Here is a 144179-nt window from a genome sequence, read left to right as displayed (position 1 = left end):
CAAGAGCTTAATTTGTCCCTGGTTTTCAGACCCCTATTGACAGCAAGCCAAGCAATAAAGCAATGCTTGGGCACACATTGAAAGGCCCATAACAATGGCTGCCAAGCAGCAACCTGACCCTTAGGCCTTAAAGCTTCATAAGTCTCCATCAGGGAGTAATCACCATTTGAGCTTACCCTCTAGACTGTCCTGTCCTTAGTTCTACCATTCACAGCAACCTCAGGAAGCCTAGAGAACACTTCACTAAGCTCATAAGAAAGGAATTCAGGGACATACCACTCACCCTCCCTAAGAAAATCAGCAACTTTAGTATTCAGGTGAAGGTAAGAGCTATATCTGAAATGCTCCTCAAAATACTCATATAACACCCCAAGGGGATGCCAATGATCAATCCAGAACAAGGTATCTGCTCCATTCCCTATTATATGAATCATAAGCTCATGAGCCTTGGCCCTACCATCAAGAATTTTCCTCCAACACCAAGAGCAGTCATGTGGAGTCTTCATAGTCCAAAACACTTGCCCCCTAATAAGATGCTTTTGAACCCACTGAACCCAAAGAGTGTTCTTGCCAGTAGCAACCTCCCAAATATGTCTCATATTCATGGCCAAGTTAAGAATTTCAATATTCCTGACCCCTACCCCACCTTCAGTCTTAGGTAAGCACACCAACTCCCATTTCACATTTGCTCTTTTAGAGCTTAACTCTATCCCACTCCAAAGAAACTTACTAAAAATTTTGTTAACTTCTTTATAAACTCTCTTTGGAAGGACAAAGACAGAGATCCAATAAACAATCATGCTGTTTAAAACAACATTTACAAGGAGGAGTCTACCAGCAAAAGTAAGAAACCTGGCCTTCCAGGATTGCACCTTATTAAGAATCCTTTGGATAAGAGGTAAGCAATCAGCATAAGAAATCCTAGTAGACAGAAGGGGAAGACCAAGGTACCTGATGGGCAGAACCCCATCCGGAAAACCCAAGGTCCCAAGCACCTCAGCCTTTAGCTGCTCATCAGTTCCAGCCAGGAAGACAACACTCTTATTACAGTTGGCAGACAAACCAGTACCCAGCAACATACTATCCAACACTCTCTTGAGAGCAGCAGCAGAAACAACATCTCCCTTCATAAAAACCATTAAGTCATCTGCAAAACAAAGATGAGTGACAATAGGATCTTTACACTTAGTATGTAAATGAAAATCCCCACCAATCCTTTCTTTATGGATAAGAGCAGCAAACACTTCCATAACCATTACAAACAGGTAAGGAAATAGAGGACAGCCCTCTCTTAACCCTCTATGACCTTCAAAATAACCATTAGCAGCCCCATTCACAATGACAGAGAACTTAGGGGAAGTGACATAAGCCTCCACCCACTGAATGAATAACTCAGGAAGTTTGAACTTCCTAAGAATCTTCAATAAAGCACACCACCTAATAGTATCATAAGCTTTTTGGAGATCTATTTTGACTGTACACCTAGGAGGGCCATCCTTCCTACCATAAGCTCTCACAAGCTCATGGGCCAACATGATATTGTCTTGGATGGATCTCTCAGAAATAAAAGCAGATTGATTCTCACTCACTAGATCCTTAACCACCTTCTTCAATCTCACTGTAAGAATCTTAATGATAGTCTTGTATCTCACATTGCAACAAGCAATTGGCCTGAAATCCCTCATAGAGTAAACATTTGGCACTTTAGGCACCAAAGTCAGCAAAGTAGCATTCACTTCACCTAAGAGCTTGCCAGACTTAAAGAAACTACTAATAGCTTTTGTGAAGTCATCCCCAACAATAGCCCAACATCTCTTGAAAAAATAGGAGGAAAAACCATCAGGGCCAAGAGCCTTGTCTGATCCGATGGTAGATAGGGCAAAAACAATTTCATCTCTAGTGACTGATCCCACCAAGTCCTGCTCACTAACATGGGAAAGAGTAGTAGCAAACTCAATAGAATCCAAAACTTCATCATCCCTCTCCCCCCATCAGAGTTACCAAAGAAAGATTGGTAAAACCCCACACACTCATCCACAATATCATGTTGGTCTTCAAGAACCATTCCATCACTATTAGTCAGCTTAAAAATGCTATTCCTGGCCTTCCTGGCTCTGATAATGCTGTGAAAAAATTTAGTATTGGAATCATCCTCAGTCAGCCACTGAATTCTAGCTTTTTGACTTAACATAGAAGCCTCAACCCCTGCCAAATGAGTACAAGAGTCAACAACTTGTCTCTCAAGCCTTCTCAAATCAATACTTTGAGGTTGACTGTGTAGTTGGTCTTGAAGCTCCTCCACAACCAACTTTGCAGCAGTCACTTGATCAGCCATATGAGAAAATCTGGCCACCTTCCGTTGGACCAACCTGGACTTTACTCTTTTCAATTTAGTAATCAATTTAAACATAGGAGTGCCTTTAACTTTACCACTCCATTCATCTTCCACCAAGTCCAAAAAACCTGGCTCATCACACCAGCAGTTAAAGAACTTAAAAGGCCTCCTACCTATTCTTTCCACAGCAGCAATAGCAAGAATAGCAGGAGAATGATCAAGGGCACCAGGGTTAAGGAATTGAACCCTGAAAGAAGGAAAGAGCTCTAGCCAATCAGCATTAATCAAGACTCTATCCAACTTGGAGAATATACTATCTCTACCCTCTTGCTTATTGTTCCAAGTGAAAAAACACCCAGAATAGGGGCAATCCATAAGAGCAGCTTCTTGAACACAATCAGAAAACTCCTGAAAATGGGAAGATCTCACAGGATCACCACCCATCTTTTCACTAGGATCAAGGATGGAATTAAAGTCACCCATAAAAACCCAAGCTCCTTCAAAACCTCTGACAAGAGAAACCATATTCTGCCACAACTCTCTCCTCTGCTCTCTAGTATTATGCCCATATACAATGGCTAGCATAAAATCTTTAGAGTCAGTAGTAACCACCCTAACAGCCAGAACCTGTTCAGAAGTAAACACTAAACTCAAGCTCTAACAGTTAGAATCCCAGGCCAACCAAATTCTACCCCCACCACAAGCACTATAGTTATCCAAGAAGGTCCAAAAAGGATTAACAGACCTCTGAATAACCATTTTATTAGCAGCAGCAACTCTGGTTTCAACAAAACCACATAAACTCAATTTATTAATTCTAATGAGATCCTTAATCTCACTTATTCTTTGGAGGCCATTAAGGCCCCTCACATTGCAACAACCTAGATTAACCATTTATAATTCTTAAAGGTTTCCTAGGTACACCCTTTTTCAATCCACCAGCACTACCCCTCTCTATTTTGTCAAAAAGGGCTACAACTCCAGCAACAGACTCTATTGGCTCCACCCTAGGATCCTAAGGATCAGTACAAGCAGAAACAACAGGGTTCTAAGTCTTCTGAGCCAAGCCTATACCTCCAACCTCTTCCATGGAAGTCTCCTGACCCTCTCCACTCTGGCCAGTGTCAGCTATGCAAACCCTCTTATGCCCCACCTCATTGCTCTTCTGCCCCCCACTTTTATTATTTCTTTTAATAACAGGGGTCCAGCCCTCATCATCCATCTTGTCAACTGGAGATTCAGCTGGAGCTATAGCAACAGAGCCAACCTTACCTGAGACAGAATGTCCTCCATCCTCATGGCAAGAGCTAGCCTCCCCACCATCAACAAAAATTGAGTATGTAGAACCATGTTGGCCCCCTTGTTACCTCTGAGCCACAGCAACCCCATTAGGAGCAGTCAAGGGACCATCAACACCCTTACCCTTACCCAATAGTACTTTTGGTTCCTTCTGCAAATTCACATATGGTGGAATCCACTCCCTGCCCCTTACCCTGGTTTGCACCTCTAAAATTACCCTTCATAGGAGCATTCTGTCGAGCAGGAAGAGCCCCATTCCCTCTACTATTATCATTCCTCCTCATAGGAACTGGCTGAGGTTCCTTTTCCTTTGGGATTTTAGGACACTTGCCCAAAAGATGACCAAACTCAGCACAACCAGTACAAAGTGGAAGCCTCCATGGATACTCCACCTTAACTGAGGTCTTCATCTCACCATCTATAATAAGTGGGATTTCAGAAGGATACTTACAGTCCTTACCCACTTCAACACAAACCCTAGCATAGGCCATTCTTACCTTAGTCTCAGTAGGCTGGTCTAACATAATAGGTTTCCCTAGAGCACTTGCAATACGAGCAATACCTTTGGGGTTCCAAAACAAAGAAGGAATCTCTCTGAAACACACCCAAAGAGGAATCGAGTCCAACTTTTGAAAATCAGACTCAATGAAAGGAGTCCAAGGTCGAACAACAAACAAATGGCTCATAATGAACAGAGGCTCATGATCCAGAGCTCTGTTCCTATCTTCATCAAGAGAAAGTTTAAGGAAAAACAAAGAATCTACATGAAGAGTAATTCGGAGCTCACCTTTAGGTTTCCATGCTTTGACAAGAGCATTATATACTACTGGGTAAGAGAGACGACGTCCCACAAAGGAACCAACAAGCCAAGATTCATACTCTTTCCTCTCATCCTCAAAATCAGGTCTCATCAAAAGACACCATCGATTTGCCATCAAGAACAACAGGAGCTGTATACTCCAATGGAGTTCGAACAGTAGCCTTCTTACGAAGAAAAAAGAAAGCCCAGTCAGTACATAGAGTAGCACTACCTCTAGCCACTGATGGATCTGATCTCTCCTCACCCAAACCACCCTGTCTTGGTGGTAACTCAGATCCAAAAGCATCTGAATCTCCACCACCAGGAGGAGGGAGGATGAGTCGAGCCTCCCTCTCAGCCAACATTTCCTTCAAAGAAGAATTTGTCGACAAAAGGGAAGCAATCAGACACTAAGCCTCCAAGAAGATCGGAGAAGAAGGTAAAAAAACCCCTCCAAGAAACACGGAAACCCCCAGCCGCCACCCTTTGCCGGAAAAATCAAAACAAAAAAGCCCTAGAAAATCGCGCCGCCCGGGTGTTTCTCTCTCTGAATACTGATCTTGCTGCTAGCATCAGTGTTCGTTATTCCCCACAGTTCGGTGCAGTTTCATATTGCTACAGTTTTGTTTATAATTTGAGGGGTCGATACAATTTCGTTTACAATTTGAGGGGTCGAAATTGAGTTAAAACCCCAAAAAAGTCATATGGAAAGGATTTTTAGGACATATGAAACATATTGGATGACAAAAAAATCACAACTCGTGCGAAAACATTTGTTACACAGTTCGGTGCAGTTTTATTTTGCTACAGTTTCGTTTAAAATTTGAGGAGTCGATACAGTTTTGTTTACACTTTAAGGGGTCGAAATTAAGGTAAAATCCAAGAAAAATTATATGGAATGGATTTTTTAGACATATGAAACATATTAGATGAAAAAATCACAAGTTGTGCGAAAAGATTTGTTTCACAATTTGGTGCAGTTTTTTTTTTTTTTTTTTTTTTTTTTTTTTTTCAGGAATCAACAGGGATTAAAGGGACCCCGACCCTTTTATTGAACTAAAAGATCAAAACAATCATCCCTCATTATAACAACTATAATGAGACTCAAATAAAACCAAACAGCAAGGCTATTAGACAAACCTAACAGCACAAAAAAAAAACAAAGCAAACAAAGCAAAATAGAGCAGCTACCAAAAAGCAGTAACCAGCAACAAATCAGCAACCTATCTCACTCTTTGGCGCACAGCTCCCTGCTGCTCCTCAATGATTAATCTTTGAAGCTCCAAATAATGCTACAATAAGTCAGCTGCCCCATTAATTTCCTAATCTTTGCAACCAAAAACTTTGACTGCCATGGAGGAGCCAAGTTACTGTTAGTAAGGAGGTGATACACCATCTTTGAATCAGTAACAACAACCAGCTTATCACAGCCATGCTTAACAGCTAGAAGGAGCCCTCTTTCCACCCCCTGAAGCTCATGGTGCACTACAGACACAGGATCAACAGCTCCATGAGCAGCAGCAAGGACCTGACCTCTATTGTCCCTCAACACACAACCGTATCCTGCTGAATCCCTGCAAAAAGAGCCATCCACATTGAGCATAACAAACCCAACAGCAGGCTTCTTCCATTCACACAATGTAACAGCAGCAGCAGCAAACTCAAAAGTTAGATTAAAATTGAGAGCAACCCTCCTGCGTCTCTGATTATCTTTTGCCTTAACCTTCAACCCAAAACACTTCATCCTGATATCAGCTACAATTCTCTTCAAGACTTCCCTCTCTGATTCAGCTTTACCAGTAAAGACCCTTCTATTCCTCTCAAGCCAAATATGATATACATAGGCATTAAAGGCCAATTTACCAACAAGAGCAACCATATCCTTCCCAGCAAATAGTTTGACTAATCAGGCCACTTTTTGAGTCCAATCAAACCTAGATATCTTAGAAACAGCAAGAAGTCCCAAAATAGATTTCCAAACAACACAAGAAAAGCTGCAAGAGAAAAGTAGATGAAAATCATCCTCCACATAACAAGCACATAATACACAAGTATTGTCAGGGATAACACCCCACTTGTGAAGCTTATCCTTGGTCTTCAAGGCCCTTCTCATAGCTACCCAGGTAATAAAACTTTGCCTAGGTATGTTATGAGAAAACCACACAATATTACACCAAGGAACAACTTCTTCTTTCCTTCTAATGGCCTCATAGGTCTCATTTAGAGTAAAGATGCCAGACTGACCTGCTGTCCACACCCTCTCATTATCAAAACCAGCCTGAATACCCACCTTAGGTAATCTATCCAAAATCTCAAACAAGGCTCCTTGAAGCATATGAGGAACAACCCATTCACCATTAGAGATACAAACACTGATTTTAGCTGAAGCATTAAGCCTGCTATCAAGCCTAAAGAAAGAGTCCAAGAAAGGATAAAGAACACCCAAGGGGTGCCACACATCAAACCAAAAATCAGTGCTCTTACCATTGCCTATAAGGACTTTGGCAAGGCTAAGACCTTGTTCTCTGCAATTCAATATACATCTCCAACTCCATGAAGAGTCCTGAGGAACCTTCATGACCAAGAAATCATTCCCTGAAAACCCACAAATTATCCTTACCAATAAACAACTCCCATATATGTCTCAGGGTAGCAGCAGTATTTAGAGTCAATAAATCTCTAAGATTCAAGCCACCTTCTTTATAGGGCAGACACACCACACTCCTACTAACAGTAGCCCTCTTAGCTTTCAAATCAGTACCAGCCCAAAGGAAGTTATGAATGATAGAGGAGAGCTCTTGAAAGACCCTCTTAGGCAGAACAAAAGAGCTAATCCAAAACATAACCATGCCATTGATAACAGAAGTAATAAGAGTAACTCTACCAGCACATGAAAGGAATTTAGACTTCCAAGATTGTACCTTCTTAAGCACCCTATGAAGCAAGGGTTGACAATCAGCATAGGTCAATCTAGAAGAGAGCAAGGGAACTCCAAGATATCTAACTGGCAAGGCAGCTACATCAAATCCCACACAACCTTGATAACCTCAAGAGTGCCAGCATCAACACCACCAGCAAAAATGGAGCTCTTCAGATGATTAGCTTTCAATCCAGTGCATAAGGTAAAGCTCTACAAAGCTCCAGCCTAAGGCATTAGCAGACTCCACATCCCCTTTGAGAAAGACCAAAAGATCATCTGCAAAACTAAGATGAGCAATAATAGAACTAGAACACTTAGGATGCAAATGAAAACCACCATCCCCAACCTTCTGCAACAAGAAAACATTAAGGACCTCCATAACCATCACAAAAAGGTAAGGAGACATAGGATACCCCTATCTCAAGCCCCTCTTCCCCATGAAATAGCCATAAGAACTCCCATTCACCATAATAGAGAACCTGGAAGTAGAAACACAAATCCTAACCCAATGAACAAACTCCATAGGAAACCCAAAAAGCTGCATAATCTTGAAAATAGCCTCCCATTCAACTGGGTCATAAGCTTTTTAAAGATCAATCTTCACAACACACCTAGGTGGGCCTCTACCCCTGTGATAATTCCTGGTAAGCTCAGGAGCTAAAAAGATATTATCCTGTATAGCTCTTTCAGCAATAAAAGCAAACTGACAAGGACTTATCAACTCAAAAATCACCCTCTTCATCCTCAAAGTGAGAATCTTTGTAATGCATTTATAAATAACATTACAACAAGATATAGGCCTAAAATCAGTTACCCTAAAAGCATTAGGAACCTTAGGGACCAGGGTAACCAAGGTAGAATTTACCTCACCAAGCAGCTTTCCAGAAGAGAAGACCCTAGCCACAACCTCACAAAAGTCATCTCCCACAATATTCCAACAACACTTAAAGAAATAAGATGAAAAACCATTTGGCCCTGGGGCTTTATCAGACCCAATAGTGGATAGAGGATAAACAATTTCTTCTCTAGTCACTCTATCAATCAAACCAGCAGCCTGGTCACTAGAAAGAACATGAGCAAACTTCACCCCCTCCAGCCTCTCAGAAAAATCAGCAGCAAGAGATTCACCAAACATGTGCTGATAGACTCAGTAGGCACCTCTTGACATAAAGATAATTTCTCACCAGCCCCATTAAAGAGAAAAGGAATATTATTCCTGGACCTTCTCTCTTTCATGGAGCTATGAAAAAACTTATTATTCCCATCCCCAAGCTGAATCTTCTGAACTCTAGACTTCTGTTTCATCATGGCTTCCTCAGTCCTTGTCAATCTAACATAAGTGCCAACCGCCTCCCTCTCAGCCTCCCTCACCTGATAATCTCCTGGCTCAGAATGAAGAAGAGACTGCGTCATATCCATAGACTCCCTAGCTTCCTGAACTTGCATAGAAAAGTTATGAAACCTAGCTTTCTTCCACTCATTCAGGACAGACTTAACCTTTTTTAGTTTGCACACCAGTCTATACATTGGGTTGCCCATCACTTCCATGCTCCAAAGCATTCTTCACTAACTCCATAAACCCTTCCTCCTCAACCCAACAATTAAAGAATTTGAATGGTCTAGGACCAGCACCACCATTCTCAAGGAGAGACACAACACAAAGACAATGATCTGAAACACCATGATTTAGAAACTCAGCCCCTTGCATTAGGAAAGCCAGACACCCATTCAATATTAACCAATGCTCTGTCTAGCTTTTCTCCTATATGCCCATCACCACTCTATCCATTAGACCAAGTAAAAAAATTACCAGAATAAGGACAATCAAACAAATGGGCATCCCAAATGCAGTCCCTGAAATCAACAGTATCACATGGCCTAACAGCAGCCCCACCTATCTTATCTCCAGCCTCTAAAACTGAATTAAAATCACCCATGACTACCCAGGCCATATCATAATTCCTAGCTACCATTCTCATCTCATTCCAAAGTCTTCTCCTGGAAATCCCATCATTATGGGCATACACAATACTCAAAAGAAAAGACCTACCATCCTTCATAGTTAACATAGCAGTAACCATCTGATCAGACAAAGAGATAACATATAAACCTATATGAGAACCATCCCATAAAAGCCAAATCCTGCCTGTCCTATCCCATTCATAATTAGCAACCCAGTTCCATGTAGGCATCAATCTTCTTCTAACAACATCCTTATTATCCATATCAATATGAGTTTCAATCACACCACATACACACACATTATTAGTCCTAATAAGATGAATGATTCTCTAGCCTTCAAGGGCATCATTCAAGCCTCTAATATTCCAGCAAGCTAAATTATCCATGAGAGTCACTAGGAAAGGAAGACTTACCTCTACCTCTATTGGCTCTCTTACCACCACCAGCTTTCCCTTCAAACACTCTGATACCACTGCCTACTGTACCAATCAAAGGAGCAGCAGCAACAGCTATTTAAAGGCTCCTTGATTACATCAGACCCCTCAAAATGAATACTTTTATCTTCTGCATCCCCAGCTGCTTCATTGCTAGATAAAGGTACCAATGCCAGAGACCCAGCAACAAACATACCACCTCCACTACTCAACTCATCATCAAACCCTCTCATAGGACAAGCATCAAAACAAATTTCTCAGAATCAGGAGGACTAACACCCCTAGTCATGGCCTTTCTCTTGCCAGAATGTCTACCTTTCACCTCAGTCCACTCTTCTTCCACCATAGCAGTATCATTATTCTCCTTACTACCAGAAGGCTCACCAGGCCCCTCACCCATCTTCCCAACAGCACCATCCCTAACCTCCTTAGGTTTCCACACCTGTTGTACAGGACAAGCAACTTTGATACATTTAGCTGTGGAGTGCCCTAACACAACACACTTAGAGCAAAAAAGAGGTTTCCAATTATACTCCACTAGAACATCCACATCCCTCACACCATTTAGAAACACAGGAATAACTTTAGGTAGTTCCTTATCAAGACTTACTTCCAACACATACCCTGGCATAGGCCATCCTAGCTTGGGTAGCAGTAGGTCCATCAAGGAATAAAGGTTTCCCAATCCAACTAGCCAATGACTGCAGCCCCTCCTCATCCCATAACACAATAGGTACATTCCTCAGATTGACCCAAATAGGGATAGTTTTAAAGCTAGCCATCTCCCTTTCAATATTAAGACTCCAAGGCCTCACTATAAAAATTCTATTAGCAATAGTAATAGGCTCATGCTCCAAGATACGAATTCTGTCTTCCTCAAGGTCAGGTTTAATAATAAAGACACTATCCCCATGAATAGTAATAGACACAGTGCCCTTTGGCCTCCAAATATTCATCAAATTCCTGCTAACAACCTCAAAAGACAATCGACCACCAATGAAACTACCCACAACCCACCTCTCACACTCACTGATCCGAGTCTGTAGATTAGGATTAACAAAATGTACACCTCTCACACCATTAATCTCAGTAGGGGGAACATAAGATAAAGGTTTCCTACCTGGAACATTATGTCGAGCAAACAAACTAGCCCAGTTAGTATTAGAATATCTATTGTCACCAACACCTCTCTGGTTTGAAGGGAGTCCTGTTTGAGGTCTTTCATCAAAGACCTTGCGAGCACCAAAACTAAAGGAAGAACCCACACTAGAAGCGCCAGGAGGAAGATTCGAAGGACAAACAAGAAAAGGATTAACCACCCTCATAGGTCCTCTCAACTTACTAAAACCACCAACTCCATCAGACGAAGAAGCAGAAGAGCTCATCGAACCGATCATAACTAACTTCCCCTCACTCACCCCATGTTTTGATCGATCCCCAGAACCAAGTTCAGGAGACCCATCGCCAGAGGGAAGAAAGGGAACCTTCGCCTCCCTTTTCGCCAGATCCACTCTCAGTGAGAAGATCCAGTAATAAGGGAAACAATCAGTAAGAAAAGAGAGAGAAGAACGATAAGAAAACAGAAAAAACGAACCACAAACTAGTGGCCAATCAACAGTGAACACTTGCCGGAAAGTAGGGCCGCCGCCACTCCAAGAAACTAGGGAAATCGCTCAGCCCGAGAGATTTTCTCTCTTACTATTCCTTACTATGGTGCAGTTTCATATGTTACAGTTTCTTTTACAATTTTCGGAGTCGATATAGTTTTGTTTACAATTTCAGTGGTCGAAATTGAGGTAAAACCCCAACAACATCAATCGGAATGGATTTTTAGGACATGTGAAACATATGGGATGAAAAAATTACAACTCGTGCGAAAAAATTGTTACACAGTTTTGTGCAAATCCATATTGCTACAGTTTCGTTTACAACTTGAGCGGTCAAAATTCAGGTAAAACCCCAAAAACAACATATGGAATGGAGTTTTAGGACACATGGAACATATTGGATGACAAAAAAACCACAACTCGTGCGAAAACATTTGTTATTACACAGTTTGGTGCAGTTTCATATTGCTACAGTTTCGCTTAAAATTTGAGGAGTCGATACAGTTTTGTTTACAATTCGAGGGGTCGAAATTGAGGTAGAACCCCAAAAACATCATATGGAATGGATTTTTTAGACATATGAAATATATTGGATGAAAAAATCACAACTCGTGGGAAAAAATTTGTTTCACAGTTTGGTGTAGTTTCATATTGTACAGTTTCTTTTACAATTTTATGAGTCAATACAGTTTTGTTTACAATTTGAGGGGTCGAATTGAGGTAAAACCCCAACAACATCATTTGGAATGGATTTTTAGGACATGTGAAACATACGGGATGAAAAAATTACAACTCGTGCGAAAAAAATTTGTTACACAGTTTGGTGTAGTTTTTTTTTTGCATTGATGAGATAGGATTAATGGGCCATGCCCTGAACAAAGAACAAGCTAAAAGACATCAAGGAAACAAAAAGAACAAAAACAACAGGAAACAACAAGAGCACTTAAAGCCAGGCCTTTCTCATCCTGACTCTTCCATCTCTATCATCTTTAAGAATCTTGGCTAACTCAGCTGGACTATAATCATCCTCAAAGACCCATTCAGCTTGAGGCTTCAACTTGGCTAGGAAGTCTGCAGCTTGGTTGACTTCCCTCATCACATGCTTTACTTTACACCCCTTGAACTCAGCCCATAACTTCTTAATGTTCAGCCACACATATCAAGCTTTCCAAAGAGGATACTTCTCAAAATCAGAATGCAAGGAAACCACAACCATAGAATCTGAATCTACCAACACATAATCACACATCCTCCTTCTAGCTAAACGCAGGCCTAATTCCACCCCTTGAAGCTCATGAACAAGAATGGAAATAGGAACAGCAGAAGCAACACCCATAATGATAGTAGCCCCTGAGCTAGACCTCACCACAACACCAAACCCAGCTGATGAAGCATCCAGGGAGCCATCTGAATTGATGAGGACCCAATCTGAAGGAGGGGGAGACCAATGATAACCCTTAGCCAGAGGTTTAGTCAAGGTGACACACAGGTTCATCCTCTCAGCTATAGACACATTTTGCTCATTATCCTCCTGTCTACCCTTCCAAGCAGCAACTTTAATTCGAACCTCAACTAAGATCAAAGTAGCTAGGGTGTTAGCAGACATAATTTTTATGTCTAAACACTCTATTGTTCCTTTCAAGCCAGACATGGTACACATAAGCATTGAAAACCAACCTACCCACTTTAGCCAAGATAGACCCCCCTTTAAAGTGCTCAAGACATCATTGCATCATGGAAGCTAAAGAGTGAACATTATGCCATTGGTACCCCAAGGTAATAAGCAACCTGTTCCGATCGCTTCTTCGGGCAATGAGGGGGTCCATCCATCATATCTGCTGGTCTGCTCAGAGCGTAACCATACTTGGAGGTTTCATACCCGGACGAGAATGGGAAGAAGGTCATGAGAGAATTCACAGCCTGAAAAGAGATGATTCTCTGTTTCAATCTCCAGCCCACATAAGCCACATTTGTCATAAATTTGCATACCCCACTGCTTCAACTTATTCCTTGTTTTTAACCCATTATTCACTGCTAACCAAGTTATAAAACAATGCTTAGGAATGCCTTGAGTACACCAGGCCAGAGAATGCCAATCCACAGCAAGAGCATGAGGCCTAATGGCATCATAGGTTTCCTTAAGATTATACTCCCCATGAGTGCTAACTGTCCACACCTTTCTATCCTCAGCAGAACCATGAACAATCACCTCTTAACAAAACTTCCCTAAGAGCATAATGAATAAAGTCAGGCACATACCAATTCCCATTCCTGATAAAAGTTCCAACTGTAGTGTTAATATTGAGAAAGAAACTATATCTGAAGTGGTCCTCAAAGAACTTATACAACACCCCAAGAGGGTGCCAACGATCCACCCAGAATAAGGTATCAACACCATTGCCTATAATATGAAGCATGAGCTCATGAGCCATATTCCTACAATCAAGGATCTTTCTCCAACACCAAGAGCAATCCTTTGGAGGATGCATAAGCCAAAAGGATTGCTCTTTAATAAGATGTTGCTGAACCCACTTAACCCACAAGGTACTCTTGTTAGTGGCCACCTCCTAAATATGCCTCATAGTCATAGCTAGGTTCAGAACCTCAATGTTCCTAACACCCAGCCTCCTTCAGCCTTTGGCATATAGACTAGCTGCCATTTAACATTTGATATCTTTGATCCCAAGTCAATACCAGACGGGGGCTCAAGTGGTAAGAGGGTAGCTGTCGAATATAGGCTACCGTAATAAAGTTTAGGAGAGAGAAGGAGCCGAGTGGTGCGAAATTTTAGGGTTGTTTTGTCTTGGCTTTTCCGGCAAGTTTGGCGGCGGTTTTCTCCTATTTTTGTGGATAAGTGGCGGCGCTAGCTATCTGATTTCGATTGTTTTTGTTTTTCCGACAGCTCCTCAGCTGTGAGCTTATTTTCTTCGGAGATTATGCTTGTAGTGAAGGGGGTGAAGGTCTCTTCCTCCTCTGATGGTGAAGGTTTATCATCTTCTGAGCAGGATGGTTTAGCTTCGAAACATCAAAGTGATGGAAAAGAGCCGGGGGTAGGTGATAAGTCTAATTTCGCTAGGTTTAGAGGTGCTGCTCGAGTGCTACTTGGGGTGAAACCTGGAGCTTCCTTGTATGATCAGAAATCCTCTGCAACTCAGGGTTTTATAGATGCAACAACTAGAGGAGTTGCTGAAGAGTTTCCTGATTTATCGAAGGGAAATTCCACCAATCCTAGTGGTCGAGGTGCAACAAATTGGGCCAATCTATTCTCGAATAAGTTTGGATCAGGTAAGAAACCTCTGTCTTTTACTCCTCCTGTTGATTTGAATGGCAAGCTTGTTGCTCGGGTGATGAGTTTTGAGAGAGCCCATCAGGAGCATTTGAAAGATTGTCAAAATTGGTTAGTTGGTAGCTTTGTGGGTGGTAGGGTGTCTTATGGTTACTACTACTCTGTTAAAAATTTGGAAACCTAAAGGTCATGTTCAGTTTACTTTATATGGTGATTCCATTTTTATTATTAGAGCTGATCTTGAAGAGGATAAAGAGCTTATTTTGAGCCATGAACCTGTGTATGTTGCGAGTACGCTGTTTATCACTAGGAAATGGCAACCTGAGATTGAAAAGGAAGTTAATCAGTTAACTTCTTTGCCTCTCTAGATTATATTGAAAGATGTCCTTACTTCTTTATGGTATGAAGAGGGGATGGCTCTTGTTGCTAGCTTTATAGGCAGACCTTTGTTTGTGGATGGTCCAACAGCCTCAAAGGCTAGGATGTCCTATGCTAGAATATGTGTGGAGGTTAAGCTAGGGAAGGATCTTCCAGGTATCATTCCTGTTCTTATGGATAATGATGAAGAGGTTTCAGTTAGAGTGGAGTATGCTTGGAAGCCTATTTTCTGTTCAGTTTGTAAGGTGCTAGGCCATTCTATTGCTAAGTGTCCTAAAGCTATGCCTAAGCCTAAGCAGGTTTGGGTTCCCAAAAATCCTCAGGATAGTAAAGTTGCTCCATCTGTAGTTGTTTCTTCTGTCCCTGATTCTACTGCAGCTGCTAGCTTTTCTAGGGTTGACAAGAGTGATGTGGTGGGATTGGAGGAGACTACTCCTGTTGATGAGGAAGATGGTTGGACTGAAGTGAAAAGGAAACACTCTCTTAAAAGGAAGGATAAAGATAGGGACAAAGGGGCCTCTTTGGGAGGGGCTTAGATAGATTCTGCTGGGTTTGGAAATGCAGGCAAGGAGCCCCCTGGTTTGGGTATAAATGAGGATTCTATTGGGGGTTTGACAAATATTCAAGAGTTTTGGTCCAAAAAAGAAGATGTGATGGAATGTAGTGGTAGTGCTATTATTCTTTATGATAAAAAGCCAGTTGCTGCTAGTGTTCAAACTTTTGAAGCAAGGATTTTGGAGGGTAGGAAAGGCCCTAAGATGTAAAGGGTTACCTACACTGATACTAATGTTTAATGTTGGATGTTGGAATATAAGGGCATGAACTCCCCCCATAAGTTGAGTGAGGTTACTAAATTCATTAGAAGTAATAATTTGGGTATTTGTGGTTTGGTTGAAACTCAGGTTGCTGCTAGTAATAAAGAAACTATTAAGAGGAAGCTTATGCCTTCTTGGAATTGGTTTCATAATTATAATAGTTCTGATGGTGGTAGAGTTTGGGTCCTTTGGGATCCTGGGCTGGTTTCTTTGAGTTTAGTAGGAGAATCAGCACAAATGTTAACTGTTCTTGCTTCCTTAAGATGGGAGGTGTTTTCTTTTGGGGTTTGTCTATGCTCATAATGAAGGAATAAAGAGGAGGACTCTGTGGCAGGAAATATGTGATTTATCTTATAACTATTCTCTCCCTTGGTTGGTTTTGGGAGAATTTAATGTGGTTCTTGAAGCTAGGGATCAAATGGAAGGTGTAGTGGCAAAGCAGCATAATGTTTTTGAGTTTAAAGAGTGCCTGGATGACAGTAAGTTGTTTGATTATCCTTTTTCAGGCTGCCACTTTACTTGGACAATAAGCAAGTTGGAGAGGGGGCAATAGCTAAAAAATTGGATAGAGCTCTTGTAAACATTGAATGGATTATGGCTTGCACTAATGCTAAGGCTGAATTTCTCAATATGGGAATTTCAGATCATTCTCCTTGTGTTGTTTCTCTTTTTGAGCTGGCTAGTGTGGGTCCTAGACCATTTAAATTCTTTAATTGCTGGATTGAAGAGGAGGGCTTTTTTCCTACTGTCAAGAAGGCTTGGGACATTGAGGTTATGGGCAATCTTATGTATAAACTAGTTACTAAGCTCAAAAAGTAAAGTCTTGCCTGGGTAAATGGAAGAAGGATAAGTTCTCTTCCTTTTCTTCTCAGGTTCAGGTTGCTAGGTCTACTCTTGATGCTGTTCAGACAGAGCTGAGGATTAGACCTCTCTGTGCTGAAGTAAGGAAAGAGAAAGAGAGGTTGCGGCTGATTTTAGTTTTAAAGCTAGAATGGAAGAGTCTATGATTAGAAAGAAATCCAGAGTTCAATATGTTGATCTGGGGGACAGTAATATTAAATTTTTTCATAATTCTCTTAAAGAGAGAAGAAGTAGGAACAATATTCCTATTCTTATTGATAGAGAGGGTAGGAAACTCCTTGAGACTAAGGAGGTTGCTAAGGAGTGTGTCAGCTATTATGAGGAGATGTTTGGTACTTACAGTTATTCTCTTGAGGGTGTTAATGCTCTTGGTGAGATTCAGTTTGATACTATGATCTCTACTGCTCAGGCTACTGATCTCATCAAGAAGGTCTCTAGGGAGGAGATAGTCTATGCACTCTCCATTATTAGTTCTGATAAGGCTCCAGGGCCTGATGGGTTCTCTTCTTATTTTTTCAAAGCCTGTTGGGAGATTGTGGGTGATGATGTTGTGAGTGCAATGAGTAGGTTCTTCTCTTCTGGGAAATTGCTTGGGGAGATGAATTCTACTTTGGTTACTTTGGTTACTTTGGTTCCCAAGATTCCAGCTGCTTCTAAGATTACTGAGTTTAGACCCATTGCCTGCTGTAATGTGATCTATAAGTGTATCACTAAGATTCTGACTTTGAGAATGAGGGGGATCATTGGTGGTTTGGTGAATTCTTGTCAGTCAGCTTTCATTCCTGGGAGGGTTATTCAAGATAATATCCTCTTAGCTCATGAGTTAACCAGGAATTATCATAAGGGGAAGGGTCCCCCCAGATGTGCTATACAAATTGACTTACAAAAAGCTTGTGACACTGTGGAATGGGAGGCTCTTAGGAAAGCTATGGAGATTTTTGATTTTCCTTCTCTTTCCCTGGATTGGGTCTTTGCTTGTGTGACTTCTCCTAAGTATTCTATCTTGGTGAATGGTAGTTCTTATGGATATTTTGAGGGGAAGAGATGCATCAGACAGGGATGCCCTATGTCTCCCTTCCTTTTTGTCATTTTTATGGAGGTCCTTAATGTGCTGCTCTTGAAGAAAGTGAAGGAGGGTGGAAATCATTTACATCCTAATTGTTCTAATCCTCTTATTACTCATTTATGTTTTGCAGATGACCTCCTTGTTTTCATCAAGGGTGATGTGCATTCTGCTGTGGGACTTACTCAGGTTTTGGAGCAGTTTCATCTCTGCACTGGTCTAAGAGTGAATCAGCACAAAAGTTCTATCTTTGCTGCTGGTGTGGATTTCATTACACTCTCTTTGATTAAAGCTGCTTTGGGTTATGATTGTAGCCCTCTTTCAGTCAGGTATCTTGGGGTTCCCCTCATTTCTACTAGGCTTAAGTACTCTGATTGCTTGCCCTTGATTGATAAGCTGCTTACTAGAGTGAAGTCTTTAACTGACAAATTGTACGCATTGCCATCTTGCTCGAAGGACACTCCTTCAAACCGAAGAACTATATCCTTCATAAAGGTCAATTAATCATCAAATCTTATGTTTGACATAAGAAAATGATTAACCTTACTAGAATAAACTAAAAGATATTTGATACAGGAATCAGTGACCTAAATCAAGTATTGAATCAACTTGACTAAGGATCATTCGATAAGATTACAGAGATGACTATCTAACGAGCTGTAAGATAACATCTCCACGAAGAGAGATCGTACTTTGTTAGACAAAGAACGACATAGATGAGTCCTAAAATTATCTTCCAAAAAACATGTGTTTAATAAAACTATCTACCCACTAAATCAAAATTCGTTATAGCAAAGAAAAGACACTATATAATGTGGGTCTTGGAAAAGTTCTAAGATAGTCTTTTATTTATGTCTGATAATGCAAAACCATTTCTAGGAAATGGATAAACATTTGAGGCAAATGTTTCTTAATGATCAGTCAAAAGAAACAAATGGAGTCTGCCCACAAACTATTAAACACAATACGATTGTTGCTCTTGATGGTGTCTTCCTTGAAATTTGTTCTTTCAAAGAAGATAAGTGGGGGAAATATTTCGAATTTCATTCAAATTGAGCAACAAATTGTCAATGGTATCCCAGTGTCAGTTCATACGATTCGAGTCTCTCAAAAGAGACAAAAGGCAAATAAAAAGAGTTTGGAACTCGAGTTATCTTCGACACTGGACGATTAGATTCGCAAACGAGAACTCTTAAAAGTTCATAACATCTCACCAGAAAACTTCTTAAAAGGTTAGGAAGGTTTCATAAATTTGTCAATACCCCATGTGAGTCTTAGAGAACCCGCGCAAAAGCTATAACAAAACTAGACCCTGAAAATTGGCTGAGAACCAGATTATCAAAAATAAAATCCATGTTTGAAATCAAGTTTAGAACTTGGTCCAGTTGCTTAATAGGATGATACTTGTAAGATACAATTGGATTTTCAAAGTGAAAAGCAGACAAGGATGGAAACATTGACGTTTCCCGAAATTTGTTGAGGATCAAGATTGATTGGTTATGCGACAGTTTAAATCGAAGTGAGGGGTTGAGAAAATGCCTCAGGCCATTGCTCGAGTACCAAGCGCTACGGCGCTGAAATAACCCATGCCATACTCCCAGGAAAATCTCCAACGACCTTTAACAAAAGGGTACTTGTAAGAGAAGGGTGCCTTTGGGAACGCGAATACAGGTGGTGCATGGCTATCGTGAACTTGTGCTGTAAGGTGTTAGGTTAAGTCCCACAACGAGCGCAACCCTTGTATTTAGTTGCCACGATTGGGTTTTGAACCCTACACAGAATGTCGGTGATAAGCTTGAGGAAGGTGAGGATGACGGCAAGTCATCATGCCCCTTATGAAATATGAACACTATTCTTCGCATAAAACTATTTATATGGAAATGCTGCACAAACAGTCTACCAGTAAGGGACAAAATTGGTAGGTACATTGGTAACGTATACAATTGTACTAAATGTGAAGATAAGGAAAATCTAGACCATGTGATGTTACACCGTAACTATGCCAGAGCAATATGGTTTCACTTTTAGGTTAGATCGGAAAAATTAACTACGGTAACGCAGTGGATTCAACAATGGAAACAATTAGAAGAGGAAATTACTACTTTATATGCTAAAATTCTTTGGTTTATCTGGAAAGCTAGGTGAGAGAATTGCTTCAACTCTACAAATCAATCACCAATGCAGATGATCAATCGTATCAACAATACGTCCACCACACCACTCAAAATTGAATCATTAATAACAAATAAATGCATGAAAGAACCAAAGCAACAACAATGGAGACCTCCGTTGACACCATTTCTCAAAATTAATGTTGATGCCTCTTTTATGCAACTTACAGAACCAGCTGGAATAGGGTGCATCATCTATGATGAAAAATCAAATTTATCATAGCAATAGCAGATTCAGTCAGAGGACAAAATTCAGAAGAATGTGAAAGCTTAGCTATACACTACGGCATCTTATGGGCAATCCAACTTCGAATCCAACACGTTCACATTGAAAGCGACAATCAAAATATCATCAAATTCATCAATGAACAGAGTGACGGTTTACACTGGCAGTCCAGACAGATCATCTCATAGTGTCAAGATCTCCAAAACCAGTTCACAGACATCACTCATATGCTCCCAGGAAATGCAACGCCAAAGCAGATGCACTTGCTAAATGGGGAAGAGATAATTGTCAGAAATTTTTTTTGAAATGTAGTACCTTCTTTTGTTTCCGTTTTAAGTTAGTAGGGTTTGTATGAATATTACGGTTTTTAGTTAATATATCTCATAAAAAAAAGTAGGATATGAAATTCCACATGTGAAATATAGTTCTTGGAAAAGTAGGGAGATCATGTGAGTTTGGAGGGTAGACAAAAATAGAAGGCATGTGTCCTTCAATTATCACATGCCAAAATGTACAACTAAAGTTCCGTTTCTAGTGCAAGAACTCTCTCCTTCTCTTTCAGCCCTTATTGATCTACTCCATCTCCCAAAATTCCCCCACGCCAGAGTGAGAAATTTATATTTAAACTTCGATATTTTTTTTAAATAGATGAATTCCTCCCCCCATCATTTAATCACAGAGGAATCCAACAAGACTTGTTTTCTTCATTCATAGGAGAGTAAGCGTCTCTTTCAGATTTGTTTTGAAGTCTGAAATCAGTGGTTTTTTTCAGTTATTTTAGAAATTCAAATGATTCAGCCCAAATTCAGATCTTACTAGATAAAATAACATTTGAAATCTGAAAAGAAAAAAACACCTTAGTTTCCATCACACGAACTCTCTCCCTCTAAAGCCTTCTCGGTTCTCCTTCTTCTCGATTTTCCTTCTTCTTTCTCGGATCTTGAAGTCAGCTGAATCTTAAGCTTTAACAGTTTCAATGGCAGCCACTTAACACTATTCGCAGTGGAGAGAAAGAGAGAATAACCGTTTTTTTCACTAGGGAGAGAAAAACTAGATTTTGTTGTTTCCTAGAGGAGGGATTCCTCCTCCTCCGGATTTTCCTCTTTTTTACTTTATATTATCTTTTAGATCCATAATAAGAAAATCTGAAGTAGACCGAGAAGAAGATGAAGACTCCATTAACAACAATTTCGTCATCGGGTGGTTTTGCCACGGCATAAAGACGGTTTTGAAGAAGATTCAAAGACGGATTTGATGAGAGTTTCTCACTCTAAAAACGGATTCAAGGACGGTTTTTGAAGTTTTCATTGTCGATCTATACATGGTTGTGATTTGTGGAGAAGAGAAGATGGATTTCAGATATAATTCGTACATGAACAACAACGAAGATCTGGATTACAAGAATTAAATCAAATGACGGGAATTGACCAAGTTTTCTCTCCATCGCTTTGCTATTAATACTAGTACCATCATAGTACTACTTCTAATTTTCAATTTTATTTGTAATATGACTTCTATTTTGTCGACCTTTAGGGTCTTTAATTCTCAGATCTTCAAGATCTCCTTTTGTCGGCCTTTAGGGTCTTTTCTTTGAGTCAGTGTCGCGTCAATTTCTTTCCCTTCATGAGGCACTTTGCATTCGAAAGTCCTATGAACTTATCTTATGTAACTCTCATGAAGTTTTTAGAGGAGATAAATAACAATTATCTACCATGTAACTTTGTGATTGTTATCACTAATGAATGAAAGTATGGTTTTGCTAAAAAAAAGACAATTTCGATGGCGGTATTTTACCCTTTTCTCTGTATCAACAATGGCGTTTTTTCTTCCAAAACCCATCTTCTAATTTCTATTTATTGAAGATTTACAGAAACCCATTAATGGTTGTCGGAAAGATTTATTCATTGTAGCTACGGCTGCCGCAACTGCTTCTGTCTCTGTTTTTACTGTACGTGTCTATGCCGATGCCCTTTCGTTTCCCCCCATTTTCTTCTTCTTCTTCTTCTACCCAATCAACTCAGAGTACCCAACCAGATAACCCTAAATCAGAAGTGAAGCAAGTAACTGAAGAATCCAAAGTCTGTATAAGGAAGAAAGTGTTGTGTCCGAGCACATGAAATTTGATCTCAACAACAACAACCACAAGGTGAAGAAGAATAAGAATAAGGTTATGTGTATTATTACTACTTATGGCTATCCTATTCATAATGATTTGTTAGCATGTGAGATACAAACAGGACATTAGTGAAGCTCCTTGTGGGTTTTAATAAGAGTGTTTCTGAAAGCCTATGCCTTGTTTAAGACAAGAACCAATTGGATGACATAGTATCACCATGGACTGAATCAACGTTTCCAGTGGGAAAAGAAGTTGATCGTGGCAGATACTGCACTAGATTGAACTACAATAGGGTTAAATCATCCAAGTACATGTTCCATTTTGATCCTGCCACTAATAAATACAAATCGGCGTGTCTGTGGAACATATTGTAATTTCATGCTGCTGGCAAGCATATTATTTACTGCGCTTGGGATGCCAAGGTTATAATACATGGAGAAGAATCGATCCTGCTCGAACTTATGAACTAACGGATGGCGAATGGTTTTATTTACCGAAGAACTTGTGATCTTATTTTGTATGTATTGGCTTTATGCATAGTGGCACGTAATGTACGAGGTAAGAAGTTTCGAGCAATCACACTGTATGATTTCATCCCTATACCGTATGGTCTAATGATGAGTATAAAAGGTTAGAGTAAGTTGTTGCATTCTACCAAACAGTTTATGATGCTCTCACTAATGCTGCAAAAAGGATCACAAAAAGCAGAAGAAAAGTGCAAACCTGTTAGAGTTCTCCCGTCTCTTAGATCTATTTTGACTATGTATAGATGTATTTCCTTTGTTAGCTTCAAACTGTAAAAATGGTCACTATTTGATTATTAATTTGGTTTCCTCTGTTTCTTGTACATGTTGTCATGCCTCCTATTAGGCCCTGAGTTTCCAGCAGTTGGGTCCTTTATATGTATATTTTGTATGACTTCCAAAATTCTTCTATAGATTGTTGCAAACACATGTTTGCAGAACTTGTTTGCATAACATAATGTTGCAAACATATGTTCACAAAACTTATTTGCAAACAGTGTGTTGCAAACACGAGTTTGCAGAAAGACGTAAAGGAAAAAAACGTCGTTTTTTTTCTGGATTTTTTTTTTGAAAAAAAGAACATTGAAAGTGGATCTTGTTAGAAAGCTAATGAAAAATCATTTCTAAATATATAAATTTTATAGAAATCTAGTATTTCAAACAAAAGTAATATCGATTTAAAGTTTAAAGAAAAACAAAAGAATTTAGTTACACAAAATGACAAAAAAGGTTATTTTAGTCTTCGTATACTTTTTGATCTGAATAATAATTATCAAATGTTTTTTTTGCTCTTATACTCATTTTCAATATTATTTTGACCTATTTAGTAATCATCCCTAATCGAAATAAATATTAATTTTGGGGTTCCTAGTCTAAAAATCTACACCAAAACACACATTTAGTCCACCCTAGTATTAATATAAGATTTTAAGTCAAAATAATAATTATAATGGATATTTAGTCCAAATTTACCCATCTTTATAGAAAAAATAGATCTCTATCATTTCAATTTAATCATAATACCTATTATAACATTTTATATAAGAAAACACCCACTTTTGAAAGCCAATCCCCAAAATTCTGTTTCTTTTTTTTCTTAGATTTTTTTGATTGATTTCAAACTTACTATCTGTTTCGCAATATACACATTATTTAGTATCGGTTACGTATATTTTTACAACAAAACACATTTAGTATAGTTAAAGTATGCTACATGTCAAAGTTACAATATTTTTCTATTTATTGATTCTTGTTTTGTTGCATAAATAACATGTTATTTATTGTTAAAGTTTCATAATTTATTTCATTTTTTTTTATATGTGTCATTCATAACACCTTATATATCAACAATGTTTCTTCCAAAAGTGAAAAGGACTAAAATCTCTTTTTCTGGGAAGATTGGACTTTAATCCCTTTTTGAATTTTATTTTGGGCCTAAAACCCGTGGATCCAATATTACTATGGTTGGTAGGAATACGGGTAAAACAAAATTAATAGAACAGTTTTTCATGTAATGAGTGGAAGTTACCCAAGATTGAATGGGAGTGTCTTGGCAACTATCCAACGATAACATTCGTTGCAATAGTCAACACTTGGTTGCCCAAGTGGTTGATAGTGTTGACATAAACTCCAAAAACTTTGGAGGTCCCAAATTTGATTCTCAGAGAAAGTGGAATTCATGGTTAGTGAATCTAAGTTATTAAAAGTATAAATAATACATTTTTCGGGCTTTAGGTCTCTTTAGTATGTTGTTAGGCTTTAGGCCACTTTCATTCGTAACCTAGGGGTGGGTGACGGTCGGTTTTTTCGGTTTTGGTTCGAGCCGAAGCCGAACCAATAAATAGTGGTTAACTAAATCGTCGGTCGAAGTCGAAGTCGAGTCGGTTATTCGTCTGGCCGACGTGGTTCGGTTCGGTTGAGTTCGGTTTAACCGAACACAATTTAGAGAAAATAGTAAAACTAATGTTATGCTTCTCATTGCATATACCGGAAAAAATAAGAATCCTCGTACTTTTCGAGAATTACATATACCGAAAATAAAAATTAGAAATTCATCATACTTTCCACCATTGCAAACAAAAAAAGAAGTAGAAGTGGAAATGCAAAATCTATATTTTTAATTTACTAACTAAGAACAGGTTGCGTTACATAGAAAATCAGTCAACACTTACCTCTAAAATCTTTTAATCAAGTTGAATAGGTTGTGGTTGATGAAGTCGGCAACAACACCTAGGAAGGAGGACGAAAGTAGACTCGAAAGACTTGATTATGGTTTTTCTAAAAAAAATTTCTTTTTGGTTTAACACTTTCTAAAAATTAATATTGACTTTGCAAAATTATTTTTTCATTTTTCATTAGGATTCGGTCGGTTCGGTTTGGGTGGCTTCTAGAAACCCAAACCGAAGCCAAACCAAACCAATTTGGGATGTTCGATGTTTCAGCCAAATTGAGTCGAACGGTTATCTGTTCAGTCCAAAAACCGATCGATGCCGTTCGACTTGATTTGGCCGATTGGTTCGGTTTTTGTTCACCCCTAGTTTAAGCATGCTTATCACATCTTGATGATAACAATCCTTGCAACAAAAATAAATCCTATGATAACATTTATTATCTCTGTATGCCCAAAAGTTTTTATCATTCCAAAGAGTTCACCAACACCAAAAAAAAAAAAACATATAAGAAAGTTTTGTACGTCATCCATTTCGTTCAAAACTATCCCCTCGCCCCTCCCTAGCCAAAGGGCGCTTATAGATTTTCCCACCATTTGATATGGAAAACCGAAAGCCTCTCACAGAGTAGCAATCTAACATATACATTTGAGGGAAATTTTAAATGCACGCACATATTGGCTTTTTCTCTAATATACATACACATATTTGTTATATACACTCCCATCAACAAATTGAACTTGTGGAATAATCTCCTACAACGTACCATAACATACTGGTACATCAACAAAGTAAGGGAATATCTTTCCAAAAAGAAGGGTTTGTATATAATTTTGATACTCTTATAGTGTTTTGCAGAGATTATAAGTGTCTTGAATATGGGTTAAATATCGAACCCGGATTGCGACCCGCCAACCCGCTTACAAGGCAATGGTAATCGCGAAGCAAGATTCCGAGGCAGGACTGGTATGCGAAGCAAGACTCTAAGGCAGAGCTGGACTCCGAGGCAGAGCTGGAATGCGGAGCTAGGCTTGTGTCGGTTATTAGTGTTAGCGTATCCATGTGTATTTAGAATGGAGAGTCGGCTAGGCGGTGGGATTAGGGTTTTAGTGGCTATATAAACTAAAACCATAAGAGATATCAGTAGTCGAATTCTCACGAATCTCTTGTGTAACTTGTTTGCTTATCATAGTGGAAATTATCGCGCCGTTGTTGACGTGGAATAGGTCTCACAAACCGAACCACGTAAATTTCTTGTGTTCTATTTGATTGTTCTTTTTTTCCTGTTATTCCTTTTCTTGGATTGCTTAATTTCAGTAAAAAAAAAACGCTTTTACTATAACAGTAACCACGTTATTGCATCATCTCTAATGTAAGAGTATAGTCTAAAAAAATAATGAGAACTATAAATGAAATGCTTACAAGCTGGATTATGACTAATGTTGATGTTCTTTTTAGTGGTACAAATTTTATTGAAGTTAAATGACTGAATATCTTTTTGACTGTACAAATTTTGAGAGAGAGAGATAGAAAAAGAGAAGATAGTCGGCACGGGGTTGCGGCTGTGGACGGAGAGAGAGAAAGAAGAAGAATAAGTGGTGGTTGGATGCTTAGACCAGATGCTTACAAAGACGTTGAGAATAGGTTGAATGCCACAGAACTGCCCACTAATAGCCACTCAGCGAGTGCCTTTAACAGTACCCTACTATAAATTTTGCCTTTAACAATGCCCTACTGTAAATTAGTCTTCAACAGTAAGAAAAGGAAAAAAGAATAAAAAAAGAAAAAATGGTTATTTGGGTTCAAAATATTATCATAATAACAAAAGGTCGCGGTTTTAGGGAATAAAGAATAATCTCCGAGAATAAATTCTCTAGGGAATTCATAATTTTTTGTTCATTCTCGGGAGAATATTTTATTTTAGTCCAAAAATTTACTTAATCAAATATTGCCTCCTAATTTTCATCTTCTCTGTCACCACCACCACAATTTCCCACCACCACCATTGCCACCTCTTTTCACTCATCTCTTCTTTTTTTTCACTAAATGTTACCTTCTCTTTTTTACAATTATACTTCATTATAAATCCCATCATCCTTTATCCCTAACTTTCTTCTTCATAACTTGGTCCAGCTTTCTAGAGAGAGAAAAAAATTCCTAAATCTTTTTAATCAAAACTTCACATCTAAGTTTGCCGAGAAATCCGACATCAAAGATATGATCATGGTTTAGAGAGAGTAGCAGTAGGTAACCCTAACAGTAGGTAACCCTAACAGAACTAGAGAGAGAAAAAACTAAGAGAGAACTAGAGAAAAAAACTAAGAGAGACGAAAAAACTAAGAGAAATCCAACATCATAGATATGATGAGGGTTTAGATAGTAAAGTAAGAGAACTAGAGAGAGAGAAAAAACTAAGAGAATGGAGAAAGAAGATGAAGATTAGGGATCAATGTCTGACTAAATCAATTTTTGGACTAAAAACAAAATATGTGCCCAAGTCAGATATTAATCGACTAAAACTTCATTCTCCGAGATTTTCTTTTATTCCCCAAAGCCGCGGCCTAACAAAAAGAGCAAGTAACTTATTCTAATAACTTGAAGTTGCTTCAATATTATGGGTAATAATATATAAGGATCAAAATAATATAGATAATTACTAATCAGGTCACTTTTTAATTTTTTTCGTTCCAAAAATACCCATACCTACTAAAACTTATTTGGTCTACAAAAAAACCAGACTTTTAGCTTTTCTTCTACTTCCCGGTTCTTCTTTTTCTTAGCAACAAATTCAAAACCATAACCACCACCGAAGAAGGGTTGAAGAACAGGTAGCTGCGATTTTGGAGTTTCAACTGTGATCTTCGTTAGTTATGTAAAACGATGATTTAGGGATGTGATGGTGGTTCTAACTTCTAAGTAAGAGGTTTCTGGTAAATTAGGGTTTTGGTTATGATCTTGGTTGAATTTTATGGGAGAGAGAAAATGAACCTCACCAATGATTGGAGTAGCTAGTGGATGACGTGATTTAGCTTGTCAGAAGAACCCTAATCCAATCGATTTCTCCGCCACCGGTTTGTTTGATTCTCCTTTTTTGCTAATTAAGTTCCCCATAGTGCGCTTGTCCAAACCCCATAAAACATTGAAACCCCAATTTAGCATCTCTTATTATTTTATGGGTTATGATTGTACAACATTAGAGTTTAATTTCTTCCTTGATTACTACTTATAGGACTCAATTCTTCTGAAAAAAAATGTGTATTTTCTTTGTAATAATCTTATAAATTCATTCCCTTTTTTTTGGTTAAATTGAAAGGATTTCGTAGAGTTTTACCAGCAAATAAATCATTTATAGGTGAGGGGTTTTAACTTAAGTTTTCTTTTTCTGTGGCAGCTTCATTTTTAGGTTAGAATGAGATTTATGAAACTATTGTTAGTTGTTCTAGAGTTTCAACCCTACTTCTAATACTAACTACAAACTGAATTTATGTGACAAACCGTTAAAGTAGCGTGCGTTATCATCGATGTTTGCTTGTTCATCCTTTAGAGTAATATTACTTGCACAATGGATGAATTAGGATATACTAAGATGTTACTTTTTGAACGAGTAATTCTGTTGAATATATTAACCATCTCTTTGTTTGCTAATGAACAATGAAATCCTAATTTTTACTATAAAAATCCAATCTAATAAAATTAATCTACGTTTTGTTCTTGCTTAAAGAAAAGTTATTATAATAGAAGATCGAAGAATGAGCAACTCAAAGTTACGAAGTAGGTAAAGTATCAGTATGGTTCATGATCCCGCTTGTTGGCTAACTTGCGCCGGAATTGGTTTTTCTTCTTATCTGTAAAATTGTAAGTGAATGAAGAGAATAGGAAAGAGATGTATTGATCTACATGAAGTTTGGTTGCCCACGTGGTCTTGGGATATACGTCTGATCAAGTGGTTCACGATTAACCGAAAGTAATCGGTGTGAAAATCAATAAAAATATTGAAAGAGAAGAAGGAGAGAGAAACACACTAATGGTGGTTTATTCATTAGTTTTAACTAGGTTTTCAAGATAGCAAATATGTAGTAAAGATAAAAGACTAAAAGACCCTTAAAGGGCAAATTACTAAACAACCCCTAATTATAATATATTATTGTAACACCTTCCCTCAAACTCACGGTGCGGTGTTGAAAAGCATCGAGAGTTTGCTAGCTAAGAAACGAAAGCGTGGAACCGAGTGTGACTTGGTGAACAAGTCAGCAATCTGCATAGTGGATGAGACAAACGACAAACTGATGGTGCCTTGAGTGAAAGGATGCCGAGTAAAGTGACAATCAATCTCAATGTGTTTGGTGCGTTCGTGAAAAACTGAATTATGAGCAATATGGATAGGACTTTGATTGTCGCAATACATATGAGTAGGCTCTGGAATGGAAACACCCATGTCTGCAAGTAACTTACGTAACCAAACTATCTCAGTGTCGTAGATGCCATAGCACGATACTCAGCTTCAGTCGATGATCTAGATACAACAGTTTGTTTCTTGCTCCTCCGAGAAATAAGAGAATCACCCAAGAATACACAATAACTTGTAATAGACTTACAATCTGTACGATCGCTCGCCCAGTCTGCATCTGAATATGCTTGCAAAGTCAAGGAAGAAGTCGATGAAAGAAGTAGACTTTGAAAGCAAGTACCTCAAATATATCTCAGAATACGAAGGACAGCTGCCCAATGAACTGTAGTAGGTGAATCCACAAACTGGCTAACAACATGCACAGAATATGCAATATCGGGACGAGTAATAGTGAGATAAACCAAACTGCCAACATTAGTACGATATAGTGTAGGATCTGCTAAAGGAGTACCATCTGTAGAAGAATAACGAGCATTAGACTCGATAGGAGAGTCGGATGTCCGAGTATCACTGATACGAGCACGCTCAAGAATATCCGCATTGTATTTGGACTGGGAGAGAAGATAACCTTGTGGGGTAGAGGCTACTTCAATCCTCAAAAAATAACGGAGACTGCCTAGATCCTTCATTTCAAATTGGTTAGCTAACTGCAACTTCAAAGATGCAATACCATCAACATCATCACCAGTAATAATCATGTCATCTACATACAACGACAAAAGAATGCGACCAGCAACACTAGATTTGACAAAAAGAGCTGAATCATGATTGCTAGAAGCAAAGCCAAGAGATGTAACTACATTCGAGAACTTCTCAAACCAAGCTCGCGGTGCCTGTTTGAGACCATATAATGCTTTCTGAAGCTTACAAACTTCTCCAGGTTTATGTGGAACGCCAGGAGGGGGAGTCATATAAACTTCTTCCTGAAGATCTCCATTTAAGAAAGCATTTTTGACATCCATTTGAGAGATATGCCATTGACGAACCAATGCAACTGCAATAAGTATACGAACAGTAGTCATTTTTGCAACCGGAGCAAAAGTCTCCTCATAATCCATCCCATACTCCTGCGAAAACTCCTTAGCAACTAGTCTAGCTTTGTTCCGCTCAATAGACCCATCAGACTTTGTTTTAATTTTGTATACCCAACGAGAACCAATGTTACGTTTACCAAAGGGCAAAGGTACAAAATCCCATGTATCAGTCTTATGCAAAGCAGAGAGTTCTTCAGCCATTGCTCTTTGCCAAAGAGGATCAACGACGACCTCTTTATAGGAAGAAGGCTCAGGGTGACAATGAATAGATGCTAAGAAAGAAGTAAAAGAAGGAGAAAAAGTATAATAAACAAAATCAGGTAACTGAGTGGACTTACGAACACGATGAGGATAACGGGAAGGTGGATGTGCAATCTCATTAGAGTGTTGGTCAGCCGTAGGTATTGGAGGGATATCACAAGTGAGAGGAGCATCAGCAACATCAGGTGCATCAGGTTCAGCATGAGCAGTAGGAGTATCACAAACATCAGAAAAAGGATCAATATGGATTAGGTTAGAGGGAGTCTCATTATGAGCATTAGCAGGAATAGAAAAATAAGGTATATGCTCTAAAAATACAACATGACGAGAGACATAAAATTTATGAGTAACTGGATCATAACACCGATAACCCTTCTGACCTTCACCATAACCAAAAAACACACACATACCAGTACGAGGAGATAACTTGCTACGCTCAACACGAGGAAGAAGAACAAAACAAATACACCCAAAGACTCTTAAGAACGAGTAGTCAGGGGCATGCCCTCTCAATTTTTGAAATGGAGACAAACCTGAACAATGAGAAGTTGGAATTCTGTTAATTAAATTTACTGCAGGGAGAACAACTTCACCCCAATACTCACTAGGAACAGAGGTAGACAATAATAAGAAACGAACAGTTTCAACGATGTGCTGATGCTTCCTTTCAGCAACACCATTTTGCTCAGGAGTGTCTGTGCACGAAGATTGATGAACAGTTCCATCCATAGCAAGCGATTCACGAAACCTATTTGAAGTATATTCCCCACCTAAATCACATCTAAAACACCTAATGATAGAGGAATATTGTGTTTTAACTAAGGCTCGAAACTGTTGATAAATATCATAGAATTCAGAACGATGTTTCATAAGAAAAACCCAACAAAAACGAGTGCAATCATCAATAAAGGAAACATGGTATCGAGAACCTCCTTTTGTGGGAACTGGAGAAGGACCCCATACATCAGAATGAACTAAATCAAAAGGTTTATCTGAAACAGACAGACTCCGAGTAAAAGGTAAAGCAGAAAATTTTGCAAGTTTGCAACCACTACAATTAGAAATGTTCTTAACCTGCAAATCTCCTAATGCACAAGTAGACACTAAATATTTTAACCTAGATGCTGAAACATGACCAAGACGAGAATGTCATAAGTAAAAACTAGAAGAGGAATGACTCAAACGGAAAGATGACAAGTTAGGAGTAGAAGCTGCAACATTAGGTACTTGCAGGTCCCTACAAAATATAATGCCCCATGCCTAAGGCCTGTCCCAATCAGCTTCTGAGATTGAACATCCTGTACATAACAACCAGTGGAAGAAAATAAAACCAAACATCCAGAATCACACAACTGACCAATTGAAGCAAGATTTAAAGTAAGATTGGGAACATGAAGAACATTCTTAAGAGATAGATTAGGTGTGACAATAGAACCAATACCACTTAATGACATTGGTGTGCCATCAGCGGTTCGTACGGGAAGATCGGATATATACTTTCAAGAAACAAAAGATGATAAGTCAGGAGACATATGACGAGAAGCTCCAGAATCTACAATCCAAGTTGAAGAAGGCATACCTGAAGAAGAAGAAATATGAGAAAACACCTTCAGAAGAGGACAAGGCATGGGGCTGCATGGCTAAGAATCTCTGAAATTGGTCTAAGAGTGAGTTTAATGTAGTAGTAGAAGACTTAGAAGCTAAAGGGTCTTGCAAAGCAGAGGTGGACATAGCATGTGGTTGCATAGCATGTGCTAGATCTGCAACGAGAAAATATGAAGAACTAGTTGGTGTAAGAAGGTAATTTTTGGCGGCAGACAAACGGTCCCTTGAAGAAAATAATTTTCTGCAGCAACAAATGGTCTCTTGAAGAAAATAAGTTTCTTGTGACAACCAAACGCACCCTTCTTCTCCAAAAGTAAAACCGCTCAATCACTAAAGCAAAACTACCCAATATATAAAACAGTATTATTCAAAACACCCTTCTCCAAATTTCAAACTTCCCACATATATAAAACAACCTTCTTTGAAACTACCTAATGTATAAAACCACCTTCTTCAAAACAGCCTTCAAACAAATCCCCTTCAACAAATCAGCCTTCTTCAAAACTACCCAATAACCTCCCAAATATATAAAACCGCCAAGTAAAACAATAAAACCACCTTCAATAAATCCAATCCAGCCTTCAACAAATCCACTAAATGTAATCCCACCAACAAATCCACAACGAGAACAGCCAATAAACCCTACAAATCCTACTATTCAAAACCGCCCACAAATACTAGCAACAAATCACACCAACAAATGTAAAACCACCAACAAATCCCACCAACAAATCCAAAATCGAGGACAACCAATAAATCCAATTTAAAACTGCCTACTAATCCAAACCAGGCCTGCCTTCTTCTCCAAAATTAAAAACCACCAACAAATTCAAAAGAAAACCACCAACAAATCCTAAACGAAACAAACCAACAAATCCAATTCAAAACGGCTTCCTTGTTCCTAATACTCTTTAATGGTGATGAAACTTTCTTTCCTTATCTTAAAGGCTCTGATACCAAGTGAAAATTAATAACAATATTGAAAGAGAAGAAGGAGAGAGAAACACACTAATGGTGGTTTATTCATTAGTTTTAACTAGGTTTTCAAGATAGTAAATATAAAAGACTAAAAGACCCTTAAAGGTCAAATTACTAAACAACCCCTAATTATAATATATTATTGTAACAATCAGATGGGTCTTCACATCAGCATTGATTAAAGGTGGTGTTTGGAAGAACACGGAAGATGAGATTCTTAAAGTAGTTGTTATAAAATATGGTGAAAATCAATGGGCTCGAATATCTTCTATACTTGTTCGTAAATCTGCTAAACAATGCAAAGCTAGATGGTATGAATGGCTTGATCCATCAATTAAAAAGGTTATGTTTTTGTTTCTGCTACCACAAATCCACCATACGTGGAGAAAATTTATACTGCTCTGTTTTTTTGTGTCTTTTGATTTGAAAACTTGAAGTGTTTTCTTAAATTTATGTTATGAGTTTCTCATGCAACTCATTTTGAATCTAGTTCAAACAGTAGGAATTCAAGTTATATGTATGAAATTTTTTCGAATTTTCTCGTTTCATTTAGGGTTTGGTGGTGTTTACATGAAGGGCTATCACATAGACCAATTCCTAATTAGCACGTATGAATTTGGTGATTCAATTGAAGATTTGGGTTTAGGCTAGAAAAGTGTCTTTGCTTTGACAAAGGTTTTTGTTGTTAATTCATTTATTATACTGAAATTTGCCATAGAAGTGTATACTTACTTAAACTTTCTGATCTTTTGTGTAGACTGGGTGGACTAGAGAAGAAGATGAGAAGCTTCTTCATCTAGCTAAGTTTATGTCTACTCAATGGAGAACAATTGCCTCAATCGTCGGGAGAACTCATGTGTCTCGAGCGTTATTTATTAACTCAATTTTTACTACAGGATAAACCTAGTTCTGAATCTCATTACTTGTTTGAAATTGCAGGTCCTTATCAGATTTTTATATTTGCTTGATGACGATATTGGTTCACAAGTTTCTTAATCAATTAGCGTAGAAAACATGGGTATTTAGACATTCGCTTGTTCGATAAATGGTTTGGCTAGATTGATTAGTTAAGTTGAAGTTATGGTTGAAAAAGTTGTTGATTAAGTTCGTATATGAAAATTAGTAATGAGTGTATCAAGATTTAGGTTCAAATGATGTGTTCAGATGTTTCTTTGTTGTTGAATTTCAAAAACATTTACGTTTTATATGATGAATGATGAAATCAATTCCAAACTTAAGATTTCGTAGACACATACTCTTAGTTTATATTCTCGTTTGCAAATCAAGTTTGCAAGATATGCAACTTGATGGGTCATGAAAATGTCCCATCGGAGTTGTTTAAATTAGCCGAGTTAGTCTGTTTTGAGTCTTTATTGTAATAAAATGGTTGATTTTCTTGATAAGGTGTCTTTTGCAGAGTTAGGTGTGAAAAACGGTTAAAAACGAGGACAAGATGCATGAAGGGTATTTTGGTCATTTGGAGTCAAGGACATTCTGGAAATTTGGCCAAGGTCAGTGCGTGGTTGAAAAGTAGAGGTCGAGACGAGTCCGAAGGAAAAAACGAAAGTCAATTCGGAGTCCGGATGAGTGAAAAATACAAAGTCAAAGTCAGGTTAACATTTGGTCAGCATTCAGTACAATGTCGGGCAAGTTTCTGGCCCGCGGTATGCTTAGGGACACGTGTCGATGGGCGGAGGCCGGTATATGCGATTCCCGTATTAGCGCTGAGTATCGAAATGAAGCTTATGAGTGTGATTCCGTGTTTCAGACGCAACTTAGTTCCGTACTCCCAGATCAATCGTTTTAATCTCAGTCGGTCGTTCCCGCGTTTTCACGATCGTGTGGCTGCTGTGTGTCCCGTCCTTTATTGGGTAATCCGTGCACCCGAAGCAGTTTCAGCTCCGTGCTCCGGGACACGTGGCCTTGTATCGTCTCTCCAGATCCGAGCGCGCCAAGATCAGACGGCTGCTGTCTCTACCGCAACTTATTAACTTATATCCGGCTATACATTAGGTGTTAAAACCCTAAATCTGTTACCCTCTCATCAGCCGACACTTGTCTCCTTCTCCCATGAGTTGCACAAACCCTAGCCGCCAGCCTTATTAGGGTTTTACCCTTTTAAACCCTCCTATTACCCTTTTAGACCTCAAACTTCCCACTTTTTACCACTTTAACCCCAACCAAACCCTAACTCTATATAAAGACTTTTAGAGAACCAACCAAGCTCTCCCCTCTTAGCCTCTCTCTCCTCTTTTAGCCTCCTTTTCTCTCTAGCTCTTCTAAACTAAAAAACCCTAGCCCTCCATTCTTTTCTTCTACTTTCTCTACCACCTTCATCTCTTCTCTACATTTTCTTTCTAATTTCTTCTTCTAACCTTCTAATTTCTCCATACCTTCTTATCTAAAATCTCTTCTTCTTCTATCTCTCTTCTAAATTTCTCTTCTTTTATCTTCTAATAAGCTATTATTTGGAGTTTGGGTAATATTCTTGAGACACTTGGAGCTAAAATTGGACATCAAAATGGAGATACATGGGAATATGGAATTTGAACATTCTTGGTGATTTCTTTCCATCAATCTTTTGTAATTCCATTTACTTTATAAATTCAATGAATATTACTTTAGTTTCCATGAGTAGCTAAATTTGTATCTAGGGTGTAGAGGAAACCCATATTTGGGCTTATTTTGAGATATGTTATAAATCAATGAATCCTTATATTGAGCTTCAATGCCTATTGATTGTCATTTCATGTTGATTCTATAACCTTATTATCATTCATGCATTATAATTAGATATTTCATTCTTTTATTGAATTATTAGATGAGATATGCCTTTTAGATAATGAATGATAGTGTAGGAATTTAATTTTATATGATAGTCAATCAAACATTCTTGATTTTGAATTGTGTTATTAAAGAATATTATCCGAAACCTAATTAGTTCATTAAGCTAGGTTTTGAGTTATAAACAAATAGTGATTTGTTGATTGAATGCTTGTCTTAAGTAGTCCATTTATGTGGTGAAATCGAAATCCCTAGATCCTTTTTCCCATCTTGATTTCATTCTTATTAGTCTATTAGTATTGTTTTCTTTCTTTAAGTAGTTTCCAAATCAAATCAAAAATTTGAAAGGGGGTTTAATTCGAGATTTAGGTAAAATAGCTTGTCCTTTGGAACGATACTCGATCTTATTAGAAATACTATAACTTGACCCCTACACTTGGGGAATAGACCTAATTTTAGGCCTATCAAGTTTTTGGCGCCGCTGCCGGGGATAAGTTTAATTTTATTTTCAATCTTGAATTGGTTTTTATTTTTATTTTTGTCTATTTTGATTACTTTGACTTTCTTTTCCTTTCCTTGTGTAGATTTACAAAGGAGCTAAAGGGAGGGAGCATCAAGGAAGAGGACATCAAGAAGACCTTTTTAGTTATTTTAGTACTTTATTTTTATTTTGGTGAGAGAGTGTTATAACTTTTTTGTATTTCTTTTATTTGTTTGTTTTGTAATAAGGCCTTTATTGTTTTGACCCTAAATTGGAGGGCATTTAATTTTGTAACCGAAATTAAGAAGCCTCGGGTTCGCACACTTGCGGGAAGAGTGGCCCGGGTCGTCTACAAAGGTCGTCGCCCGTCTTGAACGGGAGGTAACTTCTAGATCACCCACGAATCTCCTGTAAGTAGGCACTTGTGATGTTTTTGCTTGCCTAATTGATTGTCGAACTGTTAGTTTAATTATCATATTAGTAAGGGCATTAACCCATTACAAGATAGGAGTCGGATTTCATCACCGGTCTCTTGCCCATTTAGGTAACAACATTGCCGATCCCAAGCCTCACTTAAAATTAAAATTTGATTTAGACATTGGCCAAAGGGTAACGAGCTTATAGGACATTCTTGACAAAATCTCGAACTTGATTAGTATTTGGAGTTTTCCCAGGAAGAGGGAACGATCCAAGAACACAATTCTTGATCGTTGTACTGTGACGGAGTAACTCCTCATAAGAATCATAGTTCAAGTTTTGGTAAGAAATAGAAGCTGCCTAGATCAATTTTTAGGTGAAAAAGACTACCCAGTCGTCTAGATTGTGTCTAGGTTGCTTGGTGGAGTCAGCTTGCTTGCTTCGTTGTTTTCCTTAGGATCTTCGTAGTTTCCTTACTCCTTTTATTTTCAAAAACAAGTTTTCAAAAGAGTACCTTGTCTTGTCTTTTGGTTTATGCCCCTTAGGTTACGTGATAAGAGAGGTCGTTTTGTTAAAGAGTCTGATTTGAGTATTTTACTTGAAAACCTTTCTTTAAACGAGTCTATGGAGGATCACGTTGATCAAGCTAGGGTCGAGGATCAACCTATGGCTCTCAAAAACTACATGCATCCGACTAGAGTTAGCCAACCATCATGCATTAGGCTACCCCCGACTAACACTTATTTCGAGTTAAAGTCGGGAATCATCAATATGCTTCTGGTGTTTCGTGGTTTAGAGAACGAGAACGCGTATTATCATGTTAGGGAATTTGAGGACGTTTGCAAGACCATGAACGTCCCTAACTCGATTGATGTCGTTAGATTAAGGTTGTTCCCTTTTTCTCTAAAGGATAAAGCAAAGTCGTGGTTGTATGCCTTACAACCTGAGTCTATTTCTACTTGGGCAGAACTTAGTAGTGTCTTTCTAGAAATTTTTTTTCCCAAGCATAAAACTAGAGCTTTAAGGCAGAGTTTGCTTAATTTCGAGCAACTTCAAGGGGAATCTCTCTACTCCTATATTGAGAGATTCAAAGATATTCAACTCGAGTGTCCACATCATGGGTTCGAAAAAATGAAACTAGTCCAACTGTTTTATGAAGGACTAGATTATCCTACCACCTCCATGATCGAGTCATTCTGTAATGGCGGGTTGATGTGACACGAAAATGTCACATTTGGAGAGCCTAACTTAGACTAATTAGTCATTTTCGAGTGTTATCAATAATATTTTATGTGTTTTTCATGTTAGGTACTTATTTTGGAGTTAAGCGTGTAAACCGGAATAAAGGGAACGAATTGTCACTATCATTTCATGTGCCGAAAACGAGAGAAAAAGATTTCAAGCAAATCATATGACAAGAGGAGTCAAAGACGAGTCTAACGATGAAAACGGAAGTCAATTCCGAGTTCGGATGGGGAAGTTGTGGAAGAAAGAAGTCGAGGTTCGGTCTTAAAACAAAGATTCTATGAAGGCACCCCCCTTGATTTCCAAGTGTAGATTAAAGCCTAAGTCTAAAACCCAAGAGCCTAGATATGAAGGAATAAAGCCCAAGCCCAAAGAAGATGAAAGAAGGAAGAGATTTTGGAGGCACCCAATGGACGCAAGTTTGAGTCAAAGTCTAGGTTGACTAAGTCAAGGGTTTGAGTCAAATACACTATTCATCTTCTTCTTCATTCTAACAATCTTCTAGCTTGGGAAAGAGAGGAGAGAGAGAAAGAGGCTAGGGTTTTTGTTCTTGGGTTAGAGAGCTTGAAGGTTTGATAGAGAGAGAACAAGAGAGCAAGAAGAAGGAGGATCCGGCCAAAGCATAGGCCGGCTAGCTCACTAGGCCGGCCTAGCTTTGGCCGGCCGAGCAGCAGCTCGGGCTGCACATGAGCTGCTGCTCGGGAGAGCTGCACGGGAGCACGGGACAGTAGCCTTCACGGGACGCGCACAGAAGCTCCAGACGGGCAAGGACGCGACCTGCTGCTCGGAACAGCAGCCCGAGCTGCTCCAAGGACGCAGCTGTTGCACACTCGGGCCTTCAAGGAATAGCTCGGTTGGCTTGGGAACGTGCTCGGGTTGCTCGGACATCGCATGGAAGGGGTCGACAGTGTGCACATGGCCGGATCTAGGGTTGGCCGGAACTAGGGTTTCTTTGACCGGATTTTTCGAGGGCTTCCGACAACTTTCTTGATTCGAAACCATAGGGCTTTTACTCCCCATGTCTTGATCTATCTTCCCATGTAGTTTGATTTGATTTTGGGTAAGAAATCTTTAGAGAGAGAAAGCTTGATGAAGCTTTAATGGAGTTTGTGTTCTAAATGGAGAAGATGATGGTGGGTGCTATGGGGAATCTGATTTTTACTCGGGGACACCCAAAGTTCACTATTAAAGGGAAATCCAGAAAATTGCTACGGGGAGATCGACTACACTTAGAGACTCATTTTTCTCGACGAACCTAGCCTCGCGCCACATCGAAAAAGGGGGATTTCTCATCATCTTCTTTTCATTTATTATTCAATCACCATGTTAGCTAAATCAAGTGTGTCGAATATATGAGATGAATTCGTGATTATGTTTAATATGATTTGATGTTTTGATTATGAGTTGATGTTCATTTGATTCGATTATCGTTTTGATCATAATTTCATGTGTCTTGTCATGCACTTCACATAGTTAGGCGACTAGACGACACTTTCGACGACTCGGGATTAACGTATTTAGGACGTTTGTTTGACTAAGTATGATCTCCGGATATACGTAGTGCTTATAGACATCACCTTAGGAGTCGAACATCGGTTGTATTTTGATACATTAAATCGGACAATACATAGTCGTAGATTTATCATTATAGATTCCCGGATTTCGATACATGAACTCTCGTATTCGGATACCCTTGAAGCATGATTTGAATGTGATGATTGGCTTATTATTTGTTTACATGTGAGTTTAATTGTCTTCGTCTAGTTTTATAAACTAGAAGCCTTGATCGTAATCGTCTATTGACACGAACTTTGATAATGCGTACTTAGTTGGATAATCGATGCTTAGTGACGTTTGATCGATTATACTTAGTCTGACGTATTATGCTTATTAGTGTCATACTTGTTCATTCTCAATTCATTAGATGGTGTGTGTAAGTTTGATAGTCGATGCTTAGTGACGTTTGATCGGTTATGCTCAGTTAGACACATGATGCTTAGGATTGTCAATGTGGGTGAAGTTAATTACACTTTCATGTGAATAGATACATAGTATTTGTCATTGTCGATCTTGTGGATCGAAGTATTCGTCTCACTTAACTTTTACCCGAATCAACTCTTACCGTCTCCTGACCCTTGTTCCTCCGACCCTTCTCTCGAATCTCTCTCGCCCATTTACTTTGTTGTTTAGTTTAGTTTTACTTGTCTTATTCTCTTCTTGTTGCTTACTCAATCATAAACCTCCCACTTTTATCTTGTTCTTTCCTCTTTAGTCTAAGTTAGTGAGTGACTCGTAGACCGGTGGGCTAGACTCTCTCGATAACCGGGCTACCAACCTATCCTTGGATCGACTCCGGTTTTACCGGTTACTACTTGATACCTCCGCTTGGGTGTGCAACTTTTCGGGTTCATCAAGTTTTTGGCGCCGCTGCCTGGGATAGGTTTAGTAGTTTGGATATAGTTTGTTGTTTTGTTCATTAGTTTAGTGTTATTTGCTTCTTAGACGTCTTTATTTTATTTTGTACTTTCTCAATTTCATTTCTTTTTTTAGGTACCGTTTTATAGGAAAAGAGCCAAAAGTGACATAAAGGCGAAGGACGAGGAAGGAATCAAGAAGCTAAAGAGGAAAAACGAACAAAACGAGAGGAGCATTTGCTAGTATCGCATTCTAACTCTTCCTTTTTACTTGTGCGTGATTGTTTAGTTCTATTAGTGTTAGTCTCCATTTTGTGATTGTGTGTTAGCATCTTTGAACATTGTGAGATCATGGCAAGTTGGTCATTTGATGAGAATGACCTTATGCGAACCCTTTCCAACACTAGTCGACCATCTACAAGTCGTCAAGACTACTCAAACTTATATAGGAATGGTCCGACTAGTGATAGGAATAGGCGAGTTGAGCCTGACCGACCTAGGATGACCATGGGTGAATATCGACGGATGTATGGAGTCGGTCAGACTCGTCATGAACATGGTTTTAGGGATTATGAGCATGCGGGTAACCAACCCCGTAGGAGTCTTCGAGACTATCGACAAGAATTTGGGATGACCACACCTGCATGTATGGATTTGTCATTGGATGATAACCGTAGTTCCATTAGTATTGATCGACCACGTCGAAGTCTTCGTGACTATCGACAAGCATATATGAATGGTCCACTTAGTGATGACAATTCCCGACTCGACGATTCCACTCAAAGAGTCGAGTCTAGGTATTTACATAAAGGTAGTGAAGAAAGGACCATGGAGACCATTAGCCCGGTTTGTGCTATTTGTGCGAGCTTAGACCATTTGACCGACAATTGTCCCATGATCCGTGTTCCGCGAGAGTCTTCGTCTAGTTATACTCATGTACCTTATTACGAGGAGATGTCTGAAGAGACTCTCCAATTAGTTTTAGAGTATGAAACTAGATTCAATCGAGAAATAAAAGAGATCACGGAATGGATTATCAATATTGTTGATAGAATCGAGTCGGAGCCTATCATCGACGAGGAAGGGGTTTGCGCACCCCAAACTCAAGAGGAGACTATGAATGATGGTGAGGGTAATACACCTAACTCTATGATGAGCCATGAAAATGTCTCATCTGAATCTCTTTACTTGGGCTAGTTAGTCTAATTCGAGCCGTTACTCTGATGATTTGTTTGATTTTCTTTCTCAGGTCTCATTTACGGAGTTCGATGCGAAAACATCGTAATAAAGACATACTTGAGGGGCATTTTGGTCTTTTTATTGACAAGGGTATTCTGGTCAATATTAGTGCTCATGTGAAAGTAGAGTCCAATACGAATCTATCGGCGAAAGCAGAAGTGGAATCGGAGTCCGGATCAGGGAGATAGGCCACGTCAAAGTTGGAGTCAAAATCATTTGACCAAGTCAGCTAGTTGACACGTGGCGACTTCCCAGGCGGCGAGGGACACTATCGGGATCAAGTCGAGGTTCTGATTTAATGCATTGCGAAACACAGTGATACGGTACTCCACCAAGATCTAACGACAGATGATATCCACAGGCGTTGATTATTCCATCCGACGGATTCTGTACTCAGCTACAGTACTCCCAGTTGCAAGTTAGCTTAATCAAAAGTGAATCCAGCGTGGCATGATAACACAACCAAGCAACGTGAAGTTCTCTCCTCTTTCTCTCTTATCTTCTTAAACTAATTTGGAAACAATTACCAACATTAGAAAGAAACAGAGAGAAGGAAAGAAAGGGAGCTGGAGATACTAAAGAATTATAGAGGGAGAAGGAAAGAAATCGTTGGAGTGGGAAGAAATTACTGTTTTTAGAGAGAGAAGATATTTTCTCTATCTAAAAACTTAACCAAGAAAGGGAGATAAGAGGTCGGTTTTGGAGCTCGGTTTTTGGGGGGGGGGGGGGGACTATCTCTCACGGCTGAAACCAGAGGAGCATTAATCATCTCTTCTCCACGACTAAGAAGGATTTTCAGAGAGGGAGATAGTCGACTATAAGATAAATAGAGAGTAGTGAGAGAAAGAGGAAGAAAAAGAGCAGCTCACGGCCATTGAAAGAGGAGACCGAGAGCTAGAGAGAGAAACCGAGAGCTAAAGCTAGAGAGAGAAAGAGAGAGTTTGGAAGTCTTTTCTGTTTCTTCTTCTTCTTTATTCTTCTCTTAGTGACAGAGAGAGGTTTATATTGAAATAAGAGAGAGAGAAAGCTATTGTTTGTAGAGAGAGAAAGAGATTGAATTATTTATAAACTCCATTAACCTCATCTTTTTCTTCTTCTTTCTTTATCATTACTGTTAGAGAGAGAAAGAGAGTGTTGCTGGTTTGGTTAGAGAGAGGAATAGAAAGTTTAGAAAGAGAAAGAAAGAGAAAACAGAGAAGGAAAGAGAAAAACCAGAGAAGGAAAATCATTTTCTCACCTGGAAATCGTTTCCGGGAAGATGAGAAAATAATTTTCCCTAAGGTTCTGTTTGGCTGCGCAGAAGAAAAAAAAAGCGAAAAAATGTGTTTTCTTCTCCGAATCTTTTTCTTTCTTTAATGTTATTAATTTTTATCTCTCCCACCATGATTATGATCTCTTTAGTTATGAGTAGCTAATTTATCTAATCTAGGGTTTCGATGAAATTATGATTTTGTGTAAATTTTCACTTAATATCGTAGTACTTTGATAAGCAACTCATGCATTGATTTTCTATAAATTCTCATGATTTCTTCTTCATTTATGTTTCCGAGTTGATTAGTCATATTTAGATAATCTCTTTAATGGCCAATACTCCTTAGTTAATAGGTGAATGTTGAAAACGTGTGTAAATCTTTCATTACCTATGCTTCATAAGTCTTGATTCGTCATATTTAGGTTAAGTCCTTTAATGAAGAATACTTGATAGTTGATAGGCAATAGTTAGAGTCGTAGAAAATCAATCAATCATAGTGAGCCATACACGATATAAGATTTAGGTCGATATTTATGCCTAGTTATAATGGATTCAAACCCTAGACTTCCATCCCACTGATTTACTCTCATCGTTATTAATTGCCCTCGTTATTTTAGTTTTAGTATTCTATCACAAAGAAAAAAAAACAATTTCAAAGAAAACCTTATTAGTCATAGGATTTAGAATAGATTAACTTAGTCTCTGAGGAACGAACCGGACTTACCGGAATTATCACCTGACGCCCGTATACTTGCGGGAGGTGACCTATTTAGGAAACCTTTCTAGGCCCATCACTCTAGTCTTAAGTTAAATGTCGAAGAAGCTCCTAATAGACCCTTTGAACATGAATTGACCGATAACCCTCATTGCTCATTCCCTCGACCATTGTTAACTCACCATGATTCGACTACATTTGATTTTGATATTGAGGATGATAGCTCTACGAGCAAACTTGGGAATCACACAATGTTGAACTTTCCAATCTTGAGCACTTGTGATTATTTGGATGGGTTATGTAGAATAGAAGGTGTTATGCCTAACTTTGAGGCTCCCGATGCCTTTAAGGACGTCGATGACATAGTAGTTAGAGACATAATGGATAGTTTATCGGACCATTTACCTAAGGAAATTACGGACCTTGACTTGGTCCCTGAGCCTATTACCTTACCCTTAGAGTCTAGTTCGACCTTCCACATGATCTCAGACTCGGTCGTTAACCCCTTATGGGACACTTCAGACGTCTTTCCTAGCATATCTAGGGACTTAGTGGATGTTTTATCCACTAAGCTTGAGTTTGACTTTTTACCTTCGACCGACTTCGTGACCCTTCAATTGTATGTCGATCCTTTTGACGACTTCTTAGTCGTCGCCCCTAGCATTCATGCTAACTTAGTGGACCGTGCATCCACTAAGTTTGGGGATGGCCTCTTTTCGGTTTTCGTCTCACTTGCACGTTATAGCTTGTATATATTTGTGAGACGATTACCATGTGTATATAGCTTTCTTTGGGTTGATCCCCAAATCTTCCGGCTTTTACTATATGATCGTTAGCCGACTAGGTGGCCTTTGATGTTTGTGGTTAGCATATCTGGAAACCCTCCGCGAGACATAACTCGTGCTCTTGTGTGAAAACAAGAGAATCAAAGGCTAATTGCATAGCTCGATGCAATCGTCTATACCCGCGTTAGTGGTAGACTTTATGTGGTCATGTCTTCTTTTGTGCTTCATTCTCATTATATTTTTGGATATTTTAGGAGCATTTCTTACTTGTTTTACTTTTATGGCGTGGTTTGTTCCAAGTTTGGGGATGGCGTGAGCTTGGCATCAACTTGGAACCTCTTTTTACATGAGCCTTGGTAGTATCCATTTTTATCTCCTTCGGTTATGGTAATATCTCTCCACTCTTCTCTTTAAATTGATGTGCCTCTTTATCTTTTGGTGAGTGTATGCTTAGAACATTGAGGACAATGTTAGTTTTAAGTTTGGGGATGCGGGATATGACCATAACCAATGCATGACCATGGGTTTCAAAGACAAAAGGGTTCAAATTAGCCAAAATTTGAAAAATTTTGAACATTTTGAGTAGATTTGCATGTGATTGTAGTGATAGTTTTAAGAATGTTGATGCATATGTGTCGAGTTAATGAGTTTTGTGATTGCTAATGGTCTTTGCATGAAAGTCGAGTCCTTGAGTGTTTGTGTTATACTATGGGAGTAACATCTTAGTGAAGAAGAAACATCTCTAAGAGACCTAGAGTAGTCATTAGTGGAGACTTAACCCATGTGAGAGCTCAAAGCCTAAATTGTCCTTCGAGTGTACTCTTCCGCGCTAACTCCGAGTATAATGAAGAGCTACTCAACCTCGTAACTATTAAAAGAGCTCATTTGATCTCGTGTGCTCAACTTCCTTAGCCACTAAGAGTTACATTAGGATAGCGAATTAACCTTGCCCTTGTAGTCCATGAAACCCAATAAGAGTGTCAACTATAGGAAGGCGGATACTCCATCATCATCCATCATCTTATATCCCGAGAATGAAGACATGAGAAGAAAAGAATGAAGAATGTCAAAGCAAGTAGGAAATAGAAAATGTTGATTGCAAGAATAGAGTTGTGTGTGTTGTATTTTGTTTGGGTTGATTGTATTTGTGTTGTGAAAAGAAAAATATGAAAAAAAAAATGAAAAAAATGAAAAAAAAAAAAAGTGAAAAAGTGAAAAAAAAAGAAAGAAAGACAAAAAAAAAAAAAAAAAATGAATGATGAATAAAGTTGTTATGTTATGTTTGAGCATGTTAGCTCTTTTGTGTGAGTGATGTGATTCTATATATGTTTGTTTGTGTTTGTGTTCATGAATAAGTATTCGAAGCAAGAAACAAATGTGGAAATGCTTAAGAGGTTCTATCATAAGGAGGTCGACATTCTCGGGAATCCACCATCATCATCCATTTCTAGTATCCGTTAACCTTTAGAAGGCATTCTTAGAGGGTAGAATGGGTGAGAAGGGCGAGTGAGCTTCCCCACTCTATTTAGTGGCTAATTTCTTTTCGAAGATCATTCATTCCAAAATGTTGTCCTCACCCCTTTTTATGTGTTGAGTCCATGTTTAGTGATCACACTCACACATACGAGCGAACCATTCTTGAGTGATTTCATATTTGGAGTGTATGTCCGTGAGGCCAAAGTCGAGGTGAAATGTACTAAACTAGGGATCAAGGCTTTGTGACTTCGGAACATAGATGTTGCTTATTATGGGTTGACACTTACACTTTAGGGTAAGATCATTAGTGAAGAGGTTTTTAGCTTTCACATGAACTTGTTTACTTGATTCATTATGTTTTGACATGCTTAAACCTTTCATTATATGAATCATGCTTATCTATGATGTGGTTGTTGGACCCTTATGCATTTGAAACTCGATGTTTGTGGGCATCATCAATGGAAACCCTCACGAGACCACACTCGTCCACTAGGGGTAACCTAGGGGTTTAACGGCTTGTTGCATATGCTAAATGCAACCGGGATTCCTCCGAAAGTGAGTTAGGCTTGTATTTTGTTTTATTTGCTCGAGGACTAGCAAAGTTTAAGTTTGGGGATCTTGATGTGACACGAAAATGTCACATTTGGAGAGTCTAACTTAGACTAATTAGTCATTTTCGAGTGTTATCAATAATATTTTATGTGTTTTTCATGTTAGGTACTTATTTTGGAGTTAAGCGTGTAAACCGGAATAAAGGGAACGAAATGTCACTATCATTTCATGTGCCGAAAACGAGAGAAAAAGATTTCAAGCAAATCATATGACAAGAGGAGTCAAAGACGAGTCTAACGATGAAAACGGAAGTCAATTCCGAGTTCGGATGGGGAAGTTGTGGAAGAAAGAAGTCGAGGTTCGGTCTTAAAACAAAGATTTTATGAAGGCACCCCCCTTGATTTCCAAGTGTAGATTAAAGTCTAAGTCTAAAACCCAAGAGCCTAGATATGAAGGAATAAAACCCAAGCCCAAAGAAGATGAAAGAAGGAAGAGATTTTGGAGGCACCCAATGGACCCAAGTTTGAGTCAAAGTCTAGGTTCACTAAGTCTAGGGTTTGAGTCAAATACACTATTCATCTTCTTCTTCATTCTAACAATCTTCTAGCTTGGGAAAGAGAGGAGAGAGAGAAAGAGGCGAGGGTTTTTGTTCTTGGGTTAGAGAGCTTGAAGGTTTGATAGAGAGAGAACAAGAGAGCAAGAAGAAGGCGGATCCGGCCAAAGCATAGGCCGGCCGAGCAGCAGCTCGGGCTGCACACGAGCTGCTGCTCGGGAGAGCTGCACGGGAGCACGAGACAGTAGCCTTCACGGGACGCGCACAGAAGCTCCGGACGAGCAAGGACGCGACCTGCTGCTCGGAACAGCAGCCCGAGCTGCTCCAAGGACGCAGCTGTTGCACACTCGGGCCTTCAAGGCATAGCTCGGTTGGCTTGGGAACGTGCTCGGGTTGCTCGGACATCGCATGGAAGGGGTCGACAGTGTGCACATGGCCGGATCTAGGGTTGGCCGGAACTAGGGTTTCTTTGACCGGATTTTTCGAGGGCTTCTGACAACTTTCTTGATTCGAAACCATAGGGCTTTTACTCCCCATGTCTTGATCTATCTTCCCATGTAGTTTGATTTGATTTTGGGTAAGAAATCTTTAGAGAGAGAAAGCTTGATGAAGCTTTAATGGAGTTTGTGTTCTAAATGGAGAAGATGATGGTGGGTGCTATGGGGAATCTGATTTTTACTCGGGGACACCCAAAGTTCACTATTAAAGGGAAATCCAGAAAATTGCTACGGGGAGATCGACTACACTTAGAGACTCATTTTTCTCGACGAACCTAGCCTCGCGCCACATCGAAAAAGGGGGATTTCTCATCATCTTCTTTTCATTTATTATTCAATCACCATGTTAGCTAAATCAAGTGTGTCGAATATATGAGATGAAATGTGATGAATTCGTGATTATGTTTAATATGATTTGATGTTTTGATTATGAGTTGATGTTCATTTGATTCGATTATCGTTTTGATCATAATTTCATGTGTCTTGTCATGCACTTCACATTGTTAGGCGACTAGACGACACTTTCGACGACTCAGGATTAACGTATTTAGGACGTTTGTTTGACTAAGTATGATCTCCGAATATACGTAGTGCTTATAGACATCACCTTAGGAGTCGAACATCGGTTGTATTTTGATACATTAAATCGGACAATACATAGTCGTAGATTTATCATTATAGATTCCCGGATTTCGATACATGAACTCTCGTATTCGGATACCCTTGAAGCATGATTTGAATGTGATGATTGGCTTATTATTTGTTTACATGTGAGTTTAATTGTCTTCGTCTAGTTTTATAAACTAGAAGCCTTGATCGTAATCGTCTATTGACACGAACTTTGATAATGCGTACTTAGTTGGATAATCGATGCTTAGTGACGTTTGATCGATTATACTTAGTTTGACGTATTATGCTTATTAGTGTCATACTTGTTCATTCTCAATTCATTAGATGGTGTGTGTAAGTTTGATAGTCGATGCTTAGTGACGTTTGATTGGTTATGCTCAGTTAGACACATGATGCTTAGGATTGTCAATGTGGGTGAAGTTAATTACACTTTCATGTGAATAGATACATAGTATTTGTCATTGTCGATCTTGTGGATCGAAGTATTCGTCTCACTTAACTTTTACCCGAATCAACTCTTACCGTCTCCCGACCCTTGTTCCTCCGACCCTTCTCTCGAATCTCTCTCGCCCATTTACTTTGTTGTTTAGTTTAGTTTTACTTGTCTTATTCTCTTCTTGTTGCTTACTCAATCATAAACCTCCCACTTTTATCTTGTTCTTTCCTCTTTAGTCTAAGTTAGTGAGTGACTCGTAGACCGGTGGGCTAGACTCTCCCGATAACCGGACTACCAACCTATCCTTGGATCGACTCCGGTTTTACCGGTTACTACTTGATACCTCCGCTTGGGTGTGCAACTTTTCGGGTTCATCACGGGTTCTCCAACAAATCCGCCGATGACGCCATGGATTTTCTTGAAGAACTAGCTGCACAATCCCAACAATGGGAAACTTCTAGAGAACCTATCACTAGGGCAAAGCCTAATCCAACTAAGGGCGGGATTTATAGGATCGATGATTCTGAGTCTAAACTTGACGCCATTACCAGAAGGTTGGAAGCCTTAGTGATGAATCAACCTAAAACCTTCACGGAGGATCCCACTCATGTCATGAGTGTTGGAAATGAACCTGTTTCTTACCTGTGTTCTACCTGTGGAGACCCTACTCACACGGGGAACAAATGTGCCTTATTCTTTGAGTCTGCTAACAAAGAACAAGCTCATGCTCTCTATCAAAACTCTAGGCAAGACAATCGTCAGAAGTATGATCCTTTCTCTAACACGTATAATCCAGGCTGGAGAAATCATCCCAATCTCTCTTGGTCTAAAGGTCAATACCAGAGTTAGCCTAGTAGTTCTATGAACCCTCATGGGTTTAATGCACCTAGCAACCCTTTTGCTCAGCCCAGTGTCCAACATCCACCTGAAAAGAAGACATCATTAGAGGACACCATGCATATGCTAGCTCAGAACCAGGACAGGTTAACTAAGAACCATGAGGAATTTCAGGAATCCACCCGTCAATCCATGACTAGGATAAAATCATCTACCCGTCAATCTTTGACTAAGCTAGAAACATCTACCCAACAATCTTTGACTAAGCTAGAAACCCAAATAGGTCTACTTCATGAAGCCTTGAGTCAGAGAGAAAAAGGTAAGTTTCCGAGTCAGGTTGAGCAGAACCCAAAAGGTCTATTGGGTAGACCACGACCAGATGAAGCTAATGCGATAACAACCCTTAGAAGTGGTAAAATGGTGGACAACAAGGTAAGAGTTCCTGAAGAGGAAGAGTTAGAGAACGAGCCATCTTCGTCGCCAACCAGAGTCTCGAGGGATGAGCCTGAAAAGGCTCCTGAGTCAGAAAGTCCACCCTTAGTTTCCGAGCCTTATGTCCCTAGAGCTCCATACCCTCAACGTTTGGTCGAGTCAAAGAAGAAATCTCAGTTTCAGGAGATAATGGAGTTGTTCAAACAAGTTAGTATCAACATTCCACTTTTAGATGCGATCAAACAGATCCCAGCTTACGCCAAGTTTCTTAAGGATTTATGTACTAGTAAGCTTAAGATGAATGTGCATAAGAAAGTTTTCCTTACTCAGAATGTTAGTTCGATCATCCAACAAAATATTCCACCTAAGTACAAAGATCCAGGAGGGTTATTTCCCTAATGGCCCCCTACTTTACGAAAAATACCCATATGGCCCCCTTCCGTTATAACACCGTCACTCTCTCTCCTCCATCATGTTTTCTCTCTCTGCCAACTCATGCCACATCATCTGTTACGCCACCTCATCACCATCTCCGGCAGAGGTCGTCGGCCGGCCAAATTTCCGGCCGGCGACCTCCAAAGTAAAAATTTTTTTTTTTTTTCTCTCTTCCTCTCTCTCTCTCTAAAATTACTCCGGCGAGAGGAAGAGAGAAAAAAAATAAAATAAATTTTTTTTTTAGTTTGAAGGTCGCCGACCAGAAATTTGGCCGGCCGGCGACCTCTGCCGGAGATGGTGATGAGGTGGCGTAACAGATGATGTGGCGTGAGTTGGCAGAGAGAGAAAACATGATGGAGGAGAGAGAGTGACGGTGTTATAACGGAAGGGGGCCATATGGGTATTTTTCGTAAAGTAGGGGGCCAGGCGGGAAGCTGGTCACAAAGTAGGGGGCCATTAGGGAAATAACCCGATCCAGGAAGTCCTACACTACCATGTACCATAGGAGATTATAAAATAGAGCGTGCTCTATTGGATCTTGGTGCTAGTGTTAACCTTTGTCCTTATTCTGTGTACTTACAGTTGGGATTAGGAGAGATCAAACCAACCTCTGTGGTCCTTCAGTTAGCGGATCGGTCTGTTAGGCACCCACGTGGCATAGTCGAAGATGTTTTGATCAAAGTTGGTGAATTCTTATTTCCTGTTGATTTCATCATTTTAGATACTGAGCCAGTCCATAATTCCAAAAGTCAAATACCTGCCATACTAGGGCGACCATTCTTAGCTACATCCAATGCTATCATCTATTGTCGTAGCGGCCTTTTGAAATTGTCTTTTGGAAATATGACTGTAGAGATGAACATCTTCCATGCTGGACTTCACCCCGATGATGTTGATGATTTTAACGAGTTAAATTTGATAGATATGTTGGTTCAGGATTCCTTACCAACAACTTTATCAGATAACCCATTGGAAACATTGTTGGCCTACTTTGGTTTAGATTTTGATGAGGAAAGTAGTATCAATGAGGTGAATGCTTTATTAGATTCCACCCCATTACTGGATACTGAGAAATGGAAAGCAAAGACTGAATCTCTCACAATCTCTGAACCAAGTATGACATCAACTTTAGTGACAACTCAACCATCCTCAAGTGATGAGTCCAAATCACCCTCTGTCTCAGAGTCGTCTCACCCTATTGAGAAACCACCATCCTTAGAGTTGAAACCTTTACCTGAGAACATGAAATATTCGTTTTTAGGACCTTCAGAAACCCTACCTGTTATTATTGCATCCGAGCTAGAGAAAGAACAAGAGGGTCGATTGTTAGATGTCCTAAGAGAACACAAAGAGGCACTAGGATGGTCTATAGCCGATCTCAAGGGTATAAGTCCGTTAGTTTGCATGCACCACATTTACTTAGAAGAAGATGCTAAACCATCGAGAGAGATGCAACGTCGACTTAACCCTCATATGAAGGAAGTTGTGAGATCTGAAGTCCTGAAATTATTAGATGCGGGTATTATCTACCCTATTTCAGATAGCACTTGGGTCAGTCCTGTTCAAACTGTTCCCAAGAAGTCAGGCATTATTGTAGTTAGGAATGAGTGCAATGAGTTAATACCCACCAGGATGACCACTGCGTGGCGTGTTTGTGTAGACTACAGGAAGTTGAACACGGTCACGAGGAAAGATCATTTTCCTCTTCCATTCATTGATCAGATGCTCGAGAGACTGGCAGGACATAGTTACTATTGTTTCTTAGATGGCTATTCCGGGTATAATCAAATTGCCATTGCTCCTGAAGATCAAGAGAAAACAACCTTCACTTGCCCATTTGGAACTTATGCTTATCGTCGTATGCCGTTTGGGTTGTGTAATGCACCCGCTACTTTTCAACGTTGTATGATGAGCATATTTTCCGATATGGTAGAAAGGTTTCTCGAAGTTTACATGGATGATTTTTCAGTCTTCGGGTCATCATTTGATGAATGTCTACATCACCTCACACTCGTGTTGGTTAGATGTAAAGAGAAGAATTTAGTGCTTAATTGGGAGAAGTGTCATTTCATGGTTCGTTCAGGAATTGTCCTAGGGCATGTCATTTCAGCTAAGGGTATAGAAGTAGATAAAGCCAAAGTAGAGTTGATAAAAAGTCTTCCTGTACCAAAAACAGTTAAAGACATCCGATCATTCTTAGGGCATGCAGGCTTTTATCGTCGATTTATCAAAGACTTTAGTAAGATATCAAGACCTCTTTGTAATCTTTTGGCAAAAGAGAACAAGTTTGTCTTTGATAATGCTTGTCTGGAGGCCTTTGATAAACTCAAATTTTTTGCTTACTACTGCTCCTATTGTTCAACCGCCTAACTGGAAAGCTCCTTTTGAGATCATGTGCGATGCATCTGATTATGCAATAGGAGTCGTTTTAGGTAAACGTGAAAACAAATTACTTCACGTAATCTATTATGCTAGTAAGACGTTGAATGATGCACAACTCAACTACTCGACCACTGAAAAAGAGTTGTTAGCTGTTGTTTATGCCTTAGAGAAGTTTCGATCATACCTACTAGTAGGTTCTAAGGTCATAGTATTTTCTGATCATGCCGCATTAAAGTACCTCCTCTCTAAAAAAGAGGCCAAACCTAGGTTGATTAGATGGATACTTTTGCTACAAGAGTTTGATATAGAGATACGGGATAAGAAAGGTTCCGAAAATGTTGTAGCAGACCACTTGTCTAGGCTTGTTGTGGAGTCCGTAAATGATGAGTTACCTATTAGAGAGAGTTTTCCTTATGAACAACTTCTTGTAGTCTCCCAATTACCTTGGTTCGCAGACATAGTGAACTATCTTGTTATGGGACAAATGCCCAAGCATTGGACTAAGCAAGATCGTGATAAATTCTTGTCTGAGGTAAAGCGGTTCTTCTGGGATGATCCATACTTGTTTAAGTATTGTCCCGATCAGATTATTAGGAGATGTGTCCCTGATAGTGAACAAACCAATGTCATCTCCTTTTGTCATGACCATGCATGTGGGGGTCATTTTAGTAGCAAAAAGACGGCTGGCAAAATTTTATAATGTGGTTTCTATTGGCCGTCTTTATTCAAGGATACCCATGCATATTGTGTAGCTTGTGAGCGATGCCAGAAATTGGGGAGTATTTCACGTAGAAATATGATGCCCCTAAATCCCATTTTAGTTATTGAGGTCTTCGATGTATGGGGCATCGATTTCATGGGTCCATTTCCAAACTCCTTCGGAAATCTATATATTCTAGTCGCAGTTGATTACGTGTCTAAGTGGATAGAGGCAGTTGCTTGCAAAACGAATGATCACAAAGTTGTGATCAAGTTTCTAAAAGAAAACATCCTTTCTCGTTTTGGTACACCGCGAGCGATTATTAGTGATGGGGGAACACACTTTTGTAATAGGCAGTTCGAAATTCTAATGAAAAAGTATGGTATTACTCATCGAGTGTCGACCCCGTATCATCCACAGACAAGCGGTCAAGTTGAGGTTTCCAATAGGGAAATTAAACGCATTCTTGGGAAAACGGTTAATCCAAATAGAAAGGATTGGTCATTACGACTAACTGATGCATTATGGGCTTATCGTACAGCGTTTAAGACTCCCATTGGAATGTCTCCATATAGATTGGTGTATGGCAAAGCTTGCCACCTCCCTGTAGAGTTAGAGCACAGAGCATATTGGGCTATCAAGCAAATGAACTTTTCGCTTGACAACGCAGGTAGAGAGAGAAAACTCCAACTTAGTGAGTTAGAAGAATTGAGGAATGATGCATATGAGAGTTCTAGAGTGTATAAGCATAAAATGAAGGTGTTTCATGATAAAAACATTTTGAGAAAATCATTTTCACCAGGTCAAAAAGTTTTTTTATACAACACTTGTTTGCATTTATTTCCTGGAAAACTTCGTTCTAGATGGTCGGGGCCTTTTGTTGTCAAATTTGTGTATCCTCATGGTGCGGTTGATATTGAGGATAAAAATGGTGTTTGTTTTAAAGTCAATGGTCAACGTTTAAAACCGTTTTTAGAAATATCGCCCGAAACCGTGGATGTTTTTATTGAAAATCCAGTATATCAGAAGTGATTCCCGATGATCAGCTTAGTCTGGCTGAAGATTTTAAACTTAGCGCTTTTTGGGAGGCAACCCATGCTTCTGATATAGGACGGTAGCGTCTGGTAATATCTTTCCTCTCATCTTTTTATTTTGGCATGGTCTTCAGAACATTGGGGACAATGTTCGGTTTAAGTTTGGGGATAGGGAAGAACTTTTTGCTGAGTCCTTCATTTCGAAAATTCGAGAGGGTTCAAAATTTTTCAATTTTGACCGAAAATGTGAGTCTAATGGTTGTTTTTGGCTTGTTAATAGTTATAGAGTCGAGTTGATCGTACTATCTGGTTGTTAAAGTTTTTTTTCATGAATGTCGAGTCTTGAGGTCGTCTGTGTGCTAGCCATGTGAGTATTATGGAAGTGAAGGGTAGACGGTTCTGAGAGAACTAGATTAATCATTAGTGGAGACTTAACCCTTGTGAGATTTCTGAGCCTTTCTATTACCTTTGAGCGTACTCTTCTGCGCTGATTCTGAGTAGAGTGAAGAGCTACTCAACCTCGCAACTTTGTAAAAAGAGCTCACTTGATCTCGTGTGCTCAACTTCCATAGCCACTAAGAGTGACATCAGGATAGCGAATAAACCTTACTCTTGTAGTCCATGAAACCCGATAATAGTGTCAACTTTAGGAAGACGGATACTCCACCATCCATTCATCATATGACTCCCGAGAATGAAGGCATGAAAAGTAAAGAAAGAAGAATGTGAAAGCAAAGTGTGAAAAATGAAAAAGTTGATTGTTGAGATTACTGGTGTTGGTATTTGCATTGTTTGTAGTTGTGTTTTCAAAAAAAAAAAATCTCTGAAAAAGAAATTGTGTATAGTGTGTATGAAAGTTCATGTGAACTTTAGTTTGTTATGTAAAATAAGTGTTCGAAGCAAAAAAGCTAAGTATGGAAGTTGCTTGAAGTTCTCTAGCATTGAAGGCATCGACATTCTCGGGATCTCATCACCATTCATCTCATCACTTGTATCCGTTGACCTTTAGGAAGTATTATTATAGGGTATAGTGGGTGAGAAGGGTAAGTGAGCTTCCCCATTCCATTTAGTGGTTATATTCCTTTTCGTAGATCATTCGTTCTAAAATATTGTCCTCACCCCTTTTTATGTGTTGAGTCTATAGTCGTGATCACACTCACACATACGAGCGAACCATTTCTGAGTGATTCATCTTTTAGAGCGTATGTCTGTGAGGCCAAAGTCGAGGCGAAATGTATTAAGATAGGAATCAAGGCTCTGTTTGTTCGGAACTGAAGTGATTCTCATTATGGCTAGTCACGTATACCTTGAGTCGAGACTATTAGTGAAGAGATTTTTAACGTCTGTATAGTGTTGTTAACTTTGACTGATTCCTATCAGCTTGCTAAAATTTTCTAGGAGATAAACATTTTTGGTTCGTCTTAGTTGACTTTGAGTGCTTTTGGACCCTATTGTATTTTAGAAATGTTTTTGAATTTTGTGGGTACATTCTCTGGAAACCCTCACGAGACAACACTCGTCCACTAGGGCAACCTAGGGGTTTAACGGCTTGTTGCATATGCTAAATGCAACCGGGATTCCTCCGAAAGTGAGTTAGGTTTTTCTTTTATTTTGTTTTGCTCGGGGACTAGCAAAATCTAAGTTTGGGGATGTTTGATGGGTCATGAAAATGTCCCATCAGAGTCGTTTAAATTAGCCGAGTTAGTCTGTTTTGAGTCTTTATTGTAATAAAATGGTTGATTTTCTTGATTAGGTGTCTTCTGCAGGGTATTTTGGTCATTTGGAGTCAAGGACATTCTGGAAATTTGGCCAAGGTCAGTGTGTGGTTGAAAAGTAGAGGTTGAGACGAGTCCGTAGGAAAAAACGGAAGTCAATTCGGAGTCCGGATGAGTGAAAAATGCAAAGTCAAAGTCAGGTCAGCATTTGGTCAGCATTCGGTACAATGTCGGGCAAGTTTCTGGCCCGCGGTATGCTTAGGGACACGTGTCGATGGGCGGAGGCCGGTATATGCGATTCCCGTATTAGCGCTGAGTATCGAAACGAAGCTTATGAGTGTGATTCTGTGTTTCAGACGCAACTTAGTTCCGTACTCCCAGATCTATCGTTTTAATCTCAGCCGGTCGTTCCCGCGTTTTCACGATCGTGTGGCTGCTGTGTGTCCCGTCCTTTATTGGGTAATCCGTGCACCCGAAGCAGTTTAAGCTCCGTGCTCCGGGACACGTGGCCTTGTATCGTCTCTCCAGATCCGAGCGCGCCAAGATCAGACGGCTGTTGTCTCTACCGCAACTTATTAACTTATATCCGGCTATACATTAGTTGTTAAAATCCTAAATCTGTTACCCTCTCATTAGCCGACACTTGTCTCTTTCTCCCATGAGTTGCACAAACCCTAGCCGCCAGCCTTATTAGGGTTTTACCCTTTTAAACCCTCCTATTACCCTTTTAGCCCTCAAACTTCCCACTTTTTACCACTTTAACCCCAACCAAACCCTAACTCTATATAAAGACTTTTAGAGAACCAACCAAGCTCTCCCCTCTTAGCCTCTTTCTCCTCTTTTAGCCTCCTTTTCTCTCTAGCTCTTCTAAACTAAAAAACCCTAGCCCCCCATTCTTTTCTTCTACTTTCTCTACCACCTTCATCTCTTCTCTACATTTTCTTTCTAATTTCTTCTTCTAACCTTCTAATTTCTCCATACCTTCTTATCTAAAATCTCTTCTTCTTCTATCTCTCTTCTAAATTTCTCTTCTTTTATCTTCTAATAAGCTATTATTTGGAGTTTGGGTAATATTCTTGAAACACTTGGAACTAAAATTGGACATCAAAATGGAGATACATGGGAATATGGAATTTGAACATTCTTGGTGATTTCTTTCCATCAATCTTTTGTAATTCCATTTACTTTATAAATTCAATGAATATTACTTTAGTTTCCATGAGTAGCTAAATTTGTATCTAGGGTGTAGAGGAAACCCATATTTGAGCTTATTTTGAGATATGTTATAAATCAATGAATCCTTATATTGAGCTTCAATGCCTATTGATTGTCATTTCATGTTGATTCTATAACCTTATTATCATTCATGCATTATAATTAGATATTTCATGCTTTTATTGAATTATTAGATGAGATATGCCTTTTAGATAATGAATGATAGTGTAGGAATTTAGTTTTATATGATAGTCAATCAAACATTCTTGATTTTGAATTGTGTTATTAAAGAATATTATCCGAAACCTAATTAGTTCATTAAGCTAGGTTTTGAGTTATAAACAAATAGTGATTTGTTGATTGAATGCTTGTCTTAAGTAGTCCATTTATGTGGTGAAATCGAAATCCCTAGATCCTTTTTCTCATCTTGATTTCATTCTTCTTAGTCTATTAGTATTGTTTTCTTTCTTTAACTAGTTTCCAAATCAAATCAAAAATTTGAAAGGGGGTTTAATTCGAGATTTAGGTAAAATAGCTTGTCCTTTGGAACGATACTCGATCTTATTAGAAATACTATAACTTGACCCCTACACTTGGGGAATAGACCTAATTTTAGGCCTATCACAACTCAAGATTATATTTTGCAAGACTTGCAAATTATGTTTGCAATCTATATTTTGCAAACACAGTTTACAGTTTACATTATGCAAACACATGTTTCCAGAACTTGCTTGCAAACGTTTGTTTGCAGAACAAATTGTTGCAAACACGTTTATGCAGAACTTATTTGCAAACACTTGTTTGCAGAACAGATTGCTGCAAACACGTGTTTGCAGAAAAAACGTAAGGGTAAAAACGGTTTCGGAAAAAAAAGTATTGAAAGTGGATCTTGTTAGAAAGGTGATGAAAAATAATTTCTAAATATATAATTTTTGTAGAAATCCGACATCTCAAACAAAAGTTATATCGATTTAAAGTTTAAAAAAAAAAATAAAACAAGTTAGTTACCCAAAATGACAAAAAGGGTATTTTAGTATTTGTATTCTTCTTTACCTGAATAATAATTTTCAAATGTTTCATGCTTCTTTACTTATCTTCTATATTATTTTGACCTATATAGAAATTACCAAAAAAAAAACCTCATGTACCTCACAACTAGCCCCAAAATTTCTTCCAAATTTCATAATTGATTTGGTGGCCACAAATGGGATAGGTTTGACGGGACACATTAGTAATTTAGTAGCTTGCCCTAAGGCCAAACTGCGGCCCAGACCCTATCTTTTATGAAGATTTATAGGGAAGTCATATGGAACGATTTTATTTATATGTCGACCAAAATAATTTTTTTTACAACCCAATCAATAAACTCAAAACGATAAATGTCTCCAAATGCATGTGATATTGTATTCCAACTAATATCATGGACAATTCAAATGTTCAAAACAAGTGCTTTAATATATTTGAAATATCCTTAAGTCTAGTACATCGAATATTGAGATATATTTTAAATAGGGAGGATGGATTTTAGGTCCAAAATCACAAAGTAAATGGGCTTAAAGTCTAAAGATAATATTATATGGAAAATAAGTTTATTAGGAGTAATTTACATGTCTACCCTTTCTTTTCTCTATAAGGTAACATATCCCAAGTTAAACAAAATTACCTAGATTAGAAGATACAAATATTCTTTTCAGTTTCATGAAAATAATTTCTCAATAAAAAGTTTTCATCCCTACAGATAGTTGTCTTCTCTATTTAAATGAATGTTTCCGTAATCTATTGACCCAAAGAAAATAGATCGTAACTCTCTCTTCTTCAATTCACCGAGAAAAAACTAGAGAAATCGTAGGAAAAATCCATACACGCTTTTTAGTCTTCACCTGGAGAAAACCTAGAAAAACATGATGCTCAATGTATTAAATTTCTTCTTTTACCATATTCTCGTTTTTTTTAATGATTGATTGTTAAATGATAGGCCTAAAAAAGGTCTATTCCCCAAGTGTAGGGATCAAGTTATAGTAAAGTTTGTAAATCGGGAAATCGTTCCAAGGGACAAGTAACTTTATGTAAATCTTAAATCAACACCACCTTTTGATTATTTGATTTGATTTTGAAAATAATAAAAAAATGACAAACTAAATAGAAAGGGAGTAAGATGAGAAAGAAATCTAGGATTTAGAATCCACCATATTAGTTCACTTTTTAACAAATATAATTAATCAACTAAGCCTCTTTCTTTATAACTCAAAATTTAATATAATGAACTATATAAATTTCGGGAGGTATTCTTGATAAAAGCATTTCATATTCATGTATTTAAAGACATTAAAGCACAATCAAAAGGTTTAATTAATCAAATCACATATCTTAAAAAGATCCATAATAGGTTTCATCATAAACCCTAAATATAAGATTAGCTATTCATTGGATCTAGAGAAATATTCATTAAACTACAATTAAATGGAATTACAATGGAAAATGAAAAGAAATCACCAAAGGAGATCTAGATCTATAGCTCCATGTGCCTCCATGTTGATGTTCAATATTAGCTCCAAATGTGTTCAATAATATTACACCAAAGATTCCAAATAGTAGCTTTTTTAGAAGATGATAGAAGAGAAATTTAGAAGAGAAATAGATTTAGAGAAGAAGTTATAGAGAAATTAAAAGTTTAGATGAAGAAATTAGAAATAGAAAGAAATTGTAGAGAAGAAATGAAGAAATTAGAAAAGAAAACAGATTGGAAAGAAATTATGGTGGAATGGGTAGTAAAAGAATGGAGGCTAAAAGAGGAGAGGGAAGATGATTTTAGGGTTAGAGAAAGAGGTGGGTTAGAAAATAATGGAGGCTAAAAGAGGAGAGGGAATTGAGAGGGTTTTCAAGTCTAGAGAGAAATGAAAGAGGTAGAGATTTATTTATAGATGGGTTGATGGCTAGGGTTTTAGGAGTTAATTAGGAGAAAATGGGAGAAAGAGGGTTAAAATAGGAAGTTAGGGTTGCTTTCTACTCAAGAAATGATTTCTTATTGGTTGGACATAAAGTGAGACAAAAAGGAGGGGCATAAAAGTAATTTCCGGAGGGCTTAAAAGGCGAAAAGAGGGGACCACGGTACTGTCCGTTTTGTGCACTCAGGACGTGCCACGTCACCTTGTTGTGTCCCACCAGCCAGAATGGTGCCCAACAGTGTCCCACTGGTCTACTTCCTTTGACTCCAACTTTGACTTAGCATATTTCACTCATCCGGACTCCGATTTGACCTCCGTTTTCTCCTACGGGCTCGTCTTGGACTCTACTTTTCACCCAAGTACTGACCTTGGCCAAATTTAATAGAATACCCTTGTGTTCAAAAGACCAAAATGCCCTTCAAGTAACTTCCTCCCGTTTTTAATCGCTTTTCACACATAACTCTACAAAAGACACCTAATCAAGAAAACCAACCATTTTATTACAATAAAGGCTCGAAACAAACTAACTCAACTAAATTAAACGACTCAGATGGGACATTTTCATGACCCATCATTGAACCGTGTATGATTTTGTTGTTCTTATTCTTAAAATTAGGATATCAATCTATAGAAAAAAAAATCTTTCAGACCTTGTCCCATTATTTCTCTCTCTACATTGTTATTTTCTTTAGAAAATTTGTATGAAAGGTAATATCCATCTTTCATTCCATAAAGGAGCCGAATGAAACCAAAGTTTCATGTTCGGTTTTGAATTAGAGACGTTAAAAATTATGAATCGACGTCGACTATAACCCCTAGCCTTCCAAGCTAACGATGCGGGCTCGATTCCCGCTACCCACTCCATATTAAGTCTGATACACACATCATTGATGTGAATACGCATCTTGATTTACTAAATTCTCTCACATACAATCCGATTCTTTTTTCCCAAACAGGAACTGGTAAAGGCAAAATCCGAAAGAAAGAATCTCATTACATTACAAATAAATTTCTGAAAATTCCTTTCTTTTCTAGAAACCACTTCAGTTCTTGGTGTCAAAATAGGATATGTGGTATAAAAATGGATAATCTATTCCCTTTTTTCCAAAAATGATCTTGGAGATTTTGTAATGCTTACTCTCAAACTCTTCGTTTACACAGTAGTGATATTCTTTGTTTCTTTCTTCATCTTCGGATTCCTATCTAATGATTCAGGACGTAATCCTGGACGTGAGGAATAAAAAAAAAAAAAGCTTTTTCGTTTTCCTTGCTTGTTGATTTCTTCATTTTCTTATGATTCTTTTGATTCCAGACATTTAACTATGATAAAATCAGAGAGAATGAAAGGGTCTCGATATTTTTTTGAATTTGAAAGAAAAATAGAAAGTCATCAGAGGAAACGGAAAAAGATGGATTCGAACTGTTTGTTTATTCTCATAGTATTTTTCTTGATTCCAACAACATAATTACGTTTTGAAATTTTCTAACTTACCTAGAAAATCATTTACCTTTTGTTATTTTGAATGAGCAAGTTTGTTTTGCAGTCAGCAACGCCCTCGAATTTCTTGTAGCACTTCTTTGATTTTGCATAAGTTGTGGAAATTTTATCAATATTTTAATAGCAAACTTTACAAACATAACAGTGTTATTCTCAAAATAACTTTGTCGGCAGTAGAACTATACAGATTTTCCGTAAAGTTTTACATTTCAATTCTTTTACGTTTTCTTATCATTTCATGAATTACAAGCACTTGTGTAAACACTAATATATTTTACAAATTTACAGAGGATATTGTGGTTGTGTGTGATTTTGCACGTGGTTGAACTTGTGGTCGAATCTAACTATAAGCATTTTTCACAAAGGATGTAAACCAAAGATTTTACAATACAAGCGTAAAGAAAGGGGGTTGAATTAACTTGGTTGTTACTGGATGAATTGAATGACAAATAGAAAAAATATATTTATTAACTCAACCAGAAGAAATCTTTGGTTTACTATAGGTTAATATATATTTATAAGACAATAATGAAAAAAAAATAAATAGCTTCAAGCATAGGCCCACCAAAAAGTACACTTTTGGACTTATTTTTCATTTCACGTGGTCTTATAGTGTTTATTGATTTAGGAGTGTGTATTGCTGATGTCAAAAATTAGTTTTCCGTTAATCAGTCAAGAAATAGGGACTTGTTGTGTGACAGCATCCGTTATGATTGAATATTCTGTTAAGTTGATTGAGATTCCTTCTTTCCGCTCCCACTCCTTGCTCCTACTCCTACTCCTGCTCCTGCTCTTTGCTATTGCTCCTGCTCTTTGCTCCTGCTCCTCGTAAACCTGGCGGGAAAACCTGCAAAGGGTTCGAAAACCGCTCTGACGCTCAAGACAGTCAGACTGCTCTTTGCAGTAAAAGATTGAATATTGAATGAACATTTTGGGGGCGAGTTATGATTACTCAAGGTAAGTGATGGTGTCTTGTGGGAGACGATGGGGGCCCTTTAATAGGCTGAATTGGACCGACTGTAATAGACGGAGTAGATGAGGCGGTTGTGATCCACTGTTAGGAGAAGTTTTCCATTGTTCGTGGTTAGGGTTTCCCTTATAGTTTATCTCGTATCTAGGATAAATAGAAGTTTCAAAGTTCAAGGATACTTCGTGGATATCCTGTCGAGGTGATAGATCTTCTGGGAGATGTTTCCTCCTTTGAAACTCTTAAAGTCGAAGTTTGTTTAAACACTTAAGATTTTTAACTGACTGTGATCTTTTAGGGAGATTCTGGGATTGAGTCGGTAAGTTTGCGGTGCGGCATCGACCTAGCTTACGTGGACCCCCCTCATTTCTTTGGAGATTCAAGGGCTGATCTGATCGTGTTGTTGACGAGACAGGACTGATACCTCTTAGCTGATCCTGACCAACCTCCGAGTTAGGGGCGTAGGTGGTGCAGCATTGCGGGTTCAGCAGTCCAGCTGCCTTAAGTCAGGTTGACCCGTTGGACTTCTCGTCTATTCTTGACTTCTTGACGTTAGTCAACGTCTGGACATTTTATGCATCATCAGATATATGACTAATTACTCCATATTTTTCGACCTTAGTCTCAAATATTCTTTAAGTATCTAAAACCAATAACTCACTCATGCGTCAACATTGCATTGACACGTCAACACTTGGTTGCCTAAGTGGTTTAAATTGTTGACATAAACTCCAAATATCTCTGGAGGTCCCGGGTTCGATCCCAATAGGAGGTGGAATCCTTGAGTTATTGAATTTGGGTTATTAGGGTATAAATAATGTAGTTGGACTTTAGGCCATAGTTAGGCTTTAGGCCATAGTTTAGTTGGACTTTAGGCTAGTTCTTGTTAAACTTTGATGGTTATCGTACTTATTGCATCTTCGATGTGTCAATGCCATTGTAATGACTATCATAATCAATTGAAAAAAAAAAAACCATTACATTAACATTTAACAATAAACATATATTGTTGAGTGGTTGACTACTTAAAATGATAAATGTGCGATATTGTGGTCCAACTAATATTGAGAGACATTTTAAATATCTAACACCAACAACTTACTCATGCGTCAACATTGCATTGACATTTAACAATAAATATGTAAGGTTGAGTGTTTCACTACTTAAATAGACGTGACATGAAAAGATACCGAGATACTTGAAAGATTAAGCAATTGACATAATCCTTAAAATTTGGGAAATTTTATAGGCCCCCCTCATTTTTGTTAAAAGGCCTCCCCTCAGTGATAATTTAGCAAGTAAAATGGTTCATGGGGAGGCCTTTTAACAAAATTGGAGAGGCCTTATAAAACTTCCCTTAAAATTTTGTGTTGTGGCCAAATCATTAAAGATAGTTGAACATTGATTTCACCAATATTAAAAGGAAGATGCCTTAGAGGGCAAAGTTTTCCAGCCTAAATGTATTGAACCATTAGATTCCACAGTAATCTTACGCCAAATTTTGGGTTCCTTTCGCCATCATATTACAACTCTTTAGATTACTTTATTGATAACTAAAAATACTCATAATCTTTTGTAAAATTACAATTTGCATAAGATTTTATGTTTTTTAAGGGAAAGTAGCAAAGAGAAAAACATAACCAAAGATAAATTTAATATTATATTAACAAAATGTGGATGGAATTTTATAATAACAAGGGAAAGAGACGCTAAGTAACTAGACCATTGCTTGCCTTGACTACTAAAAGTCATTAAGTTTGATCATCTACTTCACCAGTAAAATGTAGAAATATTTCCCACTTCTTTCATTCACTCAACCACTCCATCGTTTTGTCCTGACCTTTCCCCATTTGCAAGTAAAACGTTTCAAATCCCAGTACTATTTATTCTTAATATATATATATATATTTAAAATAAATTAAAACCAACTCCCATAAACGGCACAAAATTTTGATTCGATTAGGAACTAATTTATGGATAGGTCGGTAAATGATAATAATTAGGTAAGGGTCCGTTTGATACGTCTAAAAATTATGTGAAAAATTGATTTTGTAGGAAAGTCGATTTTTCACTGATAAGACTATAAACGTGAGAAAGTCGTATTCTGTTAGAAAAAAAAAGATTGGAAAAAAAGGTTGAAAAATAAGTCCAAAATTTTTCCCATAAAAGAGGTAAGAAAACGGATTTCCCACCCTCTCTAAGAAAGCCACTCTCTTTCCTCCCGTAATTACTCTTCTTTTCCCAACAGAACTCTCTCGTTCTCATCTCTCTCTTACTTCTTCACGATCAATTTACTGAGCTCTTTTTAAATCTATACACCTCTGAACAATAAGAGTAGAAAAATTCATTTCCTAAACCTAGATGATACCAGTATCAAGATTCCTACTCGGGTAACAGAAATTTCCCTTTCATATTTTTTTTGACCCATCCCTTTCAAATTGTGGATATATTTAGATGGAATCAAGATCAAGATGTCAATCACGGCCTCCACCCGGATTGAAAAAATTAAAATCAAAATATAACTTTCTATTAGAGATAATTCCACTCTGGGGTTCAGATTTTTTGGTTTGAACTGAATTTTTTGTTCGAGATTTAAGAAAAGATAACAACTATAACATAAAGGATCTAACACCAATACTCAAACTAACCATCCTTCAATCACAAATCTTCATTCAACATAAACACTAACATTGTTGTTGTTATTTTCATTAACAAAGAAAAAGACATTCAAAAACATTAGATAATAGTCATAGATACATACCAATTGATTACTTCAAATTTCTTCACAAAAGGATATTCTCCAAAGAAAGCCCTAGTTCTTTCTCTCTCTAAGCTTATTCAAGTAGGGGTTCGAGGCACGCTGAACAATTAAAAAAAAAAAAGTTTATTCAAGTAGTAGACATAAGGAACTCTACTACCTCTTTTTAATTAATTCAAGGAGCCTTTGTCCTTCTTTACCCCTTCTAGTTTGATAAAACCATTTATCAAGCCCACATTTCATATAGGCCGAAACGCAAATATGGTTTAAAAGCCACTTTTAACATCCCCCTTAAACCAAATTTCCATATCTTCTCATACCTAACATCCACTTCAATCATTCAAAGACATCATGCTTCAAGGATTTCGTAATATATCAACTATTTGATCTTGGAACTTGCGATACATCATTTCAATATCACCTTCTTTAACATGTTCACGAATAAAATAGTAGCGTGTATCAATGTGCTTGCATCTTTCATCACGAACGGGGTTCTTGGCTAAAGCAATAGACGATTTATTATCAAGGAACACTTCGGTTGGACCAACTTGAGGGCATTGAAGATGGTTCAACATTTTTGTAACCAAATTGCAAGACAAACCATAGAGCTAGCGGCTACATGTTCCGCTACACAAGTAGATAAATTCACAATGGGTTGTTTCTTAGAAGACCAACTAAATGTCGTGTAACCCATAAAAAATACAAACCCCGATGTATTCTTTCTTTCATCTAAGTCTCTACCCCAATCACTATCGGAATGACAGATAAGCTTAAAATCTTGTTCACAAGAGAAAAATAAACCACCATTTACCATTTAGCGTACCTTTAACATATCGAAGAAGCCTCTTTGCAACATTAAGATGAGATTCATCCGGTGTCTCTATGTAGCTACTCAGTAGCCTAACTCTGTAAAGAATATTCGATCTTGTACATGTAAGATAACGTAGACTTCCTATCAAACTATTGAAATATGTAGGATCGACATCACTTCTTCTTGTGCATTTCCTCAATTCCTCTCTACTTTCAAGAGGGGTGTTTACCGGATTACATGACTCCATATTAGACCTTTTAAGGAGTTCCTTAACATATGTACTTTGAGAAATAAATATTCCATTTGCTTCACTTCAATACCAAGGAAATAACCCATCGACCCAATATTAGTCATATCAAATTCCTTAGCCATACTCTTCTTGAACTCATTAAATAGTCTTGAATCGTTATTGGGGAATATCAAATCATCAACATAGAGACAAACAAATAACATACCTCTGTCTTCTTTCACTTTCATATATAAATTGTGCTCATGAGGACACTTTTCAAACCCATTTTTTTGAAAATACTTATCAATTCTTGCATTCCATGCACGTGGAGCATGCTATAACCCATAAATGGCCTTCTTCAACTTATAAACTGTATCTTCTTTTCCCATTCTAACATATCCCAAAGATTGTCCAACATATATCTCTTCTTTAGGATACCATTCAAAAATGCCGACTTGACATCAAGTCGATAAATCTTCCATGAGTGTTGAGCCGCTATAGTTATTAAAAATCTTATTGTTTTCATACGAGGAACGGGAGCAAATACCTCACTATAACCAATGCCGATCAAGTCACCACACTTTGGTGTAACCCGTTGTAGGATCCGGTCTATGTTAGCCGCGAATCACCGAAGTGACCCGACGATCGTAAGCGGTTTTAGCTAAGCATTACGATCCCTAATTCGACCGGACTAGATGATCTTCCGGATAAGGTCATCGTTATCCTAACTGACAAATTGAGCGCATTGGTACCTTGGTTGAAAGACCTTCCTTCAGAAGGACATCTCCTTCTGACTGAAAGGATATATCCTTCACTATTGGCCACCTTTCGAATTACTCCTTAAGCCAATAGCTTGTCCACTTACTTTGCTATCTCCCCATTATTTTTGAGTGTCACGTTCTCTTTTTTCTGCTTGATTGGCTTACAACGTTCTTTAATATTCAACTTGTGGGTGTTGACAAAAGGGTCAATCCCTGGTCTTTCAACCGCGCTGAAGGCGAAAACGTATCGGTGCTCCTTAAGGGATTTGCTGAACTCTTCTTTCTCTTCCTATGTTAACGTACTTCCATTGTAGGTGACTTTGGAAGAGTTATCTCGTATCTGGATTGGTACAGTTATGTCAGCCATATTGTCGGTTTCTTGAATCAGATCTGATTCTATCTGCTTCAAGACGTGTCCCTTTCTGCCGGTTCCAGTTTGATTGAGTCGACCTCCATTCTGGTCAGACCTTCTTGCTCAGTGGAAGAGGTTATTTCCTTTTACTCATTAGACGTGTCTCAGAGTAACACCATTATGTCCTTCTGAAATAGTCTTTCGAAAGAAAAAGTTAGAGATGATTCCGAAGGGAATCGAATTAAGAGTTTGGGTTACCAAAGCTCGACGATGTTGCTGGAGCGAGCCCTCCTTCCAGCGTCAATTTGCTAATGTCAACATTTGTCACCCTATTATTAGTTAGAATACAAAAGACTTGATGATGTATCACATCTTGATGATTGATCAAGCTGCGTTGATTCCTTCCATGATCAATCCTATTCCCGTTCTAGTTCCTCAAAACCTGGGGGAAAACCTCCAAGGAGCTCGGAAATCTTCCATTGTCCAAGACAGTGAAATTGCCCTTGCAGTTAAAAGATTAGGTAATGAATGAACCTTGAAGTTCGTACCTTATTCAAGGTAATGAATAAACGATGATGATGAGCGTCTAGGAGATGTTTCCTCCTTTAGAGACTTTTGAAGCCCAAGTTAAGCAAATACTCGAGATCTTCAACGATTGAGATCTTTGATTAGATTCAGGATGAAGTCGATGAACGTGGGGCACACTTCTACCTTCCCATGTTTTAGGCTTGAGGTATCAGCCTTGGGTTAGGGAAAGACTTAAGGGCATACGATAATCGGTGACGTGAGGCACACTTACATGGATTTCCCTAGCTTTCTCGTAAATCTCAGGGCAGACCTGGTTGTACTTGGGTTAGGGAAAGGCTTAAGGGCATAGGATAATCGTGTCGACCCTCTAAAGGAGATGTCCTTCGACCAAAGATGCAATGAGAGCAATTTTTCAGATAGGACAATTGATGAAGAAGATCATCAAGTCCGAACGATTTAGGGGTCGTAGTGTTTAGCTAGGAACCAACTACGATCGTCGAATTACGAAGTAATTCGCGGCTAACTTCGACCGAATCCTACAACGGGTTACACAAAGAGTGTCAAATTGATCGGAAGATATGACTACAGGGATGAGACATATATACATGGGAGGGTCCCATAAGATATGCCCAAAAGGCCGAAAAGTAGTTTAGTCAAAGATAGTACAAAAGGCCCGAAAGGAGGGATTTTGAGTCGGGGCATCAAAGGGATGTTTTGAGCCCAAGAGGAGAGCCGACCATACATAATAGGCTGCTCATAAGGGGCCGCCCAAATCTGTATGGGATTCCTTGCATGGGACGACCACAATAGAGGAAAGAAGGAAAAGAGAAAGTAGTTCCTATTTTTGACTATTTCCTTAATCTTATTCAAGATAAACTTTTTGAGAAACCTAATTAGAGTGGGACTCTAACTAGGGTTCTATATAATGTCTCTTAGGCCGTGTTTGGCGCACGGGAATGGAATGTGATTCCCGGGAATTGCATTCCCATAACGCGATTCCTGGGAATTAGATCACCCACTTTGATGTTTGGTTTGACCAAGAAAGGGAATTCAATTCCCGATAGATTCCTAACTTGGTATTTGGTTCGTGCAGAAATCGGAATATAATTTATTGTAAAAGTCTTATAATATCCTTAAACTACATAACAAAACGTCAACTTTGTTACATATCTTGATCGGTATTATCTATTCAAATTTGTATATATGAAATAGTAACGTGATACACCAATTTAAGTAATATTTAAAAATTTATTTAAATAAATAAAGGTCTCGGCTAAAAACTTTTCGTTTTATACATTATGAAATCAATTGGAATGAAAAAAGAACATTAAAAAAGAAAAAAAATAGTCAGTTTAAATTAGAGAGAGAAAGAGAGAGTTGCGTTTGAGCGAGCGAAAGAATCGCTATGGTGGTGGCTAATCATAGGTTCTTAATTTTTTTCAGTTGTGATATTATGTGGATGACGATTTTAATAATAGTCATACTAATGTTTTATTAAGGATAATTTGGTCTATAAATATTAAACCAAAGCATTCTTGGGAATGGAAATCACAAACCCATCCCCCTCCATGGGTTTGCTATTACCCCATTTTGAGGGAATCCTATTCCCCGAGAATAGGATTTCGCCTGCATTCCCGCGAGCCAAATAGTAATCAAGATTGTGATTCCCAGGAATCACATTCCATTCCCACGCGATTCCTGCGTGCCAAACGTGGCCTTAGGGATTTGAATAAGGTGTGAAATTTCTCAAGAACCTTTCTTACTCTATAACATCAAGTAGAGAGGACAAAGGGAGCTAATTCCCAAGCTATCTAACCAGTCAATAAAGAAGAAGGTGTTTTTCGTGTCAAACCACCATTGGAGTGTAGGGGAATATCCTAGTGTATCTCATACACCTAATTGTCTAGTGTTGGTAGCGGAATCTCAAATATCATATGTTTAACACTAGTTTCCAGGATCTATACATGAACATACCAATGAACTAGATTGGAAAGATGATTACCTCTTAATCGCTTTCCCACGAACTAATTCCCGACCAGTATTCGGAAGATAAGAGCTCCAAGTGTAGCTCCTCTACTTGAGACACCGAGTAATGACTTAAACTCTCTCCTTTCAGTCAGCTAGGACCTTCTTGAAGGTTGATATGAAGAACTCCTTCTTCTTGACTAGATACTTGAGAAAACTCCTTTTTTTTCTCTCTCTCTGAGATGTATATTCTGAAACTCTTTCAGACACTCACAATTCTGTCTCTGAATTGCCTCTCAGTTATCTGTCTCTTCAGGTTGTATAATTAGGTATATATAGAAATCCCTAGAAGAGGTATTAGACTCAAACTAGGATTCCATAAACCTAATTATTAGGCAACACCCAAAATACCCTCCATTGGGTCACTTAAGTTGGCCGGCCAACATAGCCCTTTATGGGCTTCCTTGGCCGGCCCACTTAGGGCCTAGCCGGCCATCACATGGTCGGCCCTATTGCCTAGGTCGGCCATCATATGGCCGGCCTCCCTAAAGCCATTCTGGGCTTCCCTTTTGGGCCCGGACATGTTTATCTCTTCGGACTTCTCCGAATCTTTCAGGACTTACCAATAACGGATCCAATCCACTTATTTGCCATTATCCATCTAGTCAATTTTCTCCGTTCAAATTACTACTCTGTTGTGTAACCCTTGTAGGATCCGGTCTATGTTAGCCGCGAATCAACTCTTGATTCAACGATCGTAGTTGGCTTCTAGCTAAGCATTACGACCCCTAATTGGACCGGATTAATGATCTTCTGAGTAAGGTCATTAAGATCCTATTAGCCAAATTGCACGCATTGCATCCTTGGTCGAAGGACAGTCCTTCGGAAGGATACCATTCCTTCAGACTTTAGGCATCATATCCTTCAGTCTCCCACTTGTACTTAGAACAAGTGCAATGCTCGATTCCCATGTTTTTTCTTATCTCATCTGATATGTCATATTCATCAGACTCTCTTGATCCCGAGAACAACTTCCAATCCAAACGATTAACTCTTAATCCGTTTGAGCACGACCATGCATTTTTCAGTTGTTTCTCATCAAGTGGCCCGGAGATACTTTATCGTGATTTTACTCAGGAAAACATAATCCATTCTTGTACTCCCACTCAATTTCAAGTCTATCATGTCTCCCCCAGTATGCCGCTTTTATAACCACTTTTTACGGATGGCGTTTGACGGTACCAAAGTTCGACATTCCTTCCATAAACTGAGTGAGTACTCATGTTTTGAGGAATCTCTCCAATTTGCTTAAATGAGAATTATGACATCTTATAACTTCAACTCTTGAAGTACTCTCATTCGGCGGGTTTCCAGTGTATCAACTATACACCCATGAAGTTGACCTTTGAATACTCTTATTCCCATAGCCCAAGAAACAGCGCTATCTTGTCAATCACTCATGCTAGTCTTCTTAAGTCATTATTGTCCAACTAATGACCTGGACTAGGGATAGTAGGATGATGTGCTTCCATGTTCACTTAGTAAGGTTTCTTTCATTAGATCACGTATCTAATAAACCTACCTGGAACACTCCATCCTTTTGGACTGTCGTCTAAATTCTAAACCACAATTTAGATGACGAAATAAACCCAGTTTATTTCGGATAACAAGAGTCTGTAAAAATTGAGCACCCGCGTGAACTCCTTCACGTTCTCAATTTTACAAGTCATCTTAGGATTCTCCTTCCTAGATCCTAATTCCTTAGATCCGAGCATCTAATGATCGTTCTAAGGTGACAGTTTAGTTTCCTTTTCACTTCGCTTTGTTATTATCTTGCTTTCGAACTCTTCGTAAGCTGTTATGATAATATCAGTTTTCTCCCACTGAAATTAGTACTTCCCAAGTTCTAATTTTACTTTCTTATCTAGTAGAGTTAAGTAACGACTCCCAGCATGAAAAACTCTTTTCCACCTGTTAGCCCTTCCTAAAAGATTCCTATCTTTATTTTCGGAAGATTACTTTTATGACTTTCTTCAATCTTCTGACTTGTATGGGCGACGACATCTTTTCGTACTCCAAGTACTTCTTAGATGTTCGGGTAAACAACAATCATCTCATGATCGTTCTTATGTTTTCTAACATAAGTGTCTCTCCCATGTTTATCACGGGAGTTGGGTGTTTTCTCTCTCCAAGAGATCTTCTTATTCAGACCTCTTCAAAACTCCTTTTGAACGAGTCTTTATCATCCTCTGGTCTATCTCCATAGACTTTGATGCCCATAGTTAATTCACCCTCGTCTTCTTGTCCTCTCGTGTATGTCTCCTACATACAGGACATGAAACAACGCTTGTTTCACTCCCACTTACCTTCTTGTCTCACAAGATTTAACCATTCTTACTCTTATCTCTTTGGATTTCCGATCCAATTTCAGAGTGGTTTCTGCTATAGTTCTTTTGAATCTTCTCAAGACTCATTGGGGTTTTTGAGCAACCTTCTTAACTCCTTAAGAAGTTTCTAGGCGATTGTCCCTTGAACCATTCAAGGCGACATCCCTCGTCACGTAAGCCGAGTAACTCTTACTCTCTTTCGTTTTAAGGCAAGTAACTCCTTACTTCCTTTGTTTTGTGGCAAGTAACTCCTTACTTCCTCTTGTTGCTCTTTATCGAATCCTATTCGATTTTTCCTCCCACTTGTCTTCTTTGAAGGACCTTCCTTTTAATGAAGACACCATCGAGAGCAACAATCTCATTGTGTTTCGATGATTTGTGAGAAAACCCCGTTCTTCTTTTTGAAGAACTTATGTCTAACACGCTTTAGACATTAGAATAATTGACAAATTTTAGAACTCCTTCTAAAATAATATCCATATCCATATGGACTCAATTATTCACTATAGCTTTTCTAGGTTTTTAGTGGGTTGGCAGATACGTATTAGACTTTGTGTTTTCGGAAGACCGATGACTATTGAACTTATGATCTCATCATATTCTTTAGTCATCCAGACCCATTTCTTGAATTAGGATTTGTTTCCAAAACTTCTCCATAATCAAGTCTTACGTCCATTCTAATCACATTAATCTCAGACTTTCATGTCTAACATTATTTTCTACGATTAACTGAACTCTTGTACTCTTACAAGATCTAGAATGACTAAGTCGGATCATTCGTTAAAATTACTTAAAAGTTAGATAGGCTCTTTTAAGAACATCATAAAATATCTCATATTTTATTCACTCCCATAATCTCATTACAAAGTCAATGTTCTAAAAAGAAAAAGAAATACTAAAACTGCTTTAAAGTATTGCCTATCGAGTCTATGATCCTTCTTGAGCTTTTCCAGCAACTCTTACCTTCTTAGCTTTTGACAGGTTCATCTCCTCTTCAATAAATACTCAGCTCCCTCTTGCTCCTGTCATTCATAATGATAAGAGTCTTTTAGGTATCTCATACCTTGAGGAATTTGTATTTAATTGAATAACTTTTAATAATTTTTACCTTGATCGGAACTCCCAGCTCCGTTCTTTCTGTCTTCCAGGAATTTTGGACAGTTTCTTTTCCAATGGCCCGTGCCATCGCAATAGAAACACTTGGAATCAGAATGGGTACTCTTGTTCATGGCAACTTCTTTGCCTTTCCCTTTACCCGTTTTCTTCCTTTTGAATTCTTGCTTCCCGTCCTTCTTAAATCCCTTTTCTTTATGAACCATTAGAACTTCTTTCTTAGGTTCAACTATTGCAATGTTCTCTTCGGCTGTTTGGAGCATAGCGTGTAGTTCTTCTAGAGATTTGTCCCAGCCATTCATATTATAGTGCATTCTAAATTGATTAAACCCACTATGAAGCGAATGCAAAATAATATCAGTGGCAAAATCTCGGCCATTGTCGACTCCCAGTCGATTTAGTTTTTCAAAAAGACTAATCATTTTGAAAACATGTGGCCCTACAGGCTTTCCCTTTTCAAGACGCATATCCAATATCGTCCTTGAAATCTCATACCTCTCCATTCTTGACTTCTTTTGGAACAAATTCCTAAGTTGTCGAATCATGGTGTAGGCATCCATTTCTATGAACTTATCCTGAATATTAGGTTCCATGGTTGCCAACATGAGGCATGTTATGGGTTCGGACCTCTTCCGAATATTCCTTTCTTGCTCCCTTTCTTGTTCAGTCGAATCTTCATTGAGAACAGGAATAGGTGTTTCTAACACGTTTGCCTTATGTTCGGATCTAAGGACAAGTCCTAGATTCCTTTCCCATTCCATAAAGTTGTCACCATTCAACTTTTCCTTTTCCAGAAGCCAGCGTATGCTGCTTGAGTCTTTTGTTGTCATAATTAAACTACATGTAAGAAATGCGAAAGTGATCAAACTTGTTATCCTGGCAATTTTCTTAATTTGCCTATATTATTCTACTTTTGTTGTCCCCCTTAGAATAATATAATTCCAAGATCCCATTCCTTCGAAATTAAGCGGACTTTGGCACTGCCCTTAATTCGTCGTCCTGGGTGAGTAACTCCTTACTGATCATATCTCATATGACTCTTTGTTAACGATTTAAACATTAAATCGTCCTTTAGCCTCGAAGTCCAAAACCCTTTTGCTGACTCGTTTGAGAATAACCATTTAGACATGTAGACCTCTTCATAGATCTACCCGTATTGTCCCGAGGTAAAAGATGGCACCCTGCTTTGGCATGACCCACCATCGATGAACAAGGGCTCAACAGGTGTCTTAATCTGGGTAGGCTTTACTCAAAATTCTTTTTGGGACTTATTTACGTAATTTATCAAGTTGCGTTACTGTGAACTCTAGCATAACCATTCATGATTTATTACGTAAAAGTTTATGTGGGTTTGCGTAATGATTTGTTAAATCTTAGTATTACCCCTTAAAAGATCCCATCTTTTAAGTTTATTTCTTGTTCGCCTATGGTTCAATTGGATCCATATCCAAGAACCTCTATTGACTACTCCCACTTGAACCATGATCTCATCATTCAGTTCGTCAATAGATTCTAAGACCCTATACTCTAAGTATTATTCGGGCACAACTCCTTGCGCTTAGAACAAGAAACGATAATCCTATCTAAAGGTATACTATTCTACGCAATCACACACATTCATACATACAATAATATGACAATCATAATAAACAAAGTATGTATCCTAGATTCGTTTCTAGGTTTTGCTATGTATCGTATAGCTATTCGTGGGAATTTGTGACATCTCTATGTCTAATGGGCTCTAAAGTTTCGTATTCACAATACTTAAACTAGAAGCACATTACGTTTTTTCCTTAATTGTTTCCTAAATCAATATAAGGAAAAACTCCGTTCGGGCTCTAATCTAACCCGGGTCTATGTCGGAAAAAATTATGCTCGGAACCGGGAGAAAAGTCTGAAAAACTCCCTTTCAGATCATGGCCTAAAAGCCCTTGAGTCACACTAAAAAAGATCTGAGTCAACCCTGGTCAAAGTCCCTTGACTGGTCTCTGGTCAACTCTTGTTTCAACCTGGTCAAGGTCCGGTCCTTGAGACAGCACCTTCCTGTCGTGCATAGTCTCTCGGGCAGACGCGTCCTAGCCCGGCTAGACGCTTCTGTCCTAGGACAGACCATAGACATCTCGGGTGAGATGTCTAAGATGCGTCCTGGTCGCGTCCCAGACACGTCCAGACCATCCGGTCACCTTACATCCCTCTCGGGTACTCAATCCGAGAGGTGTTGGAACTCCCAGACGCGTCCCATACGTGTCTGGACCTGGGACAGCACATGTGCCATCTCGGATGTTCGGTCCGAGATGCACCCGTGCTCCACAGTCGCGTCCCAGACGCTTCTGTGCACAGACGGCAAGGCCATCCTACCTGGGATGCCTACTGGACGCGTCCAGACGCATCCTAGACGCTTCTGGATGCTCCGGTCGCATCCCAGTCGCGTCTAGAAGCTTCCAGTCGCATCTGGGATGCTTCTGGTCGCTCCAGACGCATCCTGAATGCGTCCGGACGCCTGTCCAGTGTCTCGGTCCTAGACCGAGACTCTAATAGGTTCCCTCGAGCGCGTCCCAGACGCGTCAGGGATATCCGAGACGCTCCTGTCTCGGAATCCTATTTCGTCTCGGACTGGGATATCCCAGACGCGTCTTCCACGCGCTGGGACGTCCGAGACCCGAGAGTCTCGGACTCCTAGTCCGTGTTGGACTGGGATATCCCAGACGCGTCCTAGACGCTCTTGGACGTCCGAGACCCAAGAGTCTCGGACTCCTAGTCCAGCTCGGACTAGGATTCCCGGTCCTTCACGGACTGGGATTTCCAGTCCCTGTCTGTCCGAGACGTGCTGGTCTGGCCCGGACGCGTCCTGGATGCGTCCTGGATGCGTCCTGTCCGGTCCGGCCAGTAGGGTTTCCAAACTTTTTGGAAATCCAACAGTTCCAACTGATTTTCTTTTTGTTTTTCTTTGTTCCAGCTGCTGTTAGGCACTGTTTTTGATCAATTCATCATCCAATCTTCATGGTTTTGATGATTTTTATCAAAATTCTAATACCCTAAAGCTTGTTTATGAAAACTCTTTTCATAAAACTATGTTTCTAGTGTTTTTAGGTCATGAATCTCATAGAAACCCTAATTTGATCTCATCAAACTATGCTTGAATCTCTATTAAAACATCAAAAACACTAGTATCTAGTTGTTCAAGTATGAATCTAATTCGTCTAGTCAAAGATAGTTCATGCAAACGGCTCGTGATGCCACGGAAGGGGAATATCCTAGTGTATCTCATACACCTAATTGTCTAGTGTTGGTAGCGGAATCTCAAACATCATATGTTTAACACTAGTTTCCAGGATCTATACATGAACATACCAATGAACTAGATTGGAAAGATGATTACCTCTTAATCGCTTTCCCACGAACTAAATCCCGACCAGTATTCGGAAGATAAGAGCTCCAAGTGTAGCTCCTCTACTTGAGACACCGAGTAATGACTTAAACTCTCTCCTTTCAGTCAGCTAGGACCTTCTTGAAGGTTGAGATGAAGAACTCCTTCTTCTTGACTAGATACTTGAGAAAACTCCTTTTCTCTCTCTCTCTCTCTGAGATGTATATTCTGAAACTCTTTCAGACATTCACAATTCTGTCTCTAAATTGCCTCTCAGTTGTCTGTCTCTTTAGGTTGTATAATTAGGTATATATAGAAATCCCTAGAAGAGGTATTAGACTCAAACTAAGATTCCATAAAACTAATTATTAGGCAACACCCAAAATACCCTCCATTGGGTCACTTAAGTTAGTCGGCCAACATAGCCCTTTATGGGCTTCCTTGGCCGGCCCACTTAGGGCCTAGCCGGCCATCACATGGCCGGCCCTATTGCCTAGGTCGGCCATCATATGGCCGGCCTCCCTAAAGCCATTCCGGGCTTCCCTTTTGGGCCCGGACATGTTTATCTCTTCAGACTTCTCCGAATCTTTCAGGACTTACCAATAACGGATCCAATCCACTTATTTTCCATTATCCATCTAGTCAATTTTCTCCGTTCAAATCACTACTCTGTTGTGTAACCCTTGTAGGATCCGGTCTATGTTAGCCGCGAATCAACTCTTGATTCGACGATCGTAGTTGGCTTCTAGCTAAGCATTACGACCCCTAATTGGACCGGACTAATGATCTTCCGAGTAAGGTCATTAAGATCCTATTAGCCAAATTGCACGCATTGCATCCTTGGTCGAAGGAGACTCCTTCGGAAGGATACCATTCCTTCAGACTTTAGGCATCATATCCTTCATGGAGTTCTAGCTAACTACAAGGTGGGAGATCAAGTTGATCATTCGAGTGTCCTGAGTAGATGAGCAACACGTGGGGCTTTTGGTCTTCGCATTCGATTGGAAAGGTTTGAGGGAAAAACTAGCGATTAAGGTCCTAAACTCTTAGTTGATTATTATCTTATGCATTATGATCTTGGGACCATACTAGTGTTAGACATGAGATGTCTGAGATTCCGCTTAGACCACTAGGTGACACCACAACCCAACAGTGGCGTCAGAGCCTCTTGCAATAGCTAATTTTTGCTAAGTTTCGGACTAATCCATGAATGATTAAATAGATAGTTATGTGAAAAAGTGTTGTAGGCTTCAATTTCATGATTTTGAATGTGATTTAAAAAATTTCAAATTGATTTTCAAAGTTTATGATTGAAAAGATTTGATATTAATTGATTTCGGTATTGAAAAGTGATTTCAAAAGAATTGTTCTTCATTGATTTTTAGAAATTGTTGAAAAAAAAGTTTTGGGTGTTTCTTAGAAGTGTCTAAATACAAGGGAATGGCTGCTTGAGAAGCAAAAAAAAAAAAAGGTTGGAAGCTCAAAAAATAGAAGTTGCCTAAGTTCCGACCGAGAACGCGTCTCAGACTTCTTGTCCGAGATGGTAGCGTCTCGGGTTTTGAGGGCGCGTCTAGGACGACCCCAGGTAAACCCGAGTGTGTCTCAGAATAATTCGAGACGCAATGGGACTTTAACAGACACGTATGGGACACGTCTGGGATGCTCAGGTAGTCCGAGCACGTCTCGGACATGGTCCGAAACGTCTGGAAGCTTCCACCAGACGTATAAGGATGCGTCTGATGTGCCTTAGGCATCTCGGTTTAGAACCGAGATGGCCTAGGTGCTTCGGCCAAGGGCCAGACGCATCTAGGATGCGTCTGGGACGACCTAAGGTGTCTCGGTCTTGACTCGAGACACCCCAATAGGCTCGCCCTAAGGCCAGATGCATTTGGGGCTAGCGTCCTGGCCTAAGGCCAGGACCCGTCCTTAGCCTGGGCCAAGACCGAGATGCGTCTGGACGCGTCTGGTCTCGGCCAGAACGTTCTGGGCAAGGCCCAATGCGCTCGGCCTTGAGCCGAACCGAGCATGGGTCGGACCCATGCACCACACGAGTCTTTTTTGGGCCGGACCATCATGTTAGGACTTGACCTTAGGGTCTTAGGCCTTGACCTATGATTGTCTCGGGTTATTCCGAATCTGACTTAGCACCATGGGCCGAAGTTTTACGGGTCTTTACTTGAGGGACAGTTTTTTTTTACGAAAGGCTTTACTTTTCTCCCGGTCCCACCCAAACATTACCGAAATTGTTTTGGGCCACCCGAAGACCTGAAACGGGATTTTCTTAAAATTGATTTGGGAAATCATCAAGAGTCAAACCATATTTTTCCGAGATTGACCCTGGGCTCTTCAAAAGCCCAAACGGAGTTTTTCTTAAACTTGATTTTAGAAATCATAAAAGATAAAAACCGCAACGCACCATTAGTCGAATTCTTTGAATTAAGACTTAAGGTCCGTAATGTGACATAGAGATGTGGACAAAAGTATCTCTCGGATGATCATGCATATATAATTGTTAGCCTTGAATATTATATGAATGCATGTGATGTGAATGCGGAAACTAGTATGGCCATAAAAAGTTATTTCTTTCATTCTAGTTTTAAGCACGGATGGGTGCAATTTGTAATAATTTTAATTTCAAGTTTATACGATCTGCGTATCTTTTGAGTCTTGTAATTAGAGTTTAGGGTCTATAAGTCCATTGAAGAAACTCAACGGTGGAGATCCTAATTCGAGTGGGAGAAATCAATGGAGGTTCAAAAATGGCGATCTTGGCGAACCAAAAGGCGAAACAAGAAGATATCCTAAGAAGATTAGATCTTTTAGGACTATGGGCCATACTAGGATCCGTATGTGTTTGATTTACTTCATCGCGCGCATTTACTTATTTATTTACGCTTTATGTCGTGGATGTTAGTTAGGCTAAATAGTTCATTATAATGCATACCAGACTAAGCGTAAAAGTCCTTAAAAGTAATTTTGAGAAAATGCCTACCCAGACTAAAACACCCTTTGCGCCCTTAATCATGGATGGTGGGTCGGCCTTTGCATGGTGCCTTCTTTATCTTGGTACAATGCGGGTAGACTCATGGTAGGAGTCTATATGTCTATGGTTTTTCACAACGAGATCAGCAAAAGAGTTTTGGATACTCGAGGCAAAAGGATAGAATTGACATTCATTAATGCAATCTATCAACCAAGAGTCACAAAAGTATGATCAGTGAAGTAGTTTGCTCACCTAGGACGACGAAGTTGAGGGCAGGGCCCTAGTCCGCTTGACTTCGTATTCTTAGGATCTTGGAATAACCTTATTGAATTTAGGGATGATTTTATTGAATAATGTGGGAAAACTGGATTTTTATGAAAAACGATAACGAGATTAAAACTTTACAATTCTTTCATGTAGATTTAAGATGACAAAAGAGAACTTCAACTTTCGCTCACTTCTAGACAAGGAGAAGTTGAATGAGCACAACTTCTTCGAATGGGAGAGGAACTAGGGAATAGTTCTCAGGATGGAAGGCAAGCTGAATATGCTAGAGAGGGAGTTTGAGAGCTTTTCTGTTTCTATTTCTTTTTTTTCTTCTGATTCTTCTCTTTGTGAGAGAGAGAAAGTCAGATTGAAAGAGTTAGAGAGAGAGAAAGCTACTGGTTTGTAGAGAGAGAGAGATTGAATTAATTATAAAAACTCCATTAAAATCATCTTTTTCTTCCTCTTTCTTTTCTGTTACTGTTAGAGAGAGAAAGAGAGAGTTACTGTTCTGTTAAGAAAGAGAAAGAGAGAGGATAGAGTTAGAAAGAGAGAGAAAACAGTGGGTTAGAGAGAGGTTGAAGAAGATCGCGTTTGGTTTGTGTGGGAAAATGATTCTCCTTGTGGGAAAATTATTTTCCTTAAGGGTCTGTTTGGCTGCGCAAAGGAAAAAAAGTGAAAAAAAAGGTGTTTTCTTCTCCGATTCTTTTTCTTTCTTTAATGTTATTGTTTTTATTATCTCCTATCATTATTATGCTTTCTTCCATCATGAGTAACTAACTTTCCCAATCTAGGGTTAGGGTTAAACTTTAGTTTTGTGCGATTATCTGACTTAATCACTTTTAAGTACTTAATACTTTGATTTCTTCGCGTATCTTTCACGACAACCCCTTTCATTAGTTATGCTTATGTTTGATGTTTCATATTTAGGCTTTAGGTCTTTAATGTTTCATGCTTACGTTTGATATCTAATAGTTAGAGTACTCGTGAGTTTATGTTCCGAAATTGAAAGTTTTAAAGTACGTGTTCTGAAAAGTCAAAATCATCCGAGGTTGGTTATTCTTCCTTGAGTTAAATAAAAAGAAGATCTGAATTGCATAAGTCCGGTTTCGTACATGCTAAAGTAGATCCCGAAACTCTAGGTTTTCCCTTCTCATAAGTTTCAGTTTATCATCTTTTTATTGTTTTTGTTTTAGTTATTTTACTTTTAAGACTATCTTTAAAAGAGGAAATTGCCATAGATACGAGTTTTAGAATAGATTATACTTAGTCCCTGAGGTTTCGACCCCGGTCTTACTGGGTTTTACTACTTGACGCCCGTATACTTGCGGGTGTGCCCTTTTGGGCTCATCAAGTTTTTGGCGCCGATGCCGGGGACTAACAGCGGATTTGTTCTGGACTTGTTTCTATTTTCAGTAATTTTTTGCTTTTTTTGAATTCTTTGACCTGCTTCTCAGTTTTCTTTGGTGTGCAGAACACTGAGGATCAAAAGAGGAGGTGCAACAAGATGAAGGACTCAAAAGGAATTTTTCTGATATATAAAAATATATATATATATATATATATAAGTCTCGGATTCGAACACCTAAGGGAATAGTGGTCCGGCTCGTCTGCAAAGGTCATCGCCCGTCTAGAACGAGAGGTAATTTTTCTGATCACCCACGAATCTCTTGTCAGTGGGTAATTGTGTGAATTTGTTTGCCTCATTGTTTTGCCGAACTGTTTAGTGTAAGCATTTTAGTAAGGGCACAAAACCCAATTACAAGATAGGAGTTCGGATTTCATCACCGTTCTCTTGCCCATTAGGAAACAACATTCACGATCCTAAGCCTCGTTAATAATTAAAATCTGATTTAGACAATGACCCTAGGGTATCGAGCTCATAGGACCTTCATAAACAACTCGAGAACTCGATTTTTATCTGGGCATTCTCAGAGGAAAGCGTGTGAGCAATTCTTGTCAAAAAGGCCGCCTCGAGAAGAGGAAACGTTTGCCAAAGAAAGACGGTTGTTACAACGTTCATCGTTGGCTGTCTTCCTGGAGAATTGTTTACCGTCTACTCTGACCGAGTAACCTTTATAACAGTCAGAGTTCAAGTGTTGTGGCGAAGTAGGAGCTGTCTAGATTATTAGGCAAATCTGACAAGCCATTCACTAAATCTATATATAATAACTTGTTGCTAGATTCTGTTTAGGTTGCTTGGTGGAGTCAGCTTGATTGTGTTTGTTTACTTAGGATCTTCGTAGTGATTCCGTGGTTTTCGAAAAAGAAAAAAAACAGTCTATTTGTTTCCGTGGTCATTGGTCTCTAGTTTATGCCCGATAGATATCGTGCTCAAAGAGGTCGTTTCATTAGTAGAGAAAGCCATTTAAGTCTTCTAAAAAATCCCTCTATGAGTGACACTATGGGTGAGAATCTGAACCGAGAACGGGAAGGAACCCAACCTATGACACTCAAGGATTACATGAACCCCACTACAACATGTCAGCCAGCATGTATACGGTTGCCTCAGGATACAACTCACTTCGAGTTAAAGCCGAGCATAATCCAAATGCTCCCTATCTTTCGTGGGATTGAGAACGAGAATCCCTACTACCATATTAGGGATTTCGAAGAAATCTGTGGGACCATGAACTTCCCAAATATGTCTGCTGAAGTCCTGAGACTTAAGTTGTTCCCTTTCTCTTTGAAAGAGAAAGCAAAATCATGGTTGTACGCCTTACAACCTCAGTCCATTATTACATGGGAAGAATTAAGCAGTTCGTTCCTTCTGAAATTCTTCCCTAAGCATAAATACCTTTTTAAGGCAAATCTTAATAGTTTAATGCAACAAGAAGGAGAATCTCTCTACAAATATCTTGAGAGATTTAAAGAACTTGTACTTCAATGTCCTCACCATGGGTTCGATCAAATGAGGTTAGTCCAGATTCTTTATGACGGACTAAACTATCCCACTACATCCATGGTCGAGGCATTCTGTGGTGGTAGCTTTACCCATAAGCCTACCGATGAGTGCATGGCGTTTCTAGAAGATCTAGCTGAGAAATCCCAGCAATGGGAAACTTCTAGAAGACCCCCCACTAAGACAAATCCTACTCCAAATCGAGGTAGCGTCTATAGAGTAGATGATTCAGAATTAAAACTGTCCACCCTAGCCAAAAGTATAGAAGCCCTAGAGCTTGGTCAGCCTAACGCATTCAGGGAAGATCCCACTCAAGTCATGAGTGTTGGAAATGAACCCATTTCACATCGGTGCTCCCTCTATGGAGACCCATCTCATACAGGGGACAAGTGTCCCCTATTCGGTGGTTCTCATGACGGAGAAGAAGCTATTGCTCTTTATCAAAACTTTAGGCAAGAAAATCGTCAGAAGTTTGACCCTTATTCGAACACTTACAATCCAGGATGGAGCAATCACCCTAATTTCTCATGGTCCAAAAATCAATATCAAGGTCAAAACCAAAGTCAACCTAGCAGTTCTATGCACCCACCTGGTTTCAATGCTCCTAGGAATCCTTATGATCAAAATCAGGGCCAACCGAGTACCCAATACATTTCTCAGAATAAAGAATCTCTAGAGGAGACCGTGAATAGACTAGCTAAGACCCAAATAGAATTTATACAAAAGACCACCCAGTCCATAGCTAGTTTAGAAACCCAGGTAGGCCAACTATCAGAAGCCCTTAGCCAGAGGGAAAAAGGTATGTTTCCCAGTCAGACTGAACAAAACCCAAAAAGTACTCTAGAAAAACAGTCAATGAGACAAGCTAATGCAGTAACCACCCATAGAAGTGGTAGGGTAGTTGACAATAAGGTAGGAGTGCCTGAAGATAGTGAATCAGATCCTGAATCCTCCTCCTTACCAACCAACATCCCTAGGGGAGAACCTGAGAAGGTACTTGAGCCTGAAAAACCACCTGTGGTACCTGAGTCCTATGTCCCTAAAGCCCCGTATCCTCAACTACTGGTAGAGCCAAAGAAGAAGTCTCAGTTTGAGGAAATAATGGAATTATTCAAACAGGTTAGCATTATCATTCCATTACTAAATGCAATTAAACAAGTCCCAGCTAACGTTAAGTTTCTAAAAGACTTATGCACTAGGAAGCGTAAGATGAATGTGCATAAGAAAGTTTTCCTCACTGAGAAGGTTAGTTCAATCATCCAAGAGAATATCCCACCAAAGTACAAGGACCCAGGAAGCCCTACACTACCTTGCACCATAGGAAATTTTAAAGTAGAACGTGTTTTACTGGATCTAGGTGCCAGCGTCAACATTCTTCCTTACTCCGTGTATTTACAGTTGGGATTAGGAGAGATCAAACCAACCTCTATTGTTCTTCAGTTAGCAGATCGCTCTATTAGACACCCACGTGGCGTTGTTGAGGAGGTCCTGATTAAGGTTGGGGAATTCATATTCCCTGTTGACTTCATTATCCTAGACACGGAACCTGTCCATAACTCTAATAGTCAAATCCCAGTGATACTAAGTCGGCCATTTTTAGCTACATCAAATGCTGGCATATATTGTAGAAGTGGTCTTCTAAGGTTGTCATTTGGAAATATGACTGTAGAGATGAATATTTTTAATGTTGGACTTCACCCTGATGATGAAACCGAGTTTAGTGAGTTGAACTTGATAGACTTATTAGTTCAGGATGCATTACCGACCACTCTGGTAAGGGACCCGTTAAAAACTCTATTAGACTTGTTGGGTTTGGATGTTGATGAGGATGGTAGTGGTAATGAGATAGATACTGCATTAGAGTCGAAGCCAATTATTTTGCCAGCTATAGAGACACCACTAACATCGTATGAGTCTATTGTTAATTCTGAGATGACTCTCGAGCCACTTCTAGAGGAACCAAGAGTTGATTCTGTATTATCTCATGTGCCTAAATCTTCTGCTCAACTTACCCATGATATTATTTTGGAGCAAAATGAAGGGGAAGATGAACTATGGCTAAGGGAAATGAGTGACGACTCACTCGATGTAGGTGAAGTCCTAGAGTTTTTTAAGGACACTGATGACCCAATAATGAGAGAAATTTTAGAAGGTCTGTCTGAATCTTTACCTGAGTTAAAACCTAAGGAGCATGGACCTAATGTAGTGGCTAGGCCCAATGATCCTATTTTAGAAACTCCTAGTTTGAGTATAGATCCAAGTCTTATGGAGAGTCCTATAGGTTGCTTTGCAAACTTAGTGATTTTACAATCATCTAAGTTTGGGGATGGTATCTTCACCCTGAAAGTCTCTTGTTTTGTCATACTATTTCATAGAGAAGAATTTAGGCCTCACTGGTGATTTTGTATTCTGGGTTGATCCTCAAGTTTTTCGATTATTATTTTATGGAGAGTCAGTAGGTTTTCATTAGCTTTTCTTCAGAATCCTCATCGTCTGGTTGAAGACGTTAAACTTAGCGTTTTCTGGGAGGCAACCAAAATATAGGACATCCGAATCTAGTAATATCTTTCCCTCATTCCATTATTTTTGCATAGTCTTCAGAACATTGAGGACAATGTTCGGTTTAAGTTTGGGGATGGGGATTGAATTTTTGTCCTTCATTTCAAAAATTAAAAAGGGTCAAATTTTTAATTTTTTAGATTTGTGAATCTAGTTATTTTTGCTTGTTAATAGTTATAAAGTCTAGTTGGTTAGACTGCCTGCTTGCTAAGGGTTTGTTCATGAAAGTTGAATCTTGAAATTGTCTGTGCACCGGCCATGTGAGTGTTAGATAGGTGAAGAGTAGACACTTCTGAGAGAACCTGATTAATCATTAGTGGAGACTTAACCCGTGTGAGATTCTGAGCCTTTCTTTTAGCTTTGAGTGATCTCTTCGGCATTAATTCCGAGTATATTGAAGAGCTACTTAACCTCGCAATACTACAAAGAACTCAGATGATCTCCTGAGTTTAAATTTCACAACCACTAGGGGTATCATCAGGAATGCGAACCTTTCTCTTGTAGTCTGAGAAACTTGATAACTGTGTCAACTAGAGGAAAATAGGAACTCCGTCCACCAGTTAGAATCCTGAGAATAAAGCATGAAAGTGAAAATAAAGAGAATTGAACTCAAGGAGGAAGTAGTCAAGTCAAAATCAAAATCAAAGTCGAAGTCAAAAAAAAAAGAAAAAAAAAAAAAAAAAAAAAAAAAAAGAAAGAAAAAGTGGCTATCCCTTGAAGAAAGAAAAAGAAGCTGGGAAAAGTGTTTGTTTGATTTAAGTATTTATCCCTTGAAAAAGTTCTTCAGATTTAAAGAAGCCGAGTTCTCAGGAGTTCTAGTTCATCTTTAGTGTCTATTGACTTCTAGGAAACACTATTAGAAAGTAGATCAGGTGAGAAGAGTAGGTTAGCTTCTCCATCCCGTATTAGTGGTTGTTTCCTTTATATGAGATCAGTCGTCCATCATAAATTCTAGTCCAGTTTTTATAATGTGTTGAGTTTACTTTCATACTCATTCTCACACATTGAGTGAACCAATTCTGAGTGATTTGAATTTTTGAGTGTATGACCATGAGGCAATAGTCGAGGCGAAATGTATTAAGACGGTAATCGAGGTCTTGTCTTTTCAGAACCGAAATGATATTCACAATGGCTAGTCACGTGCACTTAGAGTCTTGATTACTAGTGAATGGATTTTTAGCTTTTGGATGGTTTGATTGACTCAGATTGCGTTTCTATGAACCCTCAAAAATCTCTTGGATAAACAATTCCGGATCATGTATTTTTACACCCTTCTTGATTTTTGAAATGTTGAATTTTTTGGGTGGATTCACTGCAAACCCTCACGACACCACACTCGTCCTCTAGGGGTAACTTAGGGGTTTAATGGCTTGTTGCACATGCTAAGTGCAATCGTGATTCCCTACGAAAGTGGTTAATTAGGTTTAGTTTTATTTTTCTGTTTTGCTCGAGGACTAGCAAAATCTAAGTTTGGGGATGTTTGATGAGACATGAAAATGTCCCATCTGAGTCTCTTAATTTGGACAAGTTAGTCTATCTAGGGCAGTTACTCTCATGAATTACTCCTTTTTCTACTCAGGTACCTTTTTCAGAGTTATGTGTGCAAAACGGATAAAAGTCGGAGAAAATGCAAACTAGGGGTATTTTGGTCATTTTGTGATTCTGATTTCATGGTCAATATTAGTGTTCGGAAGGAAAGAAGAGTCCAAGACAAACCCGTAGGTGAAAATGGAAGTCAAATCGGAGTTCGGATGAGCAAAATAGAGCGAGTCAGAGTTCGGGTCAATTTCAATGGACCAAGAGTCAAGAGGGACACGTGGCGCGCATCCAGGAAATAATCGGATGGACCAGAAATGACACGGGCTACATTCTGTCATGGTCAGGAGTACACCAAGCTATTAGCAAAGCACGAAATATCTAACGGTCGCGATTTAATCAAGTAGCGTGTCAACGGATGAAGACATGAGCCGAACTCTCCCTCGTCCGACCGCGACACACGGGATTTCGGAAATTAACTCTTTTAACCGACTGTCTTCTTCTTCCTTCGTTTTCTGGTTTCTAAAACAAAACAGAGAGTGATAGTTTCGATTAGAAACTTAACAAGAAGATGGAAAAACCGACTCGAATGATTTAGTAATTGATGAAGGAGACAAAAAGGAAAGAGGGAAACATAGAAACCGACTCAATCAACCCTATATAAAGGAGAAGAAGCCGAATGGAGAATCATCCTCCAATGAAGAACAAAACCGAGGCTAGAGAGAGTTTGAGAGCTTTTCTGTTTCTGTTTCTTTTTCTTCTTCTGATTCTTCCCTTTGTGAAAAAGAGAAAGTCAGATTAAAAGAGTTAGAGAGAGAGAAAGCTACTGGTTTGTAGAGAGAGAGAGAGAGAGATTGAATTAATTATAAAAACTCCATTAAAATCATCTTTTTCTTCCTCTTTCTTTTCTGTTACTGTTAGAGAGAGAAAGCGAGAGTTACTGTTTTGTTAAGAAAGAGAAAGAGAGAGGATAGAGTTAGAAAGAGAGAGAAAACAGTGGGTTAGAGAGAGGTTGAAGAAGAACGCGTTTGGTTTGCATGGGAAAATTATTCTCCTTGTGGGAAAATTATTTTCCTTCAGGATCTGTTTGGCTGCACAAAGGAAAAAAAATGAAAAAAAGGTGTTCTCTTCTCCGGTTCTTTTTCTTTCTTTAATGTTATTGTTTTTATTCTCTCCCATCATTATTATGCTTTCTTCCATCATGAGTAACTAACTTTCCCGATCTAGGGTTAGGGTTAAACTTTAGTTTTGTGCGATTATCTGACTTAATCACTTTTAAGTACTTAATACTTTGATTTCTTCGCGTATCTTTCACGATAACCCCTTTCATTAGTTATGCTTATATTTGATGTTTCATATTTAGGCTTTAGGTCTTTAATGTTTCATTCTTACGTTTGATATCTAATAGTTAGAGTACCCGAGAGTTTATGTTCCGAAATTGAAAGTTTTAAAGTAAGTGTTCTGAAAAGTCAAAATCATCCGAGGTTGGTTATTCTTCCTTGAGTTATATAAGAAGAAGATCTGAATTGCATAAGTCAGGTTTCGTACATGCTAAAGTAGATCCCAGAACTCTAGGTTCTCTCTTCTCATAAGTTTCAGTTTATCATCTTTTTATTGTTTCTGTTTTAGTTATTTTACTTTTAAGACTATCTTTAAAAGAGGAAATTGCCATAGATACGAGTTTTAGAATAGATTATACTTAGTCCCTGAGGATTCGACCCCAGTCTTACTGGGTTTTACTACTTGACGCCCGTATACTAGCGGGTGTACCCTTTTGGGCTCATCAATGCTAGTTCAACTCATGAAGAAAAGGAACATGAAAAGAATATTCGAAAATGGGCAGAACCTGTAACGTGCCTGATGTTGGCAACCATGGAACCTACTCTCCAAGAGCAGTTCATAGACATGGATGCCTACTCCATGATTCGACAGCTTAGGGAAATTTTCAATTGAAGCAGTCAAAATTGGAAAGGTTTGAAACCTTCAGGACATTACTAGACATGCGCCTTGAGAAAGGAAAACCAATTAGGTCTCATGTTCGTCAAATGATTAGGCTCATTGGTAAGCTAACTAAGCTAGGTTTTCCTTATAGGCAAGAGGCGGCTACCGATACTATCCTTTACTCCCTCTATAGTGGGTTTAATCAATTCAAGATGAACTACAACATGAATGGATGGGACAAGACACTAGAGGAACTTCATGCGATGCTTCGGACGACCTAACATGATGTAGCTATAGTGGATCATAAGAAGGATGTTCTAATGATTCAAAAGGGTTCAAAAAGAGTGGAAAACAGAAGAAGAAAACTGTGTCTAAAAGAAAGGGCAAACGAACTGCCAAATCCGAAGACAAAACTCCACCTTCTGATACAAAGTGTTTCTACTATGACGGGAAGGGTCATTGGAAAAGAAACTGCCCTAAGTTCTTGGAGGACAAGAAACAATGGAACTATAGCTTCTACGTCAGGTATTAACGATTGATTTATCAAATACTGAAAAATTTCTCAATTTGGTATGAGATAGCTTTTCCCAATTTGGTATGAGATACCTAATGTCCCATCATTGTGAATGTACAGGAGCAGCTGGGAACTAAGTATTTGGCTAAAGGAGAAGAGATCCAAGAGGAAGCAGAAGCCAAGTCTGCTAAGGATGCTGAAAAGGATCGAAATCTTCTTTAGGCACTAGTCTAGATTAATTTCTTTTTCTATTTAGACATCATCTCTGTACTAAGTATTACGGAGAATCAATAAAAGAGTTTTATTTGAGAGGTCTTAAAAGTGCTAAATTAACAACATATACCGAAAGATTTCTAAACTTGGTTATACCTGTAAAAGAGATACACGAGGATGTGACTCATACAACGGGATCATCTCAATGACAAAGGGATGAGGAAAGTGTTTCCAACATAACCGAGAAAGCGTGAGATACGAAGAATCGAATTGACAAGAAAGAAGGTCTTGATTCAAATACAGAAGTTGATCGTCGCTTCTAAACCTATCCAATTTGGAGTGTCCAAAAGGATAAAATTGAAGAGTACGAATCAAGATCTGTCCTCCATTAAACACTATGTCTAGACACAACATCCCACACACAAGCGAAATCCGTCTAAAGTCTGAAAGTGTCATGTATGTGGATTACAAGGCATAAAATTAGCAAATCTGGCGCAATTTCTTCGAAAAGAAATTTGGGCTTTTCACAACCAATCAGAGAACAAAGTGTTTGTTGCTCATGATAGGTGTCATCCTAAAATTAATTCTAAAAGGAAGTAATTGATTTAGAAGGATAAGTAGGAGGAAAAAGTCAACTGCTTCGACCAAAAGCAACAAAAGGCTGTTATAGAACAGTACGAGGAAAGTTCCTACCTCGATAGTCGAACGGAGATTCGTCAGAGAACTCTCAAGTAGTTGAAAGTTGCTCAAAACGTGAATATCTCAGGGGAGTTTAGAGTATTCCAAATTGTTGTTTTTAAGCCCTGAAGGTCTTTAAAGTTTATCTAAGAGATCAGAAGATTGAAATCTTATTGATAAAAGATAAAGAATATAGACCTGCGCAGGGACGGAAACCAACTCTAATATTAGGTGAGAGTCAATAGATTATGGAGTCTTTTCTCATCAAGTATGAACTTAATAATTTGGTCAATGGAGCGAAACCATTGGACGGAAATTAGTTTTCAAGGAAGAAAACTAAGAAGGATGGAAACACTAGAGTTTCCCAAAACTAGACGAAGAAGATTAAGATCATGGATTCATACCAAGAGACTATGAACGAGATCCTACATCAGTCTTTGTTTAAGTCCATAACTAACACAAGGAAGTCAAAACTGGAACGATCGCGGACTTTAGTGGTTAGTAAACAAGCATGCTTCGGAAGATCCATGAAGGGATGAAGCAGAAAAAGTAGTTTGATTCCTAGAGAATGAAGAAAATCTTGAAACTCAGGATTTCAAGAAGGTTAGTGGGAGTAACTCTTTTCAGGTCTGGTGTGCAGTTTACACACCAGAATTGATAACAACATAAGGATGTTGGAATTAGTTAAGAAAGGACCACTAAAGATGAAATGCTTTGGGCATCAATGGTCTATGGATATATATCAAAAGATGATAGGACTAAGATTAGAAAAACTTGGGATTCTTAAAAGTCCAAATACGAAAGACTCCGAAAGATATATTCGACCCAAACTCATGGCGCATAGCTCGGCAAGACTCAGAGTCGGGGGACCCTGATAAGCAAGCACGCATGAGGAAGATTGTTATGCTAGAGGCATAAGATCGGTCATGTGGGACATGATTAAGCATTTGCCCAAGACATCTCGTTGATTGAGATTTGTAAACATCCGAACTCAGATAAAACAATCTGAAACCACAACTAACATCCTAAAAGGCTTGTAAAATTGCTAAGATGAATTAAAGTGAAGAAAGTTAAAGATGTTAATGCAAACTTCCAGGCACGGAAGGAAAGTAGGCAAAAAGTGTTTCTAGCCGGAAATTATTGCAGACTCTACAAACGAAAGAATGGAAGCCTTAAATCTAGTAAAGGGTTACCAAAAACTATCAATGGGAAATCAAAGGAATCGACCTTCGATTAGTTGATAATTCGCAAGGTTTAATCGGACTACACCCATAGTCAACTAAACTGTCACCTAAGACAAAGTATGAGAGTGATACATAAGTCTAAGGCATAAGGTAATTTCAGAAATAACCTTGATTAGTAAATTGAGTATGTAAAAGGGGTTTTACGGAAGGGACTCAAAATTTACAAACTCTCGTTATAAGAAATAAATTAGTTATTTCACAGTCGTCTAAATTTCGTTTAGTATTTAAACGACAGTCCACGGATAATAAAACATCCCAAAAGCTCGTTACGATTGGATGCACCTGTGATTTTAGCCCGTAAGTGAATACAATTCAGCATTATATAAAATTAAATCTCGACTACAATTATATGGAAATAATATAACCGAAGAGGACATGTTAGAGAGAATATATTCAACTTTCCACGCATCGAATATGCTCCTGCAGCAGCAATATCGGGAGCGTAGGTTTACAAAGTACTCTGAATTAATTTCATGTCTTCTCGTTGTTGCTGAACAAAATAATGAGCTGTTAATGGAAAATCATAATGTTCATCCCACTGGGACTGCACCATTCCTTGAAGTGAATGTTGTTGCATCAATGAACCGTGAACGCAGACATGGTAATGGGTGTGGTCGAGGTCGAGGTCGATATAATAATCGACAACGTGGTGGTCCTATTAGGCTTTCAAGTGAACAAAAATTAGCATCAAACCACGAGATGTGGAATAATACCAAATACAAAAATGACAAAGGAAAAGGTGTACAAACATCTAATCATCGTGAATATAATTGTCACCGATGTGGTATGAAGGGGCACTGGTCACGTGTTTGTCGTACTGCTAAACACTTGGTTAATCTTTACCAAAATTCCATTAAGGGGAAAGGTAAAGAAATAGAAGCCAATTTGACAGAATTTTAAGTACCGATGAACACAACTCCCTTGGATATTTCTGATTAATTCACAGATCATAGTGGCAAAGAATTTGAAGTATCCATAGATCCAACTCATCTGGATGTTTCACATTTTTTTGCAGATCCAAACGGGAAAGAGTTTGATGTTTTACTTAACAATGGAAATGTTAACTAGAATCGATGCTAATATTCTAGTTTTAATATGCTTTTAGGAAGATATTTTTTTTTCTTAGGCTATGTTTTTGCTTTTGTCATTTGCTTTCTAGACAATTGTGTTTTTATTATGTTCTTTTTATCATAAAATATTAAAACATATTCTATATTTTTCTTTTAGTTTCTGATTAGCATGGAGTTTACTAAAAATTTCAAAACAAATTGTCGGGATGAATGTCTTATCGACTGTGGAACGACAAATACTATTCTACGGAACAAGAAATTTTTTTTCCAACTAAAATTAGTTAAGGCTAATGTCATCACAATTTCAGGACCCACAAACTTGATGGAAGGCTCTGGCAAAGCTGTTGTTATACTACCAAATGGTACAAAAATTGACATCCCAAATATTTTATATTCTACTTAATCTGCACGAAATCTATTAAGCTTTATAGATGTTCGTCATAATGGATATCCTATTGAGACAACTTGTGACAAAGAGAAATAATACCTTTGTATTACTTCAATAGTCTCAAACAAAAAGCTGATAGAAAAGCTTCCAGCTTTTGTTTCGAGTTTATACTATACAAGTATAAGAACTATAGAGTCTAATTATTTGATGAGCCAGAAGTTCAATTCAATGACTCTTGCAATTTGGCATGATAGACTTAGTCATCCAGGTTCTATAATGATGCGTTGGATAATAGAAAATTCACATGGACATCCGTTAAAAAACCAGAAGATTTTTCAATCGAACAATTATCCTTGTGCATCTTGTTCGCAAGGAAAGTTAATTGTTCGACCATCTCAATAAAAAATAAGCATCGAGTCACCTGGTTTTTTACAACGGATTGAGGGAGACATATGTGGACCTATCCATCCACCTTGTGGGCCATTTCGATATTTTATGGTCTTAATAGATGCTTCAACACGATGGTCACATGTCTGTCTATTATCAACTCGCACTATTGCGTTTGCTAGACTTCTTTCTTAATAATAAGGTTAAGGGCACAATTCCCTAACTACAAAATAAAGACAATTCGTCTCGATAATGCATGAGAGTTTACATCAAAGGCATTTGATGATTATTGCATGTCAATTAGAATTATTGTTGAGCATCTAGTAGCTCATACCCATACTCAAAATGGATTAGCTGAATCTTTTATTAAACGCTTACAACTTATAGCTTGCCCGTTGTTATTAATGGCTAAATTATCTAGTTCGGCATGGGGACATGCTATATTACATGATGTAGCTCTAATTCGTATTAGACCATCTGCTTATCATCAATACTCTCTAATGCAACTTGTATTTGGACAACAACCAAATATATCACATCTTAAAATGTTTGGTTGTGTTGTATATGTGCCAATTTCACCCCTACAACGAACAAAGATGGGTCCTCAAAGGCGTCTTGGTATTTACACTGGTTTTGATTCACCTCCAATAATAAGGTATCTAGAGCCACTTACGGGTGATGTATTTACTGCACGACATGCCGACTGTCATTTTGAAGAAGAGAAATTTCCACCGTTAGGGGGAGATAAGCCACAAAATGAGGCAAAACGTGAAATTTCTTGGAATACATCCTCTTTGTCTCATCTAGATCCTCGCACTAGCCAGTGTGAACTTGAAGTTCAAAGCATCATTCACTTACAAAAGATTGCAAACCAATTACCAGACGCTTTCACAGATTCAGTGAAAGTAACAAAGTCACATATACCAACTGCTAATACGCCAGCACAGATTGATATTCCTAAAGATCAACTTAAAGATACAAATGTATCTAAAGAGAAGAACTTTTGGCTCTTTCCAATAGTACCCATTACTATCAATTTAATGACAACTTTATTCAAAAGTAAATTAAAATTTTTGTTGTAAATTAGAAAAGTTAGTGAGGATACAATTGGAAATCTCATGTTATTTTTGAAAGTCAAACTTTAATTAATGATGTTCCCTTAATAAGTTGAGTTTTCAAAATAGGTTATTCATTTTGGGACTGAGGGAATATACAGAAAAAGTCTTAAAACGCTTTTACATGGACGAAGCTCATCCTTTAAGTAATCCTATGATTGTTCGCTCACTTGATGCAAAGAAAGACCCATTCCGTCATCGGGAGGATGATGAAGATCTTCTTGGTGTTGAGGTACCGTATTTAAGTGCAATTGGTGCTATTTTGTATTTAGCAACTTGTACCCGACCAGATATAACATTTGCTGTAAATTTATTAGCAAGGTACAACTCTGCACCTACCAAAAGACATTGGAATGGTATCAAGCATATACTACGGTATCTGCGGGGAACTATCGATATGGACTTGTTTTACTCAAAAGGAATAAAATCACAATTATGTGGCTATGCAGATGCCGGATACCTCTCTATCCTCATAATGCACGGTCACAGATAGGGTATCTATTACTAGTGGTAATCTTCCATATCTTGGATATCGGTAAAACAAACTATAACAGCTACTTCTTCCAATCATTCTGAAATAATTGTTATTCACGAGACAAGCCGTGAGTGTATATGGTTAAGGTCTATTATCCAGCATATTCGGGAAACATTTGGACTTTCCTCAATCAAGGATACTCCAACAGTATTGTATGAAGATAATGCAGCTTGTATTGCACAACTTAAAGGGGGATATATCAAAGGTGAGTCGGTGATAGAACGAAGCACATATCTCCTAAATTTTTCTACACTCATAAGTTGCAAAGAAACGGTGACATAGAACTTAAGCAAATACGTTCAAGTGATAATCTTGCAGATTTATTTACTAAAGCTTTACCAACTTCAACATTCAAGAAATTAGTATATAACATATATAACATCGGAATGCGTCGGCTAAGTGATCTTGCACAATCTCAACAGTCCGAACGTCTATGAGGGGGAGTGAACTAAGAAAGAAAGTGACAAAGTGAAAATGTATCGTACATTGTAACTCTTCGAACTGTATTCTTATTCCGTAGCTACGGTTTTATCCCATAGGGTTTTACTTGGCAAGGTTTTAATGAGGCAGTTTATGTACGTCTAACATAATCGAAGATATTAAAGAACATTGTACTCTTTTTCCTTCACCATGGTTTTTCCCATAGGGTTATCTTGGTAAGGTTTTAATGAGACAATTTCTTATGTTGTGGAATCCAAGGGGGAGTGTTGTAATATTTTGTCTTCCACTACTATTTTGTCTTCTACACTAATGTGGTCATGTGTAACCTATAACTTAAAGGCACAGTCATGTGTATGCATGTAACTCCTTGTGTAAATGACCATGAGGCCATGAATGTCCTTACTTTGTAGAGCCTATAAAAAGGATTTTTTAACCCAATGTAATTGACACAACAAATAGTAGAATATTATACTACAATCTTAAGGTACAAATTCGGTGTTCTTAATCTTTAGTTTTCTCTTATTTCTAATCTCTCTACTTAGAGGGTGTTTGATTTTTTAGCACTTACTAAGTGATAATCACTTAGTAAGTGGTAGCACTTGTAAGTATTACGGCGTTTGTTTTCCATCACTTTTAAGTGCTTGATTTTTATTTTTATATTAATTCTAAATGTCATAAACGTGAGAAATTGTCTGTTTTGACCTTAAAGTATTTACATACTAGAATTTCATACTAATTCATTATGCTCGCGAGTTTGGATACAAAAGAATTACGATTTATGAATGCTATAAAAATATTAACCTCAAGTAATTACAAATTATGAAGGAGAAAGAACTTACGTTGCATCATGGAGTTTGGGTGGTTCCGTGATTAACGAAGGAAGAGATGTGAAATTCTTTTAATAGAAAAGCTTAGGTGAAGGATGAGTGAAGAAGGAAAAGGGTCATTGTTAAAGTCATAAAAAGGTTTTTTACTTATCAGTTGTTTAAGATTTTTTTTTTTTAGTTATAATTACATTGGTAATTATTATATTCGGTAGGGATAGAAATGTCTTTTTTTAGTTGGAGCTTACTTTTTTGCACTTACTTTGACCCCACTTACAAGTAATATTCACCTATTAAGTGAAAAAACAAACGACCTAAAATTGCCGGCCCACACTTATTAAGTGAAAATTACTTAATAAGTACAAAAATCAAACACCCTCTTACCTTTCACAACATAATGAAAATAAAAATAAAAGAGATTTTTTTTTTTGTTGAACTAAAAACAAAAGAGGTTGATTGCCCAATAAATATGTTCTATTTTTCCTGATTTCGTGCGTTTAGAAGATATCTTGTTAGCCCCGTCAGTGACGGAATAGGATTTTCTTTCTCGCAGGCTTCGGTTTCACCAACCGTATAATACTATGACTTCTCTATTCCTCCATACGCATCTCTCTTTCTCCCCCGCCATCTCTTCGTAATCCCCGAACCTCTCTCTCTCTCTCTAAAACTTCCCTTTCTCTCTCCAAGTTAACTTGATATTTTTTCTCAATAGTTTCAGAGTCTCTGCTTCTGTATCGTCGACATTAATGGCGGGGAAAGACGAGAAGAAGAACATATTCGATTCTAAAACTGCATCATCGCTAGTGAAGGATCTGAGAACAAACTTCGCTACTGGAAAGACAAAAAGCTATGAGTGGAGAGTCGAACAGTTGAAAAGCATGATCAAGATGGTCGATGAAAACGAAAAAGAGATCCTTGAAGCTCTTCGTAGTGACCTTAACAAACCTCAACTTGAGGCTTTCGTCTCTGAGGTCAACTCTCATCCTTCTTCCCTCGTTTTCTTCAATTTCTTATTTGATTTTATTCCCTATTCGCTCGAACTCGTTTCAATTTTCTCTCAATTTATTATCAAATTCTCACTGAACTTCGTCGAATATATATATGTAATTATAGATTTATTCATTAATGATAGTATTCAAATTGATTGGTATGTCTAAACTAATTTGATTGATACAGTACATATATCAATCAAATTGCATATGTACTGTATCAAGTAAGAATTCGTATGGAAATTTATTGTACAATAGACAGATAGATAGTGTGCGTGGTGTACTCCAATTTTCTAATCGAGCAGTTAATTGAATTGGTTGTATAGCCAGTAAAATAGCTCGTTGATAATAAAGATATATCGGGAGTTTGAATTCGTGATGTAATCGTTTATCTAAATATATGCTTAGAGGATGAAGAGTTTGCACAAATTCGTAAAAATTGGGTTGAATTGTTGGGTAATTTAATTTTCTGAAGAGACGCATATCTGATTGTTTAAAAGATGTTTGCCCAGTTGGTTGTGCATCTACTCCAAAAACCCCGGAGGTCACAAGTTTGATACTCGGTTGGAGTGGAAATCCATCATCTATTGACTTGTGTTAAGAAGTATAAATAAAATAGAAGTAGGAATGAATGAGCTTTTAGGCCCCATTGGATTGCCTTAAGGGTCTTCATATGGTCTTTTGGGTCCAACATATCTTTGATGATGGTAGTTATAGACTTAATCAATTCATGATGATGTATCTTCATATTATAGAATCATGATGTATCCATGCCATGCGATGAATTGGATTGCCTTAAGGGTCTTCATATGGTCTTTTGGGTCCAACATATCTTTGATGATGGTAGTTATAGACTTAATCAGTTCATGATGATGTATCTTCATATTATAGAATCATGATGTATCCATGCCATGCGATGAATCTAATGACTCTTGAAGTCCGTGTAAGAAAAAAAGTTCAAAAGGTTGAACTCTGGTGTGTATAAACGAATGGGCTGGCCCAAGCTAACCTACTAGTCCTTCCTCCCCTGTGTACAAGTTCAACAGATGACTATTGATGGTTGAAGCGCCCAACTTCGCTTGTCTCTTTGTTTGGCTAAGAGATTTCGATTCGACACCGCCGCATGACTAAATTAAAATGTTATTGACTTGTTGTTGTGATTGTCTTGAGCGTCTTGCATATAGAAGGGAACAGTCATGTTTGTTGTTCCTTGAAATCGAAAACGGATTAAAGAATTTATATAAATAAGTTGGATAGCTTCAAAAATTAGCATCGTCGCTATGTAAGGTGTTCCTAGATGTTGTTATTGTTGTCCACTGGATTAACTTTACAGATAAAGCTATAGAACTTTTATCGTTTGCTTTTCTTAATCGTTTGGTTCAAAAAATTTGACCACATATTTGTTATGCAGATAGGGGTTACTGTGTAGATAATAAAAACAACCATTGCTCCCACAGGGACTTGATACTGTCTATGTTGTTAGTCATTCGCGCTTTCTTTCTTCCTTGTTTTTTCTTCTCTTTTGTGGTGTTTTCTTATCACTCAGTTGATATATTACACTTTCCTCTAAAAAAAGGTCGTTAATAAATCCAGAATCAATAAGCTAAACTGTCTTAGTGATGCTGAAATATGTCAAGATATATATCTCCATTGGCCAATGCTGTACTATTTTTCATTGAGATTAATCTACTCAACAGAAGTCACAGTTTATCTACGTAGCTTATATTTTAGAGTTTGATTTGTCATGTAGCTTTCTTTGACAAAGGGCTCATGCGCATTGGCACTTAAGGAACTAAAGCACTGGATGAAGCCAGAAAAGGTAAATCAGAATCTTTTTTAGAAATCATTTGTTTACCTTCGCATTTTAAGTCCTCTTTTTGTCTTGGTAAGCAAACTTCATGCAACTCAGAGCTTTGACATTAATCATTATTGCAGGCCAAGACTTCAATTACAACTTTTCCATCATCAGCAGAAATTGTTTCGGAACCACTTGGCGTAATACTCGTCATTTCAGCTTGGAACTATCCATTCTGTACGTATCCTACCTGCTATCCTTATCTAACTATTTATCACTTTTGATCATCACCAGTGTACTACATAGTTTGAGATACGCTTTCCATTTTCTGATGTTGTATGTAAATTTACTTTCTGTTGACAACTTTCTCGCTAATGCAGCCTATTTTCATCCTTTTTTCTGATGTTCTCATGGCTTCATTTTATTCCAGTGCTTTTTCTTTTCCCCCTGAATAATAGAACATACGTCATTTATGTGCTTATGCGTGTGACTTAATAACTGAAGTATTTCCTTGACTTGTTTTTCTTCTCTGGATTGCTAAGTAAGCACAGTCATGTATATATGTAGAGATCAAAATTTAATATCTTGCTTCTGGTTATCCGATGTGCTAAAATAGGCAAGTCTCGACCATCCATTGATAGTATAAGTCGTCATGTTAATCTAATCAGTCAACTAACACTCTCTAGCACATTGATGTCAGGAATCAGGATCCTTCTATATACAAATGGTCTCTTAGGAATTAGGATTGAAATCCTATTTCACATAATTCTACTTGCATTCCAATTTAAAGGCGTATAATTACTTATTGGACTGTGTGTTGTACTCTACTATTCAAGTCAAACTGCAACAACAGTACTGGGCATGTTTTATTCGTCCTGTTTTAAACCCAACATGGGATATCTACATATGAAGCAAAACCTAGCTTTAAATCATATTATGTGTACTCTGTCTCAGTTTTGTCTCCTAACTTAGGCTATTTCTCCCTTTTAAAACTAAGGCCATTTCTCCCTCTTAAAATTAAGGCTGTTTCTCCCCAAGTCTCTTTTATTTCACTCTTATCTCAATGTTTTATGGCGGTGTTTCTACACTAAAAAAATTGTCAATATGCATTGATGATTATGAATTAATGTTCAACTATGCAAAGTATCTAATAAGATATTATGTTTTATATTTTCGTATGTATACACATTTTCGACTACCCTAGACAGATATTAGGTATGTATGAAGATAAAAATCTCACAACTTGAAATTTGAATCGTTGATAGATATTTTTCTAACTAAGAAACAATTCACTATCGACTTCATGATTGGACAAAACTGCTTTGTATTCTTTAATTTTATTGCTCAACTCAGTAAAGCGAAAAAATTCACACGAGTAATGATTTGTCCATTGCATTTGTGTTCTTCAGTGTTATCGCTTGATCCAGTCATTGGGGCAATAGCTGCTGGTAATGCCGTGGTTTTAAAGCCATCAGAAATCGCACCTGCGACATCTTCACTGCTTTCAAGATTCTTAGAGAAATACCTAGACAGCTCCGCCATAAGAGTTGTTGAGGGGGCTGTTCCTGAAACATCTGCCTTGCTGGAGCAGAAGTGGGATAAGATCCTATATACAGGTTTTGGCTAATTGATTCTCTATGAGCAACTACGGTTTCATGTCAACTAGCTTTTGCTTCTTTACATTTCTCTTTGTTATTCTTTCGTCATTGGTCATTCCATCCAACTCTTCTTTCTTTAGAGGTTAGACTTAGAGACACTTCAACATTTGCTTTGGATTCCTCATAGTATGTCAAATGGCGGTACTACCAATCAACAAAGTTACACTGAAATCTAAGAATTGCAACCACAAAGTGTTCAATGAGATTCACAATGGACCTCCTCGCCTAATCAGCTACTCCTTATCTGCAACACTCCTGAGTTCTGAAGGGTTCATAGTTCAGAATTGCTTAGTTGTACATTTGAAACTTGGGTCATATATGAAATAAGAATTGCTTTCAACACATATTTTCCTAATTAAATTGGGATTAGATTTAGGATTAGTTCCAATATTTTTTTAGAAATCCCGTAGTTTCTGCGAGGAGGGATTCATATCATGCAATAATCTCCATAATTCTTCCGGTCTTTGTCTGCGGAGCGAGTCTCAAGGCAATAATAGAGCACTAACATCTCTTGGGCGTATCCATTGCACCAAAATTGCCCTCCAAAGAAGCACCAAAACTTAACGGTTGTTCCACAACCTTAATGATTTTGGTATTGACTATTCAAAATTGTTTGACATTTAATTTTGGTGATGGTGACTCGACATGTAGTCCGACTTCTCTTGCAAGCAGGTTCCAAATTTATGATCTTAGCTCATGCATGACTCGACAGCGGAGGCATTTGCTGTAATAACCTGATCTCATCTCCTGATTACTTGCAGGAAATGGAAGAGTGGGACGTATTGTGATGTCTGCTGCTGCAAAACATCTGACTCCTGTAATTTTGGAGCTTGGAGGGAAATCCCCTGTTATTGTTGATTCAAACATCAATTTGAAAGTAAAGTTTTATCCGTTGTTTTCATTACCTGTGTTGATGTAAAAAAAATATCTCTGTTGGTAGAGAATATTCCGTTGATTAAACGTCACAAGTTATGCTGACAAAGATTAATTTTTGTGATCTAAAGGTTGCAACGAGGAGAATCGTATCAGGAAAGTGGGGTTGCAACAATGGGCAAGCATGCATTGCTCCTGATTACATCATAACCACGAAAACATATGCTCCAAAGTTGGTAAGATTGCAATACTTATTACTTCTGAATTTCTTTTCTTGTGTTATATTACTTTCTTGTGCTAACATGTTATTTATCCCATCCTCTTATCAGATAGATGCTTTCAAATGCACATTAGAGGAATTTTTTGGGAAAGATCCACTAGAATCAAAAGATCTATCTCGCATTGTGAATTCCAACCACTATCAACGATTGCTGAAGCTTTTGCATGAAGATAAAGTTTCCGATAAAATCGTCCTTGGCGGCCAAGTTGACGAGACCCAACTGTGAGTTTGTTTGTCAGTTCACTCTTACTTACTTTAAAGTTGAGGAAAAGTACTTCATGTAATACTGCTTATTGGGATTTATGGCAGAAAAATTGCTCCCACCATCTTGCTGGATGTTCCTGAAGATTCTCAAATTATGAATGAGGAGATATTTGGACCTTTACTTCCCATTATCACTGTAAGAGCAAAGAATGTTCCATAAAAGTTTTGTTATCAGGGTTTATCTTCATTTGTTCATATTTTGTTCTTAGATTAATCATTTACCTTGTGAGTTATCGCAAATAATGACTCCCGTGAATGCGAAAAATGAAGTGAATTTCTCATTCTTATGGTTTGCTAATAGGTTGACAAGGTGGAAGATGGTTTTGATATAATAAAGTCAAAATCAAAGCCTCTTGCAGCATATCTTTTTACTAGTGACAAGCGGCTCGAGAGGGAGTTTGTCAGCTCAATATCTGCAGGAGGAATGCTCATCAATGACACTGTCCTCCATGTAAATTCTGCACCTTACACTTGCATAAAATACATATGTTGCATGGCTACATTCTTTGTTGTGTTTGTTTTTCATGTTCCACGTGAGTAGAATCTACCTGTTTACAATGGCATGGCTGAGATTTTGGGGGGCCCGACGCAAAATCTTCACCGAGCCCCCTATATATGATAATGCGGAAGTTAAAAAATCATACATCCTAAACTAATTTGAATTACAAAACGAGTACAAAATAAATCTTCATCAACTCTTACTCGAAATAATTTTACTTTAAAACTAGTACAAAATATAACTTGAACATATTATATATATGCAAACTAATTTAATATGAAAATATCCAAAATGTGTTTAATGTAATTAATGAATTTAAAAAATACATTTTAATTATATAATTTCAGGAAAATTCCAGGATATACAAATAGAAATTGTCATACTAAAAAGAATATTTGGTTATGATTGCACTTTAGATATATATGTCTCCATCTGCTTCTGTAAAATTCCATCATAATAAAATTAGACATTGTCATACTTCATGAACTAATATAGTGTCTGGAAATGTTCTGAATTTTTTGATGCAGCTAACAAATCTTATGTTACCGTTTGGAGGAGTTGGAGAGAGTGGAACTGGTTCATACCACGGAAAATTCTCATTTGATGCATTTAGCCATAAGAAGGCAGTTCTTTACCGTAGTTTTATGGGCGATGCACCGGCTAGATACCCACCGTATACACCTCGAAAACAAAGGCTGTTAAGGGCGTTGCTTGGTGGTGATTTCTTTGGTGTCATTCTGGCCTTAATCGGATGGTCTAAGGCTTGATTTGTTATTCAGGATCAGGCTGGGTATTTAATGTGATTACTTTCCAACGCAGCTTGCTGTTTGATTTAAGCAAATAATATATTTTTTTTATTTATTATATGTACTCTAATTTGAATTAAGTTAAAGATATAAAGTACTTTCAAGTGCAGCTTGCTCTTTCAACAAAGAAAAAAATGGTGCAGCTTGCTGGGTATTTTTATTTATCATACATCGTCAACATTTACTTTTAGATATAAATTATACTTAATTTGAATTACACCTAAATTGATAGGCTAACTAGAACAAATTAAAAAACTTGCAAGTGCATGAACTGTTGATTATGACACGTATTACGAGGTCGATCTTACTCCGATTTGATTGGAATTAATTCTAAATCTTAAAGTAACTAACAAAGAAGGAAAAGAACAACTGATTTAGAGAAAATATTGGAAAATTGATAAGAATCAAAATTATCAACTTTGCCAACAACTCTTGGTTGGAGTCAATAATTGGTAACTGAAGTGGTTACAAGGTGTTGGCGTAAACTCCAGAAAGCCCTGGAGGTCCCAGGTTCGAATCCCAGAAAAGGTGGAATCTTTGATTTATTAGAATTGAGATTATTAGGGTATAAATAATTAGTTGGGCTTTAGGTCATTGTTTAGTTGGGCTATAAGCCCGGTTATGTTAGAGTTTGAGTGGGCAGTTATCGAGCTTATCACATCTTTGATGTATCAATGCCAAATGTAATAACATATATTGATCATAGTCAACTTCCAAAAAAAAAACAACAACTCTTGGTTGGAGTGGTAAGAGGTATAATCTTCCACGTAGAGGTCAAGGCTTCGAGACACATGCTGAACAATTCAAAATTTTTTTTATCAATTTTATATTAATCCCCTGTAAATCATCTTTTATGTGAAATGCACCCTCATCCAAACCTGTATGAACACTAATTATATATCAACCATCAGATAGTAGCTAGCTTTGACATATTCTTGGGATTTTCCCGAAAGTGCATTTAACTAAATGAGGTTCATCCAAATTAACAACAAACAACTGCAATTTAGCCACAATTAATCGAGTGCTAAAGTACTCATCAAACGTCCAAAACTTACATTTTGCTAGTTCTCGAACAAAACAGAAAAATACTGTATTAAGGAATTAAAAAAAAAAAAATCTAACTCACTTTCGTAGGTAATCGCAATTGGACTTAGTACTTGCATTAAATCGTTAAACCCTTAGTTCCGAGACTAAGCATAATAGTGAGAGAGTGCTTCAAAATCTCAATATCTTCGATAAATATAGCCTATTATTATGTCGACACTATTAGCACAATGGATGGTCTTATTCTATACTAGAAAAATCATATAGACACCAACATTATTTATTTTGACATTAATATGATCCATTCTTATCATTTCCCTCGTCAATTTGATCGGAAAATCTATCTTAAAGGTTCTTATGGTCTTCCTTACTCTTAAGTAGGGGTGGGAACGGGCGGGCTCGGGCAACTATGACCCGGACTCGGGCGGATCGGGCTGGGATAAGCAGAGCCCGTGATAGGGAGTCGGGCGGATCGGGCCGGACCAAACTCTCACTATAGGAGCCCGTAGCCCGGCTGCCCGAGCGGGTTTCAACGGGCTCGGGTTTTTGAGACTTAAAAAATATTTTAAAAAAAAACAATTCAATAAAAAATAACATTTTGTTGGTACTAGTAAAGTTCTTGATTTTGAACTCTTTCTATTATAAGAAACAAATTCCATTTTGGGTATTGATTTTCCATTAAAATTTGATCTAAGAAAACCTAATCCATTTGGAGTGATGAGTGTGAGATTTTCAGGTCCATTAAGAAGTATTGTTTAAGAATCCATGAAATGAAAAAAATAAACAAAACCCACAATAAGAAACTAGTAATAATCTTGGCAATACTCTCTCCCTCTCTCTATTACCATTATGAAACCCTACCATTATGAACCCCCTAGATTATCATAGGGTGAAACCCTAAACTAAAAATTTAGGAAAACTTAAACTATGAAAAGATTTAAAAAGATCTTAAACCCTAAATCTTCATACTAACAAATCCGATTTATTAAACCCTAGAGCAAACCCTAAATCTCCATAATAACAAATCTTCAAAAAGAAATTAAACCCTAGATTACCACCTACCTGATTACATATCTGATAAATTAAACCCTAAATCTTCATAATAGTAAACCATAAAAATAAAATGATTACAGAGAAGTAAAAGAGAGAGAGGAGTAGAGATAGAGAGATAGGCGAAGAGATAGATAGATAGAGGCGCAGAGAGAGAGAAAATCTACATACAACCTTCAAAATAAAATACAAAAAAACAAGTAACAACATTAAATCATAAATAAAATCAATGATTAACTTCTCTAATATGAGTTCGAACTTCGAAGGATGTTACTGTTGGATGGAGAGAGACGAGAGACAGTAGTATAATGGAGGTGATGAAAGATCAGAGAGCGATGAGAATACATAGTTATCTACTGGTAATAACTTGGTAGAGAGAGGGGCTGGGAGAGAGAGGTGGAGAGAGAGGCGGTGGGTGATTAGGGTAAACTGGAATAGGTTTAGGTTTTTTGTTTAAGAAGGCTATTTATAGGATATGAGGTAGGGCTCATTATATAAACGGGTAGCGAGCGGGTTACTTCGGGCGGGTTACATCGGACTCGGGTAACGGACGGACATAACGGGTCGGGACTCGGATTTGAGGTTATGTCCGAGTCCCGGCCCAATAAGCCCGATTCATCGGGCCGGGTTAGCCCGGCTCGGGTTGGCTACGGGCAGCGGTCTCTAACGGTCTGGGCCGGACCCCGGGGTCTCGGACCGTTTTCCCAACCCTACTCTTAAGGGAAGCTAAAACCCTGGCATACCTTTTCCACCCTAGGAACAAACATTACTGATCCTTGGGTCATTATCGGAGACCTAAACAATATTCTTTGCCCTAATAATTGGATGAAAGAAATTAACTCTAACAATGAAATTCAAAGAAAATTGAAAAATCTTAGTTATAAGCTCTCGGATTGGAACAAAGAGATTCCTGGTAACATCGATACGAATATAAAGACCCTCACCAATAATTTAAAAGATCCTTTTCAGTTAGATAAATATCCTCATCTGCTTAAGGATCTTGAAGAATTATATTGTAGACGAGAGAATCTGGAAAGAAAAATCGAGAGATAACCATTTCCAGGTGAGGGGCAAAAACACTAATTTGTTCCACTCTTTGGTCATTATCCGGACACCACAGTAATAAGATTGTCTCCATTCTGAGATAAGCAAAATAAATGGACATCCAATATGAATGACATTCATAAAATATTTTCAGATCATTTTCCCCTATCTCCTCTACTTCTAACCCCAATATTTATGAGGATATCTCATAACCATTCCTTGGAATGAAGAAATTGAGAACACTATTATATTCTTTAAGAACGATTTAGCCCGGGACCCTGATGGTTTATCCCCCTTTTTTTATCAAGAGAATTGAGACAATTGAACTGAACATCTTTCATATGATACAATATTTTTTCAAGACCTCCACTCTCTCACCTCACTGCCTGGCCAACCGAGCCCTCGACTAGCTATTACTGGCCAACCATAAGACCCGACGGTTCAAACTTCTCTAAACGGTGAGGTAGTTGTCAAAGATTCGCCCAATCCTCCCGCTTGCCACCTGAATGCCTAAACTCCATTTTATCACCCTGGTCTTTCATGAAGTGGGGGCAGGGGCGTGGGTGAGGGGGTGCGAGCGGTGCGACGGCACCGGGCCCCCCTCTCCCTCGCGGCCCCTTTTCTGAAAAATTTATTAAGTGATAAATTCATAGTAATTGGAAATCCACTCTAAATCATATAAACAAGATAGCTCAGCCGGTGAGTTGCTAGGCTCATACTATTGAGGTCGCGGGTTCGAAACCGTTGAGGAATTTCCATTCTTTTCTTTTTTTTACGTTTTTTATAGCATGGACCTGATATTATTTTCTTTATAGGCACTTTAAGGCCCAATGTTATTTTTTCTTATAGGCAACCTGATTTAGGCTAAATGGTTGGTAGTCCAATGTTATTTTTTTGTTGGTCGCTACGAGAGATTTCTAAGTAAGGGGCCCCGATTAAAATTTCGCACCGGGCCCCTAAATTCTCAGCCACGCCATTGAGTGGGGGATCGATATCGTACGCAAACGACCAAAAGCTCCAGGGCAACTGGTATACATGCTAGCCGTTACTGACTATTTTACTAAGTGATCGAGGCCGAATCCTACCATAAGTTCCAGATCGAGAGGTAAAAAACTTTGTCTTGACAAATATTATTTGCAGGTTCAGAGTTCTGAAAGAGATTGCCACAGACAACGAGCCTCAATTTATCAGTTTTATTTTACAAGACCTTTGTCAAAATTGAGGAAACAAACTCAGTTTTCTACTCAGAGGTACCCCCAATCGAATGGCCACGCAAAACCTTTAAAAAAACTATCATAAAAACCTTGAAAAAAAGGCTAAAGGAGCATGGGCGGTCGAGCTGTCTAGAGTCCTCTGGTCATCCCGAATCAACACTCGAACACTAACTGGCGAAACATCTTTCTCCCTTACATATGGCTTAGAAGTTGTTCTACGAGCCGAAGCAAGAGTTATGTCAGCTAGATATGAAATGATTAGTGAAGAATGGAACTGAGAGCAACTCAAACATAACTTAGACACTATCGACAAGTTACGAGACATGGCAGTGATTAGAAATGCAGATACCAACAGAAGGCAGCTGTCACTACAACAAAAATATCAGGGCTCGAACCTTCAGAGTGGGTGACTACTTCCTTTGGAAGGTATTTCAAAAAAATAAAGAAACTGGGGCTAGAAAATTAGCCCCAACTTGGGACGAACCTTACTTGATAAACTAGCGTAGTAGGGAAAGGTGATTACAAAGTACAAGTCAGAGATTGACTCAACATCAATAACAACTGGAATGAAACACATCTAAAGTCGTACTCCCTCCGTCCCATTTTGTTTGTAGTTTTGGGGAATTCAACTTATTAAGGAATGGTATTTATTGTTGACAAGTATAAAGACTTTCCCTAAACTACCCTCATTTAATATAGAACATTTTATTAAATACAATATTGGTAGAAGTGTACAACCAATTAGAACTTTTAAATGGTATTTAAACTAAAGGGTAGTCTTGTAAGTTTCACATTTTAATAATTAAATGAATGGATATAAAAGGAAAGTGACCAAACATTTTGGGACATCCATAAAAGGAATAACAACCAAACAAAATGGGACGGAGGGAGTACCATTTATAAACTCTAACCCTTTTACACAAATTTTTGTAGGTTAGAGCACCTGACCCAGATAACCGGATGTTACGCCAGATGTGTATCTCTAACCTTCTACACTCTGCCTTAAAAGTCTGCACTGCCTCAATACTAATTAACTTTCGTACTGGGAGGTCGATGGGCGTGCCATCAGCCTCCCTTTCCCCCTCAATTACGGAGCGACAACAAACCAATCAGGGCACACGCATGGATGAAAAACAACACATCCATTATCCACCAACTTTAGTTAACTAAAACAATAACTGTCTAGAAAGTTAATTCAACTTCTAGAATAAAAGGCTTGAAACATTTACACCTTCATCAAAGGTAAGTCATATCAAATGAACCCTTGAGAGCACGACCTAGCCAAAACAATGTCAAGTCTTCCACAATCCTAGCCTCCATCCAAGGTTAGGTAACGTGTGTCTCAACTCCCAAATACATAACAAGAAGTATTGGATGCCTTCACCCATCGCTTTTTATCCTTTTATTTACTGATACAACATTACTAACTTAGGCGTCTAAGGTCGATGGCGCTGCTATCGACCATCATTTTCATGTGTGTAGCTCGACCAAAGCTCATGGACAAGCAGGAGAAGCATGACTTTCACTCATCCGCTTAAGCTAGTCGGTCGATAATCAACCTAAGTCTAGGAACTATGTTTCTGCACTTAGGCTAGGGGGACAAATGGTGTCTAAAATTCAAGCTCGAATTCCCTCAACTTACTATCACTTCAACGCAGCAACAAGGTTCATGTTCGAGTTCCAACTGGCTTAAAAGGCACCAGATTTGAATTGGTGACACGAGGATTTTCAGTCCTATGCTCTACCGGCTGAGCTATCCTGTATGTACTACTAGACTGCACACCTTCTTGTACCCCCATTTGACCCACAAAATACACAAGGTGCCACTAATGTCCCTTCCTCAATTTTCCATTCCGAGGGTTCCTCCTACACATTGTAGTTCATGCGGGCCGACACATCTCCAAGACTCCACCCGACCTAAGGAAGGTTCGAGATAAACACAACCCTAGGAACAGTAACGCCTCAAGTATTACCTAAAAGAAGGAAAACTCGAGAACTCGAAGTCATAAAAATAACACACTGACTTGAAGACCTCACTTTCTTCCTGAAAGAATGCAACCTCGAGCTATACCTGAAAAAATTACGCCTCAAGGCTTTTGAGTCTGCACTTCGACTATGATGCCTCAAAAATTTTCCATTCCAGATGGTCGCATTCAAGAATGCTATCTAGAGAGGTCACTCACTGAATGACAGAAGGGCCTCAAAGGTTAACCAGTACACCGTCAAAATTAGACGACTATAGTCGAGATAGCAAACCTCGACTCCTTGCTTGTATTATTTTCTTACTTAACGTGTTCTAAATACGTAAATTAAATTATGAATTTCATTGAAGAGATTGCCATCTTTTTAAATATTCAAGAGTTCAATACTACACTTCTACTGAAGAAACATGAATAAAGTGCAGTTAGAACAATAATAAAACACCACAAAAGCCCATGGGCGTTCGAAGTCATACATGCCTCGAAGGTGTTCAAAACATGTCTCAAAAATGAAACAACGTAAAAGCCCCATGGACATCCAAAATGTTAACTGCGTCGAGGGCACCCAAAATGTGTCTGAACAAAAACCCTACTAAACACTAAAGATCTGGTCAAGCATTTGATTCATCGGTCGTGTCATAATTGAACTCATGTGTTTTAGTCATTTGTTTAATCCCGTTGAATGCCAACCATCCTTTTACATCTCATTCGTCATAGAGCCTTTTCTAATGGTCCTTCATCATCTCAGCTCGAGCACGCAATCCAACAGATTTCCTTAGCTCAACATGTTTGCCTCACATGTGCCATTTTTGCCTTCAACTCGTCATCTATAAGTCTCAACATCGAGATCTCTTTCTCGAGAGCACGAACACGAGCCTCAAGTTCGACTTCCTCTGCCTTACCCTAGGTGTAGTTTTACTTCAGCTAAACGATATACTCTTTATAGTGAGAGACGACATTCTGAGCTTGAAAGATCTCAGATACAATGTACACCAAACAAAGAGGTATGTGAATCACCCGACTAAATAAGTATAATATGCATTTGCAGAGCCTAGAGCTATGAAAGTGACCTATTTCCACCCTAATGAGCCTGCATTTGCGAAGTCTAAAACTTTAGTTGTTATTTCCATTTCACTCAAATGGATCGATTTGATACTTAGCCCACTTGGACTATGTTGTGCGCTCCGCTTTTACATCTCATTCCTTATAGAGCCCTCTCTAGTGGTCCTCCATCATCTCAGCTCGAGCACGCAATCCGACAAATTTCCTTCTCTCAACAATATTGTGTGCCTCACATGTGCTATGTTTTGCCTTCAAGTCGTCATTTGTAACTCTTAACATAGACATCTCTTTCTCGAGACCACGAACATGAGCCTCAAGTTCAATCTCCTATGCGTTACCCCAAGAGTAGTTTGCCTTCAGCTCACCGATCTACTACTTATAGTGAGAGAGGATATTCTGAGTTTGAAAAATCTCAGATACAATCTACACCAAACAAAAAGGTATGTTAATCACCCGACTAAATAAGTATTATTTGCATTTTCAGAGCCTAGAGGTACGAAAGTGACCTCTTTCCTCCCGAATGCGGTGACATTTGCGAAGTCTAAAAGTTTAGTTGTTTTTTCCATTTCACTAAAATGGGTCGAGTTGATACTTAACCCACTTGGACTATGTTGTGCGCTCTTAACATAGTTATAAACTACATCTTAACCTATATGAGTTATTATAAGTATGGTTGCATTTAGAAAGTTATAAAACTCTAAATTTATTCTCATTTTACTGAAATAGAACGAGTCGACTATAAGTCTATCGAGACAATATTGTTAAATCTTATAGCAAAGGAAAGTTAGAAAATTATAACTATACAAGGTGTGCGACGCGCCGTGCCCCATAAGTAGACACGAGCACGCCCCCGCAATTTATAGACGACACGAAATTTCGGCAGAGTCTTCTTTGTAAATCAGACCGGTCGTACCTGCTAAACCTGTCATGCAAATTATACATTCGCATACACACACATTCATCCTAAACACAACGAAAGCTAAAGAAAATATAAAACAACCAACAACTCTGGTTGGAACTCGAACCACCAACCTACTAACTCAACCTGCACTAGTTCACCAATCTATGCAAGAACTATGCAATAGTTATATATACATATTAGTTCTTTGTATTGTTGTGAAACATATAATGTCAAATATAATGAAAACAAAACAAAAGAAATCAAATAAGACAACTGTGAAGCCACCTCACACCCTCTACGGACCACGACCCTCAGTTGTCTCACAACGATAACCAAACTACTAAAGAAGTACATGCACACGAAGAACCGGTAGGGAGTCAGTAACTCACGGACACGAGTTAAACTGGTAGAGGAGTCCCAACACAGAACTATGATAATAACCTTTTTGCAAGTAAAACATGCACACATATAAATATATATATATCAATCCTAATACTAGCATACAATAGCAAACTTAACTGTCCACCCATGGTATGCTCTCAATCAATGGAGAATTAACCAGAAAACTCTATAGTACTTTGGCTAGTACCGTCCCATACCATCACTAACCAAGGTGCTAGCATTCTCTCAAGAAAGTGTCTTACCCCTAGGTAGGGAAGCTACTCGCTTACTAGGCGACTCAACAATCATTGAAAAGCTAACCTCATGATAAATATATACGCCTAGCTTAACTAGATACATTTTAGCTTCACCGAATCGAATAGTCACGTCCCACAAGTATTCGTCTTCGGCCGAAAAGCCTATTCTCATCGATACACTAACATGAAACTACTTTGTCTTGTGTTGAAAAAGTATTTAACATATCAAAAGCAGAATAATACCTTTTTCTTGTAAGAACATCCTTTACCCACCATCTCAGCGGATTTAGAACTCGCCTGGTACGCCTTCGACTGAGATATGACTTTTTAATACATTACTTATCTTAGCACACACAGAAGTGGCACAACAAAGAGTCATATCAAAACGTGCAGAGGGATCCCAATCACCAAACTAGGCGGGCGGTCCGAGGTGTACAACGCTTGAGCCACAAGGGTAAGAACAAAATAGACATAAATGCCAGTCGAGCGGTCAGAGGTAGCAAATCCCTGAGCCCTGAGTGTCCAACCTAACATGAGAATCCTGGCCAGAGAGTGGACCACTACAACTTCCAAGGCCCTCATGACTCATCTCAGTTTACTTCACTAGTCACATACATCATACAAATCCTTTATGTTCTCAAAACATCGATTATTACGATCCGTTTCAAAAACCATTTCTGGGAAAATCATTTATGCGACATTTTGCATGTATAACACCATCACATCAGTAAGAAAAGTTCACGATAAAAGTTTCATTGAACTCAGAGTCTAAATCATCAATAATCATCAATAACCTAATCAACAATACAAATTTCATCATAACACCTTTACTGAAATAGGCAAAATTAGCGTTATAAACTTCACTCAAATCACTTGTATAAATCAACCAATATGATCATCTATCCATCTACACATAGTGATACATGAATGTCTCCTAATCCTAGCATGAATCTAGATAATAATATAAAAGAAAAACAAAAGAGCTCCCCTACCTAGCGATTTAGGAATTCGTCCTTCACTTTGCCTCGAGCAACTCGCTTTACACTTGTTTCGGCTCAATCTCTTACAAGATCAAACACAATACACATAAATGTTGAATATTCCAACAAGCGTTTGAAATAGAATAACGAATTAATCAAAAGAATAAAAACCCTAAAACACTCATAACCCCAAATCGAACTCGCTTAACCTCGGAAGAACCCACGTGTGACTTTTTTTTGTCATAGATTCAAACCAGTCACCATTTAGCTCCGTTTTTATAATACCATATTCCCAATGCATTTCTAACATTTCATTACTTGATATCTCGGCCAAATTTTCAAAGCACAATCCTCACAATGGAAGAAGAACGTACAACGGTGCATCAGTTTTCTCCTAACAACGCGTTGCACACTTAAATTGTCACAAATCTCTCATCCAAAGTCCAAACGGCTATTACTATACTTTTTCAGATGCCTCTCTAAACAAAAAACAAATGTTATTACGACTTAAAGAGCTTCTAACACTTCCTTTGACTTCTTAAACTCGAAAAACAGTACAACAGTACTCCAATTTGTGTAACAGCGTGCTGCATACTATAACATCCATAACTTTCTCGTACGAACTCAAATGACATGTTCCATATCAATTTAGAAAGCTAACATCCCAAGCTACAACTTACCTCTACTTATATGACTTCATCCGGATACTCAAATAATACAGAAATGCTTGACAACAGACTGTATTGTGCAGTCCTATGAAATCTTCGTTCGGTCGACAGTCTAACCATATTAACTTCTATAACATTTCTTAAATGCCAATTTACTTATTTTTCAAATATCCAAACCCTGGAATTACATGAAATTATAACAATCCCCAATTTCCTAAACATCCAACCTTACAATCCATGAACCTATAATGTATCTCAAGGATTTGCAAAACTTACCCTACACATGCAAGCATAAACCTCCATTAAAACTAGTTAATTAAACCCACCATGATCACCTAGAGAGAGAAAGTAATCGTTCTTATTAAAACTTCCATAAAACCTAGCTTAAATCACATCTTCAAGCTTGAAATCGACAAAACAAACATTCCCACTTGAAATTGCCGACGACTTTGGGTCATAAGAAAAGTCTTAAGGGAATAAAGACTTAGTCAATCAACATTGACTTGGGGGCATATTTATTTTTTAGTTCAAAAATTTCTTTGCTTCGCATCAACTTCACCACCATTTCCGACCAACGATTATCAACCATCACAATCACGACCACTAATCATCACTGCTACTTCTTCTTTTATCTCATTCTCTTACTCACTCTCTTTATTTCACTCTCTATTCGACTGTGTTGGTTAGTTTCCCTCTCTCTAAGTAGTATAAAGATAGCCCTCTTCACCATAAATCCAATAAGAACCATGAAAAAGAACAAATTATCAACTTACAATTTGACGAATCACCACAAAAAATAAATCCAATAAGAAACATGAAAAATCAAAATGTTCAATTTTTGGACTCAAAATGATTATGCCCCTTAAGTCAGATCTAGTTGACCAAACTCTTTATCCTCCTGACACTTTTCTTTATGCCTAAAGTCGCAACCTTGAACTTCTACCCAAAAATTCTTTCTGTTTTCGATTTGGTTCGTTCGAACCCTAACCCCAAACTAAAACTATCGAACAACTTAATCCCATCTAATGTCATCCCATAACAGCCGAAGTTTAACTTTAGTCCGTGGATTTGGTAGGATTGCAGAATACCCCTAAATTTGTACTAGCCCCTGTTTTGACTTAGTCTGAAATCAGAATGGTCCCTCATCTAACTTAAAATCTTAACATGTTATAAAGTGATTCGACGTCTAGCCATACGAAATGATCTCATTACGCTCAATAAGGCGAGTCGACACTAAGTTTACTTAGACTACGGTGTGCGTCCCTAAAACAACTAAAATACAACCAACATGAAGTATACGACCCGCTCGAGGCTAGCGAATGGTTGAGCGTCTAAAGCTACCAAGATAACCCCATTCCACTCGAATAGGACGAGTCGGTGATTAGTCCACTTAGATTACTCTAGGCATCTCTAATGCAAAATCCATCTAAGTGAATGAAAATTGGTCCTCCGATACATGCATTAACGGGAAAAATTCGTGTAATTTCTGGTAAAAAAAAGCATATATATATAAAATGTTAATAATAAAAAAATCCAAATTGTCGTAAGCAAGTGTACCTTATAACTATATTACGGCTTTTGCCTCCAAACTGCCTTTGGGCGGTTTGGAGGGGTTTTTCCTCCAAACCTTCTAAAGGCAATTGGGAGGGATTTTCTCCAAACGACTTTTGGGCAGTCTTGAAAAGGATTCTCTAGACTTTTGGGCAGTCTTGAAGAGGATTTTCTCCAACCGACTTTTGGATATTTTCCCTAGGTCGACAAAGATATTTACGACTTCTCAGTTTAAATACCCAAACAACGGTTTTGAATTATTTGGCGAACTATCAAGATTTCTAGGTCGACGTAATAAAGGTTGGACTTAGACAAACTGTGGTACTAGTATGAAACTAAACCTCGACACTACAAAACCCACTCTCTAAGTGAGCAACGCACTAACTTGGAGTAGGGAATAAATTGTAACGGCCAAAATTCGTATTAGTTCCACACCCCCTAAGCACCATCTGGGCCCAGCCTACTATGCACAAGTATCACTCGGGCCCGACCAACTCTCCTATTGGTTGGACACTCTCCAACATGAAATCCAACCCGCTGGAAATCTAATGGCTTCGAGCCCATTTGAACGTCCATCTAAAGAAACAATCATCGTTCAAAAGTGATAATACTCCAAGTACCCCTTGGTTGCCCTCAACCGAGCCTACTAGTTACTGAGCTAACTTAAACTCTGAAGATCTCGCCACGTATACCTTGACTAGGTCACTCGAAGACCCCAGGTCACCTCAAAGACCTTAGATCATCTCAGGTTACGAGGGGTTTAAAGTTGAGGCGGCGCAATTTTACAGTCAAGTTTCTCTAGGTGATAGATCAACCATTCAGATGATTCTCCCTTAGGGTTCAAGGCCCCCTCAACCCCAAAATTTTTCGGATCGGATAAACTCTACGAGTCTATTAGTCACATATAAATATAAGGGGACTCAGACTCAAAAGAATATCAAGTGTCAGCTAGAACTAGACGACTCAAATATCTTCTTAATCACTCTACCGATCTAATATCCTTTCTGCCACTTATTATCTGTTAGCAAAATATTCCAGACGACGTTATCTTACCTTCAACCTCCAACACCACTGAAGCTCTGTTAGAACCTCTGATTGAGTCGACCTTTCAACCTGCTCTAGGAAAATACCCTGACAAACTATCCCGTAGAGTCGAAGCTCTAGCCACTATACGAGCCAAGACACCCTCCGAGGATACAACACAGGGTTACCCTCAACATTCCATTTATTTACTTTATTTATAGTTTGCTGACTTGACCGTTGAAACCTCTTTGGCTGGTACTATCCCACGATTCAACTTGCACTTTGTCTGTCTAAAGGTCCATCTGGAGGTTTAAAGCCCAAGTTGTTTGTGGCCCACCAATCAAACTTCTGTTAATTATGTGATTTTCTACCCTCCACACTGGGCAATATGAGTAACCATGAATACAGTGAGAGTGAGACACAAACCATTGAAATGTCAAGCGAACTAAACTTGAAACGAGGCCCCATTTTTCATTTTGGTAGAGAAAATAGGTATCTTCATGAGATGCTTAGGGTAAGGTGCTGATGTGACATGAAAATGTCATATTTAAAGCGCCTAACTTAGACTAATTAGTCAGTTTCGGGTGTTATTTCTAATAATTATTTATTTTTCTTGTTAGGTGACTTACATGGAGCTGGACACGTAAGTCGGAATAAAAAGAGCAAATTATCACTTTTCATCTCATGCGGCCAAATCGATAGCTCAAGGGTTCTTTGGTCATTATGTACTAGGGTTACTTTGGTCATTTTGGTCAAAATCAGTGTTCGAATGACAAGTGGAGTCCATGGTGAACTCGACAGCGATAACAGAAGTCGAATCGGAGTTCGGACGAGCAAGTTATCCAGGAAAGAAGTCGATGTACATTTCGGCCCCTTCAAGAGATCTTAAATGTAGAGACATATGATGAAGGCACCCCTTGGGTTTTAAATGAAAGCCATAGTCCAAACCCAAAGCCTAGAGCCCGAAGAAAAATGACAAAAAGAGAATTTATGGGCACCCCTTTTGTGGTCCAAGTCAAAATGGTCTAAAGAGGAAGTCAAGTCAAGGATTTTAGTTAGATATATCAAGTCTTTTTGGGAGACATCTTCTACGTCTACTCTTGGAGTTAGAAAAATAATTTGAAGGCTAGAGTTCTTGAGGGTTTGAAAGAGAAGAAAGAGCTTGAAGGAGGAGCAGACCAAGCTTTGGCGGACAGCGCACTAGGCCAGCCAAAGCAAAGCCGACACAACAGTGTCTCGAGCTGCTGTGAGCAACTGCACCAACACGAGCAAGCATGATTCTTTAAGGGGTACACGCAGGGCAGCTAGCATAGGCCGGGTCTTCAAGGACTTTTGGCCAGAATCCTTCATCTTTGGCCGAGTTCTTCAAGGGTTTTCCTGCAATAATCTTGGCCGGAAACCATGGGTTCTTACTCCCCTCATCATTGTCTATCGACTCTTGGTGATTGATTTGATTTTGGGTTAAAAATCTTAGAGACACAAAGCTAGGGTTAAGCTCGGGACACCAACTCGTTTCAGCTCGGGATCTTCCACCATAGCTCGGGACGCCAAACTGAAGGAGTTGAAGGAGATGTCCGTTGACCAGGATTGCAATGCGAGCAATTTTTCGGCTAGGACAATTGATGAAGAAGATCATCAAGTTCGATTGATTTAGGGGTCGTAGAGTTTATGCTAGGAACCAACTACGATTGTCGAATTACGAAGTAATTCGCGGCTAACTTCGACCGGATCCTACATCGGGTTACACATAAGAATGGGTATTTAATCGGATGATATGACTAGTGGGAGTGTGATATAACATTGGGAATATCCCATAAACATATCTCACATGCCTAAATAGAATTTGGCCAAAGATAGTACAAAAAGGCCAAAAACGGGGTTTTGGGCATAGACCGATTCGGGCACTTTTAGGACTCGGATTGGGCTGATTTTTTTAGGGACGTTTCCTTATGTTATGAACATCAATTCTGCCAATTTTGTCTGGGTTTTGATGTTATCTCCTTAGGGAATTGAGAAAATATCAACTAGTTGCTATTTTCGATAATTTCTCTAAATCTTATTCTAAAGGGTCTTTTAGGAAACCTAATTGGAGGTGGATTCTTATTAGGGTTCTATATAAATACTCTTGGGGCATTGAATAAGGTGTGGAATTTCTCCTTAAGCTTTCTTACTCTACCACATCAAGTAGAGAGGAGAAAGTGAGCTAATTCTCAAGCTATCTTCTAGTCAAGCAAGAATAAGGTCTTCTTATTATCAAACCACCATTGGAGTGCTAGCAAGCTCTCAAGGAGGAAGATTAATACACCGTTCGGTGTCCTAAGTAGAGGAGCGACGATTGGAGCTCTTGGTCTTCTTTAATCTATTGGAATAGTTCGAGGGAAATAACGATTAAGGTAATCTACTATCTCCTATTAGTTAAATATTAGTTTATGCATGATGATCATGGGACCAATACTAATATCAAGACATTAGATGTCTGGGATTCCACTTATACGATATTAGTAGACACCGTCATAACCTAACACAAACAACACCAACACGGGCAAGAACGATTCTTCAAGGGGCACACACGGGGCAGCAAGCATAAGCCGGGTCTTCAAGGACTTTTGGCCAGAATCCTTCATATTTGGCCGAGTTCTTCAAGGGTTTTCCTGCCATAATCTTGGCCGGAAACTATGGGTTCTTACCCCCCTCATCATTGTCTATGTGCTCTTGGTATTTGATTTGATTCTGGGATAAAAATTGTAGAGACACAAAGCTAGGGTTAAGCTTTAATGGTGGATTTGTGATTTTGAGGAAGGAGATAACTGATTGCAATGGGGAACCCTGATTTTTTCTAAGGGGGATCTAGTGCATCGGAAAATGAGGTTTCCTCATCATCTTCTTGTAATTTATTATTCATTCACCATGTTTAGTTAACTTTAGTGTGTCAATTATGGGATGAAGTTGTGATGATTTCTGTGATTATGTTTGATATGATTTAATATTTTGATTATAGATTGATGTTCAATTAACTCGATTATCGGATCGATCATATTTTCATGTGTTTTGTCATGCACCTCACATGGTTAATAGATGAAGCGAAGTCTTCGATATTGATTGTAGTCTAAGTCATAATTTCATGTGTCTTGTCATGCACTTCACATATTTAGATGACTAGACAATACCTTCGATGACTCGGGTTCAACCGATTAGGATGTTTGTTTGACTACGTATGATCTCCAGATATACGTAGTTCTTAGAGACATCAACCATAGGAGTTGAAATTCGATTGTACTTCGACGCTAGCTCGGACGACACGTAGTTGTAGGTTTATCATTACGGATTCCGGACTTCGACACCTGTCTCACTTGTTGTCCTCCGACTCTCCTCTCAAATCTCTCTCGCTCGTTTACTTAGATTATTTAGTTTAGTATTACTAGTTTTCTTCTTTTGTTGCTTTTTCGATAACAAAAACCCTTCTTTATCTTTGTTCTTTTCCGTTTTAGTCTAAGTTAACAAGTAACATCTAGATCGGTGGATAATACCATTCAATATCAGAGTTACCTTCTTATCCCTGTGGATCGACCCCGGCTTTGCCTGGTTATTACTTGATACCTCTGCTTGGGAGTGAAACCTTTCGGATGCATCAGGTGCAACAAATTTTGACATGCCGAAGGCACGGGTTATACCTAGTTACAATCTAAATTCTAATCCAGTTTTCCTAAATATTATTCTGGACTTTCTTTCTTGTCTCTTCAACATATAACTCTTGTAGATTCTGACCAGGTTTATCTTCGTAGATAATCTTATAAATGTATGATACCGACTTTTAATGCATGCATAAATGCAGTATTTAATTGCACGAAATCCATTTGTACATTGTGAATGTGTGTAATTGTTCTAAACCTAGGCGGAACTATAGGTAGGAACCGGTCTGGCTCGGGCACCCGCAGGTAGTTTTCCTTCTGACTCGGGTTGATCGGGCCTTTTTCCTTTATGACGGTTAAGATTGATGGACGAACTTGATTTCCTAATGCCCGTAGCCCGCCTGAGCTCGCCAAATAAATCGGGCAAGTCGGGTATCGCGTCATCGGGCTTCGGGCAAAGAGTCAAAAAAGTATTTTAGTTTTGTTTTCAAACTTGAGTTAATCAAGATTCATTAGATTTGTTTTTTTTCCAGTTAGATTCAAGGTTTACAAAAGGTTTGTTTTACTACATTGACTAAATACATGTTCTTGAAATGAATCAATCTATAGATGCACAAATCTCCTGTGTAAGTGAACATATCTCTTAATGATATGAACATATCCATAGATGAAGACATAAATTTTTAACAGGAAATTGGGTCGGAGGCCCAATTTCTTGTATTTTTTTGTTAAAAACACAACCCATCTTTTTAACTAGCTAGGCCCCAAGTAAGTTATAAAAATAGGCTTGAAGGACATTTTTAAAAGCACCAACTTTTTAAGAGTCAAAAATACCCTTCATTCAATTAGAAATACCTTGTAATAATCTAACTAATAAATTAGGAACTTGAGTTTTTCTCATGAACGAACCGAGTTGGATTGTCGATGCCGATTAGAATTTCTGGGGTTTGAATCGATTTTGGCTATAAGATAGGTTGAGGTTTTTAGGATTTGGTGATTTAATCTATTTGCTTGTTGTTTGAAGAGGCTTTTAAGGGGTTTGATTTAGTTTTTGGTTCTAAATTCTAGAGAGAGAAAGTTTTATATACTTTCAATGGAAGGAGAATTTGATAGTGTTTCAAGGTGTAATCCAACTTCTTCATTGCTTTATTTTCATTGAGTTATGAATGATGGATGACAATTTGTTAGTTTTGATGTTTATGTTCAAACTTATTTGTTGGGTTTATATGGAAGTTGTGAAAGTATAGTTGATGCAAGCAATGTGTTTGATAAAATTCTTGAAAGAGATGTTGTTGCTTGGAATGCAACGTTAGTTGGTTATACAAGACTTAGGTTGATTGAAATAGCAATAAAGTTGTTAGTTGAAATGCATGTGAGAAATATTTTTTCTTGGATAATCATGATTGGTATTTATGTTCAAATTGAGAATTTCATGAAAGCTTTGGAAGTTTTTCAAAGAAATGTAAAATGATGGGCGCTAGAGCTTATAAAATGACTATTATGAATTTGTAGGGGTTTTAGCTAGTTTTTCGATACAACATTCTATTAGACAATATATAATAATTTGTAATAAATTTCATGTTAAATCAATTCAAAAACTAATTTGCAAACCATTTGCATGGCATTGCAAGGTGTTTGCAAGGCTCTGCAAGGTGTTTGCAAGGCTCTGCAAGGTATGTGCAAAGCTTTGCAAGGCTCTGCAAGGTGTTCGCAAGGTTGTGCAAGGTATTTGCAAAAGTTATGCAAGGTATTCGCAAGGCTCTGCAAAGTTTTTGCAAGGCTCTGCAAGGTGTTCGCAAGGCTCTGCAATTTGTTTGCAAGGCTATCTAAGGTGTTTGCAAAAATCATGCAAGGTGTTTGCAAGGCTCTGCAAGGTGTTTGCAAGGCAGTGCAAGGTGTTTGCAAGATATTTTCTCAGACTAGGGTTAGGTTAGTCTTTTTACTGAAATTGAAAATTACATAATTGCCATCAGGGAGGTGAAGCCTAAAAAACTTTGATGAATCCTTTTTAACTAAAGTCATAATTTCTTAGGGAGTTTTGGCCAAAACTCCCAATTTTTAAATCAATTTTTTTTTTATAATATATGATTTTTACAAGAAAAAGATAGTGAAAGAAATAAATAAAGATGAATAAAAATGGCGACGGAGAACATAGAAGGTTAACCAGAATAACTATAAAAATGGCGGAGAACGATGTATTAAGGAATCTCTAGTATGTAGAAAAATTGGAATAGGGGATGTGTGAGAGACTGAGAGGAATAAGGGACAATAGATAATGAAATACTAATGGAGAAAGAAGCTATATATGGTGGTGAATGTACGAGTGAGATTTTTAACAAATGGTTGAGATTTTCTCTAAAAGATAATATAATCTCAGCCATTGAGTTTATTTACTTTGGCATGCGGTTCCTACAAGGCGAGATATTGGGTTGGTGGTCGCGAGATCTTGTGGGCTGGGTCTATCGAGTCGGATGTCAGGTGAAGGGCTATTTTCGAGTCCCGCCCATTAGAGCCCGCCTCAACGGGCCAGGTAATTTTCCTGCGGATGTCTTGTGGTTTGGGTGGACACCTTCCGATCACGTGCTTGCAGACCTTTTTCCCAATCCTAGGCGTTACTAGGTGAAGACAGACCCAGCTTATAGCCTGGGTTAGTTCACATATTTCTGGAACCAAGTATAAACATAGTTTTTTTTTTAAACCACGCGAAACCATTTTCATTCATAAGTGATTAAATCATAATGTTACATGGATGATAATTGTTATTTCTCTCCTCTGAAAACGTCATGAGAGTTAACATATATACATTTAAATGTAAAGTACCTCATAAAGAGAAAGAAATTGACTAGACACCGACTCGATAAAATGACCCTAAAGGTCGAAAGATGAAAAGATCCTAAAGATCGAGAATGAAAAGACCCTAAAGGTCGACAAAATTACTATACGAATACTAAAATAACCACCTTTGCCATCACCGGAAAACCGCCGTCGTCACCGGAAAACCGCTTCCGTCACCAGAAAACTGCCTCCATCACCGGAAAACCACCACCATCACCGGAAAACCGCCGCCACCACAGAAAACCGCTGTCACTCCGAGCACCCATTATCCCGGAAGAAGCCACCCTGTGCCATCCACAAACCACCATCGTCTCATACCACAAAGCATACCCCCACCATCACCACAATACACCATGAACCCACCACCACCATTAATCACAATCCCATTCTTCACCACCACACCACCACCACCACCACCACTACCACTATCACTAAACGCCCCACAGAACCCACGCCACCACCACATCACCTTCTCGTAAACCAGCAAATTATGCCCAGAAATCCAGTCGCACCACTACCACACCACCCCCACCATCACCATTACTGAACTCCACCGCAGAAACCACACCGCCAACACACCACCAACACAAAACACCACATAATCTTACCATACACCCCATTCGCACCACGACCACCACCACCACGAAACGGTTTAATTGTAAAAGAGAGAGAGAGAGCGGAGAGAGAGGAGAGGGAGATGCTATAAAAGAAAACATAAAGGTTCCGACGAAGGGAGGACCCTTTGCCGGAGGAAATCGACGAAATCCAAAGCGGTTTTTCCTTTAGAAACTTAGAGAGAGGGAGAGAGCATTTTTTCAAAGTATAAACATAGTTAGGTGTTAGCCTAGTTGGTTGTAATAATGGTCTGGGCTTTGTATATCCTTGAGTTTTCCAACCTTTTTATTTTAAAGGAAGGGGAGTTTTAGAGACGCTTCTTATAATAGTTAAAGGCGCCTCCTGTGGGAAGGAGGCGCCTCTAACACTTATGGGTCTTTAAAACTTACCTTTGGTGAACGTTGGATTCTTTTTGGACCTCCAATAACCACTTATCTTATCGTTTATGTATATAATTGTGTTTGAACTATTTTAAGCCCTCAAAATTTGTTTTGTTTTTCTAATTATACTCTCGCTTTTAGTTATATCTTATTTGTTTATCTATCCTTCACTTCATAGTTTGGTTATTACTTACTAATGTGTCACCAGTCGACAAGCCAGTCGTCAGCAATTGTCGACTGACCCTCCAATCTTGCTTTTCCCTTTTCTTTTTCCCTTTCCTCTTGTTCTTTATTTTCTTTCTCTTTCTGTGACAACTTCAACCATCACCATGGGCCTCTCCCCTACCTCTTCTCGACAAATTTAGCGTGATATGTCAAAAATCTAAATACAAAAAAGAATCGCGTCTCAAATTTTAGACATGTCTAGTGGTAGAAAAATAATTTGTTTTATTATTTTTTTTTTATGAGAGAATTTGTTTTATTATGAAATGGCACAAGTATGAAGAAATTTTGTAATTGAACAGAAAATTTCATCTTAGGTCGCACGCACTAATACCTTCTGGATAAAAAATTCATATGAAATTTTTTTTAAGTCAACCGCCCAACCATGTCTAGAACAACATCCTGGCTCCGCGTCGAGTTGGAAATGTAGACGACTACACTACACTAAACCATTATAAGTTTATAACAGTACGAATTTGATTCAAGAGATGAATATTTTGTTACAAACTATAACAGTATTAATTTGATTCAATAGATGAATCTTTTATGACAAGCGATGTTGGCTTCTTGTAAATGTACACAACTACATTACCCTAAACCATTATAACATTATGAATTTGATTCAAAAGATGAATCTTTTATGACAGACATATATAGGCTTCTTGACTCTAACCCCTTCCCATGACTATAAAGAAAAATGAAGGTTCTTTTAGTTTGGACTCTGTTGTAGATTTCATCTAAGAAAGCTAATATTTACATAATCCTGAGTATATAAGCTCAAAACTGATTTATTATAATCAACTTCTAGATCTTTTAACACATTTCTAGATTCTGATTTTAGTAGTAACAATACGATTCAAGGACATAGTTAAAGAACAAGGGGTACAACATGAGGAGAAAAGCTAAAAATGTATATCATACTAATGCCTATAAAATTATACCTTGTAAAAAAATATGATACATTTATGCAAGATTTGATGCTGGAAATGATAGAAAGAAGATGAGAGGACGGATAGTCCAACTAAACAAACACTTGGGTGAATCAAGAGGAACTGTTAAGAAGGGTAAGAATATCGACACGTTGTTCATCGGTTAAATTAGTAGGAAAAACAATATGGAATTTGATGCGGAGGTCTCCTCTCCTTGTATGATCTTTGGTTGATGGCATTCCTTGGCCTTGAATGATTTTTTGGTAACCGGGGTATATTATATCATTGAAAGATAAATTCATCTTATCCCCACCCAAGAGAGGTATTGAAAGCGTGCAACCAGTAAGAGCCTTAACTAAGCTTATCTCAATTGCTAAAATCAAATCATCTCCTTCCCTCTTAAACAATGGGTGTCGTTTTTCATCAATCAATAGTATAACATCCGCTGGTACAGTCCCCGGTCTCTCATTTCCTATTCCATCAAATGTAATTTTCGTACCTTTCTTCCATCCCGGCTTTACCTTTATTTTTAGCAACTCCTCTTCTTCAACTATCATCCTTCAAGAAATCATAACAACATTTTGGTTTCTCAGACCATATTCATCTAAAGCAAAGCACTATAAAAAGATGAATAGAAAAATGGGTAGAAATTAATTCAATGTACTGACCCGTTTTCGTTTAGGACATCTCTTGTGACCTTAATGTTCTTTACACACCCATGGCATAGTTCTTCGAGCGTGCATTCGAGTGTTTTCTCAACGGGTGGAAGTTTTGCTTTGATAGTTGAACAAGAAAACATTATAGGGGTGGTGCTCCGCCGACTGACACTCTTTGATAAGGTGTCGGGGCGAGTACTGCTCGGTGTAGGGGTGGTGCTCCTCCTGCTCAAACTTTTCAAGAGAGAGCCGCGACCACTACTTGGTGTTGGGGTGTGGCTTCTTCGGCTCGAACTCTTCGATAGAGAAGTAGGAGTAGTTGAAGGCCTACTCCGACTTTTCGAGAAATAAGCATCTTTAGGAGTTGTCGGATCATCCCCTAATCTTGATCCAGCTCCTCCAACACTGTTCTCTATCGTAAAATCCTGATAAACACCATTTATATTCCCATCCATCTGTTTCTTGTCTTTAAGAGCCTAAATTTAATGAAAAATATGATACTCTATTCATAACTTTACAAGATCAAGAATTAATATGTAGATATATTATGATTCAATTAGTTATTTTGGTGATAAGGTGCATCTCTCTCTGCAGAGAGACCAGAATAGGAATCTTACTGTTTCAAAAGAAAAGAAAAAAAATTACTGCTAGCGGGATCCAATCTAAATTCCTACCTCTGTAAGCAGCCTCAGATGTTGGGTTGACCTATCTCAATATTTACCAAAATTAACACAACAATAAAAATTAAAAATTTATCAGAATCAGGAGTGCTTTTCGGGCCCGACTTTTGGAGCTGACCACAGCCCGATGTGACGTGGCCGGCTCCCATTGATTACCCCATTTCACTCTCCACATGGGTTGATCAGTTGGAGCCGGTCGCGTCACCATTCGGGCCGCTGATGGCTCCAAAAGTCAGACCAACTAGCATTTTTGTGTCGCAATTCAACCAGTTCAATTACGTTATTACATATATAACACGACTGCATTCATGAATGTATAAACGAAGAAAGGCAAAGATGATAGATACATGTGAATATAATAAGCAAAAACCGTCAAAATATGCATCCATGTGTGAGTAGATATATATAGGTACCTCATAAGCTTCGTTTAAGGTTTTATACTTGGGTTCAACTTCGATCTTAGGGGAGTTTGGTTTTTTATCAGGATTCCAACGCATAACCAGAGATTTGTAAGCTTTGCATACATTGGAGGCATTTTTAGCTAGGCCAAGGATATTATGGAAGTCTGGCGTGGTCGAAGTTTGATGATGATGATCTGCCATGGACGCCTAGACAGACTAAAGAGATCATTCAAAATGGAAGAAGAGGAAGAAAAGAACCATGCATCTCTATATCCATAGAAATGGAAGGTTTACCCAAGAAAACGCCTTCTTTTTAGGCCAAATTAGTTATGTCATTCTATCTATACATATGTAGAAATTTCTAACTTTTACACAAGTCCCTAAGTTCTTACTTAATTTAGAGTGGAGTTAATTATTTTCCACCCTCTAGTTTGTGACCAACTTCCTTTTTAGCCCTCTATTTCTCGTAAATTCAAAAATAACCCATGTTTTATAAAACCGTTAGTTGGCTCTAACATCTGATTGTAACTTTTCCTAAATTACTCTTCCCATATAAATAAATTGCTTCTTCTTCATATTTCCTCTTTCTTCTTCTTTTTATTTTAGTTCATACTTTTTCATAATGAAATAATCAGAGCTAAACTTTTCAGTTCATACTTTTACAATTTCATCTCAAACTGGATTTTTATCTTTCATCATCTCTCCCAATTTCAGTCATTCTTCAAACTCACCACATTCAACTTCAAATTGTTCACCCAAAACTATTTTCACTTGCATACACCTCCATTATTGAAATTGAGAGCTTCATTCTTTGTTTATGGATGAATTGAAGTCCAAATTTGATGTTCAACTATCAAATCTGCATTAGAAGCAACAAAATAACCTTTCCAAGCAACCCTAGATCATGGAAACTTTAATGGTTTCTTTTCATGTTCACAAATTGCACCATAAACACAATTAACACTAATTAATTTCATCAAACTATAAGGAGAAAACCCAAATATCACACCAGGAAGATGAATCGACCCAAGTCAAACCCTCTTTCTTTTCAACTTATTTAAAGAGAATATCTTCTTGGGTATAATAGAAATTAGGGAATTTTAATTTAGGCGTTTCTTCATGAAATTGGGGATCGTGACGTTCAAACTGATTATCCTCAAATGATTTGAGTGGACTAAGATATGCTTTTTATTTTATTGTAAAAATTATTCTCATATAGTTTATACACTTGATGGGGGTAAATAAACAAAATACAAACATCAATGTTGTAAGAAAAAAAATAAGAATTCAAGTTCTTAAAATAATACTCTTCACACAAGACCAACAATCATGAATTGTAATCTAATTTATTAAGCAGATACGTGGAGTAGTTATAGCTACCTAATATCAAGGGATTAATCAAGATTAGCTATAACAGCATCAGCAACTTCTTGTGTAGTGTTATGTCCACCGAGATATTTCGTTCGATGTTTTCCTTCTAAGATTACTTGCTTTACAGAAGTCTCTTACTGAAACTTAAACAAACCTTGGGGGATTCCTCCTTTTTTTTGAAACTTAAACAAACATTGGGGGAATCCACCTTTAATTCAATCGTGGGATCCATGAAACAGATCTCACTGTAAGAGCTGGACTGAAATCACATGTGTTGACAATCCAATCACTGAGATCATAGTTCCTGATAAGAACATCACTGAAGAAATCCCACCCTTCATTAGTAACCTCACGAAGCTCACGAGAATCGATCTCTCATGGAACTACATCCGTGGAAAATTCCATTTCTCTATCTATAGCTGATCCTTCTTGGCTTACCTGGATCTCTCTCGTAATTATTTTACCGGTACGATACCGTCAGATATTTACCAGATTTCCAATCTTCCTTACCTAAGTCACCCATATCACCAATTTTTAGAGAGAGAGAGAGAGATGGTGGGCAATTCTGCTTCAGTGATATCATTTCTTCACTAAAATCACCCAAATCACCAATTTCTTCATCAAAATCTAGTCATAGGTACAGATCTTAAAACGAACAATGGGTTGAATAAGCCCAACCATTGCTTTCTAATGCTCCTAATAAACCAAAACATGATGGAGGAAAAAGAAGAAAAATAAATCTCATGGGAGAAAGGAAAGAAAAGATAAATGAGAATTCATTTTGAAAATGAGGGTAATAATGGAACAATAAAGTCAAAAGTTAAAGTTAAGTGACGGTTTTAGAAAAAATGGATCAGATTTCAATTTATGAAAACAAAGGGTCAAAATGGAAGCTGGTCAGAAATTAGGGGGCCAAAAAGTAAATAACTCTTTTAGACTGTTGGGACTAACTTTTTCAAACTTCACAATTATACCTGAATGGAATTGGTTGCACGTAAATCGTCGAAAAGAATCCAAACCTCGTGCTCGGAAGTTGCATAAAAATGTTGTAGAACGAAAAATGGGGAAAAAAATAAAAAGTTAGAGAATAAGAAAGTAAAATTTATTTCTTTTAAAATTCTAGAGAACTTTTTTTTACAATGACAGATCTTTTACATTAGGTTAAAACTATCCACATTAGATATCTGAAGAGTTATAACACAAAGGAGAGCAGATAAAAGGAACATGGGGGAGTCCCCGTATTAGATTCGAATATGAAAAGGTTTAGTAGATATACAGAATGCTGTGGTAATCTAGTAATAGGTCGTCGTTTTGGGAAACAAGAAAATTTACAGGGTACAAGATTTAAAGGGAAATTGTGGACTTTCTGCCACACAACTCTTCTTCCTCATCTATTCCCATCTCCGACCACATTTAGCCACCATTTCTCCCGCTCCGTCGCTCTCTCTTTTCTCGCACACACACTCTGTATGTCCTCTCTCTGCTTAATCTCTTTCTCCCTTTAAAATTTTGACTTCCGGTCTCTTTCTCAATCCACATTGTTCTAGCGAAGGGTTCACTTCGCGGGAACTTCCTTCGTTTTAGACAAAAGAAAGGATTTCAAGCAAAAATCTATGGAGAGTTTCACCTAAAACCCAAACATCATGGAGAAGGGTTTTTTGTGAACCCCTCCTCGAAGTTTTACGATCACAGAACCCTCGATCGAGGGTTTTAGAGTTTCAGGTGAAATCCTCCATAAGGTGAGAGAGATTGTGGGTGATGATTGAAATGTGTGTCAACTCGTGTCCAAGTCATTATGTAGGTGAATCCGTAAGGGCTCTACCACCTTAGTCCAAACTGGGAGGTCGACACGAGTTTTCTAGTTGCCTAAAGCCCTTCTCTTAAAAAGATCTCAATTTCAAAATTCTACTGAAATCCAGTACGTAATAGTAATATATGAATAATAACCTTTCAATGAAACAAATATTTCAATGAGTCCTATGTTCGTATTTGTAACGGAAAAGAAGATACACATGAGATAAAAAAATTTCCAACCGAACTCTTCTTAAATATTCTATTTCGATTTCTGGCTCCAAAAACCAACCAATTTTTTCCTGGCTAAGGCTTTGCTCTGGATCTCGACTACATCAAGTAGAAAGACAACAATATAGAATTAATTTGATCCCAGCTATCTATCAAGTTAAACTGGGAAGGAGTTCTCATCTGTACTACTCAAGTAAGTTCTACTTAACCTAAAGAAAGGGAGATCGAATCGATTAATCAGCTGTCTCAAGTAGAGGGGCTACACAAGTGGAGCTCTAGACCTTTGGGGGAACCAAATCAAATTAGTCAGAGGGAAAAACAAAATATAAGGTAACTTGCTATTTCTTCTATTTCATCCTTAGTTTTGGCATGAGATTAGGGCAACCTAATGTTAGATGTACATAGACGTCTTCGATTCCTCTTAGAACATTTTGGCTAGTTTCAGACTAAATTTTGACTTACTTAGATAGATAGATCTGAAAGAAGTTTCAGATGGAAAAGATGAGCAAGTGACAAGGAATGCCGCGTGGAGAAACGGAAAAGGAAGTCAAAATTTCCTTTCATTCATGAGTAAACAAATCTATTACAGAAGAATTACAGCTCGATATAATAGACTTAACGATCCCATCAGGATCTATTACTGAAGAAATTACATAGCAAAGGAGAAGAAAAAAGTTGAGAGGAAATTAGAGACAAATTCCTCTTATCAACTAGATAAAAAGGAAAAGGAACGGAGCGAACCACTGCTAAGAGGAAAACAATAACCTGGAGAGGTGAAAATGAAGAGGCCCAAAAATCCACCTCAAACCAACAAGTTCCTTGAATCGATCACTAACCGGATTTTATGAGAAGAACAAGAGGGGAGTGGATCTTCATTACCTCCTTAATCACGTTCCTCCCGGTGGAAAGACCTAAATTGGCATCCCATGTTAGCATAGTTTCGTTGAACAACGCCCCAAATTTACCATGGCTTCGTTGAATAGAAAAGAGAGCAAGCATCTCCGAAATTAAATTCAAATAAAGGTCTCATCATCTTAAACTTGAAAAAAAAAAGAAAATCTGCGGAAATAATATCAAGTAAAGAATACAGCTAGGGAGGTCGGTGGAAGCCACCTCGACACATAATTGTATGTGTAAAAAAAGTGATCATATCAGACGACACACCCGTGATCAGTGACTATCTTCCTAATGGCCATGCCACGTGGCTATCATGGAGCCTGTTTCTTGCCACTGCATCATCTCAGTCGGTTCTTTACCACTGTTATCCAAGTTTATATAAGCATAAAAGGTTTGCCTTAAAGTGGGTGAGACCTTTTATTACCAATCTACTTCCATAACCTGCAAAAAGAATCGAGTTAAGCATCAGTGTGTCTTTGCAGGTACCCCCGCCCAAGTCATTATCACATAAGACGATGAACATACCGACATCAGCAGAGGGGACTACTTTCGCCGATCCTACTTTGTAGCGCGAGATTGTGTGTACTCCTAAATACCTTACGCTTACTCGTCCTGACTTGGCTTATGTTGTCAACGTAGCTTCCTAGTTTATGTGTCACCTCTCTACCTCTGGTTCCTAGCTCAAGATTCATGGATGATAAACTGCAATATTACATGGGCATCGCCATCCTCTCGTGGAATGTTCTAGAATTGATGAGACATGAAACAGTCTCATTTGAATCTCTTAACTCGGGTTAGTTAGTCCAGTTCAAGCGGTTACTCTGATTATTTGTTTGATTTTCTTTCTCAGATCTCATTTACGGAGTTCGATGCGAAAACATTGTGATAAAGACATACTTGAGGGGCATTTTGGTCATTTTAATGACAAGGGTATTCTGGTCAATATTAGTACTCATGTGAAAGTAGAGTCCAAGACGAGTCGAACGGAGAAAACAGAGGTTAAATCGGAGTCCGGATGAGATAATTATATTGGGTCAAAGATTTGGTCAAAATTCGATCAACTTAGGGCTTTTCACAGACACGTGGCATTAGTTTGACGGATCAGATAACGTACGGGATAATTTCGGGCATAGTAGGGGGGACGCGAGGTTCTGTATAGGACGGGATCAGGTGCATCACGACCCCGGTAATCCTCGCAAAGATCTGACGGACAGGGAGAGAGACCGCGTGGATCAGCCATCTCGGTCAGTGGTCTTATTTCACTTCATTACTCCGCGAAGCACGGAATCGCACCCAACTACAACCCGTAACCACTCTGGTTGTCTTCTTCTTTCTCTCTTATCTTCTCACTCAAATTTAGAAACTATATAGAGAGAGAAAGAATGGAGACAGAGATGGAAAGTGAATCATGTAGAGAAGGAAAGAAGAAGCCGAGAAGGAAAGGGAGAGAGATTTGGGATTTCAATATCCTTCTCTCCTCCTATATAGTATATCTCTCGGCTGGGGAAAAAAGGGGAAGGATTCGGTTGCAGTTTTTAGAGAGAGAAAGGAAGAAGGAAAGAGGGGAGTTTTTATTTTCTCTTCTTATTCTATAAAGACAGAGAGAAAGGATCATCGGATTATCATCACTCGGCTGGGACATCTCTCCAGAACTCAAGTAAAGATAAAAACAGAGTACAGAGAGAGATAGAAGGGTAGAGATTACAGAGAGAGACAGAGAGAAAGAGGAAATTCATCATCTCTCCACGGCTAAGAAAGAAAAAAAGACTTAAAGAGAGAAAGGAAAAAAAAACCAGAGAGCTATAATTCATTGGATCATCTTCTTCATCTTCATTTTCTGAATTTCTTTTAGTGACAGAGAGAAATTAAGAGAGGTTGTAGAGAGATTAGACAGGAAGGAAGAAAAACAGAGAAGGTTCTTAGTGAGAGAGAGAAAAAAAGAAAGAACAGTAGAGAGAGAAATAACCGAGAAGCTTATTTTTCTGATTTTTGTTTCTTTTATTTGTAATCTCAAGTTCTTAGTGAGAAAGAGAGAGAGATTACAGTGGAAGAGAGAGAATTAGAGAGGAAGACAGAGAGATTGTAGAGAGAGAGAGAGATTAACAGTGAGATCAATTCTCGGTTTTTAAATAAATTTCGATTTGTTTCATTGATTCCGGTTAATTAAGTTAAAGAGACAGAAAGTAAAAGCTAGAAAGAGGCTAAGAGAAAAGAAATCAGAAGGTTAGAGAGAGAAAGTAATTGGAGAAGACGAGAAAAAGGCGTGGAAAAGAATTTTCTCACGGGGAAAATACTTCCGGGAAGACGAGAAAATCGTTTTCCCAGAGGGCGTGTTTGGCAGAGCAGTGGAAAATCAGAAGGAAATTACTTTCCTAAGGCTCTGTTTGGCTGGAAAATTTAGTAAGAAATCCAACTTTTCTACTTTTCTTTCCTTTTTCCATATATTTAAGCTTCCATCCTTTATCATGAAGAACTAATTTTCTATCTAGGGTTTAGATGAAGTCGTAATAATCATTTTCTCGACAATTTATTAAAGTTTTTACCATTTTAACGATAAAATCTTCCGGGTTTTTAGACCGTTCATGGACTGAAAACCTGAGTTATATAAAGAACTATCTAATCAGACCAAAATTAATTTGTCGTTAGAATTGTTAGGAAGACGGATTCGAAAAACCCTAGGTTCCCTTTATCTGAATATCAACTTTAGTATTATTTCAATTTTAACTATTGTTTATCTTTTTATTATTTGAAAAAAAATATTATCAATCAAACCATTTTTTGAAAACCTAATAGTTTTAAGATTAGAATAGAAATTCGACTTAGTCTCTGAGGAACGAACCGGTCTTACCGGAATTTTACAACTTGACACCCGTGCACTTGCGGGTGTAGACCTATTTAGGAAACTTTTTAGGCCCATCAAGTTTTTGGCGCCGCTGCCAGGGACTTAGTTTGAATTGAATCTAAATTTATTTCTATTTTTGGTAAGTTTTTATTTTTGGACACTTTGACTTGCTTTTCCATTTTTGGTGTGTAGAACGCTAAGGAGCGAAGGAAAAGGCGCAACAAGGAGAGGAGCTCAAGAAGGAAAATTTACATTTTATTTTTAGTAATTTTTTATTTTTGGTGAGAGAGAGACTTTTAGACTTTCTAGTTTTTATTTTTGGTATTAAAGTTTTGACCCTAAATTGGAGGGCTTTATAAATTGTAACCGAAAAACCAAAAACGAAGCCTCGGGTTGGAACACTCAAGGGGAGAGTGGCCCGGGTCGTCTGCAAGGGTCATCGCCCGTCCTGAACGGGAGGTAATTTCTCTAATCACCCACGAAGCCCCTGTCAGTGGGTAATTGCGTGTTTCGTGTGCCTAATTGTTTTGATCGAATTGCTTAGTGTAAGCATTCTAGTAAGGGCAATAACCCAATTGAAAGATAGGAGACGGATTTCATCACCGTTCTCTTGCCCAAATAGGTAACAACATTCACGATCCCAAACTTCACTTAAAATCTAAAATTTGATTTAGACATCAGCCCCTAAGGTGACGAGCTCATAGGATCTTTGAAACAATTCAGGGACTTGATTTTTATTTGGGCATTCCTAAAGGGAAAGTTCACTCAACTCTTTATAAGGTCGCCTCGAGAAGAGGAAACGTTACCAGGTTGGACGGCTATCACAACGTTTATCGTTGGTCGTCTCCAAGAGTTGTTTGATCGTAGTACTTGGACGGAGTAACCCTCATAAACATTATAGTTCAAGCTTTGTAACGAAGTAGGAGCTGTCTAGATTTTTAAGGGAAATCTGACCAACTTGTCTTTCGTCTAGATTCTGTTTAGGTTGCTTGGTGGAGTCAGACTGATTGTGTTTGCTTTCCTCTAGGGTCTTCGTAGTGCTTCCTCAGTTTTCGTGTTTAAAAAAAAAAAAAAAATATTGTTGAGAATATCCTTGGTCATTGGGCTCTAGTTTATGCCCGATAGATATCGTGATAAGAGAGGTCGTTTCATTAGTAGAGAAACTCATCTAAGTAATCTTCTAGCCAATCTCTCTTTGAGTGACACTATGGGTGAAAATCTAAACCAAGCCAGGGATGGAAATCCACCTATGACACTCAGGGATTACATGAACCCTACTAGAACATCTCAACCATCATGCATACAGTTACCCCACTCCACGGCTCACTTTGAGTTAAAGCCGAGCATTATCCAAATGCTCCCACTCTTTCGTGGAGTTGAGAACGAGAATCCCTACCACCATGTTAGGGATTTTGAAGAAATCTGTGGGACTATAAGATTCCCCAATATGTCTGATGAAATAGTGAGGCTTAGGTTGTTCCCTTTCTCTTTGAGAGAGAAAGCAAAATCTTGGTTGTATGCCTTACAACCTCATTCCATCACCACATGGGAAGAATTAACCAGTTTGTTCCTTCTGAAATTCTTTCCCAAGCACAAAACCACCGCTTTAAGGCAAAGTCTTAATAATTTTGTGCAACAAGAAGGAGAGTCTCTCTACAAATATCTAGAGAGATTTAAAGAACTGGAACTACAGTGTCCACACCATGGTTATGAAAAGAGTAGACTAGTCCAATTTCTCTATGACGGACTAGACTATCCCACTACATCCATGGTAGAGTCATTCTGTGGTGGCGGATTTACTTATAAATCCGTCGATGACTGCATGGCGTTTCTAGAAGATCTAGCTGAGAAATCCCACCAATGGGAAACTTCTAGAGGACCTCCTACTAGGGCAAATCCTACTCCAAATAAAGGCGGCATCTATAGAGTTGATGAGTCCGAACTTAAACTCGCCGCCATGACGAGAAGGATAGAAGCCCTAGAGCTTGGTCAGCCTAAAGCAGTCAGGGAGGATCCCACTCAGGTCATGAGTGTTGGAAATGAATCCATCTCTTATCTGTGCTCCGTCTGTGGAGACCCATCTCATACAGGGAATAAGTGTACCCTATTCTTTGTTTCTGACGAAAAAGAGCAAGCTAATGCTCTTTATCTAAACTCTAGGCAAGATAACCGTCAGAAATATGATCCTTACTCAAACACTTATAATCCGGGTTGGAGAAATCACCCAAATTTTTCTTGGTCCAAGGGTCAAAATCAGGGTCAGGTTAGTAGTTCCATGAACCCTCCTGGGTTTAATGCTCCTAGGAATCCTTTTGCTCAAAATCAGGGTCAATCTAGTACCCAATATCCTTCTCAAAACAGTGAGTCTTTAGAGGAAACCATGAAGCAACTAGCTAAAACCCATAGAGAGTCTATACAACAGACGAACCAGGCTATACAACAGACCAACCAGGCTTTACAACAGACTAACCAGACTGTACAAGAGACCAACCAGGCTGTAACTAGTTTAAGAACCGAAGTAGGTCAACTTAGAGAAGCCCTTAGGCAGAGAGAACAGGGTAGGTTTCCTAGTCAACCAGAACCAAACCCGAGGGGTAAACAGTCGATGGACCAGGCCAATGCAGTAACCACCCTTAGAAGTGGTAGGGTAATTGATAATAAGGTAGGAGTTCCCGAAGATAGTGAACCAAACTCTGAACAACCCACCTTACCAACTAGTATCCCTAGTAAAGAGCCTGAGAAGGCTTCTGAGTCTGAAAACCCACCCATTGTACCTGAGCCATATGTTCCTAGAGCCCCATATCCTCAGCGTTTGGTAGAACTAAAGAAGAAGACTCAGTTTGAGGAGATAATGGAAATGTTCAAACAGGTTAGCATTAACATTCCATTACTAGATGCAATTAAACAAATCCCAGCTTACGCTAAGTTCCTTAAAGACCTATGTACTAGGAAGCGTAATATGAATGTGCATAAGAAAGTCTTCTTGACTAATCAAGTCAGCTCTAGTCTCCAGCAAACCCTTCCAACTAAGTATAAAGACCCAGGAAGCCCTACCTTACCATGCACCATAGGGGAACATAAGATCGAACGAGCATTGTTAGATCTAGGTGCCAGTGTTAACCTACTTCCTTACTCGGTTTACTTACAGTTAGGGTTAGGAGAAATAAAACCCACTTCTATAGTTCTCCAGTTGGCAGACCGGTCTGTTAGGCGACCACGTGGAATAGTGGAAGATGTTTTAATAAAAGTTGGTGAGTTTATCTTTCCTATAGATTTCATCATCTTAGATACTGAACCAGTTCATGATACCCAAAGTCAAATACCTGTCATTTTGGGTCGACCATTTTTAGCTACATCAAATGCTGTCATATACTGTAGAAGTGGTCTTTTAAGATTGTCATTTGGAAATATGACGGTGGAGATGAATATTTTTAATGCGGGACTTCACCCTGATGACATAGATGAGTTCAGTGGGTTGAACTTGGTAGAGTTATTAATTCAAGATGCATTACCAACAACTCAGTCGAGAGATCCTTTAGAAACTCTATTGGCACTTTTATGCTTAGATGAGGAAGGTAGTATTAATGAGATAGATAACATATCAGAGTTTACTTCCTTATTAGTATCTGAGTCGATTAGTTTGCCAGTCTTAGAGTCACCACTTCCATCGTATGAGTCAATTGTTAGTCTTGACGAAACTTTGGAGCCCCTTCTAGAGGAGGGAGAAGTCGAGGTCATGTCAAATTCGATATCAACACCTCGTTTTATCGATAATCTTATTGATAAACACGAAAGTCTTTCCAGAAACGAAGATGATGAGTCATGGGTGCTCAATCTATTAAATGAGAGTGATGACTCGTTCGACTTGGATGAAGATCCAGAATTCTTCAAGGACCCTGATTACATCATGATAAAAGAGATCACAGAAGGTTTATCTGAACCAATTTCTAGGGAATTTGAGTCAGGAAGTCGGGTTATTCCTTTGGAAGTACCCAACATACCTGTTTTGGAAACCGCTAGTCTAAGTATAGACGTCTTTGATAGTCCTCAAGATCCTCTTGCATCGTGTCCATCGGGAGCATGTTGGGAAGTTTGTGCAATCTCTCACTTGGTTTCTCCTCCATACCTAGATCCCTTCTACGAGGACTATACTCTTTCTAGTCCATGGCCAAACTTAACGACTTTATTGTCCTCTAAGTTTGGGGATTCTTACCTGATCATGATAGTCTCACGGGTACTGCAACATATTTGCACAAGTGTGAGACTATCATTCACTAATCACTTCGTGTCTTGGGTAGATCCTCAGATGTTTCGCCTATTGGTTTATGGAGATGTTACTTAAGGATTGTTGAATCATCTGTATCGTCTGGCTGAAGACGTTAAACTTAGCGCTTTCTGGGAGGCAACCCATGCATAAGACTTCTAAATCTGGTAACATCTTTCCTTACATCCTATTATTTTTTCATAGTCTTCAGAACATTGAGGACAATGTTCGGTTTAAGTTTGGGGATAGGGGATTGAATTTTTAGTCCTTATTTCAAAAATACAAAAGGGTTCAAAATTTTTAATTTTTTGATTGAAAATGTGAGTCTAGTTGTTTTTGCTTGTTAATAGTTATAGAGTCTAGTTGGTCGTACTTTGCTTTTGCTGAAAGTTCTTCCATGAATTTCGAGTCTTGGAGTTGTTTGTGCACTAGCCATGTGAGTGTTAGATAGGTGAAGAGTTGACTTTTCTAAGAGAACTTAATCGATCATTAGTGGAGACTTAACCTATGTGAGATTCTGAGCCTTTCCTTTTGTTTTGAGTGATCTCTTCTGTGATAACTCCGAGTAGAATGAAGAGCTACTCAACCTCGCAATATTCATTAGAGCTCAGTTGATCTCTTGAGTTCAAATTTTACAACCACTAGGGATGTCATCAGGAAGTAAACCCTTCCCTTGTAGTTTGAGAAACTTGAAAGCAATGTCAACTATAGGAAAATAGATCTCATCCATCATTTAGAACCCTGAGAATAAGGCATGAAGAAAAGTGGAGAAAATTATACCCAAGGAAATTGTTGAGAAAATAAGATGTGTATTTTGAGTTGTATCGTCAAAAAAAAAAAAAAAAAAAATATACAAAAAGAAAAAAAAAAAAAGTGTTTGTGTAGTTTTGTTTAAGTGTTTATCCCTTGAAGTAATTGAAGATTTGAAGACGTTGAGTTCTCAGGAGTTCTAGTCACATCATCATTATAGTCAATTGACCTCTAGGAAGCATTGTTAGATAGTTGATCAGGTGAGAAGAGTTGGTTAACTTCCCCATTCCGTATTAGTGGTTGTTTCCTTTCTATGAGATCAGTCGTTTACCAAAAATTTAGTCCGTCTTTTGTAATGTGTTGAGTTTTTCTTCATGCTCATACTCGCACATTGAGTGAAACATTTCTGAGTGACTTAAATTTTTGAGTGTATGACCGTGAGGCAGTAGTCGAGGCGAAATGTATTGAGAAGGTAATCGAGGTCTTGCCTGTTTGGAACTGAAATGATACTCATATTGGCTGGTCATGTGCACTTCGAGTCTAGATTACTAGTGAAGGGAGTTTTAGCGTTTGTATGGTTTGATTGACTTGGATTTCATTTCTATTAACTTTTGAAAATCTACCGGATAAACATTTTTAGTCCATATCATATTTAGACCCTTCTGCATTTTTGAAATTTTTGAATTTTGTGGGTATATTCACTGCAAACCCTCACGAGACAAAACTCGTCCTCTAGGGTAACCTAGAGGTTTAACGGCTTGTTGCACGTGCTAAGTGCAATCGTGATTCCCTACGAAAATGGTGAACTGGACTTGGTTGTATTTTTCTGTTTTGCTCGAGGACTAGCAAAATCTAAGTTTGGGGATGTTTGATGAGACATGAAACAGTCTCATTTGAATCTCTTAACTCGGGTTAGTTAGTCCAGTTCGAGCGGTTACTCTGATTATTTGTTTGATTTTCTTTCTCAGATCTCATTTACGGAGTTCGATGCGAAAACATTATGATAAAGACATACTTGAGGGGCATTTTGGTTATTTTAATGACAAGGGTATTCTGGTCAATATTAGTACTCATGTGAAAGTAGAGTCCAAGACGAGTCGAACGGAGAAAACGGAGGTTAAATCGGAGTCCGGATGAGATAATTATATTGGGTCAAAGATTTGGTCAAAATTCGATCAACTTAGGGCTTTTCACAGACACGTGGCATTTGTTTGACGGATCAGATAACGTACGGGATAATTTCGGGCATAGTAGGGGGGACGCGAGGTTCTGTATGGGACGGGATCAGGTGCATCACGACCACGGTAATCCTCGCAAAGATCTGACGGACAGGGAGAGAGACCGCGTGGATCAGCCATCTCGGTCAGTGGTCTTATTTCACTTCATTACTCCGCGAAGCACGAAATCGCACCCAACTACAACCCGTAACCACTCTGGTTGTCTTCTTCTTTCTCTCTTATCTTCTCACTCAAATTTAGAAACTATATAGAGAGAGAAAGAATGGAGACAGAGATGGAAAGTGAATCATGTAGAGAAGGAAAGAAGAAGCCGAGAAGGAAAGGGAGAGAGATTTGGGATTTCAATATCCTTCTCTCCTCCTATATAGTATATCTCTCGGCTGGGGGAAAAAGGGGAAGGATTCGGTTGCAGTTTTTAGAGAGAGAAAGGAAGAAGGAAAGAGGGGAGTTTTTATTTTCTCTTCTTATTCTATAAAGACAGAGAGAATGGATCATCAGATTATCATCACTCGGCTGGGACATCTCTCCAGAACTCAAGTAAAGATAAAAACAGAGTACAGAGAGAGATAGAAGGGTAGAGATTACAGAGAGAGACAGAGAGAAAGAGGAAATTCATCATCTCTCCACGGCTAAGAAAGAAAAAAAGACTTAGAGAGAGAAAGGAAAAAAAACCAGAGAGCTATAATTCATTGGATCATCTTCTTCATCTTCATTTTCTGAATTTCTTTTAGTGACAGAGAGAAATTAAGAGAGGTTGTAGAGAGATTAGACAGGAAAGAAGAAAAACAGAGAAGGTTCTTAGTGAGAGAGAGAAAAAAAGAAAGAACAGTAGAGAGAGAAAGAACCGAGAAGCTTATTTTTCTGATTTTTGTTTCTTTTATTTGTAATCTCAAGTTCTTAGTGAGAAAGAGAGAGAGATTACAGTGGAAGAGAGAAAATTAGAGAGGAAGACAGAGAGATTGTAGAGAGAGAGAGAGAGATTAACAGTGAGATCAATTCTCGGTTTTTAAATAAATTTCGATTTGTTTCATTGATTCCGGTTAATTAAGTTAAAGACACAGAAAGTAAAAGCTAGAAAGAGGCTAAGAGAAAAGAAATCAGAAGGTTAGAGAGAGAAAGTAATTGGAGAAGACGAGAAAAAGGCGTGGAAAAGAATTTTCTCACGGGGAAAATACTTCCGGGAAGACGAGAAAATCGTTTTCCCATAGGGCGCGTTTGGCAGAGCAGTGGAAAATCAGAAGGAAATTACTTTCCTAAGGCTCTGTTTGGCTGGAAAATTTAGTAAGAAATCCAACTTTTCTACTTTTCTTTCCTTTTTCCATATATTTAAGCTTCCATCCTTTATCATGAAGAACTAATTTTCTATCTAGGGTTTAGATGAAGTCGTAATAATCATTTTCTCGACAATTTATTAAAGTTTTTACCATTTTAACGATAAAATCTTCCGGGTTTTTAGACCGTTCATGGACTGAAAACCTGAGTTATATAAAGAACTATCTAATCAGACCAAAATTAATTTGTCGTTAGAATTGTTAGGAAGACGGATTCGAAAAACCCTAGGTTCCCTTTATCTGAATATCAACTTTAGTATTATTTCAATTTTAACTATTGTTTATCTTTTTATTATTTGAAAAAAAATATTATCAATCAAACCATTTTTTGAAAACCTAATAGTTTTAAGATTAGAATAGAAATTCGACTTAGTTTCTGAGGAACGAACCGGTCTTACCGGAATTTTACAACTTGACACCTGTGCACTTGCGGGTGTAGACCTATTTAGGAAACTTTTTAGGCCCATCAAGAATATGGGAACTACAATAACCGAAAGCATATTATCTCTATCAATTAAGCATAACAAGCCAAATATCATTTTCCTGTCTAGGACTAAAAGCATCAAAAGTAAAGTTCAAAGATTCATTACTATCAACAAGGATTATGACCTCCTTACAGTTGAGCCCATTAACAAGGCAGGGGTCTTGCTCTTTACTTGAACCGTTCGATTCATATGGATATCCTTTTCTCTGATAATATCATCTGTCACGTTAATTGTTCCTTGAACAAGCATAATCAAAATTTTGTGCTTATAGGCTTCTACGAAAACACTTATGACAATAATAAACTCACCCAATGGAAGAACCTTGAGAAGCTAAGTCATGGAAGGATAATTGCTGATGTCAAATTTATCTTCTTGGTATCAGTTAGAATAGTGAGACTGCTGCTTTGAATCTCGATCCACTCCTCATAAATCGGGGAGGAAACCTGTAAAGAACTCGAAATCCTCTCTGATGCTCAAGACAATCAGATTGCCCTTGCAGTTAAAATAATGAATATTGAGTAAACCTTAGAGACTTACTCATTTAATTGAGAGAGTTTGTTTGCTCGTTTGGCTTATGTGTTCTTCGAAGCAAGTTGATCGCCTTTCATAGGCTGCTTTGACTGACTGTAGATAAGCAGTGATGATGAGGCGGTTCAGAGCCACCGTGTTGGATTAAAACTGCAATTTTGTAGTCTGAAGATATTAGGATTCCACTTTGGGATTGTCCCGTATCTTTGATATTTAGGAGATACCTTGTTCAACGATCATTCATAGATTACGTTTCCGAGTTTGCAGATTCTTTAGGAGAAATATTCTCCTTCAAAGACTTTTGAAGGCCAAGTTTCATAAATACTTAAGATCCTTACCGACTGAGATTTTCGATAGGATTTAGGGTTAAATCGGTAAGCATCAGGCACCCTTCTACCCTCCATCTTTCGGGTTGAGGTATCATCCCCACTTATGTGGATCCCTTAGTCTTATTTTAGATCATAGGGCAGACCTGGTTGTGTTTGAGTCAGGGCAGAGTTTAGGCGCCTAGGATTATCGTACAAACCCCCAATTCTGGGCTTGAGTGGCAGACCTCTTTCGAATTCAACCTCCCTCTTGACTTGATACGGGTTGACTTGTTTCCTTTTGGTCTTTTCTTGACTAATTTATTGTAGCCAACTGATGACCATTTTATGGATCATCACGAGTCCCGCCACTTCTTTGCGAAAGTAGAGTAACTAAGGAGTAGAAGAATTTAGAAGTCTTTCCTCGGATTTTCTCGCGTAATTGTATGTGAGATAATGCACAATTATGATGATGCATGAGTAATTCAAATAAATAAATCTTTAACGTTTGGAACATACCTCAACTAGGGTTGTACGTGAAGCAACCGATACTAGATGCAGTGCTTCGCTATCCCAAAAGACATGCAAAAGCATCAAGACGTCTTAGAACCTTTTTGGTAGGAAATCTTAAGGCATCTTTACCAAAGCCTGGTCTTCTATATGCCTTCCAAAGAAGTGAAGAGGTCTTGGTATACGGGACCCATAGTTGGATAATTGAGCGTTCTTGGGG

General features: G+C 38.4%; 6 protein-coding genes, 2 long non-coding RNA genes and 1 pseudogene across 9 annotated transcripts; 4 read left to right on the top strand and 5 right to left on the bottom strand.

The window, feature by feature from the left end:
- Positions 1 to 5700: 5700 nt before the first annotated feature.
- On the bottom strand, positions 5701 to 6312 carry LOC147549124 (uncharacterized). The gene has a single exon (XM_086668235.1). The coding sequence runs from the start codon at positions 6310 to 6312 to the stop codon at positions 5701 to 5703; it is 612 nt and encodes a 203-aa protein (XP_086524361.1).
- Positions 6313 to 6339: 27 nt separating this feature from the next.
- Positions 6340 to 9982, bottom strand: LOC147549123 (uncharacterized). The gene is made up of 12 exons (XM_086668234.1): positions 9871 to 9982; positions 9729 to 9791; positions 9164 to 9463; positions 8879 to 9054; positions 8725 to 8787; positions 8219 to 8491; positions 7965 to 8110; positions 7820 to 7832; positions 7619 to 7702; positions 7454 to 7563; positions 7129 to 7313; positions 6340 to 7028 (listed from the first exon to the last, which is right to left on the bottom strand). The coding sequence occupies exons 1-12, from the start codon at positions 9980 to 9982 to the stop codon at positions 6340 to 6342; spliced, it is 2214 nt and encodes a 737-aa protein (XP_086524360.1).
- Positions 9983 to 38697: 28715 nt separating this feature from the next.
- Positions 38698 to 45814, bottom strand: LOC147549122 (uncharacterized). The gene is made up of 2 exons (XR_015238381.1): positions 43878 to 45814; positions 38698 to 41738 (listed from the first exon to the last, which is right to left on the bottom strand). It is a non-coding gene; the product is annotated as an uncharacterized LOC147549122 (long non-coding RNA).
- Positions 42747 to 139473, top strand: LOC147549116 (uncharacterized). The gene is made up of 2 exons (XM_086671266.1): positions 42747 to 43868; positions 134618 to 139473. The coding sequence occupies exon 2, from the start codon at positions 135663 to 135665 to the stop codon at positions 138888 to 138890; it is 3228 nt and encodes a 1075-aa protein (XP_086527392.1). The 5' UTR covers positions 42747 to 43868; positions 134618 to 135662; the 3' UTR covers positions 138891 to 139473.
- LOC147549121 (uncharacterized) lies at positions 49588 to 54544 on the top strand (annotated as a pseudogene).
- Positions 92406 to 93059, top strand: LOC147549120 (uncharacterized). Its single transcript, XM_086668232.1, has 2 exons — positions 92406 to 92856; positions 92938 to 93059. Exons 1-2 carry the CDS (start codon positions 92406 to 92408, stop codon positions 93057 to 93059), a joined length of 573 nt encoding a protein of 190 aa, XP_086524358.1.
- Positions 97196 to 104024, top strand: ALDH3H1 (aldehyde dehydrogenase 3H1). The gene is made up of 11 exons (XM_086669280.1): positions 97196 to 97385; positions 97464 to 97722; positions 99491 to 99559; positions 99676 to 99772; positions 100945 to 101151; positions 101955 to 102070; positions 102198 to 102302; positions 102396 to 102568; positions 102656 to 102746; positions 102912 to 103061; positions 103637 to 104024. Exons 1-11 carry the CDS (start codon positions 97333 to 97335, stop codon positions 103874 to 103876), a joined length of 1560 nt encoding a protein of 519 aa, XP_086525406.1. The 5' UTR covers positions 97196 to 97332; the 3' UTR covers positions 103877 to 104024.
- Positions 125517 to 127736, bottom strand: LOC147549118 (uncharacterized). 2 transcript variants are annotated; one of them, XM_086672476.1, is made up of 3 exons: positions 127429 to 127736; positions 126348 to 126811; positions 125517 to 126237 (listed from the first exon to the last, which is right to left on the bottom strand). In XM_086672476.1, the coding sequence occupies exons 1-3, from the start codon at positions 127615 to 127617 to the stop codon at positions 125793 to 125795; spliced, it is 1098 nt and encodes a 365-aa protein (XP_086528602.1). In that variant the 5' UTR covers positions 127618 to 127736; the 3' UTR covers positions 125517 to 125792. The 2 variants fall into 2 exon arrangements, with proteins under 2 accessions (XP_086528602.1, XP_086528603.1); XM_086672477.1 differs by having other exon boundaries at positions 126348 to 126760.
- Positions 128581 to 129490, bottom strand: LOC147549117 (uncharacterized). The gene is made up of 2 exons (XR_015238301.1): positions 128981 to 129490; positions 128581 to 128941 (listed from the first exon to the last, which is right to left on the bottom strand). It is a non-coding gene; the product is annotated as an uncharacterized LOC147549117 (long non-coding RNA).
- Positions 139474 to 144179: the final 4706 nt, after the last annotated feature.

Source organism: Eschscholzia californica, unplaced genomic scaffold, assembly GCF_041429995.1.
Source record: "Eschscholzia californica isolate CP2 unplaced genomic scaffold, dmEscCali1.0.p SCAF_3, whole genome shotgun sequence".
In the NCBI taxonomy this organism is placed as follows: domain Eukaryota; kingdom Viridiplantae; phylum Streptophyta; class Magnoliopsida; order Ranunculales; family Papaveraceae; genus Eschscholzia; species Eschscholzia californica.
This window is presented reverse-complemented; position numbering and strand designations above follow the sequence as displayed.

What these genes read in the sequence shown, in the direction of transcription:
- LOC147549118 (XM_086672476.1), bottom strand. Translation starts at nt 127,617, where the DNA reads ATGGCAGATCATCATCATCAAACTTCGACCACGCCAGACTTCCATAAT. An exon ending in CCTTAAACGAAGCTTATGAG is followed by an intron (nt 126,812 to 127,428) that starts GTACCTATATAT and finishes CATTAAATTTAG; the next exon opens with GCTCTTAAAGACAAGAAACA. An exon ending in GATGTCCTAAACGAAAACGG is followed by an intron (nt 126,238 to 126,347) that starts GTCAGTACATTG and finishes GATTTCTTGAAG; the next exon opens with GATGATAGTTGAAGAAGAGG.
- LOC147549124 (XM_086668235.1), bottom strand. Translation starts at nt 6,312, where the DNA reads ATGGTTGCTCTTGTTGGTAAATTGGCCTTTAATGCCTATGTATATCAT.
- LOC147549116 (XM_086671266.1), top strand. Translation starts at nt 135,663, where the DNA reads ATGCCCGATAGATATCGTGATAAGAGAGGTCGTTTCATTAGTAGAGAA.
- LOC147549123 (XM_086668234.1), bottom strand. Translation starts at nt 9,982, where the DNA reads ATGAGAGGGTTTGATGATGAGTTGAGTAGTGGAGGTGGTATGTTTGTT. An exon ending in TGGGGATGCAGAAGATAAAA is followed by an intron (nt 9,792 to 9,870) that starts GTATTCATTTTG and finishes TTGGTACAGTAG; the next exon opens with GCAGTGGTATCAGAGTGTTT. An exon ending in GTTTTGCAGATGATCTTTTG is followed by an intron (nt 7,564 to 7,618) that starts GTCTTTCTCAAA and finishes GGAGCTTTGTAG; the next exon opens with AGCTTTACCTTATGCACTGG.
- LOC147549120 (XM_086668232.1), top strand. Translation starts at nt 92,406, where the DNA reads ATGCTCCTGCAGCAGCAATATCGGGAGCGTAGGTTTACAAAGTACTCT. An exon ending in AAATTCCATTAAGGGGAAAG is followed by an intron (nt 92,857 to 92,937) that starts GTAAAGAAATAG and finishes ATTAATTCACAG; the next exon opens with ATCATAGTGGCAAAGAATTT.
- ALDH3H1 (XM_086669280.1), top strand. Translation starts at nt 97,333, where the DNA reads ATGACTTCTCTATTCCTCCATACGCATCTCTCTTTCTCCCCCGCCATC. An exon ending in TTCTCCCCCGCCATCTCTTC is followed by an intron (nt 97,386 to 97,463) that starts GTAATCCCCGAA and finishes TTTTCTCAATAG; the next exon opens with TTTCAGAGTCTCTGCTTCTG. An exon ending in TCAATGACACTGTCCTCCAT is followed by an intron (nt 103,062 to 103,636) that starts GTAAATTCTGCA and finishes TTTTTGATGCAG; the next exon opens with CTAACAAATCTTATGTTACC.